Genomic DNA, 144,179 nt, shown 5'->3' with positions numbered 1-144,179 from the left:
CACCGGCCTAGTGCCCCAGCTCCAATCATAAATGTTTTCCCAAAATCTTTACCCACCTCACCCAAAGTCTTCCCCACCATATCTTGAATGGATGGACCCCAACAATCCTTCAAGGCCCCCTCAAGTGTTGCTGATACCTTGAAACCTTGAAGCCACCCCAGTTAGAAATAATTTCTGGCCACCCTCCCCCCAACCACTGAACTTGCCTCTTTTTATCTATAGTTCATCTTGCACTTACCATGGCTTGTAGAATAATGTTATCTTTTATCTATGCTCAAGGTTTGAATGATGATTTATTAAATTACATTCGTTTGAGCAATATATTTTATTACATCGTGTCCTAAAACTTTTTTTGAATAAGATGGGCTAATTCCATCTACTCCTAAATTTGTACTTCCAAATTAGCTGTGCTTTATGCAGGAATAAATTATGAGAACTGGCCTCGCCTAAGACATTTTTGTAAAGAGAAACACCCAGCATTTAAAATGCATCTTTATGTAGGCCAGGGTTGATCCCTACAGCTATTTCTCTACATACAAGAAATAGCATCACAATTACAGCGGTGTTTTCCAATGTGCTTCAAACATAATTTTCTAAGTGTTATGAAATAAGCACTGGGCAAAGGGTCAGAAAGATAGGATTCAAGTTCTAACTTCCTTCTAATCTTTTACTTCTCTGGGCCCCGGTTTTGTTTTGTTTTGTTTTGTTTTGTTTTGTTTTGTTTTTTAATGTTTATTTATTTTTGAGAGAGACAGAGCATAAGTGGGGAAGGGGCAGAGAGAGAGAGAGAGGGAGACACAGAATCTGAAGCAGGCTCCCGGCTTTGAGCTGTCAGCACAGAGCCCAACACCGGGCTCAGTACCAGGACCTGAGCCAAAGTCGTAGGCTTAACTGACTGAGCCCCCAGGCAACCCCTCCACCCCCACCCTGGTTTCTTCATCAGTTTGGTGATGTTATTGCTCTAGGTCCCTGGGAGGTTTTGTGTTTTGTTTTGTTTTTTGCTTTCTTGTTTCTTTTGTTTGTTTTAATTGTGGTAGCAGTAAAGACTTATTAAAAAATTGAAGTAGGAAGGGGGGCCATAATAGATAAAAGGGAGCTGCCCTGGGGGGAGTTGGGAGAACGGATGGAAGCCAGCCTCCTGGCCTTCCCCTACCCTCACAGCACCCCCCACGGCAATTCTTCTGTGGCTTGAACCCCAGGGTAGTTCCTGAGGACACACTTTAAAACCATTAAACTAGATCAGGGTTTCCTAAGCATCAGGCATACCCGTACCAATTGAGGAGGTTTGCCAGAATCAGCATCTACTGTGTGTTATTCATTCCTTCATTCCTTCATCCATTCAACGAAAACTTATTGAGGCCCTACTCTGTGCTGGGTTACAGCAAAAACAAAGCCCCTCTGTTGAGGGTGGGGTGGCGGTTACATTCTATAGAGTCCTACCTCATGGGGTGAGGAATCCGTATTCCAAATTCAGGCAGATCCGGGGTTTTTTGGATTCAGACAGGTCTGCCCCTTCCAACTGTTTGAATTGGAACAAGTTAAGAAAATTTTCTCTGCTTTAGGTTGGTTCCATGTAAAATGGAATCCAACTCCTACAGTGGCTGGAAAGGAATAAATGAAGCGCCACGTTGGAAACACTCGGTATGTGACTTGGCACACAGCACTTCCTAAGAGCTGTTATTTTGCTAATCTACTTACCTTTTTAACTTCAGCAATTTCTTTAGCCTCATCCTAAGCAAACAAATTTAACATACTAATTGTACATTTCTAACACACTTAAAGATATATACACAACTCCCTTTAAAATGTTCTTCCCACCAAAAGTCATTTCGGTCCCCCTAATGTGTGACACATTTGGGAAGCATGGTCGCCTGATTTCTTCTGGCACGGCCAGTTCATTCTCTGGCTAAATGCGGTGGAAGGACCTGATTTTTCTTAGTGTGCTGCTGCCACTCCTCTCCATGCCAAGAAAACAGTCATTAGGCGCTTAATTATTGTGTGTTTTGTATCTAGGAAATAGCCTGCACCCATTTCTTCATCATCCAGGTGATAAAGCCACACCAGGTGTGATGAAACCACATTACTAGGTCATCCAGACACCTCAACAAAGACAATAAACCAATAAATGGAAAGATGATAAAACATGTATATCATATATTGCTTACGAAGGATTTTTCAGGGGTGGAGACAAGAGTGGAGTTTGTGAAGTTGACTACGGGAGCTCCAAGTTCACATCACAAGTTCCCTCCCCAAGGGCCTGGGTGCTGTCTAGAGAAGGCTGCAGTGCCCCTTTCTGCTGCCCTTTTTCCCCCAAGACAGAGGCTAGGGACTCGGCAAGGGCAGACGCCCGGGAACCCTGGGCGAGAGATCTTGCTAGCCTCCTGTCGGGCCACCCCCTCCACCTTGTCCAACCACACACAAACTTTCCGTTACCCTGAGTTACCTGCCAGTTATTGAGAATCCTATGGCGACCACACAGAAGTAGAAAATATTAGAAGTTTTCTATATCGAAAACAGTTTTCTGGTGACTGGGCTGTGGCCAGCTCTCTGAGTGATTCAGGAACTCTCTCTATGGACGTCCAGTTTCTGTTTCAACATTAAACAGAGGCCTTTCCCAACCAGGTACAGTTCCAACATGGTTGGTGACCATATGTGGGTGTCGTCAAGGATCTGGATTGTAGTCCTAGCTGGTCTGTTACCAGCTGATTGTGTGACACTGGACAAGTGTCACCCTCTCAACCTTATTTCCCCCTTTTGGAAATAGAGGGGTGTGTCTGATGGGATTTTGAAGGTCACTTCCATAGCCAGCATTTAACCAGTCTGATTCCAACCACCTCTTTTCCATGACAGCCCTTCAAATATTTGACGGCAATGTTCACATCATCTTTTCGGTGGCAAACATGCCCCTTCTCTTCCACATGTCCCCATCGTGCCTGGTTTCCAGATCCCTCTCTGCTCTGGTCACCCTCCTCTGGAAGGGGGCCAGCTCATCAACTCGGTTCAGATAAGGGGCAGAGCAGAGCCTGCCTGGGACTTTTTCCAGAGTCACCAGCTCACTGCCAGAACCAAGGCTGTCTGTCTCAATTAGAATATCTGGTCACCTTCCCTTGTCCCCTATTCCCGTTGCAAAACCACTGGCTTCACAGACACAAGGAGTTAGATTTAAAATATTTGCCATTAGGAAAAGAGAAAAGCTACCCACTAATGCATAGCCTCACATTTTCCCAGACATTGATTTAAGAAAAGAGAAACTTTAAGAAAACTCCTGCAATAAGTATTGTAAAGCTTCTAAGCTTCTCAAAGAGCAACTTGTCTCTAGAAGTACAAGCTGGGAGAAAACCATTTCTTCGCAGTTAAAGAAAAAGCACCCACTAGGCTAGTGAACACAGCCGAGAAGATGCTGCTGCCACCTTGTGGCAGCAGCTATTTATAGCACATCTCTGTCTATAAACTGGACTTCGTGATCAATCACTGAATAAAATATATACTGGCTGGTTTTACTACGAGCAGCCCTGAGACAGAGAAAATTAATGGAGATAGCACACTTGACCAAAGCTGCATCCAGATACTCCATTCTTCTTCTTCTTCTTCTTCTTCTTCTTCTTCTTCTTCTTCCCTTTTTGAGAAAGAGACAGAGTGTGAGCAGGGAAGGGGCAGAAGAGAGAGGGAGACACAGAATCTGAAGCAGGCGCTAGGCTCCAAGCTGTCAGCACAGAGCCCGACGTGGGGTTCAAACTCACAAACTGCGAGACCATGACCTGAGCCGAAGTCAGTCGCTTAACCGACTGAGCCACCCAGGCACCCCCAGATACTCTATTCTTCTCATCTCTCAGACCACTCACCTTCCTCTCGGCCCTCCTTCCTCAGGAACCAGATGCGCTCTGACAAGCCCCCAAAGTGTGGTGTCTACCCCTGTGGTAGAGGGCGGCGCATCTGTGACTGCCCACCTCTGACTCCCAGAGTGTGGGGCAATTTCAGACCACAGTGGCTTGCTTGCTCTCATCTCCCTGCCCCTACCTGAAGGAGGGGTAAGCAGTAGCAGTTTTTTCCATTATTCTCCACATTCCTCAAGTTAGTTTAACCCCCTGGTCAGGTGTCTCAAATAACGCTAATGTAGAGCAAATGTCTTTGCCCATAGTCTGCTAAGTGCGACAAGGAAGACCCTGGGGTCTGACTTCCATCTGTGCGGCCAAGATGAGCCACCCCCCTACCTTAGCATTATGGCCATGGAATCCGTGTCACGTAGGGTCTGCATGGGAACTCTGCCTAAAGATCTGCACGCTGGATGGGGACTCTGGGGCACACAGCCACATATTCCCAGGTTGGGCTGTCCAGATTCCAAGCCCCAAGTGCTTATCTCCATGAGGGTCAGCAACGCCAGCCTCTCCCCTTATAAATGTGTCCCTTTCCTTCTTGAACGTCCTACTTCAGGACCATGAAGGGGCTGGAGACTCAGAATACAGGGAGCAGGGGTGAACGTGTATATCTAGTCTAGTGATAATCCCCAGGGCTGATTTCAGGAAGTTTGGCAACCTCAAAATAACTTATTTTCCCCATTGCTAGCTCACAAGTTCTACTAACTGAAAAAAAGGTGCAAAAAAAGAAGGTAGTAAATTAATCAGTAGTACAAAAGTGCTATAGTAAGCTTATTTTACAGCACAAAGTGATATTTACTGAAGTATCTTCTACAAAGAGAACTATAGCTATCTTAGAGAAATGGACCCAAGTGTTCTGGTTAAAGGTGATGAGGAGAAATCATGTAAAGAGGGGAGAGATGGAAACACAAACCAAATGGAACACACCGAAAATTCACTGCGTGGTCTGGAGTAGAGGCTAGAACCTCCTGCACATTATAAACTTGTAGTTTAATGAGAAGGATTTGCAAACCAACCAGTTACCAAGCAGAACTCCTCAGCCACATGAGGAGCTGGCGTGCGTCACAGGAGGTGACCCATGCAGTGGGTCCCATGTCTGAGAGCACTTTATTGGTCCCTCCAGTGTGGTGGGGCACAAACAGCCATATGAAATACCTAGAGTAAGAACTGGAACGATCCATGCAAACTGTGACTGTGGTTACCTTTGGGGCATAGGGGCGGGGAGAATAGGAATAGAGAAGAGTGATTAATGGGAATATTAACCTGTAGTATATTTTTTTTTTTGCAAAAAGAAAGTATTCATTTATCACATGCATACTTTTTAAATGCATTAAAATACAGTAAAACCTTGGTTTGCCAGCGTATTTCGTTCCAGAAACATGCTTGTAATCCAAAGCACTTGTCTATCAAAGCGAATTTCAAAAACCATTGGCTCTGTTGTGATCATGTGACGTTCAGTGCCATGTACTACTGGGATTGCAAGATAGCACTCATTTATCAAGTTAAAATTTATTAGGAATGTTTGTTCATCCTGCAGAACACTCATAGAACAAGTTACAATCCAAGGTTTTACTGTATATTGCAAAAATATACAGTATTTTTGCTCCAGTAGAAGGAGCAGGAGCATAGGTTGCGCAATTGGGTTTAGGTATCAGCTCTATTTCTTCCTACCAATGTCTAGCTTTGGGCAAGTCACTAAAACCCTTGAGCCTTAGTTTCTTTGTTTATAAAATGAGGCATTAATATGTAACTGGCAGAGTTATTGTGTTGATTGAGACTGTAATAGGAAGTACTTGAAATTCAGTTGGTCCTAAATAAATAAAAAAATAGAAAGATGATTGCCCAGGCCAGAGGCACTGCAGGCTTATGAAGATGGTAGCGGAGAAAACCAAGAGAAAGACAGGAAAGACCGTTCAGAGACATGACAGAAAGTAAGATGACTTGCCACCAAAACTGAGGCTCCCGACCCGAAGCCTCCTTGCCTGTACCGGCTCACCGTCCCTGGCTGCCCTTTTGTTCAGCTTTCTCCTCTCGGGATGTCAGAAGCTGCCGCTGCAGGAGAATCTGAAGGGAAAGGAAAGAAACAAATGGAATAGAATGAATTTAAGACCAAAGAAAGTGCATGGTGGTTCTTTTAAATTCTTCTCTGTTGCAAGGCTATTTTCTAAAAGAACCTGCAAAGTCCCTCCTTTCCGTGAATGAGTAGGTGTCCCCATCCTGGAGACATTCTACTCATAATATATCTCATTGTGATGGCCTTCTTCCATCTCTCCCTCTAAATCATTCCTCATGGAGGTATATCACCCCAAGGAGGCAAAAATTGCTTCTTGGGGAACAAAAACAATCTTACTATTTTAATATATAAGGCATATATATATTACACACAGAGATATAGAGTGTATCTGTAACATCAAATTTTCATGAAATGGGGTGCCCAGGTGGCTCAGTCAGTTAAGCAAGCATCTGACTTTGGCTCAGGTCATGATCACACAGTTTGTGGGTTCGAGCCCCACGTCAGGCTCTGTGCTGACAGCTCACAGCCTGGAGCCTACTTCGGATTCTGTGTCTTCATCTCTCTCCGCCTCTCCCCACTCATGCTCTCTCTCTCTCTCTCTTTCTCTCTCTCTCAAAAATAAATAAGCATTAAAAGTTTTTAATTTTCATGAAATGGCATTATAAAAATACATCTCAAAAGGCTCCTTAGAGAGGATGATAACGAGAAAAAAAAAGTTTAAATCCTGCTCTACACTTGTAAGCACTTTGGGGACAAGGATTCTGAACTTCGCTGTGATATCCTTCAGGCTAAGAAGAATGCACGTGCATAGTAAGCATTAATAACAATATACTGGCTGGAAGGAGAGAGGGAGGAAAGAGGGAAGCACCTGCATTTTGCATCCATCTGGAGCTACAAACAAGGGACAATATTCAGTGGGCTTAAATAATAAACACCATTGGCTCACTTCACTGTTAGTTCATTGGGTTGGTAATGAGATGCTTCAGCAAACCTCAGTCCTGACAAAAATAATCTCAAGAGAGAGGGCATCTTCTAGAAGCTCCCCTAGGGCCTCCAACAGCCTTCCCCTCTTGACCAATTTGCCTGAGTTACATGACTTTTCCAGAGCCACCTCAGGCAAAGGGGTACACTCCTCCTTAGACCTGTCCTGACCTGACCAGCCCTAGAGTTCATCCCTCCCTCTCTCCTTCCCTTTCTTGCTCCCTCCAGTATATTATTAATCTACGGGTGCAGAGGAGTAGAAGGGGCCCACAACTGTAAGGGAGGAAGAGAGAACCGATGGACGCTAGTCAGACAGATGATGGAGTTCACTTAATTATTGACTCAGATATTCCTGAGTAGTTTATTAAGAGAAATGGGCTACCACAATGTTCCCTCCATATTTTAATGGATCTTAACAAAGCACACAATTTATAAATTAATTATTTTGATCATATTTATTTTGGCTAGATATTTAATTTAGACACATGAAATATATGATATATAACTATGTTATATGTTTACATGTTATATGTTATATACATATTTTGCAATATATTGTGGTCTCTTATTTAAGCAACCTTAAATAAATCTTGGGATTTTTCTGAGGGAGGGCATATGGTATCAGAAAAAGAACATGGATCTGAGAACCATAGGTCATATTTTTAACATTTCTGAGTTAAGTGGGTGACACCCAGAAAGTTCTTTTCTCTCTCTGAACTTTGGTTTTCTTGGCAATAAAGATTACCGAAGTCTCTTCCGTCCCTAAGATTCAACACCTTGGAATATACTTCTACTACATAATAGATTATAGAGGTTTGTAGGGTTTTACTTATTATATCAGTGTTTTTGCTAAATATTTTAAGTCCTGTTTATAATTTTTTGACATTGTGAACAGAAGCAAGCTCTCAATTATAATGCTGTTTTAATAGGAAAAGAGAATCCATTTAACCATAAATCATGTCACATCATGGTTTCCAAGAGGGAATATTTGTAGTAACAAAAGAAGCCTGTTGGAAACAGTTTTAAATGATCACATTCAATTGTTCAACTGTTTGGATGGATGGATAGATGGATGAATGGATAGATGGATGGGTGGATGGATGGATGGATGGATGATGGATAGACAGATGAATGAACAAACAGGCAACTAATGAACAAATGTTCTTGCTGTCTAATATTAGGTATAATTCACTGGTGACACTGAGGAAATTAAGTGGCAGGTGTATGTCTTTCAGCAATTAAAGACACTGGATATTGTCCCTATTCTAATAATAGACCTGTGGATACCTCTTCCGCTTGTGTCCACATTCACAACATACTCTATTTGCCAGCTTCCCAAAGAGCCTACTGGCATTTTCATTAGACTCTCTGCTCTTTATTAACACATCTCAACAGTATGTTGCCCCTTTGCTGAGGGAAGCCAAGACCACACTGAGGTCTACAACGGCCAGGAAACTCTCTGGGGATAGTCACATTTCTCTGGTCACTTTTCCCTTAAGGGTTATGAGATTTACAAGTTGCTACTAAAGAGTCTGAGTGCGTTTTCTTTTTATGCAATTTCCCACATAAGAATAATAAATAAATATACAAGCACAAATATACCCACACCTTGAGCCACTTATAAAGTCAGTAAAAATTTTTATGGGGCACCTGGGTGGCTCAGTCAGTTAAGCATCTGACCTCGGCTCTGGTCATAATCTCACAAGTTTGTGAGTTTGAGCCCCGCATCAGGGTCTCTGCTGTCAGCATAGAGCCCACTTTAGATCCTCTGTCCTCCTCTCTCTCTCTCTCTCTCTCTCTCTCTCTCTGCCCCTCCCCAGCTTGCACTTTCTCTCTCTCTCAAAATAAATAAACTTTAAAAATAAAGTGAGTAAAATTTTTAGAATACTAAGAGTAGTGACAAATTATCAATGTTCCTAACATGAAATTATCATCTAGAAGGATTATTTTGAAAGCGGTGTTCAATTTCAGCCTAATAAATTAGCATAATCAAACAGCAAATATTCACAACTAATATATAAAGCCCAACTGACAAAAGCGAATCCTAACATCCCAGGCTCAGAAACAGGGCATATGCTTCCTCAAGTCCCCATTCAGTTGAAGACCTCCACTGTCAACACAACCCTGCGATTGTTGGATTGTTGCTGTTAGTGGCCACTTCCTGCAGCTGCCATCTGGCTGATTAGAAGGGGTAGAGGACTATGGTGACAAGCCCTCAGGGCATTACTCCAACCCTTTGGGAAACAGAAGGAAATGCTTGGGACTCTAATTAGAGACCCAGGAACCACTAATAAATAGTTTAAGCAGTCTCAAAGAGAAGAGAGTATGGGTCTGGAAGAAGTGATCCCTTCATGTGCCATATTCTACATTCTCTGTTAGTGTCTTCCTTTGATTTTAGAAGAGTCTTTAGCTTTTTTGTTTGTTTTAATTACAAATCTGAGTGTCCAACCATGTCCCTATTATTAAGAACCTAAGAATATCTGCTCTGTGTCAGGCCTATGAACTATTCAGGCATTCATTTATAAGTGTCTGTTATGCATCAGATGTGGAGTAAAATTCTGAGAATTTAAGACAACTAAGATAAAATTTTGCCCTGAAAGCACTTAAAACAGCTGATTCAATAGTCCCTCCCCAATGTTCCAGGTCTACCTTTCTTTTTTTCCCACTTGTTTATTTTTGAATTTTTTATCATATAGCTCTGGGCTCAGACTGGATTTGAATCCTTCCTCTACTTTTTCTGAGCATGTTACTTAGCAAGTTACTTAATATTTCTGGGCCTCAGTTTCCTCATATGCAAAGTAGGGGAAATGATAGCTCCTACTTTGTCAAGGTGCTTACAAGATGTTAAATGAATGCGATGTGTTAGCTCTTCTTACTAACATACCATGTTCTCTTGTGCCATCACCAATGGCTTTATCTTACATTTCATCTTCATTAGAGACGTATAACTGAGATTAGAAAGGCAACATTCGAACAATCATACGATGTCAGAAGGTAACTGAAACACATTAGTTGGAATTCTGATATTTGCTTTAACTAATAGAGAAGTTGAATGTTTCTTTACACATTTATTATCCCTTGTGTCAGGAGAAGATTTTCTGAGTCCTTGGAGGTGGGTGTTTCCTATCCTACTTTTGTAGATATCCAGGCAACCTCATTTTGTCTTTTTTAGAGACAAGGAAGCTTGCACTGTCTTAAAAAAAAATGGAATCACCTTCGTTATTCCCTCTGATCATAGGTCATGTTCATTATAAATTTTTTGGAAAATACAGTAAAGTATATATAGCAAGGCAAAAAAAAATAACTCAAAATTCCAATTCAAATAACAACTAGGAACATTTTCATATATATCCCTCCATGCATTTTTATGCATATATAATTAATAAAATGGTAAAATATAAGTTAACAATGAGAACTTATCATACGCCAGACACTATACTAAGTGCTGTACATGTACTAACTTAATTTTCAAAATAACCCTGTGAAATAGGCTGCCAATAGTATCTCATTTTACAGCGGAGGAAACCAAGCCACAGAGATATTAAGTAATTTACTCATAGCTTTATTTAGGGGCAGAACCAGGAAAGGGCAGAGCCATGAGTCAAAGCCAACCAGTCTGGTTTCTGAATTCATGCACGAAACCACTATGCTGTACTGTTTTCCAAACTACACATGCTATTTTCACCTAAAAATATAATGAAAAATTCTTTCCAGTTCTTAATATATATTTACAATTTAATAATTTAATAATCCTTGTAATATTTCATCATATATATACTCATATGTTTTTATGTTATTTATTATAGAATAGTATTTATTATTTATATCTTTTTGTAAATTGTTTTACATTTATTTTTAAGAGAGAGAGAGAGAGAGAGAGTGGGGGAAGGGCAGAGAAGGGAGACAAAGAATCCAAAGCAGGCTCCAGGCTCTGAGCTGTCAGCACAGAGCCCGATGAGGAGCTCAAACCCACAAACCATGAGATCATGACCTGAGCCGAAGTTGGACACTTAACGACTGAGCCACCCAGGTGCCCCTCCCCCACTTGCACTCTCTCTGAAAAAATAAATAAAACATTTAAAAAATATATATGTACATATATATTTACACATTTAACAGTCTCCTATTGTTGAACATTTAGGCCATTTACCATTGTAAACAGTGACCATCATTCTTATAAACAGATATATCCAAGTCTAATTACTTCCTCAGGATAAATTCCTGTAAGTAAAATGCCAGGTTGAAGAGTCATTTTTTAATACTTTCAAAGGTTGATGCCAAGTTGCCCTCCAAGAGGCTTCCAGCCAGCAGGGTATGAGAGTGTCTATTTCCTCACACTTTTGCCAACTGATAAAATATTCCTCAGGCTAAGTGAAAATATCATCACTTTTCAAATTTCTATTTCTTTGATTAATAATTGACTATTTATTAGTTACCATTAATCATTCTTTTGAAAATTGCCTTGTCTTGCCTTTTTCTAAGGTAGTTTGCGAAATTTTCTTATTGACTGTAATTTGTATTTATGTATTCAAATTTGTCTAATATCAGATGTCGAAATATTTTCCTCAGTTCTAAAGGACTTCTATTTTCTTATATATTCTTTTGTTTTTTTTAAGGTTTATTTATTTTTGAGAAAGAGACAGAGAGAGAGCATAAGCAGGGGAGGGGCAGAGAGAGAGGGAGACACAGAATCTGAAACAGGCTCCAGGCTTTGAGCTGTCAGCACAGAGCCCGACGGGGGGCTCGAACTCACGGACGGGGAGATCATGACCTGGGCCGAAGTCAGACGGTCAACCGACTGAGCCACCCAGGAGCCCCGTCCACTTATATATTCTTTTGGTCTTTTCAGGAAGTGCCTTTTTGAAAGTTAAAATTTTCATACAACCACTACAGGTGTATCTAAGAAGACCTGACACCAATTAAGGAAGGAAGGCCTACCTTAACCAAAACCAGATCAAAAGACTCCTAAGTTGAGGACCCATGTTTATAATAATTTTAAAGATATGGGGGGAAGCAAAATATCAGACCGGTAGAGAAACAATTTCCCAGATGAGGAACCGGAGGCTCGGAGTAATTACTTGGCTAGAGTATCAGTATAATTAATTGATGAAACGAATTTGAACCCCGACCACCTGGCTTCAAAGTCCGAGCTCAACATAACCGAACTTCACGTCTTCCATCCCCGCACCTCCATGGCTCTGATCCTCACTCAGTTTGTCGCTTTGGTTGATCTAGATGATTTCCTCACTGTCTCTGACTCTGGCCAAGGAAACTTTGAATTCACCAGCGGATGCCAGCCTCCCGGAAGGCAGACAGAGCGTTCTGGTCGTTGGTTAGCTTGTTTTACCCTGGGCTTTGCGATGAGCAGTCGGCTTTGGTGGTGTCTCAATACCCTGGCTCAGGGCCAGCCACCTACTTTGCAGGGCCCAGTGCAAAATGAAAATGCGGGCCCCTTACGGAAGAAAGAAAGGAAAAAGCAAAACAAAATTACAGACAAAAAGGCTTTTCCCTTTTCCCCACAGTTTCTCTATTGCCCCTTCGCGATGCTGTGTTTTTTTTTGTTTTTTGTTTTTGCTACTTGATACCACACTCCCAGAGCACAGGAATACTCGCAGGGCGACTGCAAACCCTCGGTGGCCCCAGGGACCCTGCGGGGGCTCCACGCACGCACGGAGCATGCGCGCGCCCCGCCTCCCCCCCCCCCAGCTCCCAGGCCAGGGCCCGCGGGGAGGGGGCGGCCTGCGGACGGTGCGCCCAGCCCAGACAGCTGGCCTCCGGCCGCTCCCGCTCCTGGAGGCGGGAGGCGGTGAGAGGCTCCGGGCTCCCGGGCTATGATCTATTGTCCGACTGGAGTTCCCTTAAAAGACACAAATTCGAAGATAAATCAGAATCGCACGACGGCCACGAAGACAGCCCTGCCCTGGCTCCGCTTTCTGTTGGAGCACCTCCTTCCTCCCTGAGCACGGGTCGACGTGTTCTGTGCCACATTTATCTTTTTTCCTCCTCCCCTCACCGCCCTAGCCCTTTACCACCAAGCTGGTTGAGATAAGCACAGGCCGCCACAAGGAAAGGCATGCCTTTTGTGTGAGGTCGGCGAGAGCGCCAGAAGTGCATTCCGCTTAATTACCGGGAGAAATTCTCTAGAACTGCTTTTCATACTATTCCTAGAACCAATTAGCCAGAACCTTTCATTTAGATGCAACTTAAAGATGGAAAAAAAAAAAAAAAAAAAGAAAACAAAAAACAAGTAACTATGCTACTGTATTTTCATAGCTTAAACAGCTCCATTTGTTAAGCTTAAACAGATGAAAAGCTTTCCAGAAATACACAAGAGCACTTCGGGGCTGATGAATGCATTAACAATGACAGCTGCAAAGTCACAAAGGAAGTACCATTTAGGTGGCATTTGCTAATGAGTTGTATTTGGGGAGAGAAAGAAAAAAGTTGTTAAAGTAATGAACGTAAAGCCAAAATAGAAACCTTCTCCCCATCTACTGTATTTTATGAATTAAGAGCTGGATTATCAGTTTGGATAACTGGCATCAGCAAGGAGCAGGTTATAGAATTTAATAAGGGAAGGCTCTGTCTCAGGACTTTTTTTGACTTCTCATTTAAGTAGAAATCCTATACGCAGGATACTTTTATAATTGTGTGAATATAACATTTGCTTTTTCCTTCGTGAAGATAAACACCTATGCTTAAGAGAAAGCAGCGTTTCTGCAAACAGGCAGATGAGTTTCACAACGCCAGTGGACACAGCTGAAAGCAGTGTGCTCAACAACATGAGACGAATTTTAGATGTTTCCTTCAGTTTTAAAGTTAAGTATCAAAATAAGTTAACGGCTTTCATAAACTTTGAATTACAGCAAAGATTTCAAAACTTAATTTTATTATTTTTTTATCTATTCAAAGATGGTTTTTAAAAATTAGCTTCATTGCTTTTCCACCTAAAGAGCCTAATCTTAACACAGATTATTTGAATTACATTGATAATAATGTATAATAAGCTCGATAGCAAACATTGCCCTGAATTTGTACAGACCTGTCAATTTTCCAATGAATAGACTGATCAGAGAAATGGCCTGTTGCTGAATGACACTTGAAATTTCCGTGTGTATTACACACAAAATAAAGACACTTAGCAGTTTTGAAAGTGTCGAGAGATCGTAGGCTCTGGTTGAAAGATAACTGAACTGCATTATTCCGGCTCTAAGGACACTTTAATTTAATTTGAGACGCATAAAGCAACATCTGCTGCTAAAGCAGTGCAAACAGAAACCAGGGACAGAGCAGCAACCTCCCTGGTCTTTATCTTAAGTCCTTTTCCTCCTTCCAAATTGTACCCTTTCTATCTTCTAATCTTGACCTATTTTGTAGACCTCTCATTCTAATTTTAATCTTTATTCCTTTTTTGATTGAAACCCAGAATAAATCAGCCTGTCCCATGCACACAAGACATAAAACACTAGGTTCTAAACATGCTGGTGAGGGTGAGTCAATGCCCAATTTACGACACAGTGGGGCCAGTTGCCATCAAAATGTGAATTCTTTTTTCTTTTTTTAATGCTTATTTATTTTTGAGAGAGAGAGAGAGAGAGAGAGAGAGAGAGAGACAAGAGCACGAGAGGGGGAGGAGCAGAGAAAGAGGGAAACACAGAATCCAAAGCAGGCTCCAGGCTCTGAGCTGTCAGCACAGAGCCCGACGTGGAGCTCGAACTCACAAGCTGTGAGATCATGACCTGAGCCAAAATCCGACGATTAACCAGCTGAGTCACCCAGGCACCCATAATGTGAATTCTTTTGTGCCCTTTGAGTTCCCCCCTATTTTCCCACTTGACTGGTGCTTCCTTCCTCCCCTGATACTGTCCTTTCTATACCCTACTTATATGCCCTACACACCTCCCCTTCATCCTTCAACTGATGTTCATCATGCCCTATTCCCAGTGGTCCTCAAAATGTGCACAGGTAGTATTGTGGGAATCGGTTCCCAGATCCTCAGCAGCCATATGGGTTTTTTATTAAAAGCTTACTACCTGAGAAAGAGCCTGTGGTCCACATGTCCTCTGATTCTCTGTTCCCATCTCCCCTTTCACAGGCACCCTTCTCTCACCTAAAAGAACGAAGGCACATCTCTCATCTATCAGGACTCAATGTAGTTGTGGGCTTAACACTCTGAAGCAAGAAAGATAAAATCAATTTGAAATAGTAGCGTTGGAGACTCTGATGGCCAACTAACAAATCCTTTTTTTGCAAGTCAAGTGGCTTCTGATTCTTTTAAAAGAAGAGCTGATAAATCACTAAAAATCATTTTCACGATAGGGACACCTCAGTGGCTCAGTCGGTTAAGCATCTGACTCCTGATTGCAGCTTGGGTCATAATTTTCTCCAAGGTCACGATCTCACTGTCATGAGATTGAGCCCTGCTTCAGGCCCCTCGCTGAGCCTGGAGCCTACTTGAGATTCTCTTTCTCTCTCCCTCTCCTTCTGTCCCTCCCCAGCTCATGCCTGCACTGTCTCTCTCTCTCTCTCAAAAAAAATCATTTTCATGATAAATCACTCTATGATTTTGTTAGGATATATCTTGGAGAAGCGAGTGACTTTCCTGCAACAAAAATCTTTCCATTACCATCTACTTATTCAGTGAACAAAATTTCTCAACACATCTATACAAATAATAAATGTCATGAGAATTGGAACTGAACCCTATCTTTTTCTACCATAAGTAATCATCTATGAACACATGAAATAACTTTATAAATGCCCATCTATCTCATTAAGAGATAGTTCTAACAGCATCTTACTTTCATATTTAGTAACTATTTTGTAATATAAGGATGTTGAGGACCTATTGCGTACTAATAACAATTGCCATAAAGGCAGAAGAAAGTCTTTACACTTAGGGTTCTGGGGTCAAAAAATTAATTCTGGGGCTCCTGGATGGCTCGGTCAGTTAAGGGTCTGAGTATTGATTTCGGCTCAGATTGTGATCTCATGGTTCATAAGTTTGAGCCCTGCATAGGGCTCTGTGCTGGCAATATGGAGCCTGCTTGGGATTCTCTCTCTCCTTCTCTCTCTACCCCTTTCCAGCTCATGCTTATGCTCTCTCTCTCTCTCTCTCAAAATAAATAAACTTAAAAACATGTTATAAAAAATTAATTTCAATTTACATACATTTGTTTCAGAAATACATTTGACATTTTCAAGCATAGAAAACACTAGGATAAAATTTCTATCAATAATAGAATAGAAATATGATTTCAAAAGGGCTAAGGGGGAAAAAGGGATGATATAAAATTTCCCCTCACATATGCCCATGTCTTTCTTATCACTGTGGAATTTGGGCTCAGTTAAATGCATTGAAAATTACATGTCAAGTTTATTTCAAATAAAATAAAAGTGGAAATTACATTCATTGCAACTATGTAAACTTAAGCTGAAAGTGTTTAGATATCAACTTAAACAGATGCAAAGAACACATAGCTTTTGAAAATTCCCTTTGGGGACATATAACCAAAAAGCTCCAAGACCACTGGATTGCCTTATTTCAACCTACACCTCTTCCGTCCCTAGTGTTACCATCCAGAATGTCTGCCTTCAGCTATGGTGCAGTGGTCAGAAACACATGTTCTGCATTCAGAAAGAACTAAGCATAATTCCTGGGATGGTCAGGGTGCAAATACTTGAGACACTCACCCCCAGGTTCAAGTGCGTCCACCTGTGCTTGCACAGACCGGAGAGTTTGCCTCCTTCAAGTCTGCTGCCCCTGTGCCTCAGGTGCCTCACCCTAGTCCTTTCCACTTATTACTTAGTCATCTCAGTAAACTATTTTATTTCTCTGAGCCTGTGTTCCCAGGAATGAACAGTAAAAAATAATGCTGCTTTACAGAGGTGCACGGGGAGGTTAAAGTAGGGAACATGTGAAGTATTTGGCAAAACGGTCGCCAATCGAATCACTGCTATGTTCAGACACCGAAGAGGGAACCTGATAAACCGATTCATAATAAGGCAGTAGTCACTGAAACACATTATCAGTCCCAGAGGTCGGATGTGAGAAGGAGAGGCAGGATTTTCACACGCATTCATGTCGTCTAGCTTATGTGCACACACATGAACTCAGACAAGCAGGCACACACGCAAGAACACACGTGTGCAAATGCACACAGCTGGGGCAGACGCTTTACCTCTCCTCCTGTCTGTCCTCTCCTGCCGCCCTCTTGCCTCTACCTACACTGCGATGTGCCCTTTCTGTGCTCAGGAATGGCCCCATTTTCCAAAACCAACCTGAGAAGGGCAGTGACCTTGCCTTCCAAGACAATAAGCACGGAGAGAAGCCCTTGGTCCCCAGAATACTTTGGACGCAGTACAGTGTGACCTAACAGCATGGCCTCCAGGAGGGCATCGTTAGTGACAATATTAAAATGTGCAGGAAGGCTGGCTTCCATGTGAGTGCGATGGATAATTCTGTGAGAAACCTAGTGAAGATCTCCTTTTCCTCCCCAGCCCGTCTTAATCCGTTGGGGCTGCTACAACAAAAATACCACAGACTGGCTGGCAGGGGTGGGGTTATAAACAATGAAAATTTATTTCTCACAGTTCTGGAGGCTGGAAGGTCCTAGGTCAAGGCACTAGCAGATTTGGTGTCTGACGAGGATCTGCTTCCTGGCCCATAGATGGCTACCTTCTTGCTGTCACCTCACATGGCAAAAGGAGAAAAGCAAGCTCTCTGTGGTTTCTTTTATGAGATAATTAGTCTCACTCATAAGAGCTCTACTCTTGTGACCCAAACACCTCCCCAGACCTCTACCTCTAATACTATTGCATTGGGCATTAAGTTTCAACATCCAAATTCTGGGGAACAAACCTTCAGACCATGCACTGCCCCCTGTTCGGGTCTGTCTGCGAGATTTAGTTCTGCCCCCCAAGCATCCAGTTACTGACACTGAGTGTGGATTACACAGGGCACAGTTCTGTACAAGATGCAGAGATGAATAAACACAATGCTCACCTTTAATTAGCTTAAAATTAAGAAGATATATTTGATTTCTTCCTCTCTTATTCTGCATATTTTCTCCAGTCTCACAACACCAAAACTGGTATTTTTGTTTATTTGCTTGTTATTAACGACAAAAGATAAAGTCCCGAGTCATGCTCAGAGTCGCAGAGATGCTAAATGTTCACTCACCCCTGCGGTGTAAAAGAATTCTATTGACTCAAATATTCATTATTAACAAATGTTTGGAGTACCTACTATATGCCAGGCAACTATGTAGATGCAGGGGACAAAGCAGAAACCAAATAGGAAAACAAATTCCTGACCTCAATATTATTATTTTGAGAGGGATGGAGTTGGGGAGGTATGGAGTCTTAATAAAATTAAAACTCAAGGGGCGCCTGGGTGGCTCAGTCGGTTGAGCGTCCGACTTCGGCTCAGGTCACGATCTCGCGGTTCGCGAGTTTGAGCCCCGCGTCGGGCTCTGGGCTGATGGCTCAGAGCCTGGAGCCTGCTTCCGATTCTGTGTTTCCCTCTCTCTCTGCCCCTCCCCCGTTCATGCTGTGTCTCTCTCCGTCTCAAAAATAAATAAACGTTAAATATATAAATTAATTAATTAAAACTCAAACCATCAAGGCTTAGGCAGCGAGGGAGATCCCAGCCTGTCTCCTGAGCTATTGGGCCTTATGTTTCTCTTCTGTTACTTCGACCACCATTTACCCTGGCCCCAGGGATGGGTTATACCCCCTTTATCGGTCTATAGCATCATAAGACGAATAGACCAAAGACAGCCTGCTGCCTGTTTTTGTAAATAAAGTTTTATTAGAACACAGCCATGTTCATTCATGTATGTGTGTTCTGGGGCTGCTTTTGCACTAAAATAGCAGAGTTGAGTAGGTGTGGCAGAGACCATTTTTTGACAGGTCCACATACCCTGAAATATTTACTCTCTGACCCTTTAGGAGAAAAGATTAACTTCTAGCCTAGTGTGGTAACCCAAGCTTGTACCTTTTCTTAGCTCCCCCTAGCATATCTGCAATAGGCTCAAACCTTCAAAAAATTTACTAAAGATTTTCATAAAACAAAATGGAAATGAAAAGCAGAGAAGAGACTAAGCATACAAACATTCTGCCCCTGGACTTTGATATCTGACCCTGTCCTAGTTGACTTAGCATTGCGTGCTCTTCATGACCTTAGTCTCTATAATCTAACCTAACCCCAAAGGCAAACCCAGAGCTGCAAACTCATAATCTCCTCTCCTTCCAGCCTAGCTGTGTGCGGAGACTGCCGTCTCGTGATCCACCATTTGGGAGCTACTTCCTGGACACCTTAAGACCTACTGGTCAAAACCCCAACCAACTCCCAATTCCGCAGTTTTCCCGTGACTCTTTTCTCTACACTTCCCACGGACATTCACACGCTACAGATTTTCCTCTAATGACTGATCCCATCAATGACCTCATCCTCCAGAAAATGGTGTTGCCTCGACCACAAAACCAATAGTATAAAAACTCATGATAAATACACTATCCCAATGCAAGGGTCACTTTAACTGATAGAGAATCATGGTCCATAGAGAGGTGATGTTATCTATGTCTCCACTCCCAGCTTAAGAAACCCAGTCTCCTAGAGAATATATAAGTAACCTGAGGAAATCAAATCTACCGATGGTCAATCATCTGAGAACAACGAAAGAAAAGTCCACCAGTGGGGCGCCTGGGTGGCTCAGTCGGTTGGGCATCCGACTTCGGCTCAGGTCATGATCTCGTGGTCCGTGAGTTCGAGCCCCACATCGGGCTCTGTGCTAACAGCTCAGAGCCTGGAGCCTGTTTCAGATTCTGTGTCTCCCTTTCTCTCTGACCCTCCCCCGTTCATGCTGTCTCTCCCTGTCTCAAAAATAAACGTTAACAAAAAAAAAAAAAAAAAAGAAAAAAGAAAAGTCCACCAGTAAGTACAGGTATAGATGCAGCTGCTGAGGGCTGTAGAACCAAAGCACGTTCAGAGGGAGAGGCAAGGAAGGCCTCTTTGGAGGACTGGAACTTGGGCAAATGTGAAATAAGAAGGGACAGGGAAGGAGCGCCTGGGTGGCTCAGTTGGTAGAGTGTCCGACTTCAGCTCAGGTCATGATCTCATGGTTCGTGGGTTCGAGCCCCGCATCAGGCTCTGTGGTGACAGCTCAGAGCCTGGAGCCTGCTTCAGATTCTGTCTCTGGCTCTGTATGCCTCTCCCCCCACTTGTGCTCTGTCTCTCTGTCTCTAAAATAAACAGACATTAAAAGACAAAATTTAAAAAAAAAAAAGAAGAAGGGACAGGGAAGAGACCCTGTCAAATATATCTCCCAAAGAGACACTTTGCCCACTCTCAATTCTCTTCTGCATTATTTCCTCCCTGGCAAATGATCTCAACAGTACTGGCCACAGCAGCAGGTGACAGAGGGCCTGGTCACAGCAAATGAGGCATTAATGGCCATGCTTCCTGAAAACAAAAGAGAGAAAGAAAGAGAGAGAGAATTTGAAGAGATCTTAATTCTGTAGAGAAAACTGGGCTTTTGGCAATCAGCAGTAAAACACATTGGATGCCAATAATCACTGTCTCATTCCCATTTTATTAGTAAACACCCACTAAACATGGAGGAATTCTGTGACTAAATAGAAGCTCCCAAAGGCTCTCTCTCATCTGGGCAAAATGAATTTTATAATTGTGTGGAAGCTGCTTACAGACATTGATTTCCACAAAAGGTACAGAATCTCCTTAGCATTGCATGTTCCTCTGCCCTTATCTGTTTCTCTCACTCAGTGAGTTCCTTCATAGCCCGGTCATGAAATGAACATCATTTTCCGTGGAAATTAAATTGATCTAGACTTTGATGTAAAACAACAATAAATAGACTTAGTAATAAAGATAAGATTAAGTTTTATCATTTGCCTTTGGATTTTTACCCTCCATTCTCTATTAGTACTACTGAGGGAAAACAGATGAGGTGAAAAATATAACTAGCCTTCAGTTTACTTCAAAGGAACAAAACTCTTTGTTTCGATGGGATTGTTGGACTCCTGTTCAGGAGCACTTCATCCTAATGGACACTGTCTTCTGTTTCACAATTTACATTTAAATCCCAAACAGTTTCCTTTGATGCATTTCCAGAGGAAGCTTCAGACGGGTTGTCTGGTTTTTTTTCTTTCAAGAGTAATATTAAAATCTCATTCTATGTCACTCCTCTAGGTGCCTCATTAACATTTTTAAAAAGTCATCACCTTTGTTCTCCCTGCGGAGGTTTATTGAGGAGAGGGAGGTTTGGAACAAGACGAAGGGGATGTTTTCATCAGAGAATTGTTCCAGGATGAAAAAGCTCGCAGGAATAGATAACATGTTTCAGAAAAAGTAAGGAGGAGAAAGCAAAGGGGAGGAGGAATCTGATCCCGTGGGTGTCAGACCCACCGGAGAGACTGCTCACGCGTGACATGTTTCAGATCATTTGACACGGTCACGCAAGCAACAGAAAGTTATATGATTTTTAGTCTTCAGGTCGCAGTGAAATGTTAATGTGGGTGGATAAGGGGGAAAATGAACTTCTCGTTTTTGTTTTTGTTTTTTTTTATTTAAATGACTTTGGAGCTAGTTCTAGACTGTGGAGGAGTCGATAAGCCACCTTGGTCTCACACACTCATACCTCCCTACATCTATCTCCACAGCCACACGGAAGTTTTCCACAGACTCGCCGTAACCACTCGTCACTCACTCAGATTGCATTTGAGGAGGGACTGGCCCATCGTGCTACGCCCTGGGAAGACCAATGAAGGAACACGTTCCCTGTGTCTGATGAAAAATTCAGACACATAGACAATCACAACACAGAGCAGAATGTCTATGATGCCGTGAGCCAGGCACCCGACCCAGCTGGGGATGGGGTGTGGAGGGTGAAGGAAGCCTCCCCAGAGGGGCTGACAGCTGACTGTGTTTGGAAAGGTGGATGGGAGCTGTCCAGGAAAGAGGAAGGACTTTTCTGGACAGAAGACATCGAACAGAAAAGTCGAGTTTGAAAGTGAAAGCAGGGCCAGTCACAGAAGGTCTTGGAGGCTATGCTAAGAGTTTGCATTTCATTCTGAAGTAGATGGGAAGTGAATACTAGAAATGTTAAGAAGGCAATAATTGGATTCGCATCCGTGGCGTCAGTGTTGTGCATAGACTGCCACCTCCTCTCTAAGTGACTCAAATCAGGAAAACCAACTAGGATAAAAGGTACAGCTGGAGCAGTGAGTGTGAGGACAAAGAAATGCATGTGATTCAAAACTATTTATAAGAAAGGAGGGTACCAAACATTTCAATGGATCGGATGCCAGAAGTGAGTGACAGCTAAGGCGGCAGCATAGATTCTGGTGCCACTCAGGGCTCAGGAACAGGGGGTCTCCTGGCAGAGTAGGAGGCAGTGGAGGGAGCCACAATGGTGGGCACAGGTGAAATGAGGTGAGTTCAATCACTGGAAACATCCCATGGGCAATTAATCTAGAGTTAGAGCTCGAGAGACAGGGCAAGGTAGAAAGACACATTCGGGTGCCATCCAGTGGGTAGGAGAAGTCTCAGATGGGAAAGAGGTGGTTGAGGAAAGATACGGAGCCCTGGAGAACACCTGCCTGTAAGGGTGTCTGAGAAAGAGACCGGACCAAGAAGGAATGGGCAGATGGGGGCAGAATGAAAGCCAGGAGAGCCATGTAAAAGCCAAGGGGAGAAGTGTGTTTTAAAAGAGAGTGATCAACAGGAGGGACTTGGCTTTTGTAAGCATGGCATCTTTGAGGATCCTGGCAGAGAAGTCTTAGTGGAGTGGTCTGGGTAGAACCCTGGTCTCAAAGACTGAATGACCAGTGGGAGAGGGGAAGACAGAAACAGCAATGCAGACTTGAATTTCAAGACACTCGACACTGAAACCAAGTAGGAAGAAAGGACAGAAAATCGTTAGGAGATCTAGTTCAAAGGAAGAGAGAGAGAGAGAGAGAGTGTGTGTGTGTGAGAGAGAGAGAGAGAGAGAGAGAGGAAGCGACTTGAACTTTGCTTCAAGAATGCACCATCTCCTACTTCCTGCCCAATAAGAACTCTGGAATTAATCTAGCCCAATTCTCAGGTTTTAAATAAAAAGAGTGGTGTCTGTTGGGGTGCCTGCGTGGCTCAGTCGGTTGAGTGTCTGACTCTTGACCTCAGCTGAGGTCTTGATCTCAGGATCATGAGTTCAAACCCCAGGTTGGGCTCCCCCCGGGTGTGAAACCTACCTAAAAAAAAAAAAAAAAAAAAAAAAGAATGGTGTGTGTCGTGTAGAAATTTGTGGAATGTTTACTACATATCAGTAGTTTTATGTGTTTTGTCTTTCATCACCCCAGAAGTTCTACAACACGGACATTATTGCATTTTCTTCCTTTGAACAACTGAGCAAACTGAGTCAGGAAGGTTCACTGGCTTGCCCACTGCCCATGGTACGTAAACAGTAGAGCTGGACTTTGCTTCCGGGTCTATCTGATCCAAAGCGCTGAGGCCTGGGGAGTGAGAAAGTCTGCAACCCTCCTGTACTTTCACCTGTGGAACCTATTTCCTCCTCAGGGAAATGAAAGCTTCGGTCTGGGAGGTCGGGGTCATGGCTCACTTACTCCCTCTGGAGCACCACGTAGCCAGGACCCCATGGTTCCACTGAAGAAGCAAACCACTTGGTAAATAAGCCATGTGAAAATCCATCTATTTCTCTTCCTGCCACTTTAATCTCATCTACACACCTGAGCACACAATTCTATTATTTTCAAACTCTAATTTAAGTATAGGAGGAATTGAGTTCGTTTTAGCACCTTTAGTGCCTGGCTCAGCACCCTGAAGGCCCATTACACAAAGGCCCTTCCTGGGTAGTTTCAGAAGAGCTAGTTTGGTAAGGAGAGTTTTCTTCGTTCTCTTTACACCAGGTTTCTTCAGATGTATTTTTTTTATTTTAACTTTTCATTGATATGCAACGCACATTCACGGTCGTGCACACACCCTAAATATTTAGCTTTGATGAATTTCATAAGATGAACACATGCCTGAAGCCAGGGCCCAAGTGGTTGCCTCCTTTTGAAAATTATTTGCTCTTCGTTTCCACAGATATAAAGCTTGCTTGGAGATTCAACTCTCTGCCTCACAGTGAATTTAGAAGGGCTAGCTAATTATAGCTTAACTGTAAAACACTTTGACAAACTTGAAGCAGTTAAAGAGCTGCTTAAATTGATTATAATGTCACATGGCTTCTACTTAAATTATTTCACCTGAGCGAATGTCAAACTGTCCTCATTAATAGATCAGGGTAGAGATATGTTTGAAATTCAATTTAGTGGAGACTCGTGAGTTTTTAAAACTGTTGGTGGCTTGGAACCTGAACTACTCCTGTTTAAGTTCTCTGAGGCAGCCTCATTCTCTTCCCATAATTTTTCTGCATTCCTTTTTCTGGAACAATAGGAAATTTTGTGTTTGAAAGTAACAGTGGTCCCCAATACCTCCATGTGTTATGTACTGGTCGTATGGTTAGCCACCTCTGGCCCTTAGCCTCAATTCTTGGTTTTCAGGCATTAGTAATGATGTTTTGTACAAAGCTGTATTCGGATTCTAACTTTCTCCAGGCGTAGACCACTGTTCAGAGCCCGATCTTGTTCTAAATCATTTCTAATCTGAAGGGACAATGGTTTGAAATAGCTCTTGAGCTAATCTCAGGGTAAGAATGAGCAGGAGAGCAACTGCTTTTGAGAACTGTGAATTTACCTGCTGAAGGGGAAGGAGGAAGGGAGGACCCTCTATGTGAGTAGGACTCCGATGGCAAAATCCAGAGAATCCCCGGGGGAAAAGTAAGAAGAAAGCGTAGGAAGGAAGGAAGGAAGGAAGGAAGGAAGGAAGGAAGGAAGGAAGGAAGAAAAGGAAGAAAAAGAAAGAAAGAAAGAAAGAAAGAAAGAAAGAAAGAAAGAAAGAAAGAAAGATTAACAAGACTTTGGTCCCAGAAAGTCTATAGCACATCAGCCATGGTGGTTAGGTCACAATGATATAAACCAATAATAATGCATCTTGGGCATGTGGAAAGTGGTCTCATTTTTGTTATTTATATTTACCCATGCTTTGTAGCCAACCATTCCAGCATGCCTGGGAATTGCTGCAACGATTTGTTCTCTTTCCAAGAGTCATTTTGATAAATCTAGTCATTATAGGTAATCTCTGGGAAATTAGTTTTTCTTCTATGCAAGTAAAAGCTTATTCTCAGCTACCTATCTGAAAGATCCGGCTCCCGATCTAGATTGGTGCTATCTGTAGACAGATAGTTCTCATTCCCAAATTACATGCCTCCAACCTTTCAAGCTTAGAGACTTACCGAGGGAGTGAAATTAGCCCAGCTTTGGTAGTTACTAACTTTATCCTGCCTTGGAGCAAACATCTGTAGTTAGCAAATTAAAGGGCCGTTCTGTTTTGTTTTGCTTTTTATACTGGTTTATGTGGCATTTTGGATTTGGTAGGCGACTTGCCACGTGCATATGTCTTATCTTCCCAAGGAGAATGTTGGCTCCTTGAGGGCAGGAACTAAGTCTTACACTTCTTTGCTCGTCCAAAGTGCCTTACACAACATAATGCAGCAGAAATATTTATTAATTGGATGTTTGGTCCAAGAAAAGGGAAAAGCCTAATAGACCATATTAATGTTTTTTACATTTAGGAATATACCACCTAATTTTGATCTGTCATAGTACTTATATAAATTCAAAGAAGCTTTTTTTATATTGCATGTCCTTTAACAAATCGTTGTCTTTTCACGTATTTTTACAACTTTTGTATGTCAATCTTCATATTAGCTTTAGAAGTAATTAACTACCTACATTTACAACAGTAAATCATTCTGAATTTTACTATGTATTTACCTAAATTCAAATAGTCTTTTTCAAATTTAAACCACCGTTGCAGACAATAAATGAACCAACCATTCTGTAAAGTTGAGTATATTCAGAGAGGTCAACAACTCTCCCTTAATAATTCTACTGATAGCTTCAGACAAGGATCAATCATAATCCATCTTAGAAAAGGTAAGACTTTTCTCCTGTGGGCAGCTATCAAAACCATCACAACCAGGCTAAATGCTTCTCTACAAAATATTTTAGAGCAAATTCTTATTCTCAGCTTTACCAATTTGCACTGTCTCAGAAAGACATCATTTTATGTATCTGACAATGAAAATTATCCTCTCAGCAAAGTGCAACACCTCTCTTAAGCAAACCCCTAAGAATGACATGAGTAGAAGGAATAAGAAATGTACTCTGGGATGCATGCAAATGAACAATGTAAAGATTTCACTGACCTTCTCAGAGACGAAAGTCTTTATAAAGCTTGAACAATGGTATTATTAAGTTATTTTAGATGCAAAATGTGGACATATCTGTTTTGCTAATTAAGATGTCTGTTCAACACAAGTATGGGCATCTCATTTAAGTAATTATCTAATAAGGTATATTGCAATTCCATGTTGTATATTCAGAGCGTTCAGTCAGGAGAAATTGTAGCCTGCTTAGGAATGTTGGCTAATTAAAAGATTTGGAGATTTAAATGGAGTACCTCCAGCTTTGGGAAAATCCCCAAAATTAAGCCAATAAAAATTACGGGTCTTATTGTTCATCCAGAACTAATGGCATGCTTTGGCAGGCATCTGAATGCATCCTCAGCCACATAAAAGTAGCTCCATCAAATAGGCCACTGTTAGAAAGCCACCTTTACTATCCTTCCATAGCTGGATTATCCCTACTTGTCCAGCTATGCTAGTCTCCCCAAGGATCTTTTTTCCATTACTGAACCTGAAAACACAACAAAGCTTTTTGTCCCTAACTGGCCAGCTTACATAACAGTGACTTGCCCAGGATTGAGGACAACATAATTTGCAAGTAACAGATAAAAGGCCAACTTAATAAAAAGAGAAAAAGCATTAACTGGATGTCTGCAGTATAATTTGGCTTTGATATTTGACAATACAATAGCAGGAAATTCAGGACGGATTTTCAGTGCATCACCTTTTTTCAAGGTTTGCCACTAAAGGACCTGTGAATTTCTTCATTACAGGTGTTTCTTTGATTTTCATGGTAAATGTGTTGTTGAAATTTAGATTGGTTTAAACAAATAGTTTCACTAAGCCAGAACATATTATCACTGAGCCAGAAGGGGTTCATGCATTGAGCGAGCACGTACTAAATAAATGCTCACTAGGTACTAGAAATCGCAGTCCCTGGGAATACGAAGATGGGCAAATCCAAGCCCTGCTCTGTGGCAGCTCAGCCTAGTGGGGACACAAACATAGATAAAAATACAACACAGCGTGAAAGTCCTATAACAGGTGTTGAGGCAGACCCTTCTAAGATAGGCTTGAGGCAGCTGGACAGGCTATTTAAATAAAAGAAACTGTGTTCAGAACACCCCTATAAAGCAAATCATTTACTTCTTTCATTAGTCACATTTTCATATATTAGGTTTTAAAAATTAACAGAGGTGTACTCATTAGTTTTAAAACAAAGCAACCTTCTTCTGAAGCTCTTTAGCCATGCCAATTTTCAAAGAGAAAAACTGAGGCCCACTTGGGTAATAGTGTGAACCTGTTGCAAAGCATATATTCATGGCCTGCAGTTCTCCATACAATTCTTGAAATTCCTGCTAACACCACTGGAGGACTTGGTAATCAGGTCTGGTTCCTATTTCAGCAATTAGTCAATTGTCTTCTAAAGGAAAAGATCTCCTTAATTTTTCTGGTTGAAAAAAAAATCAGTTGAGCCTTATGTCAGGCTCTGTGCTGACAGCTCAGAGCCTGGAGACTGCTTCCCATTCTGTGTTTCCCTCGCTCTCTGCCCCCCTTCCCCGCGCGCGCATGCCCTCTCTCAAAAATGAATAAACATTAAAAATTAAAAAAAAAAAAAGAATTCTCCTGCACCCAGAACTTCTTTTGGATCCTCAAATAACATCTCTAGCCATATGCACCTTTTCTCCTTGCATTTGAGTTAGTGACTACATATTTTTCTCTTTATCATTGTGTTTTAATCAGAGGTTCTCTTGGGTAGGACTTAGAATTTTGTTAGCACCGGATACATACCCTGTAGCACTGGTGCATTGTAAGGCATCTTAGACATCTTTCAGGTCACTGGTTCACCCCCCCAACTCAACAAACTCTTCGGTTGTCCTTTAAAAAAAGTTTACTTTCTCAACAATAGGAAAACAAACAACCCCATTTAAACATGGACTAAAGACCTTAACAGACACCAAGGAAGATATGCAGTTGGAGAGTAAGCATGTGCAAAGACGCTCCACATCATGTGTCATCAGGGAAATGCAAATTAAGACAACAGTGAGATACCACAACACACATATTAGAATGGCCAAAATCCAGGACACTGACAACACCAAATGCTGGCAAGGATGGGGAGGACGGAAATGCTCAAACATCACTAGTGGAAATGCAAAATGCTACAGCCCCTTTGGACGGCAATTCAGCAGTTTCTTATAAAAATAAACATACTCTCACCACATAATCCAGCAATTGCACTGCTTGGCATTTACCCGAAGAAGTTGAAAACTTGTGTCCGCCCAAAACCCTACACACAGATAGCCGTTTATAACGGCTTTATTCACAATTGCCCAAATTTGGAAGCAACCAAGATGTCCTTCAGTAGGTGATGGATAAACTGGTACATCCAGACAATGGAATATTATTCAGCACTAAAAAGAAATGAGCTATGAAAGCTATGAAAAGACATGGAAACTTAAATGCATATTACGATGTGAAAGAAGCCAATCTGCATGATATACACACTGAATGATTCCAATTATATGACATTCTGGAAAAGGTGAAACTACGGAGACAATAAAAAGATCAGTGGTTGCCAAAGGTTGGGGGATGGGAGGAAGAGGGATGAATAGTGAGAGAACAGAGGATTTTTAGGGCCATGAAAATACTCTGTATGATTCCATAATGATGGATACCTGTGTGCAAACCCACAGCACTTGGGACAACTATGAGTGAACCCTAATGTAAACTATGGACTTTGGGTGATCATGATGTGTCAGTGTAGGGTCATCAATTGTAACATCTGTACCACTGGTGGGGTATGTTGATAATCGGGAAGGCTGTGCATGTGGTAGGGGGCAGGGAGAACTTAGGAAATCTCTATAACTTCCTCTCAATTTCACTGTGAACCTAAAGCTGCTCTAAAAATTAGTCTAAAAAGAGGGGGAGTCTCTTGTTTGCCGCTCATTCACCTTCTTCTATGGCCTCTTCTTTCCTGATTCACTTGGTTTACTTTCTTACTGTCTCTTTTCCTTGTTATTCTTGTCTGTTGCCAAACTTCACTAACACAACTCACTGCTAACTTAGTAACTGCTAACTGTTCCATTAAGACCCACATTTCTCCAAACTCAGCATGACTAGTATCCCAGGGCATCATCTATTATATTACCCCATTAGGGAGACTGCTGGCCTCCAGTGGGCTCCGTCTAGTCATTTGCTATTTATTAGTTATATTGATCACCACCCCCAGAGGGATGACAGAAATCCTGGCACAGATATTAACTCCACAATACAGAACAAATTTGTTCATCTGCCAAGAGCTCTTTCAAACACTGTTCAAAAGATTAAAGAAAGGGCAGGACAACTTCACCCTCCATTTTTTGTCTGACCTATTTCTACTTTCCCTGTCTGAATTGTTAAAAATGTTCCATATTATTTTTCAAGACAAGTATCCTAGCCCCCGCCCACTAAAAAAAAAAAAAAAAAAAAACAGAAAAAGTTTCTTTATGAACATTTTTATTGGATTGAGCAGAGGCAGGTCTCCTAAAAACCTGCCTGCCTGGAGCCCCGGGGCACCAAGAATGCCAGGCAACTGCTCTTGTCCAAGCTGAGCAGACTTCCGAACAGCCTGCACCAAGCCATCCTGCCTCTCTGCCTTTTATTCCTTATCTGGCAGATTCAATTTGCAGCATTTTATTTTCCAAGAATGGCACTATAGGGAAATCAGGCTTACCTATCAGACCATCTTAAAAGGAGTTTATAATCCACTGTAGTTTCCAATCGAATGAGAATACTGAAGTTATACTTTGATTTCATGACGTGGATTTCTTTTGTCAGTCAGTCAAAAAGTACTTTCTGAGTGCTGGTCCACGTTGCAGGCACCGTGTTGGGCAGTGGGAAGGAGGAGGGCAGATAAGGCAGTGGAATGCCTGCCTTTGTGCGGTGAGCCGTCTGGCCGACTGTCTCCCTTCCCGCAATCATCCCTCCATGTGGTTGTGGAATTGAAGGGGATGGTATTTGCCTCCCAAGTCATTCAGCAAATGAAAGACGTAGTGCCATCCTATGATTACAGCAGCACTCTGGAAAGCTTAGGTAACACTGGGCAAAGTGAATGTCCGTTCATACCACCGCAATGACTGGAAGTGTTTCTGGAAATGGCCACTCACCAAGTGGGTAATAACATTTATAAAATATATTGCACATTTTGGAAGACAGCCACTAGGTGAATTGCAAAATATAAAACTTCTCCCTATTTGCCTACTCAATTCATTTGAACAGTGGACGTTATTCCTTAAAGAAAAATAGGGGACTAGCTATTTGAGTTGGGTTGCTGCTTATGGGCTGTTTAAAGGCAACTGGGTACAGAAATTACTGGTGAGAAAGAATGGTAGCCCTCTGGAGAATTGGGCAATCAGTGTGAAAGCCCTCCACAGACGGCCAGGACTTTTGACTTGTAGTGTTGACTCCCACTAAGCCCAGACAGGGATGCCATACAGCAGAGATTTATAACTGCTAGTGTTGTATTATATCACACAATAGATTAGCACTCTAGACTCATCATAATTGCAGTGGAAAGCCAGCTCCAAGACTAACAGCACCTCTTATTCATGAAGAGATCTTTGATACAAGGAAACCCTCTCTCTCTCTCTTGCTCTCTCTCTCTCTCTCTCTCTCAATCTCTCTCTCTGTGAAGCCAAAGAGCCAAACAAAAAGCAAGAAATTTGCTCCACTGTCCGGATAACTCTAGATTAGGTGCTCTGCATCCAGGCACAAAAGCATCAAGATGATTGGTTTTTTGTGTTTTTTTTTTTCAACCAGGTACTTCAACATCAAATGATTAAAGTCAAGTGTTCTCTCTTCCATCACACCAAATGAGAAGGTTGATTCAGAGGCAGGTATGGGTCAGACACATTTGGAATTACATCACGTGACAGGACAAAATCAAAGGCATGCCATTTGCTAAGAGGTAATTGTTCTTTCTGTTGCATCATGTTTATTTTATGAATTATTTTCCGAACATATCACTGAGGTTAATCCATTGCTGCAATCTGCAAGCTTTATAGACCTACTGAATTAGTTTACAGTATAAAGGAGGGATTTGATGAAAATGATGGCTTCTTTCCTTTTGTTTCCATCTTCTAAAATCTTTTCCGTGGTGCAATAAAAGAAACAAATGACAAATAGGCCTTCCTCAGATAGCTAGGGAAAAAAGTTGTTTTTGTTCTCTGGAACATAGCTGATATCATCAGTTGACTGTTGGCACAACCCACAAACTAATTCTTATTTGATTTCTGCCGTAGAATATTGTCCTCACTGAAACTCTCTTCAGCTCTTAATGAAATCAATAAAAAAAATATTGAATAGTGTAGTTCATTCTTATATACAGTACCGTGCCTTCAGAAGTTCTGTAAATTAAGAGCAAAGTTACGTAGCAGATAGAGGAAGTTGGAACCCTGGGGGAGCAGTAGAAGAAAGAGAGCAGGAAAAGGCCTTCAGTCTCTCTCTCTTTATCTCTTTCTCTTTTTAAGTGAACCATTGTCTTTCTCGGTAAGTGAAGTGAGGTGCCAGTGTTTTGGTTCGAATACCAGCTAAGCTGCCGAGCCACAAAGAACTCTGAGTACAAAAGCTCAACAAACAGGTGTACTTTTCTCCTGTAATAGTGTGAAGGGTAGGGCTGCAGTGGCAGAAAGCCTCATGCACAGGATTATTCAGCGCCCTGGTTTTCTTCTGTACGTGCTCTGACATCCCCACGTTTTGTCATAGCTGAGTTCGTGCTGCAGCCACAGTGGAGCTGTGAGACTGGAAAGAGAGGGAGGTAGGGACAAGCAGGTTTCTTTGGACTTTTTAAAAAACAAATTTATTGAGACATAATTCACATTCCACACAATCCACCCACGTAGCACATATTTCAATGGGTTTTGGTATAATTCGTTATGCATTATTACTTTGTCAAATTGTGATTAAAATATATCACTGTGGTCTGAGGGTGTCCTCCCACGCTTTATATGTTGAGATCTTAATCGCTGATGTGGCAATGTTTGGAGGTGGGACTTTTGGGAGGTGGTTGGATTTGGATGAGGTCATGGGTTGAAGGCCCCAAGTGGGACTGGTGCCCATATAAGGGGATGAGGAGCCCAGAACTTTCTCTTGGCTGTGTAAGGACACAGTGAGAAGGTGACTGTCTACAAGCCAGCAAGCAGGTTCTCATCATGCTGGCACTTTGATCTGGAACGTGCAGCCTCCAGGACGATGAGAGAGAAATGTTTGCTGTTTGAGCCACTATTATGGTGTTTTGTTACAGCAGCCTGAGCAGACTAACACATATATAGGATATAAAAGTTCGCCATTTTAACTTGTTTTAAGTGTAGTTCAATGGCACTAATCGCATTCACAATTTTGTGCAACCATCACTTCTGTCTGTTCCAAAACTTTTTCATCAACAAGCGAGTTTCTTGTAACCAACTGATGTGGGCATTGTCCACGTCCCTTCCCTTCCCTTTCCATTGGCTGCAGTTCATGGCAGAGACAGAAGAGTAGTCCAAGGTCAGCAGCAGGTGCTCAGCTAAAGCACAGGGTGCTCTAGTACTGAAAGGAAGAAGGAAGTAGGAACCCCCCCCCCACCCCGCCGCCCACCGCCGCCAGCCCGGGGAAAATGCAATTCCAATCGAAGATATTCATCTAAAACAAAATCGTTGTCTTCATCTCTTTGGGCTGTCATAACGAAATACCACAGATTGGGTAGCTTAAAAACTACCGAAATTTGGGGCACCTGGGTGGCTCAGTTAGTTGAGCATCCAACTTCAGCTCAGGTCATTATCTCAGGGTTCATGAGTTCCAGTCCCATAATGGGCTCTCTGGTGTCAACACGGAGACTGCTTGGGATCCTCTGTCCCCTTCTCTCCCTGCATCCCCTCCCCTGCTCGTGCTTTTACTCTCACTCTGAAAAATACATAAACATTAAGAAAAAAAAAAAACTAAAGCAAATTTTCATGATTCTGGAGGCTGGAAGTCCAAGATCAAGGTGTTGGCAGATCCAGTGTCTGGCATGAGCTTGATTCCTTGTTTGCAAATGGCCATCGCTCTTTGTATCCTCACATGGCGGAGCAGAGAGAGGAGGCAAGCTCACCTGTCTCTTCTTATAAAGGCACTTATCCCACTTATGAGGGCTTCACCTTCATGACCTATTTATTTCCCAAAGGCCCCCATATCCAGCACCTGGGGGCGGGGTGAGGGGAGGTGGCTAGGATTTCATATGAATGGGGAGGGGGAGTCAAACATTGAGCCATAACAAGTGCTCTACTTTCTATAGAGGCCCTACAGACATGCCCACTCATGAGCAACCTATGAGATTGTAAACGTCCCTACACCCTCACTGACAAACATATTTTCATTGTAGTTTAATTTGTTTTTCTCCTATTTAGATGAAGTTCAGGATCTTCTCAGGCATGCAAGAGCCATTGGATCTCTTTTGCTAAAAGTTTTCTGTCCGTATCTTTTGACAATTTTGATAGGGCTTCTGGCTCACTCTTAAAATTTTGGTGAATATGGGAAGCATGGTCCATTTTGGTCTTTCAGATAAACTTCAGAAGAGGATCTTTAGGGTTTGTATTGCCCTTTCAAAGAATGTTCGATGAGTCTTTATCAAACTAGCCTTTTTAGACATAATTCTTCGTGTATATAAAACCACTCATTACGTTTACTATACAGAAATATTAAAAAGGAAAGAGACGGTTCAGAAAATGGTATATATAATCCCTAATAAATGTTGAATCAAGGAATAGATAATGGATAGATGGATGGATGAAAACTAGTGTTGCAATGGGAAAAAAAAAGTTTTACTTTTCAAGTATTTTTCTTTTTGAAGCAAGATTCATTATCAAATTGATATTATATCAGTTGGGAAGCTTTTGATTGAAAGAAAAAGAATGCCCAACTAAAAGTCACTTTAGAATAGGAATTTATTCTCTCCTATAACAAGAAATGCAGACACAGGCAGTTCTGTGTTGTTAATCCAGCAATACAAGGAAGGCATCAGTGAACAGGCTCTTTCTCTCATTTTTTTTGGTTTCCTCAGCACATTGCCATTCATCTTGAGGTTTGTGTCCCCTCTGGTTGCAAAATGACTACTGTATTTTCAGACATCACATCCTCACTAACTGCAGGCACAGGCAGGATAAAGGGAGTTTCTTCTTCCGGGTGAACTTGCCCAGAACCCCTCCCTAGCACTTACTCATCTCATTTGCTCGCTGGGTCACAGGCCCAGCCCTGACCAATGACTGCCAAATAGATACGGGTCGACCATGATGGCTTTCGAAGAATGATGATTAATGTACTAGGGGACTGGCCCACCCTCTCTGAGCACACTATTGCTTTTATCTGATCAAAGTTAGAGTTCTCTGTGTAAGGAAGAATGGGGGAGGGATGGGGGAATGATAGGTGGGCAGGCAACCAGCTTTGCACTAGTTAACAAAATTTTCCAGAATAATTTCTCCCTCTCCCTCTCTCTCTGGAGTGGAACGAGAGGGAGGGGATGTTTTAATAACTATGGCTTTTCCACATTCTAGGAAGTGGTAAAGTATATTGGAGAATGATTGCCTTTTTGTTTTCTAGACAGTGTTACAGCTCTTCCAGTTACTTCTGGAGAAACATATTGAGCAAATAAGGAACTGAGGGGGCTTAAATGTGGGGTAGGGGTGCCTATGGGAAAAGGGGTTGTTCTGAGAGAAGAAGGCCTTGCCACATAGCAGCAGCGGGCTGTGCCCAAGGAGAGAGAGGGACGGTCAGAGACTCCAAGACTGGGGACTTCTGATATTGACTTTCAAATGTTCCTTTTTACACGGAAATGCCCTTATGATGGGTAGTTTCAAGCATTCAGTAAATCTTGTCAACTGCATCTCAATGTCAGCTTTATATTAACAATACCTTTACATTAACAAAACAGGAGTGCAGGGGCCAGTTAGGAAAAGCAGTCTGAAAAAACACTTTCAGGATGGTAAGAAGCATCCATCCAGAAGAGGCAAATCCACAGAGGCTGAAAGTAAATTGGTGATTGCCAAGGGCTGGGGAGATTGGGGAAGAATGGCTAATGCCTTCTAACGGGTACAGGATTTCTTTTTTGAAATGATGAAAATGTTCTAAAATTAGACAGTGGTAACGGTTGTACAATTCTATAAATATACTAAAGACCATTGTGTACTTAAAATGAGCAAATTCGATGGTATGTAAATTATATTTCAATAAAGTTGTATTTTTTTTTAAGTGATCAACACAGCAGCAGGGAGCAGGAAGCAATCAGCTACACTGATCATGTTCAATGAATCCTCGGAAACACTAGTAAAGGTCTGTACTCTCCAAGGTTATATATAAAGGATATTTGACTATGAAGAAAGAGATTGGCCCAAAAGGCTGGGTAGCTTGGGGATGCTTTGTTGTAATAGCATCTGAGCCCCTTTCTTTACTCTGCTTTTCATGGGGCCTCCCTGGGTCCCTTAGCACTCACAAGCAGAAAATGATGTATACATACACACACGTATAGGTTGTTCTAGAAATAAAGTTGTATCTTTCTCCTTTTTGAGAACAGCAGAAAAGAATTATGGGTAGAGTCAGGATCCCCACTGAGCAGCAGAATCAACAAATGCTGTGGCCGCTCACCAGAACTCCCACCATTTCCAGCCTTACGATGTCAGATTGAAAGCTTGTCACTGAGAATAGCATGTCCGTGAAATTTACAGGCACTGGCACCAGACTCTCTGGGTTCAAATCTGAACCCAGATCTACAGGTTACCAGCTATGAGACCAGGGTAAGTTACTCAGCCTCTCCATACCTCAGTTCACCCTTTGTAAGAATGGGATAATATCCATGCCAACTTCTAGGGATGTTGTGAGAACTGAATGAATTAGTACATGTAAAACACTTAGAAAATAGGAAGCACTATAACAAAAGCATCAAGTGGTAGTATTTCTAACAGTCTGCAATACACAAATTCTTCCAATATCCAGTGACTTTGTGAAGCGTGAATGTAGGAATCAACTGAATTGTAAACTGAAGAGAAAGACAGTAGATACAACCATGGCTGTTTAAGACCATGGGAGGTACATGCATATGCTAGATGGTAATTAGCAGGAGACCAGAGAGGTATGTCTAATCCTTAGTTGGGCGCAGGGGGTCATAGCTTGTGCGGTGAGAAATCAGAAACAAAAACCAAAGCAACAAACAAAAAACCTCTTCGGGTCCTTTACTCTCCCTGTTGGCTGGGAACCATTAATTTATGTTTGTGCCACTTGGGACTTTTTGGGATACAAGTGGCAAAAATCCCAACTTGAAATGATGTCAGCAAATCATAACAAAAGGTTTTGTAGTATGTGGCTGACAACCTGAGGGTCAGTGTTAAGTTAAAGCTTAATTCCAGGGCCGCGTGGGGTCACCAAAACTCAGTTTATTTCTTTCTCTTTCTACCTCCCTGGTCTACTTGGACTCTGTATTGTTTCCTTTCTATTATATCTTTTCTTCGTGGCGAAGTGGCAACAGCACATGTGCCCCGCCCCACCCCATCCTCCCAGGTTCAAGTCCAGTAAGAAACAAAACAAAACAAAACATGCTATTTAAGTCTTGCCAGAAGTATCCTTGCATCTCCTTGGCTCTGACTAGGTCCCATGACCATCCTGAACTAATTGTGCTTCCAAGAAACGCTTTGACTGCATTGGCTGGAGTCACACACTGAGGGTAGAAGGATGGGCTCGACACTATCTGAATTACATGAACCCAGAAGTGGAGAGGGGATGGTTCCCCAGGGGAGATTTGCGAGTTCGTTTTCCAAGCTGTGCATCTATTCTATGTTCTAGCCTGTTCTGCTCGCAGGCTTTCTTCCAAAACCTGCTGTTGGATCTCAGGAACAAAACGAAGCAGATTCAGAGAGGCATATATGCAGAATCAGAAGTACTTGTTATGTGTGTAAGGGGTGGTGAGGGCCGTGGCCAGGGAGAAGGGACCATTTCAGCAGATGCTATAGTGAAGTTCAGCTTGGCAGACGTACCATGGTATCTAGAGACAAAGGCAACTGACGAGTCAGGTCAGCAATGATCACTCGGAGGCTAACGTGGAAGTTTCAGATATCATAGTAGGTAGTTGAAACATGGTAAAATAAAAACTAGAAGTAGGAGAAATTTCTGTCGTGCAGAAGCGAAGGACCCCAAGACAGAGAAAGGGGGAGTGATACTAATGACAACTACCACGATGCACCAATCTGAATGTGCATTGACTCTTGCTCACAATGCACTTGGACTCAAAAGCTTCCCACACTCACATGCAGAAACCACCACAGCTTAAGCGCAGGAGCGGTCAACACTCAACACGAGGCGCAGGAGGCCTGGAGTTATAAGAAGGGCCAGCAGCCGTGGACGTTTTCATTTCTTTAGGAGCCTTCCTTAGGAATGTCCAGCTTCCCCTTCACAACCTGTGTCTCTACAGAAATTGAGCAGACTCGCCAAAAGTCATCAGGCAGGACTTCTGGGTCCAGCTCCAACATGTAAAGAGTTGGGAGGTTGTAACTACCATTGCTACGATGAGAAAAAGACGAACAAACTGAAAATAAATGGCTTTCCTAGGCCCCATTGGAGAACTGAGGTTGCAGGCAATGCTGCCAGCCCCGGAATCTGGACACACAGATGAATCCAGAACATTACAGTGGAGTCTTGACCTGGAGCAGAAGCCACTGGAGCTGTAAATTTGGTAGGAACACTTAAATAGTAAATTTTATAAATTCCTGCAGGCTGAATATGAACTATCTTGAGAGTGAGAAACTCCTGGGGCCAAGTGTTAGCGGGATACCCACATTTTCATGCGTTTGACTTCCAGGAAACTTGGCCCTCCGGCAGAGGGAGGGAAAGAGAAATCCTTGTGAAATATGCCCAGAAGGTTCTCATAAAAGGCCTACTCTCTGGATGCAAAGACTTGCCAGAGCTTTATCCCACCCCAGGGAAAGGTTTTCTGCTTTCTCCCACCGCAGGCCCCTCTGGCCCACCTTTCTCATCTAAGAGGAGAAAAAAAGAAACGACTAAGAAACACTGGTCACAATCCAGGGACACAGGCCACTAAAAGACAATAATAAGAACACCTTTCCTGTATCATTTACCGTACACCAACAATGCTCCAGGATAAGAGTAGTTTACAGCTGAAAGATCTGAGGCGCATCAAACTCTATCTAAGGAGGAAGCCCAAAGAAAACAGGGAGATAAAAGCAAGAACACTAGAAGCATCCACGCGGGTGGCAAACTTTAAACAGAGCCCACCTTGTAGCCCTATTAACATGAAATCTCCCTCAGGTTCTGTTATCCCACACATCATCCGGCTTTCAAAAAAAAAAAAATTCATAAGGCATGTTAAATAGCAAAGATAAAATATGCCTAAATAGACAAAGCGAGCATCAGAATCACACTCAGATATGACACAGGCTTTGGAATGATCAGACGGGGAATTTAAAATAACTATGATTAATATGCTAATGGATCTAATGGAAAAAGTAGACAATATGCAAGAGCAGATGGGCAGTTTAACCAGAGAGATGGAGGGGCCCCCGGGTGGTTCAGTGTGTTAAACATCAGACTTGGGCTCAGGTCATACTCTTGTGGTTCATGAGTTTGAGCCCCATGTCAGGCTCTGTGCTGACAGCTCAGAGTCTAGAGCCTGCCTCAGATTCTCTGTCTCTCTGCCCCTCTCCAGCTCTCTCTCTCTCTCTCTCTCTTAAAAATAAATAAATGTTAAAAAAAAAAAAAAAAAACTTTAAGCAGGGAGATGGAAATTCTTAGAATCAAAAGGAAATGCTAGGAGTTTCAAAAACTGAAACACTGCGACAGAAATGAAGAATGCCTTTGGTGGGTCCATCAGCAGACTGGACATGCCCCCAAAAAGAACCAGTGAGGTTAAAGATAGGTCAATAGAAGCTTCCCAAACTACAGTGCAAAAAGAGTCTTCTGTCAGTCGAGGACTTGTAAGTTTCACCTACCTTCAGCTCCCTGAAGTGTTGCAATTAATCACACAGGCTATTAGGCACTCTGACAACACATGACCACTTTTGCGGGATGGCTAGTCTTCCAGAAGTTTAGGCCACTATTTCAGCTCTGCTCAGCCACCCACAGTAGCACACACATACACACCCTCTCACCTGCACATTCTGGGCAATCATTCCCCCAGTGTTTTGGACGATCTGTGCCTCAATAATAGACGGCTAGACAGCAAGTAGGGGGCGAGGCCAGCAGTGGGGTGAGCATTGAGAACGCCTGTCTGACATCGTGCTATATAGTCCACAGACAGATTCCAGTTGATAAATGGCAGGTGAGTGTGAGGCAGGGTCTCCATCCTGAAGAACTGAGAGAGGAACAGATTGTCAAGGCAGAGACCAGACACCCAAATACATGCAAACTAGGGGCATAATCTCAGAGAAGAGGAGACTCCGAATTGTCCAAAAGCAGAGACCAGACACCCAAATACATGCAAACTAGGAGCATAATCTCAGAGAAGAGGAGACTCCAAGTTGTCCAAAATGGGGCACAAAGACTGGGTTAGTCGAGCAACAGTGGGGATTTCCAGTTGGGTCCGTCCCACGGTAATATCCTGGAGTGCTACTCAGAAGCTTTGTTCCTGCCTGACTCAAGGCCTTGCCAGAGCCCGAAGGTCAGAGTGGACCTGAGTCCGTAGGTGGGCGCAAGTGTTACTGTCAATAGAAGAAGGATTCAGAAGCCAGGCAAGGCCTGTCACCTGCTCATGCCCTCCTGTGGCTGATCTCCAAGCACTGACTCACATTCTGCCCTGTGCTATGGCTTACTTTTTTGATCACATAGAGACTCCCAAGCTTCGCCCAAACTAATGGATGTGACAGAACGTCCACCTTTGATCTTCCTGGGCTTTTCCTATCCTTGCACGCTCCCCACTGTCCCCTCCCAGTATAAGTGCCTGTGATGGTTACTTTTATATAACCACCTGGCCGGGCTGTGGGGCCAGTTGTTTGCTCAGACAATAATCTAGTTGTTGCTAGGAAGACATCTTTTAGATGTGATTAATATTTACAGTCTGTAGATTTTGAATAAAGAAGATAAAGCCTCCATAATGTGAGTTAGCCTCATCTAATCAGCGGAAGGCCTCAAGAGCAGAGTCAGGTTTGCAGAAGAAACAATTCTGCCTCAAGACTGCAACATAAACACCCTGCCCGAGTTTCCCGCCTGCCAACCTGCCCCACAGATTTTAGATTTGCCAATCCCCACAATTGCCAATTCCCTGTTCTCCCTCTCTGAGACAGATGATAGATAGATGATAGATAGATATGAGAGATACAGATATAATCTTCATGGTTCTGTTTATCTACAGATACATTTGTATATGAATATATAAATATATGTATATATGTATATGCGTATGCGTTTGTATATGTATGTATCTATTCTTCATCCTGTTTCTCCGGAGAACTCTTAACTGATAGAGTATTTCTTCAAGTTTGTTGACAGGAAAGAGTTCATCTTTCTGCAATAAATGCAAATCAACAGTTTTGACCAAAAGGGAATTTTTTTTTCAGTGAAAACCAATCATGCTATCTTTTTCTCTGAGAATGGCATTTTAATAATATTAAATGTATATATATATATATATATATATATGTGTGTGTGTGTGTGTGTATATATATATACACATATTTCATTCAACTTTGGGGCTTTTCATTAATTCTCTACTTCACAGAAACGCAACAGGAAATGGTCTTGTGGCATGTTGACATTAAAATTCATGCTTAGTCTTACAGAAGGCATTCTAACCCTAGCCAACCGTCTTTAACAGCAGACATATGAGGGCTCTTACATCTTAAATGGCTTGTAGAGGTACCTATGGAAATGATGACTTGCCTGTGACAACCAATAAACCAGCACCAATCACAAACCGCCATAATTAACACTTGCTTACCCAGCGCGTGGATCCAAGCTGATGAAGCTGAGACTTCCGTTTTTGAGTCTGCTTTGCGTTTTGTTGGGATGTTTTGGAAAATAACGAAACGTAGAGGATACTGCCATCTGAGAGCCTCAGGAACATGCTGGCAAATAATGAAAGTGCCTTCTCTCAAATTACCTCTCTGGAGAGAGCTGAAAGAAAGAGTTCCCTCTGGGTGCTCTCTTTACCATTACAACCCAGGCTCCATATTAACTGATGTTGGCCGTGGAGGACTTTTCCTACCTCCGGTAGAGGCAGTATTTTATTTTACTTTGTAACAGTTCCCTTGACTGGAAAATGAGAATGTATTCGTGGTGGTTGTTTTGTTGGTACTTTTACAGTGGACTGCCAAGCTAATTTAGGAACTTCTCCATGGGGTGGCCCCTACACAGGATATCAGACACCACACATTGAAGACAGGCACAAACTACACCACAACAATAGAGCCCAAATGTGTCTAAAACAAATGTATAACAATGTATCTTTTAGCAGAGAGACTCATACTTTATTTTGACAAATTTAAGATAGAAAAATATCATAAAGTGAATATAGCAGTTGCTGTTTTTGTCACAGGGTCTGGGATGTGCAGGGTGACTCGGGAGAGCCGGCTTAACCGGATGGTCTCACGTCTGCTTGGGCTTCAGTTAACACGGAATTATTTCTCAGCCTTTGCATTTGCTTGAAAGAATATAGGACGCAGTAAGACTGGCTTCTCAAAAGGTTATGGCATTCAATAATAGATATTATGAAGCCATGAACCCAAACAACCTTTAAAATATTTTTATAATTACTAAAAGCCAACTTCGACCTTCAGGTTTGAAGCTATGAACTCATATATTCAAAACAGCTTTAACATTTTCTACCAATATATAATAGAGTAACAGAGCACTTAATTGTTTTTTTGAGTGAAGAAAAATGAGAGTAAACCTGATATTTCAGATGACTATAAACAGTAAACGTCAACTCAATATATACGTGTGTATATATGTACGTATACGTGTATACGTACGTATATATGCATGTGTATAATAACTTCAGTAATATACTCTTGCTCAGCTGGCCATGAACAGTGCAGTTCTATCACTGAAGATGTATCCCCGTACGTCCTCTTTGAGCTTATTAAGTGCTGTCATCTGTCTACACTCCATCTCTGGAGGGGGTGGGTTGAGGAACTCCTAGTGCATGCCGCCGTTCGGTTATGGTTATAAAGACAGAAAATTCACGTGCAGCCTGCACTGAACATATCCCGTCTGCAGCTGAGACCGCCGCCTCACTTTGTTCAGCACCTCCACATTCCTTTGTCTCTGTGATGCCTCAGGTAAACTCAGGCTAAATAATTCACGCAGCTGCTAATTCTGTTGCTGCCAGTGCGTTTCAGCTTCTTTCTTTGCTTCCCTTCCCCACTCCTCAAAGAATAAAACTGTGCGGCCCCTCATTAAAATACGGTATCTCGAACATACAAAATAAGCGTATGTACATATATACATACATGCGTTTCCTTTTCAAGGACTGGGTAACTCCTCATTTTCTATCAAGTAATCCTTCTTCATATACTTGGTTCCCCTGACTAACCGCCACACTTCGAGGTAAGCATCCTTCAGTGACCTCTTGCTCACTTCCTCCGGGCCGCGTGTGATCTGCGAACTCCGAGCCACCAGCGGGACTCCTCTGGGGCCACCCCTTGCCTCTGGCCCACTCTTCTGAGTGGAGCCACCTGCTGCCTTGCCCCCTTCTGACCCTCCATTTCCATCCTCCGCGGGCAGCTCCTCCATGACGAATGGCAGCTGATCTCCACTTGGCTGTGCCTCCTCTCCCCCGGGCCGTGTCTCTAGGTCCTCGTAGTTGCTTTGCTTTCTGGTCTCCAAGAATTTGGCCACACAGTAAATGATGGAGCCCAGGGTGTTCACCACCACGCCGGCAATGAACAGAGAGGTGGGCTCCACGTCGCTGAAGGCCACCATGCCCACTGTGATGGTGGCGATGCTCTTCACCACGCCCACGAAGCTAGTGGTCACCGCCGAGTTGATGTAGGTGCAGTGCAGCGTGGTGAAGTTCATGGCGCAGCCGATCAAGATGCAGGCCACGAAGATGCAGACCATGGTCGGGTCCTTCCAGCCGGGGAAGGTCCAGGCGCGGATGGAATCGGTGCTGGCGAAGGAGCAGACAACCAGCAGTGGGGTGGCGGACACAGCGATGACGTACTGCGCGGTGAGCGGCCCGTGCTCCGTGTCGGCGCTGGCCTTCTGGATGAGCACCAGATAGGCTGCGTGCACCAGGACTGCCAGCACGCCCGTTACGTACCCGATGGGGTCGCCCGTCAGGTCGCCGGCTCCTGGAGCGCCCCAGAGAACCACGGAGCCAGGGCAGGAAGGAAAAAGAGAAGACACCGGGTTGGCGCGGGTGGGTATTCACTGGGGCAACGCTTAGCCTTGGAGAGTGGACAGGGTTCGCGTCCCAGGTCTGCCCACGGGCACAAATCGGAGAGGCCAGGCTCAGCCAATGCCCAGTTCCAAGCATGAGCGGAGGCGCCTTCCTGCATATCCGGGGCGGGAGGGGGGGGGCACCCTGTCTAGTTCTGTGCACGACAAAGGACCGGGAGGGAGCAGATACCCTCGGGGTAGGCACGGAGGTCACCCAGGAGCGTCGTACGCTGCCCCCGCTCTGTTGGGCCGCGGAAGGAAGACGGATCCCCAGCCAGTGTCTTCTAACCCCAGGCGGGCTGGTCGCCGAGCGAACGCCTCCCTCTCGACCTCCGTGTGAAGGTTCCCGGTTCCCGCCGGCTCCCACCCGGCTCAGTCCTTCAAGCTCGGCCCTCACGTGGGTCTTAATCCACCCACCCCCGCCCCCACCCCTCCTCGCGCCGGGAGCGCCTCGCGCGGGGCCAGAGACCCTAAACTAGCTCAGGCGGCTCAAGCTTGGTTTCCATCGTCCCCCGCCCCCCACCACTCCAGCCCCGCGTGACCCAGGGAAGTTCACCGCCTCCGCCTCCTGCAAACCCAGTCTGCTCCGGCTCCGGCGGCTCTCGACCCTTCCCGGAGGAAGGAAGGGGTGCGGGGCGGAGGAGAGGGGAGGGTGGAGAGGGGAGGCGGTGAGCTGGGAAAGCGGAGAGGGCGATAGCTAGTTAGGCAGGGGCGGGGGTCGGAAGCCAGGACTGGGGGGAGGGGTACGCCCTGAAGGAGGAAGTCGGAGCGCCGGGAAAGGCTCGGCGGGGTCCCAGAAGTCCCGTGCGCGAGCCGAGCAACCACATTCAAAGTCTCTCTCTGCCTCGGTCTCCCCACTGGAAGTGCGGGCCTGGCACTAAGCGATCCTCGTAGCCTCGGTCCGGTGGGGTAGGGTGGGCCGGGGGCGGGCGGGGGTCGGGCTCACCTGCCAGGGCAGCGCCGCAGGTGGTGATGAGCACCGCGGCGAGCACCCCGGGCGAGGGCGCGCCGTTCTTGAGCACCAGGACGCCGATGAGCATGGTGACCAGGGGCAGGCAGCGCTTGAAGACCACGTACATGGGCAGGCTGAGGCCGCGCAGGGACCAGAGCGTGAGGCTCGACTGCAGCGTGGAGAGCACGGCGACCCCCGCGAAGGAGCGCGCCAGACTCCAGCCGAAGGGGGGCACGGCGATGAGCCCGAGGCGCCGCAGCAGCTCCAGGCTCAGCGCCGCCGTGGAGCTGGTCAGGCACTGCACCAGGGTCAGGAAGGAGAACTGGTAGCGGCTGATGAGAAACTTGAGCAGGATGTTGAGGGAGCCCGAGAAGACCCCGTGCGCGATGGCCACCGAGATGCCCAGCACGCGGCCCCGGCAGAGCTGCCGCATCGCGCCTGCCGCGCCGCACCCGGCGGTGGCGGAGCTCCGGGACCTGCGGAAGGAGAGCGGAGAAGAGAGCCGGGAGCAGCGGAGCGAGGGCGGCGGGGGTGCCCGCCCAGCGCCGCGGCCAAGGGCAGGGGGCGCCGGCTCCCCGCAGAGGGCAGCTCCAGCCAGGCGTCCTCGCCGCTCCACAGCTCCGCGTCCGACTGCCCCGCAGCTCCCGGGAGGCAGTGACGGGGGCGGGGGACTCCGAAAAGTGGCAGGGGTGGGGGGGCTGGTCTGAGAGGAGTGGCGGGAACCCTAGCGACAGCGATTTGTAAGTATGTGACGAGCTGCAATGGGTTGTGTCCCGCGCGGTTTCACAGGGCGGACGCTCTGCGCCTGGAAGCCCCAGCCGCTGCCGCACGCGGGACCGGACTCTCACCTCTCGGGCACCCCAGCGCCCACCCCTGGGCGCCGCCCTCCCCCCGCCCCGCCTCCGCAAAAGCCAGAGGCTCCCGCTCGCCTCTTCTTTCCAGCCCCGAACCCAGGAGCGCGGGTTGGGGGATCCCGGGCACAGCCAAAGAAGATTTTAGAAACAACAGCCCTCCAGGGTCAAGCACTGTTTTCGAGAACCGCAACAAGTGACAGCACCCCCAGCAACCCTCCCCCGTCCCCACACCCGCAGCTTCAATCGCTTTTCTATCCACGGTCCCTCCCGGCGCAGCCGCCGGACCATGTCCAACTGTTGGCCAGGAAATGGAAAAAAGTCGGTGCCAGCTGGCTGCGGGGCTTCCCGGTGCTCGGGCGCCAACGCCCCCACATTGAAGGAACCCACGGCCCCAGGACGCCGCCCCGGAGTGCTTTAGGGCGCTAGGGCTGGCTTCTTCCTGGCGCGGGCAACGCGCTCCCCAGTCAGTGCGCCTTCCAGGGAGGGACCTGGGATTACTCCAGTGGCTCGGGGGGTGGGGGGGGAGGTTTTTATTTTTTGGGGGGGGGGGGGGGGCCGTGGCCTCGCCGGGCTGCGGAGCCTGGGGGCGGAGGCAAGGGCACACGTTCCAAGTGGGGCAAAGCCGTGAAATGAGCATAAAAGCAGAACCTAAGTCTTGGGAGGGAGAACCATCCACCGTTTTGGTGGATCGCGGGGGCGACGGTGCCCCAGGGTGGGCGGGAGCCACTGGCCTCGCTCGGAGGTGGAGGGGGTGTGTTGGCAGGGGAGAGAGGGCGTAGTGGGGGCAGGAACCCAGGACCAAGACAGAGCCGAGACTGGACGTAGCTTTCTCTGGATCCCCGGGAACCGAACGCAGCCTAGCGGGTAGTCATTGACTGACTGCTTTGGAGAGCAGGACAACCCCTACCTCCTACCTCCCCCACCCCCGGCCAGGGCAGGTCGGCTTCCCGGCAGGACTTGAGAACTATTTACTTGTCTCGTCCGGCCGGAAGAAAAAGGGAATTCTCAATTGCTGCGGGTACAAAGCTTCTGTGACCCTTTGATCTGAATTTCGCTCCCTGGAAAGTAACTCCTAGACCCGGAAACTCAGGAGCGGCAAAGGGGTTCGCTCAGCCCAGATCACAGCCAAGAGCCAGGCACAGTTTTCGCGCTGCTTAAAAATTATGGACTTGGCTAGGGTTTGGGAGCGAGGAAGAGAGCTCCAAATTGCTTCGAACCACCTCTCCCTTTCGTTCACTTCTCTTATCCACCCACCTGCAGCAGGATCCCAACCTCCTAACCCTGAACTGCTGCACGAATATGCACGAACCATTTCCTTCGTGATTCTTTTTTCTCCTCCACACTTCCACCTCTGTGCTGAAGGAGACACTTCCAGCCCAGATGTTGAAGCCGCGACAGTTTTTACCAGAGCAGAAAAATAATTTACATCGGGTATTGGCAGCATCACCACAGTCCTTATTCTGGGCCAGCTTTCCAGGAGCTGGGAGCTCACTTTGGTGGGAGAGACCTAGGTCTCAACCAGTCCTCCAGCTCACGTGCCCAGCGCCTGGTAGGGCCACTTTCCCCCCCCCCCCTCAAGTGGACACTCAAGAAAATGCTTACAAATGGCTCAGTGTGTCAACTTTCCAGGAATACCTCTGGAAAGCAATGTATTGAAACCTATGCTTCCGGTTCCCTGGGCAATTCTTTGTTTTTGTTGCTAATAGCTATGGTTACACACTAGTGGCTATTTCATGGATTCTGTTTTTCATGGGATGTTCTTTTCTTGAGGAAATCGGGTCTGAAGCAAGGGACCCCATGTGTGTAGTATAAGCATATATACAAAGCATACAAAGTATACTCAGATTTAAAAAAAACTTTGAAGATTAACTCTTTAAAGAAATCAGCAAATAACAGATCTCTGCTTCTGGGGACCATTCCAATTAAAGGATGGTTTCTTTAAGCCATCTTAAGTGAACATAATAAAGACCTGTCTGCGTAGACCTAGTTTGGGAATGATTCATTTCTGCCAGCAATTATAATTGCTTCCATTTGTGATACTAACATTAGGTAAAAGATTTGGGGCTGATTCAGCTATCTCACCCTTCTCATTTAGGCAAGGAAATTTTGCTTAATATTTGAAACCTACATTGGCATGAAACAGTTCATTTTCTCCACTTTATTGCATATAATTCTTTTCCATTAGGGCTTTTATTTAAAAAAAATTAATACCATCAGCCACACCAATTACTAGATATCTCCTAAAGAAAAATGGCAAAAACAAGAATACTATGTTTAGCAAGGTTAATTGAACAAGAATGTAGATCTGAAGGTCAAAAAGCTATTTGACCTACTGGTACCAAGGGTCTAGACTCAAGCTCCATTATCTTTGGAGCTACCTAATACATACTGATGGCATTAAATAAATCCTTCAGTTCATTCATTTGGCAAACATGCAGAGCAAGTATTTTGGGCCAGGCACTTGGTTAGCCACAGAGGATTCAAAGATGAGCGCTCATCTTAGTTCTCAGGAATTCGCAGGTGCAGGTGAGGCAACACAATGATGCATATGCAACCGTGGGGTCGTGTGGCAGAAACAAGAGACCGCTAAGGAGGGAAATAATATCAGCTTTAGAAGGGGGTATCAGAGAAGACTTCCTGGGGGAGGAAATGTGTTCTTATTTCATTACTTTTAATTGTAAAAGTAACCCATTCTCAGGACGCCTGGGTGACTCAGTCGGTTAAAGCATCAGACTCTTGATTTTCGCTCAGGTCACGATCTCACAATTCGTGAGATCGAGCTCCACTCAGAGCCTGCTTGAGATTCTCTCTCTCCCTCTCTCTCTTCTCCTCCCCTGTGCACCTTCTCTCTCTCAAAATAAATAAATAAATTTTTAAAAAGTAACCCATTCACGTTATAATATGTAAAAGGAAAACAAACTTTATAACAATAGCTAAACATATTCCCCACCACTAACCCCACACCAACTCCACTGCATAGAGCTGGGGGTTACTGGTGTAAACCTTTAAGTTTTTCATGTATATATATTTACACAAACAGAATCCCCTTTTAAAAAATAATAAAATTAGGACATTTACATATTTGTCTATAATTTGCTATTTTAAAAAGCATATTGTGGGGCACCTGGGTGGCTCAGTTGGTTAAGCATCCTACTTCGGTTCAGGGCATGATCTCAAGGTTCATGAGTTCAAGCCCCGCATCGGGCTCTGTGCTGAGAGCTCAGAGCCTGGAGCCTGCTTCGGAATCTGTGTCTCCCTCTCTCTCTCTGCCCCTCCCCCACTCGCTCGTGCACGCTCTCTCTCTCCTCTCAAAAATAAACATTAAAAAAATTTTTTTAAGAGACTGTGATAACAAGCCCCTAAGATCTCTGCTTCCTCGTATTCACACCTTTGGTTAACCCTCTTACTTTTTACCAGGGCTGGTCTGTGTGACCAATAGGACACAGCAGAAGTGATGGTGTCACTCCCTGAGGCTCGGTTATAGAAGACTGAAGCTTCTGTCTTGAATTTTCTCTCTCTTTTATCATTCAGTCTGGAGGAAGCCAGATGCCATGTTATAGGGACACTCAGGCCACCTGTGGAGGGTCCCACCTGGTGAGTATGTGAGGCCTGCTAACGACCAGGTTGATCCAGGCTGATCCTTCAGCCCCTATTGAGCTTCTGATACCTGCAGACCCAGGTGACAGCTTAACTGCACTGTCCTGAGACAGTCTGAGCCAGAACAACTCAGCTAAGCTACGCTTGGATTCCTGACCTATAGAAATTCTAAGATAAATAAATGTTTGTTTTAAGCTGCTATGTTTTGGGGTGATCTGTTACACAGAAATAGATAACTAATACACATATCAATAGCAGGGTGTCTTTCCATAGTTCTATCTTATTCTTTTAAATGACTGTTCTGTAGTATCACCTTTCCTCTGTAGACAGGCATCTAGATTTTACCCAACAATGATGTAATGGATACCCTTGGACATTTGTTCTTACATACTCTGTTAGTATTTGGGGTGTCAGGGTACAGACGGGGAATCCTAGGACTGGAACAGCTGAGTCTGTAACTTAAAATCTTTATTGCCATCCAAAATCTATAAAGAACTTATTAAACTCAACACCCAAAAAGCAAATAATCCAGTTAAGAAATGGGCAGAAGACATGAATAGACATCTTCCCAAAGAAGAAATCCAGATGGCTAATAGACACATGAAAGATGCTCAACATCACTCATCCTCGGGGAAATACAAATCAAAACCACAATGAGATACCACCTCACACCTGTTAGAATGGCTACAATTAACAACACAAGAAACAACAAATGTTGGTAAGGATGCAGAGAAAGGGGAACCCTCTTGCATTGTTGGTGGGAATGCAAACTGGTGCAGCTGCTCTGGAAAACTGTGTGGAGGTTCCTCGAAAAGTTAAAAATAGAACTATCCTATGATCCAGAAATTGCACTGCTAGATATTTACTGAAAGGATACAAAAATACAGATTTGAAGGGTACGTGCACCCCAATGTTTATAGCAGCATTATCAACAATAGCCAGGGTGCCTGGGTGGCTCAGTTGGTTAAGCATCCAACTTCGGCTCAGGTCATGATCTCACAGTTAGTGAGTTCAAGCCATGCGACGACGAGCTCTGTGCTGGAACCTGCTTCAGATGCTATGTCTCCCTCTCTCTCTGTCCCTCTCCCACTCGCACTGTCTCTCTCTCTCTCTCTCTCTCAAAAGTAAACAAACATTGGGGCGCCTGGGTGGCTCAGTCGGTTGAGCGTCCAGCTTCGGCTCAGGTCATGATCTCACAGTTTGTGGGTTCGAGCCCTGCATCCGGCTCTGTGCTGACAGCTTAGAGCCTGGAGCCTGCTTCGAATTCTGTGTCTCCCTCTCTCTCTGCTCCTCCCCCACTCATGCTCTGTCTCTCTCTCTCCTTCAAAAATAAATAAAAACATTTAAAAAATTCAAAAATAAACAAACACAATAGCCAAACTATGGAGAGAGTCCAAATGTCCACCGACTGATGAATGGATAAAGATGTGGCATATATACCCACAATGGAATATTTCTCAGCCATCAAAAGGAATTAAATCTTGCCATTTGCGACGATGTGGATGGAGCTAGAGGATATTATGCTCAGTGAAATAAGTCAGACAGAGAATGACAAATACCATACGATTTCACCCATATGTGGAATTTAGGACACAAAACAGATGAACGTATAGGAAGAAGGGAGAAAAAGAAAGAGAGAGAAACAAACCATAAGAGCCTCTTCATGATAGAGAACCGAAGGTTGATGGAAGGAGGTGGGGGGGGATGGGCTAAATGGGTGTGGGGCATTAAGGAAGGCATTTGTGTTGAGCACTGGATGTCATATTAAGTGATGAATTACTAAAATCTCCTGAAAAGAATATTACACTATGTTAACTAACTAGAATTTAAGTAAAAAAGTTGAAAAAAATTAAATTTTTTATTGCCAAATTGCCTTCCCAAAAGGTATGTAACAGTGCTCTCACTTTCACTAATATTGGATGTTAGCAATATTTTATTGTTTGCCAAACTGATAAGCAAAAAAATAGAATCAAATCTTTTAATTTGCATTTCTTTATCATCAAATTAGACAAAGTTTGGGTATTTTTTTTTAAATTGTATTAAACATTTGCATTTTTACATCTGTCAATTATCTATTGATATCCTTTGTCCACTTTTACGTTTGGCTGTCTCAGTGAGTTTTGAGAGCTCTTTAAATTGTGGATATTAAACAATTTGTTACATATGTTACAAATACACCTTCTACTGTGTCTTCTTTTAGCTTTGCTAATGGTGTGTTTTGTTATTTTAATTTTTGTGTGTTATCAGTCCTTTTCTTTAGTCATTTCGCATGACTTTCAAATGATGGGTAAGAATTTGTCAAACCAATATATACCTAAAATTAATGTAATATCATGTATCAACTATAATAAAAAATGATTCACTGGGCCAAGAACAGGGCAATCCAGGCACATGGACTGCCTTGAACAAAGGCAGAAATGAAAACTTGCATTATTTATTCAGGGGAGCCTGTGAGCACATGGGTGTGGAGCACAAAGTTGGTGACCACAAGGACAGATGCGATGCTGCGGAGAGGCAGGGGCCACAGTCTGATGAGTGAGCTTGAACTTTTTCCTGAGGGCAATCCTATAGGCAGAGAAAGGTTTTACACTCCGATTGATGTCATCAGATTGCATTTCTAGATCCATCTCCAGCAGCTGTGTTGGGGAGGATTGCTCCAAGGGCACAAAACTAGAAACAGATTCCTCATTTGGGAAGGGATTGGATCATCTGCTGGGATTGTCCAGAGAAAACTTAACAATGGCATGAACCAGGGCAGCAGTGGTTGGATTGAAGGCAGGGGACAGAATGGAGAAGTATTTTAGGGGAGAAAAGGGGCAGGACTTATGTGATGCATCTTCGAGTGGAGAGGTGGGAAAAAGGGAAGGCGCAAGAATGGGATTTAGGTCTTTAGCTTGAGCACCTGGGTGGAGAGTATTGGCACATGGGAGAGCATGTGCCAGAGGAGCCCATTACTGAGAAAGTTGGGTTTGGTTAGAAGAAACTGAGCTGTGGGGAGACCTGGCTGGGGGAGGCAGGAGACATAGACTTCAGCATATCTCTGAAGCAAAAAATATTTAAGTGGATTATCTCACTCAACAAGAGGCCTGCTAAGAAATCATTGAGTTCATTTTGGGAGAAGCCAAAGGATAGCCAAGTTGGTCAGTTAAAAAGTGCCATGGGCAGAAGAGACAGTAGGCTCTCAGCCTGGATCTCCCTGGGGGTGACATACCTTGGTAGGGTCACTCCAGACCCTGGGGCAGCTTCTTAGCAATTTTGACTTGGAAAACTCCATTTTGTCGCTTCTCTCAGGAATGATCAAGAGCTAGTCACCAGAGAGTTCCACACGTTTACTACTTCTCTGTGGGCCAATTTCTGTTATTCCTAGGAAAGGAAGGCTAGGTGGCAGGACCATGGGTTCGGATCCAGTCAGAGCAAGTTTCACATTCCAGCTTCATACCTGTTGGCTCTTAGGACTCCTGGGGGCCTTCATTTCTTTGTCTGGAAAACTGGGAGGGCTTCCTTTCAGGGACATTATAAAAATCAGAGAAATAACATACAGAAATCATCTCACATTGTGCCCAGGTCACAGAAGAAGTTGGGGAGGCAGGAGGGATGAAAGCTAAGAGCTCAACACCCAAGACACAAGTGCTGTCCAGAGACCGCCCGGCTTGTGAACTACCAAGAAGTTAAAAATCTCGGGAATTCTCTTTCAGGAGAGAATCCAGCCCCTTTCCTTCTAGTTTTCCAATCTTAGCCCCAGGGAACCCACTGGATAAACCCAAACTCTCTCATATTGTGAGACTCTAAGAACCTGAGTTCAGTATTACAGTTACTGTTCCACACATCTCTAACATCCTACAAATTGAGGGGGAAAGATCAAGAGAGGTGGTAGTTTTTAAATCACAAGTATCTGCTTCAAAAGATACATGACAGATTATTTTAATAAACTCTCTTGCATTCTACAAGGAAAATAAATATGTAATTTCATTTTACTGTGAACGTAAATTCACATGGTAAATGTGATCTGGTTAGGTGTTTTTTTTTTTTAACGTTTATTTATTTTTGAGACAGAGAGAGACAGAGCATGAACAGGGGAGGGGCAGAGAGAGAGGGAGACACAGAATCTGAAACAGGCTCCAGGCTCTGAGCTGTCAGCACAGAGCCCGACGCGGGGCTCGAACTCACAGACCGTGAGATCATGACCTGAGCCGAAGTCAGACGCGTAACCGACCGAGCCACCCAGGCGCCCCTGGTTAGGTGTTTTTAAAGGTCTATTTTAAATATGGCTGATACGGAGAGCACCCACTGTGAACCTGCTTTTACTGAACTGTACTTAGTGTGATGTCACTAGTTCTGGAGGGAAGCGAGAAACAGATTGATGAGCCTCATCATCGTGACAGCTGTAAGGATGTGTCTGAGCTCCTTGTTCCTTACATTGTATTCATGTTAAGAAAGCAGTGTCCTCGTTAGGGGGCTTCTCAAAAACAATTTAAGACTAAAAAGAGTTGGGATGCCTGGGTGGCTCAGCTGGTTAAGCTTTCGACTCTTGATTTCGGCTCAGGTCATGATCTCAAGGTCATGCATGAGACAGAGCCCAGAGTCGAGCTCTGCACTCTCAGCATGGAGCCTGCTTGGGATTCTGTCTCTCCCTCTCTCTCTGCTCCTCCCCTGCTCACGTGCTCTCTGTCTCTCTCTCTCAAAAAAATAAATAAATAAAATAAACATTTAAAAAAAAGTTGTACTTTTCCCCCAGACCATTAATTCATTTAAGAAATATTTACAGAGCACCTTCTAGGTACCAGGCATGGTACTAGGATGAAGTCCTTGCCTTAGGTCTTGGGCACTGAACTGTGTACTCAACCAGGCTTCCTATTTATGTTTCTAGGAACAACTTTCTTTCTTTCTTCTTTCTTTTCTTTTCTTTCTTTCTTTCTTTCTTTCTTTCTTTTCTTTTTCTTTCTTTCTTTCTTTTCTTTCTTTCTCTTTCTTTCTTTCTCTTTCTTTCTTTCTTTCTCTTTCTTTCTCTTTCTTTCTTTCTTTCTTTCTTTCTTTCTTTCTTTCTTTCTTTCTTTTTTCTTTTCTTTTTTTCTTTTTAATGTTTATTTATTTATTTTGAGAGAAAGAGGTAGAGAGCTAGCAGGGGAGGGGCAGAGCAGAGACAGAATCCCAAGCAGGCTCTACACCATCAGCGAGGAACCCGGGGCAGGGTTCAAACTCATGAACTGGGAGATCATGACCCCAGCTGAAATCAAGACACACTTAACTGACTGAGCCATCCAGGTGCTCCAAGGAGCAACTTTCTAAAGCACTTTGAGGCATAGATTTTAAAAAGAATTTTTTTTTAATGTTTATTTATTTTTGAGAGAGAGAAAGAGACAGAGAGTGAACGGAGGAGGGGCAGAGAGAGAGGGAGACACAGAATCCGAAGCAGGCTCCAGGCTCTCAGCTGTCAGCACACAGCCCCATGTGGGGCTCAAACTCACAGACTGTGAGATCATGACCTAAGCCAAAGTCAGATGCTTAACTGACTGAGCCACCCAGGCGCCCCAAGGCATAGATTTTTAAGCTCCACTCATGGCTTCACTTTATGTCTCCTTTTCTTCTATCTTTTGTGTCATCTTGTTTTTGTATGTTGTAAGCTGTCATTTTTTTTCTGGAACAAGTAAATGTGCAATGTAAATATGTTAATTAGGCAATATACATAGGTTCTGATTTATTTTTGTTGTGATTACTGCAAGTGTATTTTGCTTTTTAAAAATCCTCGGTGAGGCGCCTGGGTGGCTCAGTGGGTTGGGCTTTGACTGCTGCTCAGGTCATGATCTCATAGTTGTGAGTTCGAGCCCTGCATCAAGCTCTGTGCTGACAGCTCAGAGCCTGGAGCCGGCTTGGGATTCTGTCTTGCTCTCTCTGCCCCTCCCCTGCTTGTGCTCTCTCAAAAATGAATAAACATTAAAAAAATTAAGAATCCTCAAAACCTTGCTAAAAACTTAATGACAAAATATCATATTATACAGTTGCTTGTTTTACCAATTTTTCCCTTTCCACACATTTTGTTTTTACAGGTCATCTGCACTTAGGGATTTTTCAAGGAGATTTAGGGCGGTACTAAGGAGGGTCTATAGTATTACCTAGGGCTACTTTCAAGGGCAACTGCTTGAAACTTATTAGGACCTAACACTTTTTTCCCAGTGACCAATTTTTTAAAAAATTTGATGGTAGAAAAGTAGGAAAGAGAAATACAGAGCAAAGCTTATACTACCTAAAAAGATGTGAATAAATATAAAAAACATGTAAGCTCTTAACTCACAGCATTCCATGTTCTTAAAGCATGCCACCCATCCTTGAGACAGTCTCATTCAGTCTCTATGTCAAGAACACAGTAGACACTCAATAAATATTGCTGAATAAATCAAATCTATATTAGAGCCCTGTTACTGAACCATAATAAACTCTATATTACATATAGCACTATATTCATATGTATACTATGTTAGAAAAAGCAACCTTGATAGGATGTCATAAAATCATAAGTAATCAAGAGATATAGTTTATTTTGATTTTTACCAACAGCAGTGATTATATTTTACATCAAAAGTGGCAAATTAAAAATGAAATATATCACTAACAATATAATCTACAGATCTCCCATATTTTAATCCACTTTATAACACAGAGATTACAGTTTAATGGATACTACAAGATATTCCATCACATCAATTATTTCTTAGGATTTTAAGAAATATGGCTTATGTACCAGGCTTATATGGTGAGCCAAAGTCTTTATCAGCTGCCTCAAAACTAATTCCAGGGTCAATTTTTAAAATTTGAAATCTGCATAGCATATAAAAGCATATATATGTCATTAATAGTTAATTTATTCCCTGTTAAGTAGTTCTCAGACAATCTCCTTTGTTTCTGACTGGAGGAGTGTATCTCACGCAGGCATAGTAAGGCAAACAGGATCATATATCTTTATCGTTTCATCCCAAGCACAATCAGCCACCTAGAAAACAAAAAGGAAGTAAGAAATCTTACCATTTGCAACAACGTGGATAGAACTGGAGGGTATTATGCTAAGCGAAATAAGTCAGAGACATCATTTGATTTCACTCATATGTGGAATCTGAGAAACTAACAGATGATCATAAGGGAAGGGTAGGAAAAATAAGATAAAAACAGAGAGGGAGGCAAACCATAAGAGACTCTTAAATACAGAGGACAAACTGAGGGTCGATGGGGGTGAGGAAAATGGGTGATGGGCACTGAAGAGGGCACTTGTTGGGATGAGCACTGGGTGTTGTATATAAGTGATGAATCACTGGAATCTACTCCTGAAGCCAAGACTACACTGTATGTTAGCTGACTTGAGAATAAATAAAAAAAACGAAAAAAAGAAAGAAAAGAAACATAATCTACAAATGTTCCAAATAGGCAGCAAATGCGGAAGTCATTTAAAGTGGGAGTAGATTCACCCATTGGGAACCATTATTTTAAATAGGAAGGTCTATTTTCCCTTTTTCAGATACACTTCACGGATTGTTTCCAATTGATAGAAGTTGCCTGTAAGGATTTCCTGTCCCCTATGACCTTACCTGGGCCCCACCTCACCTCCGAACCAAATAATCCCCTCTGTGTCCCAAGGTAAATGTTGAAAAAACCCACTCGTAAACTGGGAACCAAAGCACCATGCTAGGTATTATGGGGATAGAAAGGAGATAAAGTATGGCTCTTGCCTTCACAGAATGGTTCACACAAGACCCAAAGTGGAAAGTCCTCTAATAGAGACTCTCAGAGGAGGAACTATCTGAATCCAAGTGGGGTGGTGTCAGAAGACTTCACAAATGCTGTGGCATTCACACTGGCCCTCTTTAGGGGCAGACACGGGAGACAAGGAAATTTAGGTCTAAAAAATCATAAAAACATGAAGGGAAGAAAGTCCATGGTGCTCAGGAACTGTGTTAAAAACCTTGTGAGTATCACAATGTATCAGAGTATAAGATTAACATACAAAATCAACCGTATTTCTATATACTAGCAGGACAGAATTGAAAAATTCATTTGCAATAGTATCAAATAACAAAATACCACATTTAACAAAAGACGTGCAAAACAGCCACGCTAAAAATGAAAACACTGCTAGGAGAAATTGAAGAAGGCCTAAATAAATGAGGAACTATGTTCATGGATTCCATATCATTAACAATTTAATTCTACCCCCCCCAATAATTTGTAAATAATTCATTATCTCAGAAGGTTTTTTTTAATGAAAACGGACAAGATGAATTTTAAAGTTTATGTGGAAATGTAGAGGACCCAGAGGAGCCAAAAGAATCTTGAAAAAGAACAACAAAACTGTACTACTTACACTACCTGACTCAAGACTTACCATAAAATTATAGTAATCAGAACAGTGCAATATAGGTATAAGGATATACAAGTAGATCAAGGAACAGAAGAGAGTTCAGGAATAGACTCCAGACTTGGAAAATACCTTTTCAACCAATGTACCAAAACAATTCAATAGAGAAAGGAAAGTCTTTACAACTAATGGTGCTAGAACTGGATATCCATATGGGAAAAAAAAAAATGAACCTCAGCCCCAACTTCACACCATAAACAAAAAATAATTTCCGGTGGGTGGGCCATAAACCTAAACATAAAAGCTAAACATATAAACCTTTAAGAAGAAAACATAATATATATCATCATATATATATATATCTTATATATTCTAAAACAGGCAGAACTTAATCTAAGGTAAAAAAAAATAGGGTCATGTTTTGTTTTGTTTTGTTTTGTTTTGTTTTAGTTGAAGGTGGATATGGGGATAGGGAGAGACTGGAAAGAGATAAAAGGGAATTTTGGAGGAAGATGTAAATGTTCTCTATTGCATTGGGATTAGATTACAGAGTGTATCTGTCAAAACATATATCTAAGACTTGTACATTTTGATGTATATGAATGATACCTAGAAGTAGTAAGAATAATAATGACAACAATAATAATAACTGAATGGGGATGGGACATGAGTAGTGGAATAAATAAAACAAGAATGTTGATCATCGTTATGCTGGGTAATGGAAGTTCATTATCCTATTCTGTTTACTTTTTAGGCACTTGAAATTTTTCACAATAAAAAAAACAATACAAGAAAAAATGTAGACAGTGACGTGAAGGATGAAGTGGCATGAGAGAGATTTTGACTAAAGGTATTTTCACTCAATTTCCCATCCTTTAATGGTTACAAAGGCTACAAGTTTCACAAGGGAACTCAAAGTCTTAGTGGACAGTCTAATCATCTGGCTGTCAACTGACTGCGTCCAAGAACCCCTCAGATTAATCTGAATATATTAACTCCTTATCACTCAATAACAGTATTTTAGATCAGAATCCCAACTATAGAGAATAGTAGAGACCTTTTAGTCAAACTTTTTAATTTCAGCATTAAATACCAGACTCTTCAACATTTGGTTGCTACCTACTTCTTTTGTTTCTTATTGCAGAGCCTACAGTCAAGTCTGGGCCTCTTGTCCTTGTGTTCTTGTCCTTTTCCCAATCCCCTCCTGAGTAACCTCTCTTCTCCCTCTCCTTCTGTCTCCTCCTTGCCTTGTTCTGCCTGGAGATGATACCTCTCTTCTGAAGAATCATTTAAGCATCACTTTCTCTGTCTTCCATAGCACCTGCACTATTCGGCTGTATGTATTTATTGCTATGTGTCTTCAGCTCTTTGAGGGCATAGATCATGTCTTGGTATAACAATAGATACTAGCTCAAATAATGTATTTTACAGATTAAGATTATAGAGATTATCGTGTTCTCATGTTCATACTAGAGTAGCAGAGCTGGAACCAGAACCTCAATCAATGGAGTCTGTCCACTATAAACAGTGCTTCACAAAAGGCAAACTGACATTTCTTACCTGTCTAATCCTGCAATTATAAGTTTTTATATCATGGGATACAAAGATCATTATATTAATTTACCCCTATCTGATCTATGTATACTTTTTCAAGTGCTAGACCTTTCCATATGTTATTTACTCAACTTACAATAACTAAAAAATGTCAAGGCCAACGAATCAGTAAATGTTCACAAATCTATAAGTTAATTGGCATATCAAAAAGACCCCAAACTGCAATGATACAGAATAATGAATAGTTGATTCAAATTAATGCAAATAATATTTCTCCATTAAATGATTAATTAACCCCCAGCTACAAGTTTAAAAAAGCTTACAATGAAAAACAATACTGGGATGCCTGGGTGGCTGTGAGTTCAAGCCCAGCAATGGGCTCCACGCTGGGTGTGAAGTCTACTTAAAATAATAATAATAATAATAATAATAATAATAACGATGATGATGTAAGAAGAAAAGCACTTTACTAAACCAACAAAGAGGCTCCTGACTCTCTGAGGTAGGCAGGCACAGCAGATTTCCTGGTAAGGAAAGATGACGGTGTGGTTCCTGGCGGTGGTGGGTAGGGCTCTCATTAATGACCACCACCACCTCAATGGCCTCTGGAGGCTCTGCTTCCCACTTAATTCTGTGACTGAGAGGAAACACAGGCTCTTTCTTAATGTCCCTGATTACCCATCTGAGGCCAGCCTGAAAGACATTAAAAAAAATACTTTGCTAAAAATAAGGGTTAACAAAAAGACCAAAAGATAGAAAAGTAGAGCGAATGCCATGAAAACAAACAATCTGCTTTACAGGAAGAGACTGACTCATTCTTTAGCCGGTCACACAAAGTGAGGAATCTTTCCTAGCTCCTATCCTGCTTTTTCACGACAAAAGCCATCTTTCCCTCCCGTCTCCAGGAAGGCACTCTTGGCTATGATGACTCCTTCAAGGCCACACCCGGGATACAGAATGAGAAGAAGACGATAATAGGGTATCTCCTTTCTCATCTACTAAAGATCCTCTTTCTCAGTTTCAGTCTCCGATATGAGGACTCACTTCCTTGCCCATTACCTTGCTGTCAGGAAAACTGAAAGACGGCCATCAGCAAAAAGATTGCTAGGTGTTGTTTTGGGGAAATGCTGGCATTGTCCTAGGGCCCCACAGGATTCCTGATTCTATAGGGGTCTATGCCTTTCACTGTCTTTGACTGGATTATTTTACAGCTCTGAAAGTCATAGAAAACTGATAGTAATCAAATGATTCTCATCCATTAAAGTTGCAAGTGAATGTTGTCCTGTGGACCTGCAACTGATGCTTCTTCCTACCCCCCAGAGTGAATTCCAACCATTACACTTTATTGCCCTGTGGATATCGACCAGTTTTGCACCTATTAGTAGGTGCATCTCAGCATTCAGTGATTGTCTATATATGTCTGTTCTTTGGTTCTTCTGAGCTAGTTGTAAAATCTATCATGAGTTGCATAAATCTTTAACCCATGTTCATAATACATCTGTGTGAGAGTCATGATCACTGTTTTGAAATTATTCTTTAACATGGCCACAGACAGGAATATAGCTTATTTGCCTCGACAGGGTAACCGTTATTTATTTCTATAGAACGTAACGACCCTTGCTTTCTCACAGGAGATAACACGGTAACAGAAAAGCCATTTCATTAAAAGAACAAACATGAAATGAAAGAATAGGCAGATAATTATGCTAGAAAACAAAGCTAAGAATAATTGCTAAAATTGGGCATGAAATTGAGCTCTACATCTCCTGGCAGCAAAGGCAGGAAAAAAAAAAAAAAAAAAGCGAACGATAATGTAAGATATGCAAATATCATGATCATTTTACGAGTTCATTGGAAGAGATAAAATTTTTCTTACCACTTGACTGGCTATAAGAGAAATATATAACATGCTTCCATCACAAAAGTCATTCAGTGCCGAAAAAGTGGTTTTACAAAAAATACAAAGTCATTCTTCATATGGCTGTTTTTTCAAACATCTAACCCTGAAATAAGCCAAAAGCATTCTATTCAACTGTCGTTTTCTGGAAGTCTTTCTTTAGGGCAGTGGTTCTTAAGCTTTAGTGTGCTAAAGCACACTAAATCACCTGGGAGACTTGTGAAAACACAGAGGGCTGGTCCCTATCCTCAAAGCACTGGTTCTCAAAGTGTGGTACTGGGGGTCAGCTTCATTGGTATCACCCAGGGCTGATGTACAGCCTGGGATTTCCAAATCAAGCTCACGGAGGGAATTCAGAGTCTGTAAATGCAACATTTTGTGTGTATATATATATATTTTGGTAGGAGGGTAGAAAGAATCAATCATTTTCTTCAGATTCTCAAAAGAAGTTAATCCAGAGCATTCCCCAACTGAGTATTATAATCACCTAGGGAACATTCTAAAATGCAGCCAGAATGGAGAACCCCAGATAGAGAACGCCTGATGTATATCAATTTTCTTAACTGGGCTTTTGTCAAGTGCAGGAATTTTTTTGCTGCTGATTAAAAAAAAATCCCAAATTTAGTAGGATTCAAATATTCTTCTTCTTCTTCTTCTTCTTCTTCTTCTTCTTCTTCTTCTTCTTCTTCTTCTTCTTCTTTTTTTTTTTAGTTATTTATTTTGAGAGAGAGAGACAGACAGCATGAGTGAGCGAGCAGGGGAGAGGCAGAGAGAGAGGGAAAGAGAGAGAATCCCAAGCAGGCTCCACACTGTCAGCCTAGAGCCCGATTCAGGGTTCAAATCCATGAACCGTGAGATCATGACCTGTGCCGAAATCAAGAGTTAGATGCTTAACTGAGCGAGCCATCCAGGTGCCCCAGATTCAAATATTCTTGAGGGAGAATTCTCTTCCTTTCTTGAGAAAGAAAAAGTTCATCTGCCACTAATATAATGGAAAACATCTTGTGCCATATTTTCACATTTATTTAAAATTTAAGGTTCAAATCTGGTAGGTTGATATGTGATAGGAAGATAGCGAATTGGGAGGAGAACTAAGGAAAAAGAAACATGATTAAACTATCTTTGAAGAAAAACACCAGCCCTCCCTGAAGCATTCCTACACCCAGAGTTTATGTAGCTTCGTGATCCTGTTCTGCATGAGCCAGAATCCAGAATTTCTACTTAAAAACATGAGAAAATTGTATTAATCATGTAAGCTATGGTTAAAACCAATATGTTTATTTATTTTATTTGATATTTGCACTCTGTTGAGGTTTCTTTTTTTTTTTTTTTTTTTAAAGCTTATTTATTTTGAGAGAGAGAGAATGTGTGAGTGAGGAGGGCACAGACAGGGAGAGAGAGAATCCTAAGCAGGTTCCACGTCCATTGCAGAAACCTCAAGCCGGGCTTGATCCCATGAACCCTGAGATCATGACCTGAGTCGAAACCAAGAGTGGGACACTTAACCAACTGAGCCACCCAGACACCCCATCCTGTTGAGTTCTAAATGGACTGAAGTGGTTTAGAGATTAATGCACAGGACAAAATAATATACAGATTTAGGGGGGAAAAGTCTGTTATAAAAGGGACGAATAGAGCAAAAGCTTTCAGGCATTAGAGCTGAACACATTACAACACTTGTACAATAAATCAGGCCCTGTTGCTTTATGATGACCAGGAAGAAAATGAAAGCATGCTGGGTAATACGGTCTCTGTTTTCTAACAACATTCACATATGGATGTAAACATTTTTGTGTAATTAAACCTGAATAGGGTTTTCTGTGTAATTAAACCTGAAGAGGGTTTTCTTTTTTTAGAGTCAGAAATTATCTATCTTGACCAAATCTGTATTCCTCACGTTTTATATATGGTAAAACTAGTAAATCCTGTTGAATGAATGAATGAATGAATGCACGTTTGAGCACTGGTTTTCCTCCTCCAAGGATTTTCTGGGGTAGAGTCTCATTCATGGGGAGGAGCACCTAGTCAGGTATGAGGTTAGAGATCTCAGTGAAGGCAATAGGTTGTATAGGTTTTACAGGATTTTTGAGTGTCATGAATATTATTTAAAGGGACTTCACAGACAGCTTTCTTTTATGTCCCAGGAACTGTTCGTCAACTATTCCTCTGCATTACAAAGCCATAAAAAACATAATTCATATGTATATATATATCTCTCTATATATATATAGAGAGAGATATATATATACACACATATATATTAATTTATTTAACAAATATTTATTGAGCATGTCCTCCGTCAGAAGTATGCTGAGGACACTACAGTAAACAAGATGGTCCTGATCTCTGACTCCACAGATCTGGAGTCCAGCAGAGAAATGAATAAGTAAACAGACACAGACAATGCAGCGAGATATGGGCAACGATAGAGGAATTATAGCGTCCAGGACAAGTAGGGAAGGGGTCACTATAACCAAATGTGAGGAAAGTGGATGTATTCAGGGAGAAACATCATCTAAGCTGCGGCTTCCAGGAGAAGTGTGCCTCAGACAGACAGCATTTGTTGTTGCTGTTGTTTGTGGGGGTGGGGACACACTGGAGAGAAGGGACGTGTTCTAGGCAGTGGAATAAATACAAATAAATGAAGGACTAAAAGTTCTAGCTTTAAGACAGCTAAATTGCATTGTAACTCCTCAGATGAAACTCTTAATCTTTCGAGATAGGCTTTTTTTCTGACTCGTGTCTGACTCCCATCTAGGGTTTCATGAAGGCTGGCTGCCAAGGCCCATCTCGTTTGACCCTCTCCCCTGACGGTGAGTGTGTATGTGGACACCATGGGGTCGGAGCCTGCGGACTCCGCCCCTTCTGCCCAAGGATATTCAAGCGGAAAATTGATTCCTTAACCTGCAAGCCTCTACCGTAGTATGTGTCATCCCTAGGCTGTCTGAATTCCCTTTAATCTGACATCAAAATGCACATCTTCTCATTAAAACTCAAAATTATAGTTATCAACGTTAGAGGAAAAGTAGTCTGTCAAAATGTTATATTTCTTTACTTAATGTGAAACTTGAAGACAGAATCTTCTTCATCATTTTTTTAAAATCTTCTATCTTCTACATAATGAATAACTAATAGGATAAAGTTCCATATAAGTTATATTTTTAGTTATTTTATTTTCACTTTTGATAGCAAAACAAGTATTTCTAAGTTTGAGGAATAAGCACACTAATTAGAAATATGAATTTCCTGCTATGTCGATTCTTTAAAACATATAATGAAGGCTTCTTTAAAAATGGAATAGAAATGTATTATCAATATAGCCTATTAATTTCTAAATACAGCTATGGCACACACATCATGACAATGTCACACACAGAATGCTTGGGAGCAACTGTATTATACAAATATTTCAGCATTTCCTATGTGCAAAGTACTGGCTAGATTCTACAGCAGGCCCAAGGATATTAAATAAACAAATCCAGTCGATAGAAAGTTTATAATAAAAATATGCCACTGGTGGATCAAATAAGACCTCTTATAGAACATCCAGGATAATAATGGTTATAGAAATGCAAATTTTGGAAAAGGAAACCTTGTAATGAAAATAGCTTTAAATACATATATAATTTAGAAAATGCATTATAGTCCTTAATGTTATCAATTCTTTCCATTGTATTAAAATGTTTACACAGGCCACTGATAAGGTAACTTATTTCAAATGATGTAATATGGCTGTAAATATAAGAAAGAATTCCTACTGTCCCAGTAAGAGATTTAGTGTACTGACAAGTTTCCCATTTCCTATTTATACTCTTTTCTCTCATTATACTCTTTTCTCTCAATTTTGTGGACAATTGCTTTTGCCCTTGGGAAACTTGTTCAATTTATTGTAATTATCTGTATGACACATGGCCTCTTTAGTAAAAACGAACAAAAGAAACAGGCAGAAGGATATAGAGAGAATGAAAAAAAATCTCTAATAGTCAATTCTAAATTTGGAAAAGGCAGACTGGTTATTATGTTGAAGTGTATTAAATTATGAGCTAGAGAAAGAACACGTTTTACCTACTCTACCAACTTATAGTAGGAAGTGACTATAGAGAAGAACATAGTTTATCATGTTAATGATTATGGAGTTTAAGTAAAAGTAAGGAAAGAGTTGACGGATATACTAAAACAAATTCTTTTCATTCATTCATTCATTCACTCACTCGCTCATTCGTTCAATATTTATTTAGTACATATACATCAAGTAGTTTGCATTAATCTACTATGTATCTCCTGGTAGAGAGTTGGCGCTCAAATATTTACTGAAGCAAAAAAGGAAAGAAGAGAAGAACTTGTTCTGGACTTTGAAAGGCAGAAATACTTTGTACAGGCAGAAGAAATATGGAGATGACAAATAACAAAATACGACTGGTAGGTAATAGAGGGATTACATAGGATAGTGGGAAATAAAATTAGAAAGCAATAGAGATTATATGGGGCACCTGGGTGGCTCAGTCCATTAAGCATCCCACTTTCGCTTAGGTCATGATCTCATGGTCCATACGGTCAAGCCCTGCATCAGGCTCTCTGCTGTCAGTGCAGAGCCCGCTTTGGATCCTCTGTCCCCCTCTCTCTCTGGCCCTACCCCACATGTGTTCTCTCTCTCAAAAATAAACATAAAAAAAAAAAACAAAGCAATACAGATTATAGTGAATCTTAAAAGCAAGATTAGAAATTCAGACTCTATCTTGAAGGTAATGGGCTGCCTCTTGCAGGTTTCTAGATGACATGCTAAAGGTGATAATTTAACTGTGCTGATTTGTAAATTAAAGCAGGCATGTAAGTAGGGTGGCAGAAGGATAACAGAGTAGCTAAGAGCGTCGCAGGAGTGGCTGATCATGAGTGCCAAAATGAGAAAGACCTGCTGGGAGGCAAATGCAGTATCTTTATGAGATGAGAAACACATAAAACAGGACAGTGATGAGGAAAAAAAAAAAAAAGTACTCTGTTGCAGGAACATGGTAGGTCTGTTCACTTATTCTAACCTTTTTAAAGGTCTCTTGATAAATACACATAATTTCTTTACCTAGAATCCTGCACATTTAAAATTTGTTTTCCTCTGCGTATCATCACACAAATGCACACACATGCACACACAGTTGTTGCCCCGCAAAAGTAATTTTTACCATTTGATTTTCTAACTGATGATTATTGACATCTACACAGTATTCATTTTTGTACATTTTTACTGATCTTATTGAACTCTCTCATTGTTTTTAATAGGTTCAAAGCTGATGTTCTGGATTATAACACTGACAATCATACGGAGTCAATATGAAGAACGCCATGTCAATATTTCTACCTTTTAAAGATATTTATATCTTATCTTGTTTTCTTCTGTTACTGACTGGCTATACCTTTTAGAACCATGTTGACGATCAGTAGTAAAGATGGTGATTCTCGTCTTGTTCCTACCTTTAATGAAGCCACCGACAAAGGACAGATTTGCATTATGGAAAGCTCTCCCCTGAAGCAGCGTTGAGAATCAATGGAATGATGAAAAGAGTTTAGGGACCAGTTAGGAGATTATTGTGGTAACCACAGCAGAGATACTAATAAATGCTTACCTAAGGCAGTAGAGCTAGAAGGGAACGAATGGTCCAGATTTCAGAGATATTGGTGAGGAAAAATTCATCAACTTGATGCACACTTGAATTTAGGGAGACAAGAAAACTAGAATGACTCTCAGGTCTAGCCCATCACACAATCAATTAAGAATACCAGAGGAAAAAAAGTAAGACATCTACTGAGATCATACAGTAAACACGATTGGATAAATGGGACAAGAATCACTAGCGTATAATAAAATGACAGCTTCAAGGAAAAGGTACATACAAGTAAGAGGACTAAGAATTGGATATTGAAGAATGTCTACTTTTGTAAGGATTGTAAGGAAGAAACTGGCAAAGGAGATAAAGACATTTGGCAAAGGGGTTAGGAAGATGAGGTTAGCACAATTAGCATTAAAGTAATAGGAGGGGAAGATTTTTCTTTAATAGATAAAGAAGAAAGAAGTGTGAGAAAAGGCTAACTTGGTTTTTAGGAGTTTACTGGTGACCTCTTTGGGCTTAACTTCAATTGAATGATGAGAGGCAGACTGACATAGGGGCTTAAAAAGAGAATGATGATTTTGAGAAACTAAAAGCAGCAAGTAAACCTACTAATTCTTGATGTCTAATAATGGAAGAAAACCCAAATTCACTGGTAGGGAGATATGACAGTGAGGCCAAGTGAGTTTTGAAAATAGACAACAGAACTGAATGAAGATCTGAAACACAGTGTACAACTGAGGGAGGAAAGACCTGGATGAGGAAGCCAGTGAGAAAATCAGGCACCTGCTGGAAAGAAGGGGAAACAGAGATAGAACATAAATATTTTGAGGTCATAGAGATGGAAGAAGATATTTATTCATTCTTGTCTATTTTTACAATCAAGTAGGAAGTAAAGTCAAATGTTCAGTGTTCATGATACTGTGGAAGGCTGAGAAAAGACGTGGAGAATGCGCACAAAACATGTGATTTTTGAAAAAATCAAAGCGACTTCAAAGGTAAGTTGAGTAGGACCAAGAACCCAGATGAAATTTTTTTCTGAAAAAGTAAACTGTAGTGTGCCAAGTCAGCAATTTTGCCTGGTTTTTCAGAAACAATGACAAGGAGGTAAGAAAAGTGCATGATTCAGGATTGGGATCCCAGAGGCAGCAGAGACTAAGGTGGGAACAATTCTGGAAGTTCTCACTGCTAAGGGTTGTCTATGAAGCACAGTAGGCTGTAGACACAGGGTAACACATCTGACTTAGGAACACATCCAAGAACCTACAAAGCTGAGCCTGGGAATGTTTTACACCTGGGGGAAAACTGGCCCTTGTAACAGAATTTTTTTTTTTAATTTTTTTTTCAACGTTTATTCATTTTTGAGACAGAGAGAGACAGAGCATGAACAGGGGAGGGGCAGAGAGAGAGGGAGACACAGAATCTGAAACAGGCTGCAGGCTCCCAGCTGTCAGCACAGAGCCCGATGCGGGGCTCGAACTCACGGGCCGTGAGATCACGACCTGAGCCGAAGTCGGACGCTCAACCGACCGAGCCACCCAGGCGCCCCCAGAATTTTAAGCTAAAAGTCACACAACTATGAAAGCATCAAAAAGGAAACAACAGAGACGAATGCCTGAAGACACTGGATGCTTCTGGCACATGTTCTTTTTCAACTCTAAAGCCAGTCTGTGACAAATGTAGAAAATATCACCTCAGATAAAAAGTGAAAAAGATATGGTTATCCTACTACCAATAATGCTGGTCTTCTTCTAAAATCAAATTTTCCAACCTCATACTGAGAATTTCAAAGTATTTTTATGCACTACCAACCTACATCTAAGATTGTAGACATAAAAGTTTGAATCAAAATATGAGCTGAATTTTTTTAAATTTATTTTTAGTTTTGAGAGAGAGAGAGAGTGAGAGCTGGGGAGTGGGGGAGAGGGGCAGAGGGAGAGAGAAAGAATATTTTTTAAAATTTTTTAAAAATTTTATTTTAGAGAGAGTATGTGAGTAGGAGAGAGGGGCTGAGGGAAGGGGAGAAAGAATCTTTTTTTTAATTGTTAAAAAATGTTTATTTATTTTTTAGAAAGAGAGAGAGAGAGAGAGAGAGAAGTGTGAGTGGGGGAGGGGCAAAGAGAGAGGGAGACACAGAGTCTAAAGCAGGCTCCAGGCTCTAAGATATCAGCACAGAGCCTGATGTGGGGCTTGAACTCACAAACCGTGAGATCATGACTGGAGCCGAAGTCAGACGCTCAACTGACTGAACCACCCAGGCGTTCCTGAGCTGAATTTTTAAATGACACCTAATTTTTAAAAATTTCATTATAATTTTATTTTTTAATTGAGATTAACTGACATGTAACATTATGTTAGTTTTAGGTGTACAATATAATGTTTCAATATATGTATGTATTCCTAATATTTTCTTACTAAAATGTCAACAAAGTCAAAGATACTTTTAAAAACACATCTATAGAACTAGTTTAAATCAGAACCAAATCTAAGCATCTTCCACTGAAACAAAATGAAAATATACAAAATTTCTTTTGCCCAATTAAACAAAATTGTTTTTAGTGCATACATGTTCCTATCATGGATAGCCTAGGGTATCCACTCAATTGAGATTATATTTATCAAGAATTTTAGGAGTCCCAGAAGATAAATCTACCTATATAATATAACCACAACTATGAAAAATATGCATATATATGGAAAATGACTGGAAGAGTAGTTACTTTGGGGAAGGATAAGGGGGAAAGATGTGGGAGGAAACACAAGAGAGCTTTCTAGGATGCTGGTAGTGCTCTATATCTTCACCTGAATGAGGTTACACAGGTGTGGTCCTTTCTTGATAACTTAATTGAGCTGCTTATTTAAAATATGTACATTTTCAATAAATAAATAAATAAATAAATAAATAAATGCATTTTCCAACAGGGATGTTACACTTCAAATAAAAATTTCTAAAAAAAAAAAAAAAAAAAAAAAAAAGACTGGAAAGAAACATACTAATATGGTATCACAGAGATTCTTTCTAAAGTGGCATGATTATGGAAATCTTTTCTCTTTCTTCTGAATGTTATTTCCCAATTTCATCATGAGAAAAAAAAGATCAACTTCATGAAACATAGAGATTATATTTTGGAATGAACTAATAATGTCTACCTTAGAAGACATTAAAAAGAGAAATAACTGTCACCCAAAAGGAATGTGTAACAATATGTAAACCTATTGTCAGATTATAAGTACTAAATTAAACATCAATGAGCACTCAAAGGAGCAAGGTTGATACTGCAGAGCACAAAGTCAGGAATTCTAAAAATATATTAATACAGAAAATTCTAATTATACAAAAGGGAATATTACAGGTCTAGGATCATATGTCTAAAAACAGAAAAAGGGTATCTAATTTAGAAGTAATAAGGATAAGAGAGAAAAGAGAAAATGCCAGAGCTGTACAAATCATGATCAGAGGGGAAAAAAATCAAAGAAAAATTTTCTGAACTGAAAGATAACTTCAGCCTGGTTAACAAGAGGGGGCATAGAGCATTTTTCAGCAATTATCCTCAAAGAATGACCCTAGGTACTTATTTGTCAAGTTTTAAACCTTTAAAGACAAGATCTTACGTCTGTCAAGAAGAAAGGAGGTATAACACAAGAATGCTTTTGAATCTCATTTTTCAGATCTCTAAGAAAAGAGACGCTAAAAAAAGAAAAAGGCATTAGAAATACAAGAACTCAGATAAATCTCTTTTAAGATAAAGAATATATTAAGACACAAAGACCTAAAATAACGTCAGCAAAGTCCTATGGCTGTTAAGATCACAAGAGACAACAAATTTTTAAAAACAGATGGGAAGGTACTTTCTAAAAGGTGAGAGAAAGATACTTTCTAAGGGAATAAAATATGAACAAAGGGTGAAATTAACATGCAATCAGTAAACCTGACCACATATTGTGAGAATAAAGGATAAATATGTCAAAAATAACTTAAACTGCCAACTATACCAACAAAAGGTTAATGTGATGGATTTTTAAATGGCTACAAATTCATTGCAGCTACTCCCACCAAGAAATGGAGTCTATTTTTCTTACTCTCTGACTCTGAGCTGGCCTCGTGACTTGCTTTGCAACAGGTGGACTGCTGTGTGAACTTCTAAATCTAGTGCTGGAGATACCTGGCAGCTTTTACTCTTGCCCTGTTGGAAATCTACACCTGCTAAGTGAAGAAGCCTGAGCTCATCTGGGGACACGTGACGCAGATGACAACCAGCACTACACCCTAGACACGGGAGTGTGGCCACCTTAGACCATTCAGCTCTAGTTAAGTCACCAGGTGACCGGAGTCACATGAGGGACCCAAGGTGAGACCAACAGAACTGCCTGGCTGAGCCCAGCCCAAATTGCTGACTCACAGAATTGTAAGCAAAGAAAATTATTGTTTAAGTCATTAAGTTGTGGGAGAGTTTGTTTTATAGCAATAGATAACTGAGATAAAGTAAGTGTGAGAAAAATAGGGACATGCACCAAGAACTTAACTAGTATCTCCCTACAAAGGAGTTAAATTCTACTTGGCAAAAACATAAATTAATAATATAAACAATACAAATATTTGTGTTAAAATGTGCTCATGCTAGATACGTAAAAAATATATTGGTTGAGGTCATCATCTTAGTTTGAAAAAAAGAATAATAAATTTTTAAAGACAAATTCACAGGGAGAAGCATAGACAAATTCATCACTGAAAATATACAGAAAGTAACTAGATCCTAGAACTTGGGAGTTAGAAAACTTCTTTGAATCCCAAATCCAATAGTCTGGACCTAGTGAGTTTCTCAAAATCTCTCACATATCTACCACTTTTAATATGTCTTTTAATTTGGATGTTTAGATCATTTACCTTTCTTTTCTTTTTTCTTCCTTCCTTTCTTCCTTCTTTCCTTCCTCCCCCCCTTCCTTCCTTCCTTCCTTCCTTCCTTCCTTTTTTACTTAAGTAAGTTCAATTCCCAACATGGTGCCTGAACTCACTGAGTCATCCAGGTACACCTAGAACATTTACATTTAGTATAATTTTGAATACTTTGATTTAAAGGCTTCCACATATAAGATCATGTCCTTGGCAAAAAGAAATTAATTTTACTTCTTCCTTTTCAATTTAGATGCATTTTTTTTCTTTTTCTCAATTGATTGTTCTAACTAAAACTTCCAATACTGTGTTTAATAGAAATGGTGAAAGCAAGCATCCTTGTCTTATTCCTGATCTTAGAGGAAAAGCTTTCAGTTTTTCACCACGATGTTGGATGTAGGTTTTTCTATATGGCCTTCATTATGCTGAGATAATTGATATTTTTCATAATTATCTCCACTATTAGCTTAATAGTTATAGCTCCTTCTCTAAAACTTCTTAGAGGTTAACATGGGGTTTACAATATACATCTTGAATTTATCACAATCTACCTTCAAATATCATATGACTTCATATATAGTAATAACTTTATAATAGTGTACTTCCAATTCTTCTTTCTTGTTTTATTGTTGTCATACATTTAACTTTTGCATATACTATGAATTATATAATATACTGTATGCAAATATATTGCATACAATCCTATTTTTGTTTTAGGTCAAAACTTAATGTTAAGTTTAAAACTGTCTTGTATATTTACTTACTTTTTGCCATTTCCAGTTATAGTAAAACCTTGGATTACGAGTAATGTTCTGTGAGTGTTCCATAAGACGAGCAAACATTTCTAATAAATTTTTAACTTGATAAACAAGCTATGTCTTGCGATAGGAGTAGTACGTGATGCTCATTATCACATGATCACAACTGAGTCAATGGTTCTTCTCTCTCTCTCGTTGTGGGATTGTGGGTGATCATCTCCTATGCTCAGATGCTTGGTCTCAGGCCATGGTGTTTGGCAGAAATCAGTGACTTTTCAGAACATTGGAAGGTGCCCACAACTGGCATTAGTGTATTTTTTGTCACTTTGAAGTACCTATGGACAGTCCTTTGCTTTTCCATACAAGAATAAGCTTAGGAATGCTTTGCTTCACTCTAGGTCAGGCTGCCTGCAGATATAGGCCCTTTCCTCTGCTGCCTTATTGCCAATTACATTAAATCCAGTATATGACAAGAGTTTATTAATACTGTACTGTCGTCAACATCTGTGCTAGCAAATACAATGGCCCCCATGCAGAAAAAGGTTGAAAGGAAAGGCAGTAAGAAGAAGGAGACGATTACAGTGGAAGCTAAGAAGGAAATCATCGAGAAGTACAAATGAGGTATGCGATGGCCGAAACTGCAAGATTTTGTAAGAAGTCTATGTCTGCATCTTGTCTGCAGAGGAGGAGGAGAAAAAGGTGGAGGAATCCCTCACTTTAAATGATATTAGGGAGATGTATAAAATGTGGGAAACAGTGCAAAATTTTGTAGAAAAGCACCACCTGAATAAGGCTGTGACAGTGCAAACAATAAATCTGTTTAATGACAATGCAATGTCACATTCCTGTGAAATCCTCAAAAGAAGGCAAAAGCAAGTGTCATTGGATAGGTTCCTTGTTAAAGCTGCATGAAAAGAAAAAGATTCCACTGAGCCAATAGACTGCAGTGATTCTGTCAGTGATAGTGAAAGTTATCCTACACAATAACCCTCCTCTCTCTTGTCTCCATCATACCAGCCACAAAGGTTTTCAAAGGGAAGCACAGGTTAATTTATTTTTCTTTATATTTTGTATTTTTTATGTATTATATTACAACATTGTAATCATTTTTATATGAATATTTTTGGGTTGTGGAATGAATCATCTTGAGTTTCCATTATTTCTTATGGGGAAATTTGCTTTGATATACAAGTGCTTTGGATTAACAAGCACATTTCTGGAACGAATTATGCTCGTAAACCAAGGTTTTACTGTATTTTCTTTTTTTCTTCTTCCTTTCCTTCCCTCTCATCATTCCTGCCTTCCCTTCTTTCTTTTATCCTTCCTTCTTCCCCTCTTCCCTCTGTCTGCCTCTTTCTTTTCATTTGGTCTGAGTATATTTCTTCTGACAGAACTTCCTTTAACATTGCTTGTAACACAGACGTGCTCTCAGCTTTTGTCTGAAATTTCCTCTTTATAGTCAAAAGATCCCTCTTTACATCCTTCATTCAGTACTTTAAAAAGACATTCCTCTGTCTTGTGGCTTACATAGTTTCTGACATGAAGTCTGCTGTAATTCTTATCTAGATTCTCCTGGATATTTCTTTTTTCTGCCTTTAAAAATTTCTTTTTATCTTTGGTTTTTAGCAGTTTGAATATGGGTATACCTTGATGTGTTGTTTTGTTTGTTTGTTTGTTTAAATCCTCTCTGGGATTCTCAAATCTGTAGTTTGACTTTTATTATTTTTGGAAAATTGTTTTTAAATATTTCTTCTTCCCTATTTGCTTTCTCCCCTTCGGGACTCCAATTACGTACATGTAAGAACATGTGATATTATCCCACAGATGCCAGACGCTCTCTTTTATTTCTTTTATTTCCCTCATTCTTGTTTTCTCATATTGTTTCAGCTTGGCTAGTTTCTAGTGAGCTATCTGTCTCTAAATTCGTTGATGAGTCTTCTGATGGGAACACTGAAGGACTGCATCTCTGATACTATAAATAAACTACTTCTTTCATTGGACTCTTTCTTATATTTTTATCTCTCAGCTGAAATCCCTCATCTGTTCACACAATGTCCTCTTGTCCCACTGGATCTCATATTTGTATAGCAGCTGTATCTTCTTCCTGTGCTCTGCCACAAGTAAAGCAGTCCTGGTGTCCCATCTCTCCTTGGAAGGAGGGGTCTATCCCTCCTTGGACTTCAGGCCACTTGTTTGCCCTACCACCTCAGGTCTCTGATGGGTTCAAAGTCTGATTTTGTAATTTGTCTGACTTTTTCTTATTTTTACAGTGGAAGAATGCTTTTTCATCTTTTTATATCTTAGGGAATATCAGAATGTCCATTTCTTTTTTTCTTAAACATCTTCACTAAGGTGAAACTTAAATACCATAAAATTTACCCATTTTAGGTGTACGAGTCAATGATTTTTAGTGCCTTTACAGGGCTGTTCAGTTATCACCACAATTCAGTTTTAGAACATTTCCATCATTCCCCCCAAAATCCTCTGTGTCCATCTGCAGACAATTCCCATTCTCATCCCCTGCCCCAAATAACCCAGTAATCTCCTTTCTATCTCTACAGATCTACCTATTCTGGACATTTTCTATAAATGAAATTATACATCATATGGTCTTTGCATCTAGCTTCTTTCATTAGCATAATGCTTCAGAGATTAATCTATGTTGTAGCACGTATCAAACTGTTCCTTTTTACTCCTGAATAGTATTCCATTGTATTGATATACCACATTGTTTATCCTTTCAGCAGCTGATTAACATTTGGATTGCTCCCACTTTTTGCCTAGGAACATTCACACACAAGTCTTTGTGCAGACCTATATTTTCATCTCTTTTTGTTAGTTATCTAAGAGTGTAATTGCTGAAATGTATGGTAAATTTACATTTAACTTTTTAAGAAACTGTCAACTTTTCCAAAGTGACTGCAACATTTTATATTTCTACCAGCAATACGTGGGAGTGTCTTCCTTCTTGAATTACTTTCTTCTTTCAACTTCAAAGACACTATACTTTTCTAGTTTTTCTTTTTTATCTTACTGGCCATTCCTTCTCAATCCCCTTTACTGGATTCTCTTCTTTCAAACTTCTAGAATTCCTTCTGAGCTTCTTCTTTATTTATATACTCTCTCTAGAGAATTTTAATCTGCCCCCGAGTCTTAATATCATTTTTATGCCAAAAGCTCCCAAATTTGTATCTGTTACCCTAAACTCTTCCCTGAGGTAGACAAGCCTAAATCTATTTACCTAACATCTCCATTTGAATGTCTAACAGGAGACATCTCCAATATAACTCCAGATTGTTTCCTATCCCAAATTACCTCTTCTTCCCTTATCTCAGCTACCTCTTCTTCCCTTATCTCAGCAAATTAAGCCATTGTCCACCTTGTTTTCTAGATCCTTGTTTTCTAGGAGTAACCACTGATTTTCCTGTTTCTTTGATGGCCATTTGTAATCTATCAACAAATCCTACTTACTATCTCCAAAGTAAACCATGTGAAATTTCCAGCAATTTTATAAGGTTCAAGCTAATATATGCTGAAACTTTCCATCTCAAAATCTCTTAGATTTTAAGGCACCATTATCTTTGGCCTGGATTACATCAAGTCACTCTAAGCTGCCCTCCCAGCTTTACCTGTCGTCTATTCTCCCATAGCAGACAGAACGATCTCCTAAAAACATAAATCAGGGGTGCCTGACTGGCTCAGTCAGTTAAGAGTCCAATTTCAGCTCAGGTCATGATCTTACAGTTTGTGGATTTGAGCCCCATATTGGGCTCTCTGCTATCAGCACAGAGCCCACTTTGGATCTTCTGTCTCCCTCTCCCTCTTTCCCTCCCCCACTTGCTTTCTTTCTCAAAATTAAATAAACATTTAAAAAAATAAAAAATAAAATAAAATTAGAACACAAATCACTGGACAGCCACATATAAAAGAATGAAACCTGATACTATCTTATCCCATATACGAAAATTAACTCGACATGGATTAAAGACTTGAAGCCATAAAACTCCAAGAAAAAAACATAGGCAGTAAGCTCCTTGACATCAGTCTTGGCAACAAGAATTTGGATTTGATTCTGAAAGGAAGGACAACAAAAGCAAAAATAAACAAGGGGAACGACATCTAACTAAAAAGCTTCTGCACAGTAAAGGAAATCATCAACAAAATGAAAGGCAGAATGGGAGAAAGTATTTGCAAATCATATGCGATAAGGGGTTAATATCCAAGATAAACAATGAACTCCTACAACTCAATAGCAAAACCACCAATAATTCAATTAAAAAACAGGCACAAGCTCTGAATAGACATTTTTCTGAAAAAGAAAGACGGCAATTATCAAAATTACAAGAAATGGTAAGTGTTAGCAATAAGTGTGGAGAAAAGGGAACCCTTGTAAACTATTGGTAGGAATGTACACAGGTGCAACTGCTATAGAAAACAGTATGGAAGTCCCTTAAAGAATTAAAAATAGAACTACCATACAATCCAGCGATTTAAAAAAAAATTTTTTTTAATGTTTTTATTTATTTTTGAGACAGAGAGAGACAGAGCATGAACAGGGGAGGGGGCAGAGAAAGAGGGAGACACAGAATCCAAAGCAGGCTCCAGGCTCTGAGCTGTTAGCACAGAGCCCGACGCGGGGCTCGAACTCACGGTCTGTGAGATCATGACCCGAGCCAAAGTTGGACGCCCAACTGACTGAGTCACCCAGGCACCCCTCCAGTGATTTTACTTCTTGGTATTTATCAAAAGAAAATGAAAACACTAATTTCAAAAGATACAGGTACCCCTATGTTCATTGCAACATTATTTACAATAGCCACAATATAAAAATAACTACATGTCTGTCAATGGGTGAATGGATAAAGAAAATAAAGCATATATACAAAACTATTAAGCTATAAAAAAGAATGAAATCTTATCACTTTTGATAATATGGATGGACCTTGAACTCATAACGTTAAGAGAAATCAGACAGAGAAAGGCAAATACCATATGATCTTGCTATATGTGGAATCTTAAAAAACTCAAAAACCAAAAAAACAAAACAACCAAGCTCATAGATACAGAGAACAGATTGGTGGTTACCAGAAAGCACGGAGTGAGGAGTAGGAGAAATGGGTGAAAGGGGTCAAAAGTTGCAAACTTCCACTTATAAAATAAATAAATCCTGGGTATATAATATACAGCATGGTGACTATAGTTAATAATACTGTACTATATATTTGAAAGTTTCTTTAAAAAAAAATTTTTTTTAATGTTTATTTATTTTTGAGACAGAGAGAGACAGAGCATGAACGGGGGAGGGTCAGAGAGAGGGAGACACAGAATCTGAAACAGGCTCCAGGCTCTGAGCTGTCAGCACACAGACCGACGCGGGGCTCGAACTCACGGACCGCGAGATCATGACCTGAGCCGAAGCCGGCCACTTAACCGACTGAGCCACCCAGGCGCCCCTGAAAGTTTCTAAGAGAGACCTTAAAAGTCTTCACCACAAGAAAAACTTTTTTTGTAACTGTGTGTGGTGACAGGTGTTAACTAGATTTGATTATTTTTCAATATGTATAAATGTCAAATCATTATGCTGTACATCTGAAATGTCAGTTATACCTCAATAAAGAAAACCCACAAATCAATTTCTATAATTCTTCTGCTTTTCAATCTCTAATGGCAATAACAAAGAAAATCAAACACAGTGTGGCCTAAAAGTCCTCACACAATTTGGCCCCTACTTAGTTCCTATCACTTTCCCCTTCATTCAGTAGGATCCAGCCACCATGGCCTTCTTTCTGTCCCTTAATAATAACAAACCCATTGGCATCTCAAGGACTTGACAGTTGTTTCCCCTGTGAAAAACATTCTTGCTTTAGATTTGTGGATGGCTGGCTTCATTTCACTGTTCAGTTATCAGCTCACATTTCACTTTTCTTGGAGAGTCTTCCCCAGACCATTCAAGCAAAAGTACCCCATCATTCTCTATCAAATTGCTCCTATTCTGAATCATCTTTATTATTTGATTTCTCCCATAATATGGAAGCTCCATGACAGCAGGAATCTAGTCTGCTTTGTTCACTGGTTTATTCTTAGTGCCTAGGACAAGACCCAGCATTTAGTAGGCACCTGACAAATATGAATGAAGGCATATGTTCCCAAGGCATCCTTTGCCTCCCTCTGTTTTAGCACATATCACACTACACTGTAATTAAGTCCTGCACAGCTGTAGTACTCAATAAATGTGACAGAATAAAATACAGAATCAATGAATGTCAAAGAAAATCAAGAGAAACAGAAAAATAGTTATGTAATATTTTCAAAACATTAAAAATACATTAATAATAAAAGATCTATTAATAAAAACCTTTCAATATTTAATTTGTATGACCTACAATATATAGCAAAAATTATATAAAGCAAAGTTGACTGACCTTGAAGAATAGGAAGAAACATAAACTTTAGCTGATAATCTTAACGCTCAATTTTTAAAAATATGACAAGTAAACAGACATATTTTTCTTAAATTCTAATGTTGAGAAATATGCCATAAATCAGGAAGAAATAATTTCTTCCATTCTCAAGTACTAGCCATGCTCCCCCCTACCCTGCTGCCCTGTCACAGGGTCTATGATATAATATTACTTCTGCCTATTTAGGATATCCCTTCTGTCTCTTCATTAGTTAATGCCTACTCATCCAACAGGTCTAAGATGAGCCTCACTTCCTTACAGATTTTTTATATAAGTTAAATATCTACCCTAATTATGAACCTTTGAGGTACAATGTACTTCTCCTTCATAGGCTTGTCACAGCTGTCTGTTCACATTCGTTTGTGAGAGAAGTTGATACAATGGTGGACTAAATGCTTTATAAAGACAGGGCCCATGTTTATTTTCATTCCTCACTGAATCCCCAGTACCTACTACAAGGTCTGACATGATAATATCTGTACAAAGAATAAATGAATGAGAAGGAGTGGTCTTATTTTTAAGGTCCCTTCTAATCCCAAGATTCTGAGCCACTATGAATTAACTCAGTGGAAATTTCTAGTATAATCGAACTGTATATTATGGCATTGAACCTGATGCTTATTTAGAGCTAAAAGATGACTGCTTCTCCATTCCTGTTTGCTCTCAATAGCAACTATTTCTTTAGCACAAATGGAATTTGGTTATTCAATTGGAAGAAATGGGTGGCAGTCACCAGCCTACACACACACACACACACACACACACACACACACACACAAATATGGCCACGTAATAAATCTCTTATTATTTAAGTGATTTTAAAATATGATTAATAAACATGAAATGATTAAGAAGTATGGTTAATATATCCTCTGAAAACAAAGTTCCTTTTAATAAGGTGGTTCATGTGTGGAGAATTTGGAAAACACTTGGCACTCTGGGGGAGGAACTGCCGTGACTGTGTATGTCAAGGAGGCCACCGTTTGGGACTTCTGTGGCATGGGTTCACAGAAACATATGAAAAGGAAAGTATTTACTCAGGATCCTTTGTTTGGTACCGCCACATTTCAATACATACATTACAACTGTTTTAACTGGGACAGCAAACAGGTATGGTTATTTTATTAAAAGTCATCTATAAAAATGTATTTCTTAGGAAAGGAACTAGTTAATTTGAAGCACATTGTATTTACATTAAAGATAATGCTATTTTGCCCATCACTACTTCAGTTTCTTTTCTTCTTAGATGCCATTAAGTCATGTAAAAATAATTATTATAATGTTAATGAGAATATTCTAATGTCTAATGAGATTATTTTATTTATCTGAGAATATTTTAAACTGAGAATTATGTCTTAAGTTCCTAAAATTAAAAAAAACCCAAGTATCCATTTAAATTTAAGAATACAGTAATAAGAAATTGGATTTGTTTTTTGTCGAAGTTATAAAATTCATCATAAAAACATAATTTCTTAGTCATATTCTACATTTTCCACATAATATTTTGTTTCATGAATATGTTGGTGTTTTCACATAGTCTGTGTTATAAAGCACCTAATCACTCAAAATACTATTGTGTTTCTGACCTAAGTTTGTAATTTCCAAAACTGATACAGCATAAGAAAACCCTGAAGAATATTTAAAGTCCAAAATATTGACTCTCAAGTCCTTAAGAGAACAAAAGGGGGAAAATATAAAGTTTATTAATTAAAACAGTAGCCATTCTACTCTACTTGGTTCCCCCACCAGAAGCCTCTCTTTTGACATGTGGAGAAGAGGGTGACAGTCCCGACAGAAAAATGACCCACCCACCATCTCAACTGCTTAGTGGGACAGTCTTGACTCCCACCAACCTCTGAGGACAATCCTTCCCCATTTCATTCTTCTCTTGTCACACTATCCATTGGGAGAGGCCTACTCAAACACTCATATTTATCGAACAAAAAGATCAGGTTAATTAAGTAAATGTACTTTGTACTGCCCAAAAGGCAAAAGTGTGTTCCTAAAAGCAACACAGGCCACACATAGAGCTATTTGTGAACTGTATGGGTAGAAAAAAATCCAGAGACTGCATCCATTACCTGAGTAGGACTCTGAAGACTTAAATCTAAACCACAGGTAAACTCTGTATGATGTTCTACTGTTTCAAGAAGAGGATCAGACTTTGAAAAGTTCCAGAATCTGTGAATATAAACAGAAGGAAATAATTTAAGTGCCAAAACTACCAAAAAGTGTATCTAAGAAAAAACAAACATTTACCATAGCAGAGTTTTGATCAAAACAGTTTCAACCAATTCATAAATACAGAGCCCCACTACTGATCTACTTTAAAAAATCTAATAAAGAAAAAATGTACTCCATTCTATTACATAAAGAACTGAAATTATTAATCAACCTACCCTTGTAAAAGATTATTATATTTCCATTAGTATACCTTGAAGGATAGAAGCTTAACAAATTTTAGTGAAAACATTTTTTTTTATATTGCACAAGGACATTTAAGATGAGAGACACTAGGCTTTTGTAGCAATTTCTAAAAGCATTCATGACTGTAAAATAAGGATATTGGATTACATGAACGCTAACATTTTATGATTTTAAATGCTACTTCATTTCTCAACAACTGACATGAAAAGATCTTAGGTTTAATTTACATTTCAACAGCAATTCAGATTCTTTAAGAAGAATCTGTTCTCTGTAATTCTGAAACTGTTTCTTTTTGAGGTACAGCCTTTCTTATAAATTCCATATCAATGTAATTTCTAGAGTCAAGAAAAACTGAAATGTGTTCTCCTGGGCCAATATTAAGTATCCTATTTATCCTCTATAGACGGGGGGTGGTAATATTTACCATAATATGTCTCTGATTTCTACTGTACAGAGGAACTTGGCCCTATTTTCAATACACAAAATAGTACTTTATTTCTAAAGCTTTATTTGCTCATCATCTTTCTTATTTGACTCTAAACACTCCATAAAAATGTCACATTCAGAATCATAGAGTCATACTCCAATGCAGCCTCCCTAATGATCTGTAACCTGGAACACACTGAAGGTTTAGCGGATCTCTTTGAAAGAGAGTAAATACACAGAACCAACAGCCATAGTTTGTTTTACCTGGTCATATTATTTCCCTAATAAATACAGGGTTGGTCTTATTAAGTTTGAAAAGGATTGTTGCTATGGATAAACCACTGTGTGGGTACCAGAGAGACAATGAATAAATAGCTCATTTATCAGATTACTGAAATCTACAAAATATTGAAGGAGAGTGATTTTACTTTTGAAAATTTCCTGTTCAAATAAATGAGGGAACAAGCTGCAGTCCTTCTCAGAAATCATGATAGCGGCTGCCACTGTCTTTGCATATTTGTTCCTTTGGGTCAAGAGATAGATACTGTACTGAAACCTAATTTTCTAGATTTTGATAATGTTTATATAAGCAAGAGTAAATAAGTCATCATGTAATTTGGTTTCTAAAACATGGTTATTCACTGATTTGCATTATTTGATACAGTAATCAAATGATTTTGTATATGCCCACTATGTTCCAAAAAATATTCAAAATGGTTTTAAAAATATGTATTTAATATGGCAAAAAAAATGAGTTAGAGGAAGAGGACAGGGAAGTGAATTTGAACTGGCAAGGAGATTGATAAACAAAAATGAAAAGCATCCTCAACATCTCTTAAGGAAACACAGAGACGTTGTTTCACAGGCTGCTACTCACGAGTCAATGGCCTTATCCCAAAGGACAGGTTAGTAGAATCATTCTAAGGGAAGGTCATCTTAATCTAGAGTATTTAGCTTTCTGACTTCATTTGGGATTTAGGTTTCATTTCAATAGAATGGATGGGCATTTGTCTTTAGACAAAGCATGAAAATTAGTTTCCAAATTTCAGTAGAACTTTTTAAGGATAAAAAAAAAAGCAAAAGGATTCATTTGTACCCTCCTGACAAATTACTGGGATGCAGCTTTTGTTACTATTTTTGTTGTTTGAACCAGCTGACGCAAAGGCTGCCCCGAGGGCAAGACAGGTGGGCCTTAAGAAAATGAGGATGTCCAATAAGGATGCATGTGTGAAACCATCCAACTTCAGCTTGAAAGTATGAAAAAGGGAAGTCCCATATACAGAAGGGCTGGACCTCTATTCAAAAACTGAAGCTGGGGACACAGGGCTGGCTCACTCAGTAGAGGGAGTGACTCTTGATCTTTGTTTGGGTCATGAGTTTGAGCCCCATGTTGGGTGCAGGGATTACTTAAATAAATAAAACTAAAAAAAAAAAAAAAAAAAGTCCAGCTGAATTTGCTCTAATACATAGCTTGACGGGCAGTCATGGCATCACACAGTTCCACACCACAAAGTCACACTCATCATAACTTTAACCTGGGAAAAACTATCTGGTATCTACCTGCAATCTGCAAAAAATTCATCAAATGAGATGCATGCTAAAACTCTAAGGATACAATTTGGTGAAGTGAGTGTTAGTCCAGCAAAAGTCATAAAAGTGCTATCAGTTTATTACATCCAGTTCGCAGCTCGGATAGAAATTATATAATACACAAAGTGTACAAAAATTATGGTACAAAACTTATGAGAGGTTCATTTCCAGTTGAATGGCTACCTAGATGTCTAGATCAACATTCTCACTGAAAAAAAAAATGCTAGGTAACACCTAAAAACAAACATCACCACAAAAACTAAGAGCATCAGTAAAGAACACTCCAGTAAAAACTAGACTGAACCCAGAGCAGCACATCAACAAGTGAGCCAGCTTTTGCCTTGAGAGGGTCTGCTGAACAGGGACGACCTGGGCTTGGACTTTCTTAACCTCGAGGGGATCAGGAGCCAGAACAATCAGGAAGATTAATATTAATATTTATAATTTAAAAATAATTTTCAGTAAGATAAAATATCAATACTATCAAGTTTAATACAGTAAATGGCACAAGCTAAATAAGTTGAGAAAATCAAAAGCTAAGCAATGTGTTTACACACAATAATAATTCATTTTTCCGTTGCTAATGGTTTTTTGAATTACAAAAGAAATATACGATTCATTTCCTCATTCCCACCCTCCAACATTGTTAATGCATTGACGTGGCCACTTCCAGGACTGTTCTAGGTTTCTCCATTCCAGTTCCACCAAGAAGGGGTGAGCAGTAAGAGGGAGGTGAGCGTTTCTCCACATTTTCTCACATTTGCAACTCAGGGGGCGTGCAAGGTGTCTCCTTGCGATCTTTTCTGGATTCAGAGGTCCAGTACATTTCCATAGATCTGAGGGCCCTCATGTGCCTATCGCATAAGCAAAATAGGCTCCTTTTATTTGGAGACGGCGGGCTACATATATCACTACTTGGTCAAATAAGGCATATTATCGTTAAGTGTAATGTTTGTTTTGGTCCAGCACATATACTACTTGGTGCCTTTTTGTCTCTTTGCTGATGAAATCACTGACTATTTAAGCTCTCTCTTGGGAAGTAAATCTACTGGACAGGCCTCCAATGATTAAAAATATTACAGAACTGTAGGAACATTTTTCATTTAAATTGGAAATGGAGAGAGAGAAAAATTCATCACAGTACAATGTCTTGGTTGAGTTCCTTTTTGCCTTTTGATTCCACAATTCTTTAACAAAGCAAGTATGAAGCACTGTGTTAAATAAAATATCTAAACTCTTTCAAAAATTAAATTGAAATTATTTTTTACTTTACTCAAATGGAATCTGAAATCCCTATACTAACACTTATGAAATTTTGCCAACATATGAGTTCAGTGGAAGGTTGATAATACTTTTCAAAATTCTTCTTTTTCCTTCCCTGTTCTCAACTTACGAGTTAGTCCATAATACTTTGTGAGTCTTTCCTACCTACAAATAAAGAGATGAGTAAAGCTTTAGGCTACTTTTCCATGCCTTACATGTACATTAATTTTAGTCAAGCTGAATTTTAATTAATTTTAGTTACATTAATTTTAGTGGTGTTTTTAAAATTCTAAGCAAACGGAACAAATATAATTCCCTGCTTGCACTGCTTGGGTCTCATGATCTCTAGGGTGATGAGCAAAATATTTTTGTCACAGAAGCTTCTTTTCTCATCACTGAATTTCTCATCCATTCAACAATTTATGAGTCCTCGTGTGTGCCAGCTACCGTGCTGGGCACCAAAAGCAAGAGAGATATGACCTCACTCCAGCAGCTCTGAGTTTGATGGGACAGACAGACATTTTTTAAAGGACCACCGAGGTATAAATGTAACTGCAACTGACAAGTGCCCCAAAAGGCAACGCCGGACGGTGGACAAATGACATCCTCAAGAACTGACACTGAGCTGAAATCTGAAGGTTGAGGAGTTAGGCAGGTAGAAAGCAAGGGGCAAAAAGGTGTGTGACACAGAGGGCCCATGAGGCTGGGACAAGGAAAGGGCAAGGGTGTCACACAGGGTAAGTAGAGTCGGATCACAAAGGTCTTTTAGCCCACGTGAAGAATTTGGGATTTTCTCTGAAGTATAAAAAACGAAACAAAACACTGAAGGAGATTTATCTACTGGGCTTTACATTCTTTAAAAACATTTTCTTAGTAAACTTTTAAATTTTATAATAGTTTTAAATTTGCAGAAAAATTGTGAACAAAGTAGAGAGTTCCCATATATGGGTCCAAAAGGAGAAAATAGTGGCTTGAATTTAAGGTGGCAAGAGTGATGATGAAGGGTTAATGGACTGCAGATGCATTCAGGCAGAAGAATTCATAGGACAGAAAAAACAATAATGACTGATGGGACAGAAAAAATAATGATTCCTATGTTTCTGGCTTCTATCATTGTACTGATAATAGCAATGCATTTGTTTATTTCTAGATCTATTTTCCTCTCAAAGGCACTAAACCTCTTCGAATTCAGGGACAGTGTCCTATTCTTCCTTGTATTTCTTGCACATAAAAAGTGTCTGACACACAGACACCCAAAGAACATTTCTTGAACTAAAGAATAAAAAATAAATTAAATGAGCATATTAAGGACAAGATAAACAAATGACAATGGCCAACCTCAAAAATGAGGTAACTTTTAATCACCTATAGATGTGGTCCCCAAATCATGGACCAGAGACTTGTTCCTCCTCTTTGCTGAGGAATTTTTTCTGAAAATTCCAGTTGAGGAGATCTGTATGGAATCCAAAAATCTCTTCCCAGGAAATGGTGATACTCAACCAACTAGGTTTGGGAATCACCACCTAAAACAGCACTTCCCCAGATACAGATTTGAAAAATTCCCATCAGAAACAACAGTGAGGGGTGCCTCACTGGCTCAGTCAGTTGAGCATCAGACTCCTGATTTTGGCTTAGGTCATGATCTCATGGTTCGTGAGATCAAGCCCTGTGTTGGGTTCTGCGCTGACAGCATGGAGCCTACTTGGGATTCTCTCTCCGTGCCATCCCCACTCACGCTGTCCCCCATCTCTCAAAATAAATAAATAAAAATTAAAAAAAAAAAAAGAAACAGCACTGATATCAGGCAGAAGGTGAGGCAAGGGAAAAACCAACAGGGCAGTGGTTCTCAACCTCCACTAAATGAAATCAACTGAGAAACTTTAAAAAACTACTCATGTGAATGCTATCTCTAGAAACTCTAATTTAATTGGGTATGTCAAGGGCATTGGGAGGTTCAAACATTCTCCAGATGATTGTAATACACAGCCAAGGTTGAGAACCTCTGTTGGAGTGGGGAGAGCAGATATTACCCATTAATTGAGAATCACTGATCTAGACCCACAGTTCTCAAACTTAACCTTTGCATCAGAATCACCTGGAATGCTTGTGAAAAACAGATTTAGAAGGTATGGAGTGAGGCTCAAGAATTTGCTTTAGAAATTAAGCAAACCATTGTGACGCAGCTAATAAATGGCAGTCCCAATGTACAGATTCTACTGGCACTACGCCCAGTATTTTTTCTACTGAAACATACTGCCATTCACTTTTTCTCTGGGCTGTGCCAAGGAATCTGGAATGTAGGTGGACAGGATCTGGGGCTCTTCAGGTAATTCTGATTAATGCCCTGAAAGTTCAAATGGACCTAGACCAAGTCAGGCTTTCCCCATACTCCTCAAACTACATAGAAAATTCCATTAGCCAAAGCCCATGCCAAGACTCCATTAGCCTGCCAGCTTACTTTCAAAACCAATACCCTAAGAAAATTACAAGCTATAATAAATCTGAACTCCTATGGCAAAGAGTTCAGAAATTTTCCTTTGTCCTAATATTTTTTATATGGACCTACTGCATCTCTCATCTACTTTGCTGTCCCTTCCTGACTTTTGTATCACTCAACCCATCAGATCTTTTTGTAACCTCACAGATTCCCATCTTTTTGAAGTGAACCTGAGTAGAACACATGGAATCATGGGCTTATTATTTTATTGTCTGTATTGCTGTTGAAGGGGATTAAAACATTGAAATCGTACACTAGCAAAACAATCTTGTAAAGAGTTAAACTTTCATTCATTAACTAAAGAATATTTACTGAGTGCTAATGCTCATTTGTTTGCATGACTAGATTGGAGAGTTGTTTATTTTTTGAACTTGTAATAACATAAAATTTAAAACTGAAAAATACTGTCTGCTAAATGAAAAATATGATTAATTTTGAAGAATTACTGAACAATTTTCAAAGGTGACTTTTAATTTTTTTTAATGTTTATTTTTGTTTTTTTTTTTTTCAACTTTTTTTTAAATTTTATTTTTGGGTAATGTTTATTTTTGAGAGAGAGAGAGAGAGAGAGTTCAAGCAGGAGAGGGGCAGAGAGACAGGGAGACACAGAATCAGAAGCAGACTCCAGGCTCTGAGCCATCAACACAGAGCCCTACGGAGGGCTCAAACCCACCAGCCCCGAGATCATGACCTGAGCTGCAGTTGGACGCTTAACTGACTGAGCCATCCAGGCACCCCTTAGAGGTGACTTCTAGAACAACTCATTCACAAATATCCAGAAATCATATTTACAAACTTTCAAGGTTAATTACAAAATTCTAGAATTGAGATTTTCTATCAAAATAAGTTCATTATATTTCAATTAAATCTTTCATTAGATCAGTATTTTAGAGGGACTTATACCACTTGATCACAAAAAAACCTTTGAGTGCAGGAGCTATATATAACACAAAGCCTAGTGTATTCTGACAAATTAAAGAAAACCATTAGCTGATGGAAAGCTTGCTCTGAAAGTATTCATGGTTGCAATCTGCAGGAATACAGGATGGTTTTCTGAAAAATGGCGCATCTCAACAAGAGGAGAAAAAAGAAAAAAAACAAAACTCTTATAGGCTTTGTTTACTGCTTATTGGTACAAACTGAAGAGCCATGCAATAATTTCGCAATAAAGTTTCAAACAAGTATCTATCTAAAGGAGGTGGGAAGAACCCTATATAGCATGAAATATTATCAGTATCCCGGGGGTGAGATTAGTCTATGCTAAACTGAACTGTAACTGGCACCAAAACGTGGCTACCTAGGTTAACTACCTACGAAAATGTGGCAAAAGGTTATTTCACAGAAGCACAGACCCTAGTGTGACTGGATGAGGCTGCAGGAGAACTGTGTACCTAAATGTTGAAGAGCCAAACTGACAGCAGCTGCTTGCCTGGGCTTCGGTCATTCACTAGCTATGAAACTGTTATCGCTACGAAATTGTTAATATCCTCATCTCTGCAGCTAAGCATTTATGAGTAAGACCACTCAGGCTGTCGGGTTGCGGGATGTCTCCACAGCTTACAAGGATCTCCTTTACTGAACAACCCCTTTGTCAGCAGAGGACGGATACAGGGGATAAATGTGGGAAAGAGAAAAACACACGGAGCAGACCAAATAATTCTGTTCGTTTTCTGGTGACTGGACATGAAAGCTTGAGGAAAAAAACTCAGTGTGGAAAGAGGAGAAATGAGAAGCAGGCACCTGAGCAAAGCAGTTTCAGTACCTTCCTTTGCCCCTTGCTGCACTCTTGCCCTGGCGCTCCGAGGGACCCCAGATCCTGGGAAACATCTCACCTTTTCTATATATAAGCTAGCCCCAGATAGTCTCTGTTTGACACATGCATACACGCATAACTTGCCCTAATAGTGCAGAAACATAAGGGATGCTGCTGAATTATAAGAGACAATTAGATTAGTAATTATTGGTGTTCATTCTCTGTATGGTTCATTCCATTAGGTCAAATCTCTAAGATTCAATTTTAGAATATTTAGTGTTGCTGCAATCCAGACTGGGGATTCAACACAGATCTCAAGGGTGAATTATTTATCCTTGAGTTTTTAGGAGACAGAATAAACTACTACTTACTGACGAGTAGTACCCAGTTGATCTAAATAAACAGGCTCACTATGTGCACAGATAACTCAGAGCGGGGAACACTGAGGCTTTCTGCCCAATTACCTTTTTCTTAAAAACTGTAATCGCACGGATTAGAGTTCACTAATTCTACAAGGCTTATGACAGAGAACAGCAGCTTCCTGAACAGTCTCTCAACCCTTCACCTCAGAGGCACTCACTTTACATTCTTTTAGCTGTTTCTTCTGATACTCTGTACTTACTTGCTCTATATTTCCAAATAACATGCTCACAGAATTCATTGATTATTTTCATTTTCACATATTATCCTTTGACCTCCTGCTACGGAAGATGAGACAACACATTATCTGCATTAGAAAATGTAAACATACACAACAAAAGCCACTCAGTTGCCTATTGAAAATGCACAACAGAAGTTTTTAAAAATTATAATGCAAATGAACTGGCAAACTCCACAAATTTTCTGTTGGAACTAATCAACACAATTTAAAGTTCAAAGCAGTGACTTATAGTGTATAAAGCTAAGGCTTAACATTCCTCACTCCTTTTAGATCTAAGTGTCTCTTCATGTGCTTGCATTAGGTTATGAATTAGACACGGATTTGGGTTGATTCTTCATGAAACATTTTAGTACTAAATAATTCTGAAAATGTTCTGCAGTTATAAATCAAGATATTTAAAATCAAAAAGTCTTATATATGTTTCTTTCTAATTAATGTATATTGTTTCATTTTACAGAAAATTACTTTCATTTTTCACCTGGCATTTAACTTGTAAAATTATGCTTCATTTCATCAAAAGATCTTTCCAGTATAAACAATAATCAACACAAGACTTTTCTAATTTAAACAAGTCAAATGGAAAAACCCTTTGGGACATATAAAAACATCAATCTATCAACAAACTTGGGAGTTACTGCTTCACACATACAAACACCTTAACCGTTAGTTATATGAAGCTCAAAGAGAGTTATTAAATTGATCATTATTTATTAAAGAGATTATAAAATTGCATATTATAATTGAATGTAGGAGGAAAAATAAAATATATCAATTTATAAATTTAAGTGATAATCAGGATACCAATACAATGGCCCTGAATTTGTTAAGTAGCAAAATTTTGTGATCTAGTCAGTGCTGACTTAAATGTAATAGAACTGCAAGATTTATCCTGCAAAAATATCACTTTCTTATCCCAACAGAACTTTCCACCTTAAATTCAGTTTTATTAATGACTACCTCAAATATAATTAAAGGGAAAGCCATATCAAAATGCAATTGTTGTAGGCTTTTACATCCAGAGTAAGCAAAGAGTAATTTAGCTTTTCATGCAACATAAATTCACTTACATCTAAAAGTTTAGTATATACATGTCCCAGGTACTAGGGACAAAATAACAAAACGGACAATCTTACCTACCCTGTAAACAAGCAATATGCTTTATTAACACAAAATACATTCAGTACCAAAATATCCTTAGAAGAATCAAGCAAATATATGAATGCAAATATTCTCATTCTTGAAAAGTAAACCAGAGACAACTACGTTAAGATGCTTTCCTAACATCAGTGGTGAAGTTTAGTGAACCTTTGCCACGAAGCAAAACCTGTGATAGAGTTACAAAGACCCATCTAAGATATCTGACAGGCACAGAATATTAAACAATTCTTTGATCACATTAAGGATTCAATCACCATTCCTCAGATGTAAATAGTCTCATATCATTAGCCACATAATTTCTTGTGATTTCATAAACAAATGTAGAGGAATTAAGAACTCTCTTAAAGGATGAGGTAAGGGCACCTGGGTGGCTCAGTTAAGATCAAGCATCTGACTTTGGCTCAGGTCATGATCTCGCTGTTTGTGGGTTCTGTGCTGACAGCTTGGAGCCTGGAGCCTGCTTCAGATCTTGTGTCTCCCTCTCTCTCTGCCCCTCCCCCGCTCACATCCTGTCTCTCTCTCTCTCTCTCTCTCTCTCTCTCTCTCTCTCTCTCAAAAATAAACATTAAAAAAAATTAAAGATGAGGTAAAATGATCATTTGAAACTGCATACGAGCTCCCACTCAGCCACGTTTCTTACCTATTTACTTTGACTGACCTTTTTTTGTGGGTAAGGGGGACTAGGTAAAGTTGAAATGAAAGGTTTGCAAGGCAGAGTACATATTCAGCTATACTATCTGTTGACTTTGGCTGACCTTTTTTTATGGGGAAGGGGAAGAAAGAGAAGTGTCTGCCTGTGGAAATCTCTGTGCTAATAAACATAAGGATCAAAAAAGCCCATCAACCACACCAAAGTTAAGACACTTACTATATAAAGGCAAGTCCCATGAGAGTAAATGCGACAAAGATAAAAGGCATTTCTGCATCTGCTGCTTTGTTAAGATTCTAAGTTTACTACAATATGATTAAAGACCATTTTCCTGCTCATGCAACATAATAAAGCTATTTATCTTATTTCACAATTAAACAGTATCACTAAATATCACATTTATGAGAAGGTATTAGTAAGAAACATTTTCAGTGTCTTATTTTACATGAGCAAATACAGCTTATTTTTCTCAAATGTTTTTATTTTAAAAATTACCAACCCACAAAAAAATTACAAAGAACATAGTGAACACTCATATATTCTTTGTCTAGACTCACCAATTATTAAAATTTTACACTTTTCTATCTTTCTCTATACATACACATATAAAAGAATACTTTTGCTGAACGTTTTAAAAATAAATTGAAGAAATCAGAACTTTAGTGTCTTTTTGTGATTCTGCTTGTTTTTTAACAATTTTTTTTTTATTTATTTAGAGAGAGAGCAGTGGAGGGGCAGAGAAAGAAGGAGAGAGAGAATGCCAAGCAGGCTGTGCATTTTCAGCTCAGTGTCCGATACGGGGCTCAATCCCAAGAAAAAGATCATGACATGAACTGAAATCAAGAACTGACGCTCAACCGAGTGAGCCACCCAGGCACTCCTGTTTTTAACAATTGTGATCAGAATTATAACAGCATATATTTATAGTGAGTGATACAGTACTAAGTACAAAGTTTGAGGCTTATAAATATGTGAATGAAAAAGAGAAGAAACTAAAATTTATTGAGTGCTAGATATGGGCTTGGGACTATGGGAACAGGCTTGCATACACTGATATTTAAATCTCATAATAATGTGTTTTATGACCGAGGAAACAATGGGAGGTCAAGTGTCTTTATAAGAGATTAAATATAAGAATACCTAGTAATGGCAAATCCAGGATTTTAAACCAGATCTATTTTTCTATTACAACATGCTGCTTCCCTAAGCAATAATTTTTAAACAAATATATAATAATTTAGAGAAAAATACAGGCTGAATTGAAGCAGAACTGGTCAGGTGGTCATGGATTTGAATACAATGGTCCACACGTGCTCAACTTTGTATTTGTGCCCAGCGTGCACTGATCTGGCTCATGCTGCACCTTCACACAGTGTGCTTCCCCCATCCCATCTCCACAATGTGACGAGAACTGCCGTTCACAGAGCTCCTCCAAGGTTTAAGCACCATAATTATCTTATTAAAGTAAGGCGAGGTAAGGCATGAATGATGAATACCTTAACTCTCCCTACAGTACTTACATTTTAAAACAGGAAACTTATTATAACAATTCTCAAGGTATCTGCTATTTCTTTAAGCACTTGTTATGTGCCAAGAGTGTTTATAGTTTCATTTAACATTCTGAACATTCTGCAAAGCAGGTATCATTTCGTGTTTTTCACACCTACTAAATGGAGGAAATGGCCTATCACCAAGTCTAATGGACTCAAAAGAACCTATGTTTACCCCACCACATAAAGGATTTTGAACCCATAGAGCTTTCCCATACGTCTCCAGAGACCAAAGAATGGGGAGACATAGTGCTGGTTCTAGATCATTTCCTACTCCCACTTAGTACTTCTTTCTGAAAATTTGGAATTTTATTAACTTATAATCTATGAGTAGATAATTTAGAAAAAGTTAGCAATTCTGTTGTATCTTGAACTTAAACGTTCTTTCTGAATGAAATAGTTACGAAGTCTTGGTCCTAGACTGTCTAATCTCTCCCAATAAAAACTTAAAATTATATAAGTTTAACTATGTTGTATGTCCAGGAATAGATCCTATTTGTAACTTGGGACTTAAATATATTTCAATAACATAGTAATATAGTTCACACAAGGACATCTGATATGTACTTACCCTAGTAACACTGCACGTGTTTAGGAATCTGACTTTTGAGAGGAACAAGAACCCAAAATAAAGAAAAAAAAAAAAAACACACAGAAAAGTGAGTGTATGTGAAAAATGGCTATTTTTAAGTTATGTGAATTATATTAAGCGAGATTAAAAATAGTACATATAAAAGCAGAATAACATGCCATCTGCAAGTGAAGAAGTAGAGAGAAACATATAAAAAGTAAAAGAAACTATGAAGTAAAACTTTCTGGGGCCACGGTTTCTCAGGACAGTTCTACATTACACAGGCAGTTCAATAACTTATACACGGTCAGCCTTGGTCAGAGAAGGTTAGACTTCTGTTGAGAAAGATTCAAGATTGTAAACATACCTAAGTTATACTCCAATTAAAGAAGTGAAAAAAATTTAAGGTAAGGATACCTGAAATCCCACCTATCAGTAATCTTCTTTAAATTCTGGTTAGATCTTTCCAAACACTTTTCAACAAAAATGTGTACACATATGTGTATGCTCGGTTGTATATACAGTTACATGTGTATCTGTATACACATATTTCATAATTCTGAAAGGTTTTTAAATCCATGCTTGTTTTATGTGTCTACCACTGTCAAGACACAATTATGTCGAATACTTCAATTCTGAAACAGCTATAGGTATTAGAAACAATACTGTATTTTGGCAATTTAGTCCCTAAGGAGATAATGTTTATGTAACAGGGGAAAATTATGTTATTTGGAAATACATAAAGGTCTGGACTTACAAGACGTGCTCAGGTATTGAGGAATATAAAAAGTACCAGATCTGGAAATAAAAGATCTTGGTTCAAGTTTGGCTCCATTACTTGCCAGCCGTGTGATAATGGCCCACCCCCCCTCCCCCCGCCTCCCTGGAACAACTGCCTTCTGGATATGGGAGTACACACCCACGGTAGCGATGTACGGATTAAAGTAAATACTGTATGTGAACATACTTTGTAAACTAGACATAGCTAATCAAAAATAAGAAGTTAAATATAAGAACAGATATTGATGTGGCAGAAGTGGAGGCCTAAGACTCTTCTCCTCTTGGACCTATCCTGCTCAGCATTCCTACTGCCTGAAATCCATTCAGTAGGGTGCTACTGACCCGGGACCCCCAGCACTGCCACAAAACCAAATATGCCCCTACTAAGAATTACTGCGGGTTTAATTTAAAGTGTCAACGTAACTAGGAAAGCACACACATTAAGCCTCAGGTCCTTTCACCTCCATACAAATAAGTGGGTAAAAGTGTTCTTCCAAGGGGGTAAAAGTCACGGACAGGACAGGAGGTAAAGAATGCTTAAGTAAAGTTTATCTGGTATATACCTTTCCAGACACTTTTCAATGAAAATGCACATATACATACATATTACAATCATAAAAGCTTTGTAAAATCAATAATCATTAAGAACGCAATCAGCTAGGTCTAGATCGGCCCCAGTGGAGTGCTGGAGCCAGCTCGTTCTGGGCCGTGAGAGCAGGATGTGCACACCTCCTCGACCTACGTTTACAGACGTCACATCACTCTGGCAGCTTGATATTGGCCACGGTGGGAAGGCTTACGCCACTAAACTTATATTTCCAACACCACAAATCAGGTTGCCCCCACCTACCTAGAGAGCCAGCTGTTAAACATTTATCAGGAAACCGCTGGTCAGCCCTTACTGTGTTTTATGTTGAATTAACAAACTTAATAAATTTAAATTGTACCATTATCAGGCCTTATAAAGAAGAAAAGGACTGCTAAAAATGCTAGTGTCTAACACGTTGACAAAAAAGGTTCACACTGTCACCAAGAAACTGAACTCCAAGGAGGCAGAGGACAACAAATGGCCAGGTTTGAGGCTGCCTGCTTCTGTTGCCATGAAATACAAATTATTTTCTCACCCCTGGAGACTAGAGCTGAAATGGGCCTCAACCCCAAAGGGATGGTCTTCTGTCGTCATCCATTCTGGTAGTAGTAATACTGACCATAGTAGCAAACACTTACATAGCACTTACTCTGTGCCAGCATATGTGTATATTACTCATCTAATCCTCATAACAAGCCTATATGGTAGGTACGATTATCCTCTCCATTTTAAGGAAGAGGACTTTGAGCTATGCCATTTTAAAATAGTGTGCTCAAGTTTATACAGAAAGTAAAAGGCAGCTGGGCTCCATAGTCCGTGGTCCTGACTCCTATGTTATCAGGGAATGTGCCAGCCCACAATTAGTCCATGCAACTTGGACTTTCCACTATCCCAAATCTGTATCTGTGACTACATAGCTCCCGGCTACTCGCACTAACCCCAACGCAAATGACATGCTTAGGACTCCCTTTAGTGTGTTTCTACTTCTCTGCAGGCCTTTACTTTTATCGTTTCCTCAGCAAGATATTCTGAACCTTCTATTACAAGGGCTGTCAGATAACAGACCTTCTATAAAAATGCCTGAATCATAGAACAGAGTACAGCTGTACCATTTTGTAACCAAAAAGGAGCTTAACAGTTGAGTTGGAAACATTAACATTGTTGGTATAGGCAGAGTGAGTTTCACATCATACATGCTTGGATGAGCACAGTTTGAAAACACTGGAATTAAAACTCACTTCATATTTTTCTTGCCAAAAATTCTGTAAGTCTAAAAGAAACACTGTTATTTGGTATCTTGCTACCAAAGACCATCGACAACAAAATGTTTGTAAGGTTAGAGTATTTATAAAAGTATCATGAAACTGAAGAGTATTCGTCTAAGGCTAATTTGATCATTTTAGCTTTTATCAATTTATGAAAGTTCTCTCTTTAAATATCCGAGAAGATCTGCTACCCCTGGAAGAGACAAAATGTTGCCTTTCCTAATGAAAAAATGTAATTACAGCAGCTTTTACTTTTGCTTGGCTGTCATACATAGCAGATCTTTTGATTTCTGACTGGGATTACACAACAATCTACTTAGCATGAAACCAAAAACAAGCACTCCGAATTCAAATCACGCTCATGCATGATTGCAGGGCAAACATGGCTCAGCAGAAAAAGAAGTAACCTAATGGACAGCACATCAGAGGAAGATAATATGCTAAAATCTACGGTGATAACATTCACAGAAGAATGGGAATAATTCACTACAAAATATTATAGGTTTAGTACTATTATCTTGAGTGAAGTTTAGAAAGAACCAACATGTACTGTTACAGAGCATATTGCCCATCAGCTAACCGGAATTCTGGTATTTTCATAAAGGCTGGAGTTTTTATTTAATCTAAACACACTAAATAATTTCATACGCTATGTTGCATACTACTTTTTAGATTTTTATTATTTACTCAGTGAAACATAATGAGCTACTATATAGGTAAACTACTTAAACCTCTTTCTATTAGACATGATAGTATATCTACATAAAACAAAAATATGGAACTTGAATTTTATGTTACTAAAATATCCATCACATCGTCAGTTTGGATATAATGTCTACAATATAAATTATTTTATTTATTTATTTTTAAAATATTTATTTATTTTTGAGAGAGAGAGAGAGCAAACAAGGTAGGGCCAGGGAGAGAGAAGAAGACAGAGAATCAAAGCAGAGTTCAGGCTCCAAGCTGTTCACGCAGTGCTGACGTGGGGCTCAAACTCCTACACCGTGAGATCATGACCTGGATGTCAGACACTTAACCGACTGAGCCACCCAGGTGCCCCAATAGGAACTATTTTAAAATGAATTTTTAAGGCCTTAAAAAACTAAATAAAATACAAAAATGAGCAAATAGATGAAATCTTATATTTGAAGAGTTTATGTTACAAAAGCTAGCCACGCCCAACCTAGAGGCAATAACTGTATAATTATCAGTGCTAAAAATTAAACAAGTTACGGGTGGTCTTTTGTCTTAAATCTTTTTTTATTAAAATGAATGTTCTGGCACTAAAAATATCATCAATCCAATGAGATTTAAAATTCTTCAGAGGATAAATTTAACTCATATCACATGGGGTAAGAAAATCTACCAAAAACATATCTTTTCTGACCTTTCCAATGAGTGGTCATCACACACAAATAATGCGAGACATTATTATAGTTAAAGCCGCATTCTCAGCATGTTTTGAGAATTACAAGATACAGTACCTATATTCAAAACTGAAATTTTAAAAAAATGATTTTTTCTTCTTCTGTTTATTCACCTTCTCATAATAAAGTCTTTGACAGTCCTATATTGAAATACACAACTATTAATCTCCAGTTACATTTAGTCTCAAGGTAGAACAGTAATTTAGTAGCCACAATGTATGTTAAAATTAAAATTCTCTTTCTGGAAAAAAGAGGATGTTGCTTCTACATACTGCCTTTGATGGAAGTTGGTTTAAGTTTTTAATCCACTTCATATTGAGAAAATGATTACCATTTTTACAGAGGAAAAATAAAAAGAATACCAGGCTTCAGGCTTGACTAGGGATAATGGTCCCAAAGACCTTAAAATGGCCCTGGTGAATGGAAGCTTAGGGGACACTAAAAGCTTGGCTGGGAAGGCAAGAGAAATATAAGAGAAGAGTTAAAGGAAAATACAGGATAAAGGAACAAGGTACAGGCTAAGGAGGAAGTCAATGGGGAATTGAAGATTAATGATGTAGGAGGGAGAAGGGGTGATTTCAAGGAGTAAAGTTCTGAAAAAAACAAGAGCATATGGGATTAAGAGCACTCATGTCCAGTGGTAGCAGAGGAATGGATTAGTACAGATTTAGATAATCTGCAGGCTTGCGGTAGAAACTGAGATAATTTGTGCTTGAGCCCTATAGTTTTTTGTTGTGTTTTTTTTTTTTAAAAAAGAGAAAAACGAGGTCTTTTACTGAATAGGGTTGGTGAGGTGTCTTGAGACACGAAGCAAAGGCTGGAAACAGTTTAAAATTAGCACAGTATTTTTAAGCATGTCTTGTTCTGTAAATTCTTATAATCATCTTGTGAGGATAGACAATATTAATTCCATTTTACATATAAAGAAACCTGGACTCTAAGTTATATAGGAAAACTACCTATTAAATGTCGTTTCCACCTATACGTTAAGGATCTCATATTATTTAATTATAATTTCACTTTTTCCAAATGCTTACAGATATAGCTGTGACACTTTTGATCTTATAGCACTTCACAGAATCATGACCTAAGTCATTCCTCTCCCCAGAAGCACTAAACATCTATCTTCCAATCTCTGTCTTGCTCAGGATTCAGGAAAGAAGCAAAGCCTAATTCTTAGAAATGGAGAGAAAAGTAAGGCCGTGAGCCTCACATTGTGATCATTTTTGAGCGTGTTTAGTTGCCTATAAGATTTTAGAGTAATACATTCATATTCAAAATCCCAGTCTTAACAAATATTCCTGCGACAAATCTACATCTACAAAAGTCAGGCATTTCCCAACTGAGTTTTCAAGGATACTTAAGTATATGGATAAAACAGGGAATGGCCAGTAGGGTTAAGATCATGATGACAATTCTGAAAAGAAAGTACAGGTAGTCACTAGGTTTCTCCCTTTAAACAGGACAGAAATGGATTTAATATGTCCCTTCATAGGATTCCCAAATCAGAAAGACCCAATTAAAACTGTTAGGGATGCAAAAAACTCCAATTAGTGAGATTCTGTTTCACAGAGACATGGCTTTGCAATTCTGAAACTGCTTTCTGAGCATTCTAGGGTTTGCAATTAAGTCCATATATTGTGGATAATGGGAATTAGGAGTTACAAATTTGGAAAAGGAGAAAAAATAGAATAAACACTGTGTAGTGTAGAATTGGAACTGGGACGTATGGCTAGAGACACACATACACACACATATATATTCATACATAGATGCATATGTGCACACACACATATACACACTCATCTACATACATTCACAAACATACATATACTCATACTGATTCTTTCAACTATAACAATCTCAGTCTTAAGATTCATATAATTAACCCTGAAGAAATGGAATTTCACAATTTTTAAAATCTAAATTTAAAAGAAATTGGCTACACAACCTACTGTGTAGAAAGGTGTCATTACAGGAATAACTATCAGGACAAAAGGCTTTTAAATGGAGCAGCAAGGCTATCTTTAAATAGCAAAGAATTTATGTATGCAGCAGTTATAAAAACAGAAAAAATACAGTATTAATCCCAGTGGCAAATATTCAAATGTGCCCAGCTCAGATCATTTTACTAGTACGATAAACACATTATCTTTCATAAAAGTTGAAAAGATACAAATGCTACTTAGCATTTCACAATGTAACTTATAAAAACCACCGTACCTTACAGTAAAATCATAGGAGCAAGAGGCCAGAACGGAAGCATGAAACGGTGAAAACTACAAAAACAAACAAAACTTTCGGTGAAAACTACAAAAACAAAACAAAACTTTCTCAAGTTAGCTGTCATTATAACTTGCTGCTTCATAAGGTTATTCCCACAAGCATTACAATAAATTAAAGTTTAGTCAAGACTGTCACTTAAAATTCTGCTTTCCCAAACCTTCCATGCCTTAATTCAAGGCAAAAATCTTCTAGTCTTTTAAGTATCATCTGCAGGAAAAACATTTACTTTTATATTCTCCAAAGAAAAATCATTCTTTAAGCTTTTTAGCACTTATTTAGAATAAAATATTCCCAAAGGGTGGCTATTCTGGAAAAATTAAACACATTTCATAATGCCTATCCAAAAATAACTCCTACAAATATAAGGGATTTAAGTATGTGATAGTACAAATATATAATTATATAATTTACCAATGTTACAAATACATATTATGATTGCTATTGGCACAAGTATCAAATAATCATTTAAATGTTAAATAAAAACATCTTTAAAAGAATTTTTATGTTATTCATACATCACAGCTAATGAAAAGGATAACAAGTACAAAAACTGCAAATTTAAAGAGGAATATCTTTTAGACAAATAATCAACATACTTTAACAGGCTTCCCACTGTAATTATATTTCTTCAGTTTTTTTCTCTCCAGTATTTTAATGGTTATATATATAAATAAAACTACTTTCAAATATACTTTATAGTTTACAAAACACTTTCAGAATACGGAGTTTCATTCTCAAAAGCTTTGTGAAGTAAATACTGAAAGTATTTCCCAACTACCAAAACCTGTGTACCATTAAAACAACATGGCGCTGCATCTCATATGTTGGGTTGCTGCCAATAAAAATTAAAATATTAATTTAACTAAAATTTAGAATTTTTAAAATAGGAATAACCCAATTATTTAAAAGATCAATAAAGTACTTCTTTACCCATAATGTAATAAAACAAAAAATGAAATTGGGAGATGTCACTTAATAAGATGTTTTCCGCAGTGACTTAGCAAAACCTACCAATAAAAGCTGGGAAACTAACATAAGCCACCTTATAACCAGGCAAATTTCTTGGGAGTAGCAGAAAAAAATTATCTTTATCTCATCCTCTGCTGTTTGCAGAGTGGAAAATTTTCTATACCCCAAATGTTTGTGAATATCCATACGTATTACCCTGTTAGAGAAAGGAATTAGCCACCTCTCTATAAACTTCAACAAAAATACCAAAAAGTAAATTACCTAGTTAAAAACACATGAAAAGGAATAGTAGAATGGAAATGACAGAATAAAAATACATTTGGAATTAAACTTAAGCACTGATTGGCTACATTGTCCCAATTTATTCAGTAATTATTCAAGTATTTTAACTAATTTTAGCTTTCATTTTTTATCATCATTAATTGGCTAACAAAAATATGCACAAAAAGAATCAATATTCCCAACCTCTAAACACCTTTTATATACGCTTCATTGATAATGTTTCTGTTTATGCTCTATCCATAGAAAGATGAACACTTACTTTTACTCTCCTAATAGCGTACGTGTGACCCAGAAGTTCGAATACTGGTTGCCGTATGTTCCGCAGGTCCCAGCCCCTCAAACTACAATCAACTGCCCCCGTCACCAGCAAATTCTGCAAAATGATTCACAAAAAGGTGAGCAGTGCACACGTCAGAACAAGGTGTAGTCTCAAAAGCACGGAGTCTCCATTCTACCTTTAGTAGTATCAATAAGGACACAAGGGGTTAAAAATCATGCCTGACAAATGAGCCCACCTTTCTCTTCAGTGTATTCTGAGGCTTCACCAGGTGTTAAAGGGCAAGAGGCCTGCTAACTTAGGAATATGGGGGAAGGGCAAAGGGTACAAATTAGGTTATGTTTTTCTAAATCTAATTCAATCATTGTGCCCCACTCTCATGAGCCATGTCTTAACATAATATCTAATCATAACTGAGACCTTGGGTAAAAAGTGGTGATTCTTCTGTCTAGTCAGGTTTTACCAATCCTTCCATCTAGAGTCCTCGGTGAACTCACAGTTCCTGGGTGAATTGGGCCACATGCTGGCTCCAAAGTCAGCCCCATCCCATGTCAACCAAAGCAGCAATTCATTGTCTGAATGTGCTGGGTTCCAGTGTAAGCTCATTTGAGGAAAAAATTTCAATGATTTAAAGCAAAAAAAAAAAAAAAAAAAAAAATTAACAACTCTCAACTGTGTATCAGCACCTTTTTTTAGAATTCCCCAAAGTATAACATATAGTCCACAATTCATTTTCCTATATGGGAAACTCATTTATGATGACAGAAATTTGAACTGCAGTTATCAGCACTGAAATTTTTATTTAGATCAAGTATTATTATTGAACGTGTACTCTATGTACTTTTAATCTATTTTATTTCTTTTTAAAGAACTCTGCCAATACAATGCCTCTTAACTTTAATAAATTTAAAACTGAGAAAAAACAGGCGTATGTTTTCTCCATCTGTCACAGTCAACAGACCACTTTAGGACATAAACAGTGTATCAATTCATGTTTAATCCACTTCTGTTCTGAATTCGTATGCTCATGTGGTTAACGGAAGCTTTGCAAAAAGGCACAAACGGACACTGTTATTGAAGCATCAAGTTTGGTCAGGCTTATATGGGAAGATGAAACAAAATTTAAAAACTGATGGACTTCCAAACTAAAAATCAAGTTAAAAACAGTTCAGCAGCCTAACCAGCAAAGCGAACAAGAAATAATAGCAGATGATACAAATTGGTGGGGTTAAGAGCAATAAAGGAAAACAAATTACATAAATTGTAAAGCAGTTTCCCAAACATGCAAGTAAGGCTGCACTGCTGAACTTTGAGAATTTCTATTTCTTATCGTGCCTGTTTTATGTGCACTTAAATCCAATTAATGCTAATGTGGGTCGCTCACAGTCATCAATTACAAATGAAGAGGGACTGCCTTTAACCTAATGGTCCATAAACACCATCAAAGTCCACACAAACAAGGATAAAATAGAATCTAAAGCATTTCAACATTAGGAAGGGCTCAGCAGCTCAGGACAGATCCAGACAGGGTACCTCATTGTATTTACACCAGTCACAACTCAAAATTTCTGCCTGATGTGCTGGAACCACAATTCTGACTCCTGTTGACTTCACATCCCAGATTCTCAGCGTCTGATCACCTGATGAAAGATAAAGACTTGATCACTTTCCATCACACCACTTGGATGCACAGTGACATTGTACTCATGATGATAAATTGAGGAAAAATACACTGTTTTACTGTTAGGATACTGCTGTCTTCCTCTCTCTCTCTCTCTCTCTCTCTCTCTCTCTCTCTCACACACACACACACACACACACACACACACACACACACACGGTTTTTAACTATTATAATGCATACGAACTACTAAAAGTGATGAACTACAAAAAGTAATGCGCCATGACAATGTTTTTAGATCTACTCTAAGCAGGAAATCTGAATTTCACACTGACACAAACACAGTGGCAACTAAGAGTGCATTTCTCTTTAGGATAGGAAAAGGGCCTGAAAATCCTCAGCTTCCAGTAAATAACCCTGTAGCACCCTATACCAGCACAATCTATAAAAACAAAATGCTAACAGTTTTACTGTTAAATGTGGTTAGTCTACCAAAATAGAGAAATTTTAAACTTAGCTTTTATGTTTACTACATTTTAATGGGCCAGGCGGAGGTATATTTTTCTCCTTGGAAAAAAACAAGTTGAAAGAATTTAAGGATTATATTTTGCATTTTTACAAAAATGGTCTACATTGCTTAGTTCCACAAAGTTACCCCTGATTAAATGTTTTATATACTGTTTGCCTTCAATTTTTATAAACTATTAGGAAACAACAAAATGACCAGATGAACAAAACTCAGGATCTATATATCTATATCAACGGTAAATTATAAACAATAACTGATGCAAAGAAAAAGCTGGTAAGGCCTGATGAAAGAACACAGTCTATGGTGTGATGGCAGTCAGGTCTTGAATTCCATTAGAAGTTGTGCGACCCGGAACAAGCTATATAGTATCTCAGACCGATTCTTCATTTCCAAAAAAGAAACAGAATGCCTACATGTAGGGCTGTACAAGAATTTAGTGTAATAAAGTGCCTGTAAAGCACTTAGCATGATCTCCAGCACATAGCAGATATTTTAATATATGGTATACAATAATGCTAAAATTTTAAATTGTCTTTTACTTATATATGTTTTCCTACATTCCCAATTCTAAATCATATGTCATGTATCTAAATATAGCAATTTTAGGCAATGAGTTTTTTTTCTGATTTCTTTGGAAGTTGTTTAAGAAATGTAAGAATTGCATTGTTGGTGGTAATGAAAGGTGGAGATTAACAATGGGGGCTCTGGAGTTCTAGGGCTTAATTCTAATCCAGCTCAGTCATTTGCTCCCTGCTGATGTTTAAAAAAAAAAATTCAATGTTTATTTATTTTTGAGAGCGACAAAGCACAAGCAGGGGAGGGACAGAGAGAGAGACACAGTATCCGAAACAGGCTCCAGGCTCTGAGCTGTCAGCAGAGTTGAACTCCTGAACCTCAAGGTCATGACCTGAGCGGAAGTCATCAGACACTTAACCCACTGAACCACCCAGGCGCCCCTCCCTGCTGACGTTTAATCAAATTACTTAACTTCCCTGATTCTCATTTTCCTTACCTGTGATAAAATATTTACTTTATAAAGTTTAAATGAGATAATGTTTTTAAAAATAAAATCAGAAAATATACCCATGATTAGAAGTCATTCCCACCCCTATTTATAACAACATGAATAACAGCGAATATTTATTGAGTGTTTACTATACACCTGGTGGTGGTCTAAACATTTTATATGCCTTAACTTTTTAAAAACATAACAAGTGAGATAGAAATTTTGATAATATAAAAAGTAATTTTTGTAGTAATTTACAAATGGGGAAACTGAAGCTCATGGAAGTGAAATAATGACCGCAAGAGAGCAAGCAATGGAACCAGGACTGGACCAAGAGCCTAGGCGGGCAGGCTCCCCAGCCTGTGTGCACCACACCCACCCTGCACTGCTTCCTAATGCTACTGGAGGGGAACTGCCATATGGCCAATATTGGCTGAATCTTGAAGAATTATTCTTTTAACTTCTATGCTTTTCCAATAAATTGGAGAAAAAACATTTAATCTCACACACACACACACACACACACACACACACACACACACACCATTCTACCATATTTGCCCCACGGTTATTTTAGAAATAAAGTAGTAACACAAATAAAGGTTGAAACCTCTATTGTAGTTTCAATCCCATTCCTCATCGTCCTTGCTCAGAGGTCATCACGATCATGAATTTGGCATCCCTTCAGTCTGTGTTTTTGTAATACTTCCACTATATTTTTATGGATCCACATATATGTATCATTGCTTTGTGTGTGGGATTTGCAGTTTTTTATTTAAAAATACCATCTTCAGGGGCGCCTGGGTGGCTCAGTTGGTTGGGTGTCCGACTCTTGATTTCAGCTCAGGTCATGATCTCATGGTCATAAGATTGAGCCCCGCGTCAGGCTCTGCACTGGGTGTTGAGCCTGCTTGAGATTCTCTTTCTGTCTCTCCTCCTCCCTCTCCCTTCCCCCCCTACCCGCCCCCCCATGTGTTCATGCATGCTCTTTCTCTCAAAAAATTTTTTTCAAATAAATAAAAATAAAATACCATCTTCATACTCTTTTCAAATTTGAGTATAGTTGCCATATTAGTTTCAGGTGTACAACATAGTGATTCAATATCTCTATATGGTATGCTGTGCTCACCACAGTATAGCTACCAACCTGTCACCACACAATGCCGCTATAATACCATTGACTGTATTCCCCGTGCTGTACCTTTTATTTCCATGACTCATTCATTCCGTAACGGGAAGACTGCATGTCCCACTCCCCTTCACCCATTTTGCCCATCACCCATCCCTCTTCCCATCCTCTTACTTTTCTTTTTTTTTAATGTTTACTTATTTTTGAGAGAGACAGAGACAGAATGTGAGTGGGTTAGGGGCAGAGAGAGCAGGAGACACAGAATCTCAAGCAGGCTCCAGGCTCTGAGCCATCAGCACAGAGCCCGATGTGGGGCTTGAACTCACGAGCTGTGAGATCATGACCAGAGCTGAAGTCGGATGCCCAACCGACTGAACCACCCAAGCACCCCTTTCTTCTTACTTTAAAAAAGATTGAAAAACACTCTGATAAAAGAAAGGAACTTACATTTTTGGATCTAGGTAAATATGACGGGGATGAGAAGGAATGATGAGTTTGAAAGTACCAAATGGAAACTGTTCAGAATCGATATAGACTAGAGCTTCAAATATCTTCAGGAGCCCTAGTCATAGTCAATGTCTAGCCACCAGTCAGTAGAATTTGTAAATTCTAAATACCTTTGGTAAAATGATCTTTAGGCTCTCCCTAGCCTTCTGAGTATAAAGCAAGGTGGCGTGGGTATCTAGTGTTTGGACTTCCTAGCAATACACTTCTTATAGCACAAGCATCCTTTTCTCACCATGTGACTCCAGAAAGACCTATGGCTCAACACAGCTGACCACCCAGGGACAGGTCCAAGCAAGGCCAGTCATAGTATCTTATTCCCTGTCCTGACCACAGCTGACAGGTGAAAGGTAGGTACTTGGGGAAAAATGGCAGTCCCTCTCTTAGGATTCATAGATAATTAAATTGGGGAGCTGCTGACGGCCACATGTCTCACTGTTTGGGGAAAGCCAGCGTGCAGAATGAAGTTAACAAGCAGAGAAAAGTCCAGATTAAAGACAGAAAATGTGTACTGGGACTGTTCAAGCATCCCTTCCGTTTCTGGGGTTGCCTTTCAATAAATTCTACAAAGACCTAAGAGAGTTCAAGTTCTAACACCTGTAGGCAAAGGAGACCCCTTACCATCATGGAGGGAGTAAATGGAATCCCCTAAAGCTTCAGTCTTGAAAAAGCCTAGCCCCAGAGAAGAACATCTGGTTGAGCACAAGGCTTCCACTAAAACATAGGAAATACCTAAATGATGTACAGAAGCTTTCAAAAATTTATATTTAATATCAGGTCTGAAACTCTAAAGTCCACTACAGCTACAACTAAAGCACTGTTGAAAGTTGAATGTGCTGTGTTCATCCTAATAATTACATTTTATGGGTCAGTGAATGGTTTAGAGTACCAAAGCCTTACAGTGACTGTGGACTAGGCCATCAAGAGGTAACTTATTCTAGCAACATTATAGATGAGTCTCACAAAACATAATGTTGAATGAAAGAAACCTGAGGAGTAGTATAAGAAGAGGTGAAATGAATCTATGCTATTAGAAGGCAGGACAGTGTTCATCCTGGAATGGGGTAGGGGAGCCTCTCAGAATGTTCTGTTTCTTGATCTGGCTGCTGGTACACAGATGGGCTCACTGTGAAAATTCTTTTCATTGTACACTTAAGATCATGCGCTGCTCCATGAGTGTATTATACTCCACTAAAAGATTTAACAAAACAACAAAAAAGACTGGGTGGGTGGCTACTCCCAATTACTCTGGGACAGTATTTTGGTTCCTCACTACCATATGCAAGCAACATTCACGCACACACAAAAAAAGCCACGGTCTAGGGTGTCCCTTCTTGCAGCTAACTCAAAGGACACAAAAAGATGGAAACCGTTCTGAAGGAGCTAAGAATTCCACTTACTTACTTCATCCTCCTTTGTTTTCCAGGTAGGAGAGACAGCTTCTGGCCAGATGGTACCATGACTCACTCAACCCTTAGCCACCAGGATATCTGTATCTATATCGTTTTGTTTTGTTTTGTTTTGTTTTAATTGCATTTTCCAGACAACTGGCCTTTCATTGCCAGCCAGACGTTTCCCAGGGCCCTGTGATAGTGCCATGGACCCACCTGAATTACCAGCTTCTCTTATCAGTTGCAGACCCACCACTGGCAGCAGAACCAGTGAGTTTAAGTGCACAGTATGGAGTAGGAAATGCTGGCTATGGCTACGTCTAATTTCAAACTGCATCAGGTAAGAGGAAGTTGAGTAAGGAGAATGAGCGTAAATGCTGAATCTGACACTGCGAAGAACGGAGCAGCAAAAAGTGCATACTGGGCCCAAATAACTGAATTGAATTGAAATGCCAGATGCTTATCAGATGTGACAGGACTTTTTTCTAAGAGTAGAATGAGGGTGGGTTTTTTTCTTTTATTTTTATTTGTATTTTTTTAACTACTGGACCCCTTCATTCAGGCATGACTATCACTTATGCAATTATATGGAGTCTGTAATAGCAATAACTTAGCTTTCGTGGTTCAAAAGAAAGTTTACTTCATGTTAATGTTCTTTATGTAAAGACGTAAATATTCTTCCCTTCTATCTCATATCATGAACTAGACAGAATGCAATGTCTTTAGAGAACTCTGCTTTGGAAGGGAAATCTAGATCTCAATCTCTAAAAACTCTCCTCTTTGGCCTGTGTTAACTTAGCCAATGATAACAAATTTAGTTCTAGATTTGCAAATGCCATTTAACTTTGAAGGTGACTAAATTCTTAGAATGATCTAAATGCTATATTCTTATATATTATCCTAAAATATAAACTGCTATGAGCAGTTGAGTGGCATAATTAATCATATGTGTGCCACAGGATTAGACATAAAATACATCTTGACGACCTATCATATAAGCTTCTACTATTTGCGATATTTGTAAAAACAAAGATTTTGCAACTTTGGGCTCCACCACCATGAAATTTACATTTGAGGGTTTTTTTGGTGCAAAGACTATACCATGTTTTACAACAAGCTCCTGTCTGTAAGCAAGAAGACAAAGTAAGAAAATTGATGAAGACTCAACTATCACTAACAAAACTGAGAAGAAAAAAAAAAAAGCTAAGCCGTTCTCAAACTACAGAAACCACTTCCTCTCTGAATTCAGCACTGAAACCATTCTGTGGGTTTTAAAAAAAGAGATGAGGGGCGCCTGGGTGGCTCAGTCGGTTAACCGTCCGACTTCGGCTCAGGTCACGATCTCGCGGTCCGTGAGTTCGAGCCCCGCGTCGGGCTCTGGGCTGACAGCTCAGAGCCTGGAGCCTGTTTCAGATTCTGTGTCTCCCTCTCTCTCTGACCCTCCCCCGTTCATGTTCTGTCTCTCCCTGTCTCAAAAATAAATAAACATTAAAAAAGAAAAAAAATAAATAAAAAGAGATGAACATTAAAAGCAACATGAAATTCCCATTACACCAACAGAAACAAACCATTAATCTGGCATCTCAAACAAAGCTGTACCATAGACTAGAACAGTGCTTTCCAGATGAGGCTGATCACTAGATTCAGCTGGGGCGATTAAAAAATATGCCTCCCAGGGTCGCATGGGTGGCTCAGTCAGTCAAGCGTCCAACTTTGGCTCAGGTCATGATCTCATGGTCCATGAGTTCGAGCCCTACATCGGGCTCTGTGCTGAGGGCTCAGAGCCTGGAGCCTGCTTCGGATTCTGTGTCTCCCTCTCTCTCTCTGACCCTCCCCCGTTCATGCTCTGTCTCAAAAATAAATAAACACTAAAAAAATTCTTTTAATAAAAATAAAAAAAAAAAAATATGCCTCCCAGAGGTACTTTGTTCAGTAGGACTAAGATGGAGCTCAGAATTTTGTTTCTTTTTAAAGCCTCCCCGATAATTCTGATGGTTAACCAGGTTTCGGCATCACCGGCCTAGTATGTTATTACACAGCCATGCATTCTAGAGTCGACCTGGAGCAAGCTCTTCAGATAAGCACCGGTAATTCTCATGGCGCATACACATTCCATGGCCATTCCAATGCTCCTCAAATATGCTCTTTTCTCGCCACCTCCTGTTCCTCTGCTTTCCAGCTCTCATCTCTGGACTCTTGGTTGTTCACAGGTAACAGCGTGAACACTATTTCCTCAGGGAAGCTTCCCTGACCAGTCAACTTTGACAAGCTCAAGAATCCTTAGCTGTGTTTCCACAGAATTCTGAGCACACATGTTGGTAATAGAAGGCAGCATGTATAGAGCCCTTACTCTGTGCCAGGTACTGTTCTTAGCCTTTTACACACATTCACTCACTTAATGCTCCTCAAAACTCCATGATGTAGGTATTATTATCACCCTTATTTTCGAAATGAGGAATGAAGAGAGACAGGAGTTAAGCAGCATGACTAAAGTCAGGTAATAGTGGTAAAGAAGAATTTTGTCTCAGGCATCCCACCTCTAGTCCATGTTGGTAACCACTATACTTACTGTGTTACCTCTTCAAAGAACTTCGCACTCCTTAACATTGTCCATTGCTAGTTTTTGTTTCTTAGCATCTCTCTTTTCCACTGGATTGTGGCTCTAAGAAGACAGGAACCCTGTCTTGTTTTCTTCCTCAATGTATCTTCAGTGCCTTTCAATGTATCTTTTAGAAAACAGTGAACATTCACTTAATATCTGATGGACTCACTGTCAATGTCCCTCTCAATAATCAAAATTAACCTTAGATATGTTTTTAGACTTCTAATAATTTCATTACTCCCATATCTTTTTTTAAATTTTTTTTAATGTTTATTGATTTTTGAGACAGAGAGAGACAGAGCATGAACAGGGGTGGGTCAGAGAGAGAGACGGAGACACAGAATATGAAATAGGCTCCAGGCTCTGAGCTGTCAGTACACAGCCTGATGCGGGGCTCGAACCCATGAACTGCGAGATCATGACCTGAGCCGAAGTCGGACGCTTAACCGACTGAGCCACCCAGGCACCCTTCATTACTCCCATATCTTACATAATAGTAATAAAAGCTATTTTAGTGTTTGCCTGTATAAGGGACTCAGCTATGTAAAAGAATACACATGCCCTATAGGAAACATATGAAAACAAGTCAAGTAAAGAAAATATGCAAAGAAATTCATCTACCTCCTAATACACTGTGCATAGGTTGGTAAACACATTGTCTCATCTCACATGAAAGAGCAAAGGCACAGTGAGAGCTTCAGAGCTTGCCCCAACTTTTACTGTACCATAAACCCTCTTCTTAAGAGAGTGGAAGAAAAACTATAAATTTTTTCAACCTTATTAAATAGGTTACTATTTGAAAATCATTATGAAGGAATATTTCAGGAAAATGGCAAATGCTTAACAAACCTTCCAATGGGTTTCTAAAACCATAAAACTGGCAGAAAAATGCCTTTACTTTATCCAATTTTTTAAAAAAGAAGCCTATTTTATAGCTCATATGTCCAGTGCTTGATTTTCATGAAATCCCTTCTGATTTATTTTAAGTGTTGGATGTGCATACAATTTAGTGAGTATCGGCCTCCTAGAATGTATGCAGCCACTTCAACCTAATCACTGTTCACTCTTTCCATTCTTGCTGTATGTACTTTGAGTACCACTCTCTCTCTCATTTCTCATTCCCAATTGCAGGAGCTAAGCTGGGCCCAAGCCAGTCAACATATTACACTCCCCCACCCCCCCCCCCCCCCCCCCCCCCCCCCCCCCCCCCACGCCCGCCTCTCCTAGGCACAGTGATTAGTTTAGAAACATTCACATGGACCATCAGATGAGAGAAAATGAAACTTCCTAGATGTCTAAGAAGGAGACTCATGATTTTTCCTACTGGACAGAAACCAGAAATAATACAGGGTTCAGAACTGCTGCCATCTTCCTTTCACATGATGCCTGATACAACTCAACTCAAGAGAGCACAGAACAAGAGATGGCAAGAACATCCACTAAGGCCTACATCCAGCCATGTGTATAAAGCCAGATGGGATTCTGGACATTTCAACTATGTGAGCAAATAAATTAGCTTCTTACTTAAGGGGGTTTGGTTCAGAATTTCTTTGACTTTCAACCAAAGAAGTCCTGGCTGATATGAACACTGCTTACATTTATTTCTAATATAACACACGAAGGCAATGTCTTTAAACAGATAATCTTTTTTCCATTAAACCAAATGGACTTTGTGATGACAAAACACTGTTTTATGTATTACCTATCTACGATGTGCAGATAGTTAAGTTTTGTGGTTATATTGGTAACTGTCTATACACAATTAGTCTTTTTCTTCTATTCAGTCTCATACACTGAATATTCTATATGCAACATCTAGAGTTAATATTATGTATACCATGCCGTACAAAAGGCCATTGTAGAAGGAAGAGGTGTGTGTGATTCAGCCCAAATAAAAGGCTAATATCCACAATTTTACCTGACACTTAAATAAATTCAGTTATATTAGTTCAAGATTTTGTCACCATCATATTTTGTCACGGTCATAAAAAAAGCAATGATTAAAAACAAAGACAATTTTAGAACCTTAATAATAGTATACATTAACAAAATTACATACAATAGTAAGGTAAAGGAATTTTTTCAAAAATATATCAGTTGGAGGAGTTTTACTTACTAATACTTTTTCTAACATGTGAAACTCTACTCATTATTAATTCCAGTTTATTATGAATGCTGCCAATTAGAGCTCCCAGTAGACATGTCTTCACTGCTTCACTAGAAAGGAAGTATGTTCCAGTTCATTTTGAAGACAGATCTATTTTACATCACTCATTTCATCCAAGGTTTGAAATGAATCCTTTGAAACTATAGGACATAAGGCCAAAGGGCATCCCTATTCAAAGAAAATAATGCTAATGTCAATCTAATTCACATCCTTAAAGAATTTTAATTGAACTCTGCATTAGGGCTTTTCACCAATAGTAATATTATAACCATTATGCTGAACTATGGTCATCTTCAGACTTGATTAACCATCAGCATGAAACTCATTAGCATTTACACTAAATTAAAAGCATAAAGATGACTAACTCCAGATATACAGACAGGCTAATGGGTTAGTTAACTCAAACAAGCATATCAATATTGCTATCACTTACTTAATACACACTCAACCTTATAGTTAGCTGCACCACAGAAAAATTTTAAAAATCGAAGAAGGAATTCAGGTTTGGAAAAGGAAATGTGCCAATGAAAAATATATTACTGGCCCCATCCCAAAAGACTTGGTATCTTGGAAAAGATTTAACTCAGATATGGACAAAACACTATGACTCAGACAACCTAGAAATTTTTTAAATAATAGTAATAACTTTATAAGTATGCTGTTCTTTATTCTAGAAAACAATGCCGTTAACTTTAATCATTGCACATTTTTTGACTTAACCTCAATACACAGAATTTACTATTATTTGCTATTATCTTAGGATCTAAGAAATTGCTTAATCTAATGGACATATTTGTCTATATACAATTTACCTGAAGATTTTCAGTTCCAAGTGTCTTTAACCTAACAATATTTTAGAATTCAGGGACATTTGTTAAGTTTTTAGAATAAAAGAAAAGAAAAGAAATAAAAGAAAAGGATTTCTGTGACATTATATTTACTATGGAAACCACTCAACGTAATTCAACAACTCAGGGCATTGATATAGTTTATTAGCAAGAAATTATCCTACTAATTGCCTATTTGGAGATGCTGGATAATTAAATGAGGAGACAATATTGGACACATTTTATATCTTCCCCTAGCTATTTTCTTCTCTCTTCCCCTAAACAACCAGACTGCACAAAAGAGCTTCCATTTATTTATTTCCCCGCAAGACTCTATACAAAGTGTGAGCAAAAATTATCTGTGAAGGACCCAGCAGTAAATATTTTAGGTTTCAAGGGCCATTCCATTTCTGCCATAGCTACTCAACTCTGCCACTACAGCACAAGAGCAGCTATAGACATACAATCTATGTCTGGGAGCCTAAGTGGCTCAGTCGGTTGGGGGTCCCACTTCGGCTCAGGTCATGATCTCAGTTTGTGGCTTCTACCCCCACATCGGGCTTTCTGGTGACAGCTCAGAGCCTGGAGCTTGCTCCAGATTCTGTGTCTCCTTCTCTCTCTCTGCCCCTCCCCTGCTCCTACTCTGTCTCTCTCTCTATCTCTCAAAAATAAACAAACATTAAAAAAAGAAAGACATACAATCTGTAAAAGAATGGACATAGCTGTGTTCCAATAAAACTTTATTTATGAAACCTGTCAGTGGGTCCTTTTGATCTGAGGGCAGTAGTTTGTCAACCTAGGCTCTAGTCTAAGTTTTCTTCTATTTAGCCTTTCCTGGGTGCTCTGACATACCGCAATGGCTTTAGTTACCGTTTATGAGCCAATGACACAATTTATTCACAAGGCTAGACTTCTCAGCTCCAAAGTCAACCCCCATCATTTCAACCCCATGTGTCCCATCAGCTCGATGTGCTCTAAAACAAACTCAAGATCTTTTCTTTCAAACGTATTTCTTACCTCAGTTATGACATTAACCACCCACTACTTTATCCTTTGCAGGAATCTAGGAGTTACTCTTTACTTATCCTTCTCTCTTCCCCTCTTCTACATCTTATACAACCATCTCTAAATACCACTCCAGTCAGCCCAATTCCTTCCAGCCCTTCTGCCACCATTATTATCCTTGCCTTCATCTCTCTCTCAATTTTCCTGCATTCACACCTGCTCATCTCCCAACTATTCTCTACACATGACCAGAATGAGTTTTTGAAAATGCAAGCCTAATCAAATCACTTGCTGAAACCTCTTCAGTACCTTTCCCATGTCCATAGGATAAAATCTAAAATCTTGAATCTTGATCTGGGTGCCTATCTGCTGCCCAACCTCATTTTTACTACCCTTTCCTCTTAAGCGATGGTCTCCCTGGCCTTCTTTCAGTATCTCAAATGCACCAAGTTCTTACTTGTGGACATCTTATTCTCTCTGCCTGGAATGCTCTTTCTTTGCCTGCCAAGGCCTCCCACTTTTCACTGAGCCAACTCCTTATTCATCCTAAATGAAAGCCAGAAGCTTATCAGGCAAAAAATTGATAGCTTTGACTACCAAGAAATTCAAATGCATATACAGTAAAAAATATATATACAAAGAAAATAGGGGTGCCTGAGTGGCTCAGGTCATGATCCCAGGGTCATGGGATCGAGCCCCATGTCAGGCTCTGCACTGAGCATAGAGCCTGCTTGAGATTTTCTCTCTCTCCCTCTTCCCCTCCCCTGCTCTCTCTCTCTAAAATTATATATAAAAAAATCATCCAAATAAAATAAAATGTTTAAAAACAAAAAAAAGTTGGGAAAATACATGTAAGATACAGAAGACTAATTCCTAAATATAAAAAAAGAGCTCATGCATCAATACAGAAAAGCAACAACATCTCTCAGTAGAAAAATGGGCCCAAAACATGAACCTGCAGTTCACAAAAGAAAAACTCTGGTGGTCAACTGACATATAAAGAATATTCACTATCCCTCATAACCAAATATGCAAATCAAAACAAAAATTAGGTATCATTGTTCACTCATCAAATTGGAAAACATTTAAAAAACTAAGGTGCATTTATTTATCATTTCAAGGTCCAAATGTTAAAGTAACTATTACCTTAACATTATCAGATTCTCACTATCACCTAGACTGGGAAAGTTGTTGTTATTGTTTCAATTAATCTATAAGGTGTTGCTGCTCTAAAACAAACACTCTTGAAAGTAATTAGTGTCATATAGATTATATTTATGAATATATTCCCCCAAATGGTCTAATTTAATCATGCCTCACATTGGAATGCTCTGAGCAGACACTGGTTTCTCCTTCCTACTACTTGTTCTCTGAGTCAAGGGCGAAGTGACTCAAGGAGGCAGCCTGGCAGAGCAACCCTGTGTTTCCTATGCCAATTAATTGTTCACCTTTGTTTCATTTCTACACTTTTTACAGCTTTAATGGCACTCAATACATTACACAAATTATCTAAAAGAAAAATGAAGCAACGTATATTAAAGTGTCAGGGATTTTAGGAAGGAAAAAGTATTCAGAAAATTCTTTAGCCAAATGTTTATTGGTAGTAGATCAAATGAAAAAAAAAAACAACGTAGTGTACCTCTTTTTCTATCTTAAATTTGTTTTAATTTCATAACTTTAAGTATTTAATATAAATTTATGTGTATAATTCATAAAATATAATTGGAGAATGTTCTTTTCCATCAAGTTTATTTAAAACTAGAGTCTAAGAACTCCTTCTGAATGGTGTTCTGATTCACTCAGTTCAACTATAATACTGGACTAAGCCGACTAAGAAATCTCCACAATCAAGAACTGGTTTATAACAGCAATGTTTTCAATGGGGAAAATGAATTTGGGACAGGAGATTTTCTTTTCTTTTCTTTTCTTTTTTTTTTTGAGAGAGTGAGTGAGTGAGCAGGGGACAGAAGCAGATGGAGAGAAAGAGAGAGAGAGAGAATCTCAAGCAGGCTCCATGCAGAGCCCAATACAGGGCTCAATCCCACAACCTTGGCATCATGACCTGAGCTGAAATCAAGAGCAGGATGTTCAACCAACTGAGCCACCCAGGTGTCCCAGGGAAGGAGATTTTCTGACTCACAATCTCACAATAATAAAATTATTTTCCTGAGGGGCTGGATAGCTCAGTCGGTTAAGCGTCTGACTCTTGGTTTCAGCTCAGGTCATGATCTCACAGGTCATGGGTTCAAGTTCCACGCAGGGCTCTGTGCTGACGGCACAGGGTCTGTTTGGGATTCTCTCTCTGCCCCTCCCCTGCTCATGCTCACTTACTCTCTTTCTCTCTCTGAAATTAAATAAACTTTTAAAAAATAAATAAATAAAATTATTTTCCTGTACAATTTCAACAACAAAAGTTTTATAGCTATAAGCATACAAAGCCTAACACCACTAAGCAAAAGACATCTGACATTTTCCTCAAGAATACTCCCCATAAATATTTTTCATTTTTATACCATATGTTCTGAAATAAGAATAAGAATTTTTATGGAGGAATACAAGAAAGGAATACAAGAAAATATTAACAGTGGTTCTATGGAGGGGGAGGGATGAGGGCTTATTTTTAATTTGGCATGTTTCTGCATTGTTTGAATTTCCTTACTATGTAATATGGTCAGAATAGGGATTATCTAGGATACCATTTTTGTTTTTCCTTTATAAATTTATTTTTTGAAAGTTATAAAAGAAGTAAAAAATAAAGAGTCATTGTCTTACTTTGTCAATCACCACAAATATTTGTCATTAATTAGCACATACTACACACTCTTGTAACTGTTACTCAGACTTAGCAACCTTTATTCTGATAAACAAACCAAGGATAATGCCATCTAAGCAAAGGAGCTCAGTGGCTAATAAAAAGAACTAGAACGTTTCCCAATTTTGGCAGATTTATAACCAGTTATAATATGCCTAAGACAAACCACATTTGTTCACTAGGAGTTGAAAAGTAATCCAGGCCTGGCTAATTCTTGTCTAGAGGTTGATAAAGAATGAAACAATCCTAAAGAGCACAAAGAATAGTAATGAAGTCCCTTTTCCCTGCGAATCTCAAGTACACAGTGCCACCTACTGGGGAGAGTAGGGCCACCATTCACGACAAGGCTTTTTTGGTAAATGAATTATTTACCTGAGGCTGAAGCAAAGCAACCAGGGATGTGGGGAGACCAGATGGTGCTATAAATGACATTTTCGTGGCCTCTAAAGGTGCACAGAGACTTTCCAACAGTTGGATCCCACTACAAATAAATTAACAGATCAGTTTACTTAGACGTAAATTCAAGTTTATGTTTATATATACATATATATAATATACAATACAGCATATATGTATTTATTTTTTTATTAACGTTTATTTATTTTTGAGAGAGACAGAGTGCAAGTGGGGAGGGGCAGAGGGAGAGGAGACACAGAATCTGAAGCAGGCTCCAGGCTCCCAGCTGTCAGCACAGAGACCAATGCGGGGCTCGAACCCACAGACTGTGAGATCATGATCTGAGCCAAAGTCAGATGCTTAACCCACTGAGCTACCCAGGCATCCCTCTATAAATGTATTTACATATACACATGTAATATACATTCATATTTCAATTTTTTTAAGTTAATTTATTTTGAGAGAGAGAGAGAGACAGAGAGCGCATACAGGGGAGGGACAGAGACAGAGGGAGAGAGAGAGAATCCCAAGCAGGCTCTGCACTGTGAATTCACAAACCGTGAGATCATGACCTAAGCCTAAGTGAGACACTTAACTGACTGAGCCGTCTAGGCACCCCTCAAAGATTTTTTACAGTCTATTTTTATATAAAGCAAAATGGTATTTAAGGGGCTAAAATAATTAATGCTGAGTTAATTGTTGTTAGTTCACAGACAAAAAATTAAAAATTTTTAAATTCTAACAAAGGCTTTAATACAGTTTTTTGAAAAGAAATTAGTTGTGCAATTGAAAAGATATAGAAGTATGTTCAAGAGAAGAAAAAAAATTCAACGGAAACTTTGGGGAAGAGAATATTGGTTTTAAATACAATGATTCTGACATACCAGTTTGACAGTTTGATCCCATGAGCCAGACACCACGAGCTGTTCACCTCTGGTCTGGCTCCAGTCAACACTATAGACCTAAAAACATTTTAATGTGTCATTTAGAAAGCAAAAGAGCATCAAGTTAAATATTACATTTTATCTCTTTAGAACAGCGATAGCCAGTTAGAACAACCAATTTACTTCATTGAAACATCAAATGAAGTCCTACAAATCTCCACCATGGTGTCTGAGAAATGGAAAGACCATTTTGTCCATTCCTCCAGACATATTCCTTATGATAAGATTCCATTCTAACAGAGTTCTACAGATTATTTCCCAACCTCCTTCACTAAAACAAATTATATATATTTTTAACCTATCGACAAATCACTGTTTGCAGCACCTTGTAGAAATGTCAAAGCAGATTAGAAAGCTAGTCATCTAAAAAAGCTTGCCAGGTCAGTGTCCATCAGATAGCATTAAAATTCAGTTAATAACGCTATCTGGCCTTTCTTAGAAAAAGCTTAGAGGAACCAGGTAATCCTTTCCAATCTCTTGGTAAACAGCTGTAGTTACCCAGTGCTGCTATTCTAATCTAGGCCTTACTGCTTTCAGTGAACCATTTCAAATGAACCATTTGAAAACTTATGGAAATATTTTTCATTCTGTCATTTTATACAACAGACATATACAGATCACTACTGTAAGCTAAGTTCAACAACATATATGCATAATTATTCTCTATTAAAGTAGTCCTGACATACACCTGAGTACATAGCACTAAGAGTAACCAGCCAGCAGAGCCTTCTGAGTCTTAAAAATTCTAGCTACCATATTTATGTAGGAAGCAGGATATGCAGTTTGCTGGGGCTTAAATATGGGTTACCCATTCTCTGCTGTCTGGCACTATGCCTAGCCATGTTGGCACCTTAGTTTCAGAAAACAAAATTGGTAATACTGATCCTGTCTTTGTTTAAAACTTTAATATTTTTCTCATCACAGATTTTTTTTTGCAGTATTTCTGATTTTTTAAATTACTGCATTAAGATATTATTTGACTATTGAGTTGTTGGGGTCCTCCTTAATCATGTACCTAAAGTGAGTGCTTCACCCACCCTATTCTAGTCCTGGCCCTGCTGTTGTCCATATTCATGAAAAAGAGAGAAAATCAGTTGGAACACTGAAGAAACCACAATCCAGCAACAGAAGCAGCTCATAAAGAAGGGGCAACAAAAACCAAAGAGCTGCCATGGCCATCTGTTAGTTACGGATGGAAAAAGATAGGCTTGGAAGCAGTCATTGTGAGCTGAAGAGTTTGCTTTTATCCTCTAGGCCAGGGCATGGCACATTTCTTCTGTAGAGTAGTATATATATAGAGAGAGTATATATAGAGTGTGTATATATATATACACATTGGGCTTTATGGGCCATTTGGTCTGTCTTTCGGCCCAGTAGAGCACAAAAGTAGCCATAGCTGATACTTGATGAGTGGGCATAGCTGTGTTCCAATAAAACTTTATTTACAAATCAGATAGCAGGCTAGGTTGGGCCCTGTCCCATGAGTAGTAGTTTGCCAACTCCTACTCTAGGCTGATGTGAACAGTCAAAAATAACCACAATAGCAAACCTTTATTTAGCACCTGTTATGTGCCACATGTTGTCATAAGCATTTTACATATTTTATCTCATTTAATTTTTTTAATGTTTATTTCTTTTTGAGAGAGAGAGAGACAGAGACAGAGACAGACAGAGCATGAGCAGGGGAGGGGCAGAGAGAGAGGGAGACAGAATCTGAAGCAGACTCCAGGCTCAGAGCTGTCAGCCCAGAGCCCGACGCGGGGCTCGAACCCACGGACTGTGAGATCAAGACCTGAGCCAAAGTCAGACACATACCTTACTGAGTCACCCAGGTGCCCCTATTTTATCTCATTTAATCTTCCCTTCTATGAAATTGATACTATAACAAGACCCAAAATGTATAAATAAACTCTTCAAATTCCTAAAGCTAGTTAAGTGACAGAGCTGAACTCTGAACCTCAGCAGCCTAACTGCAGAGTCCACCCTTAATCACTACGTGAGGCTGACTCTACATCATGCTACCTGAGGGCACTGTTGAATTGGAATGACGTGGGGCTGCGACATTAGGGAAGTAAAAGCCTGCCCTTACTAGTATCGCCCTTCGTGGGAGCCCAAACTGATCCCACTTTGTTTCCGTGAATTATCCAAGAACTTAAAGCCCTTGTCCACTGTCCACTTGGTGACCTCCCACTCATTTGTCAAGACTGGGCTCCACCACAGCCTTTATGAAATAAGCCTCACCTCGATAAAACCCTCCATGATTTAAATGTTTCCTTCCATGCACTCCAACAGCACCTTGCACCTACTTATAATTCAACATTTACCATATTTTACGACAACTTGTGTTAAATACCTACTAGATTCGGGAAGATCCGTCATGTGGGCAAAACCACCTTGTATGCCTATGCTTGTTGCAATATAATAAGCACTCAACAAATGGGAGTTAAAAGAGTTTATCCATCTGAATTTACCTTCACAATCTGCATCACTGCTAAGTAGTTATAAAGAGCTACTGTTTTCGTTTCAGAGGATAACTGAACAAATATAACTAAAAACTAAGATCAACGTCTCACACTCCACTGCCTCTACACATGTCCAGTATGACACGGGATTCGAAACCTTATGACTTCTTACCTTTTAAAACTGCAAAAGCCCCCATAGGGGAACCCAGCCCTAATGAGAACAAAAGATAGAAGGTAACCACGCTGACGGCGGTGTTGCTGCCAGCTGTCTTATCAGTCACACAACAAAGTGCAAGCAGTAGGACTCTAGGACAAAACTAGGGACAGAATCCCCAGGGTGATGTTGAAAGTGGGATAACACAAAAAGAAATAAAGGCAACCTCAAGGGGCGCCTGGGTAGCTCAGTCAGTTGGGCGTCTAACTTTGGCTCAGGTCATGATCTCGCGGTTGTGGGTTCGGGCCCCACGTCGGGCTCTGTGCTGACAGCTCGGAGCCTGGAGCCTGCTTCGGATTCACTGTCTCCCTCTCTCTGCCCCTCCCCTGCTCGTGCTCTGTCTCTCTCTGTCTCTCTCTGTCTCTCTCAAAAATAATAAATGTTTAAAAACATTTTTTAAAAAGGCAACTCAAAAAATATTTTATTTGACTGTATTTAAAATATTAGGATACAGGAAAGTAACTTAAAAAAACAAACAAATAAACAAACAAACTACAGTGAGGGGGGGGTGCCTGAGTGGCCCAGTTGTTTGGCTCAGATCATGATCTTACGGTTCATGAGATGGAGCCCCACATCGGGCTCTGTGCTGACAGCACAAACCTGCTTTGGATTCCCTCTCCCTCTCTCTCTGCCCCCCCCCCCACTTCGCTCACTCTCTCTCTTTCTCTCTCTCTCTCTGTTTCTCAAAATAAATAAATAAATATTAAAAATAATAATAATAAAACTACAGACATAAGTACAACATGGGTGCTGGGATGGAAAATTCAGCTTGATGCCCAGAAGAGAGGATCCAAGCAGGACCTTGAGGCCTGGCTAAAATGTCAATAGCAGAAAGCAGAAGTGAAAACAGTGATCAGAACTGCACCTCCCCCACCTCCACAAAGTCATATACAGGCATAGACAGCACCCAAGGGATCAGGACTAGGGAACACTGCCGGATAACACCAAGGTTTTGTGCCTGGGGACTATCAGTGGTGGTGGCATTAACAAAATGGGAAGACTGGAGGAAAGAAGATAATGTGTAATTTTGGACATACTGACTTTGAAGTGACAGCAAGACAGTCAAGTGGAAATGTCTAGTGGGAGCAGGGTTTGGGCATTAACCTCAGGCTCTGAAAAAAGTTTACAGTCAGAGAGATGTTTGAGAGAGAGTTGAAAAAGGATGAGTAGATTCTAATATCCCAACTTCAAGTTACCTCACTAATCTATTCAACAAGTATTTCTTAAGCACCTACTGTGTACAAGGCACAAGGGGAAGGGGAGTACAATGTTAGACAAGACAAAGCCTTAGTCCAGATGGGTCATATATTTTAGCAGAGGAAGACAGACTATAAATAAATAATTTCAGAATGCGATTTTAAAGGAAAACTATGGAGCAAAATAAAGCAAAGGAAGGAGACTGGAAAACAATGTAGAATTAAGAGGTCACTTCTCAGTAGAGTGGTTAGGGAAGATCTCTCTGAGCAGGGACCTGCGTGCAGGAAAGACAGAACTCTGCACGTTTGAGAGGAAAGGCTCTGGCAGAAGACTAGGAAAAGACCCTGAAGCAGGAAACAAGCTTGTCACGTCTGAGGAACAGAAAGGCCAACTAATTAGGAGAGACAGGATCCCAAAAGACCATAGTTCCAAGTTTGTACATAATTTCTCTTAAGAGGCTACAGCCATCAACTCCTCAGCTACCTACCACCTAGACCGTAGCATCCTTCAACTGCTCTTCCTATCCATCCTGGCTCACCTCCAATCCATTATCCGCATTGCATAAAAACACAAACGTCATTCCCCCACAGAAAGCCCTTCAATGGTATCATGCTCTGTGGCTCCTGCAACTTACCATCTTCACTCCACGTTGACATTCATCCATGCTGCTGCTTATTACCCAAAGGTCGAAATCATGCAAAACTATGAGTGATTTAGGGATGCATACATATGTAGTAAAACGAAAAAGAAAAGAAAACAGAAATAGAAATTCACAATTAGTGGTTACTTCTGGGAAGAGGGGAGGAAAGAAAAGAGGAGGAAGAAGGGTGGAATCAGAAAAAAGTAGATAGAAGATAGCATCTGTAAGCAGGGGCTCCAAAAGCATAGGTAATGTTTTATTTCTTAAGTTAGATGATGAATATGCAAGCATTCATTATACATGTTTACTTCTTACATATATTCATGTAAACATGAAATCTTTCATGGTAAATTTTTCAAAATCTTCAATGTCTTCCCACTGGTCTTAGCATAACAGCCAAAATGCTGACTTTTCCAGGCACACAGGCTCAGTACCCGCCCTTCAAGAGGGCACTTTCCTTTGCCTCTAACCCTATTCCTCTGGACTCTCTCTACCTGAATAGTTATCTTTTAAAGTTTATTTATTTATTTTGAGAGAGAGAGAGAGAGAGAGAGAGAGAATCCCAGGTAGCTCCGTGCTGCCAGAGTAGAGATAGATGTGAGGCTCGAACTCTCTAACCTGTAAGATCATGACCTGAGCAGAAATCAAGAGTCAGATGCTCCACTGACTGAGCCACCCAGGTGCCCCTCCACTTGAATAGTTAAATCCTACTCTCCCTTCAGACTTAAGGATGCCATCCTGGTCCCTTCCTGCAGACAAGATCCTCTCCTCTTGTAGCACTCCATACATTCACAGCACTTATCACATTATAAATTAGATAACCAGCAGCGTAAGCCTCCCTCCCTAGAGAGGACAAGGACTCCAGCAGGGCAAGGACCATTCCCAATTCACTCATCTTCCCCACTAGGCTTCACACAGTCCCTTGCAGACAGTAGGGTTAATCAAAGTTTCTAGAATGAATGAAGGCGCAGAGAAATCTGCATGAAGAGCACACCTCACATCAGTCCAGTCCTCCAACCTTTTCCTATTTCCAATTCCCCTGTCCACTCCCGCTCAAACAGTGGACATGACTTAATGGCCCAATTAAGCATAAAAAAGAAGAGAGGAATGCAGTTGTGCTTTAAAAGCAGGGTCCTCTAAAGGCCTATCTTAAGTAATTACTCTCGGCAGTGATGAAGAAAATTGAGAAACTGCAAAAAGAAAAAAAAAAAACAAACCACACTGAACAGTATTTTGCGTTGCTTTATGAAATCTGAACCTCATCAAAACCACAGTTTGAGAGGACAAATTTTATTACTGAAATCAATTCCCAAAGAGCTCGCTTTTAATCTACCGTATAGTGCTGCCCTTTTTAAGTTGGTCTATTTAATTAAAAATCATCAAATAAAAACTATGTCCAGAATGTTCATACTTATCTGTATCAATACAAAGGAAAGGGACACTGACTTTTAATTACTGAGCGATTAGAAAAGGCTACATATTTCTTTTAATGTGAAACAATTTTTTAAATTTATCATTATAGAAACATTAAAATGTGCATAAAAGAAAAAATATCATAATAAATCCCCAGGTATCTATCACATACTTTCCAGAATTATCAACATTTTGCCACCTTGCTTCATCTGTCCTGTTACTGACTGACTTACTGACTGACTGACTGACTGACTGCTGGAGTATTTTAACATCAGACCACTTCACTCATAAATACTTAAGCAGATAAGGATATTTTTCTTTTTTATATAAGCAGAAGGCCATTTTCACACCTAACAAGATGAATAACAGTTCCTTAATATCATCCAAAACTCAGTCCACATTCTTATTTCCCTGACTGTCTCAAAAATGTCTTTTTACAGGTGGTTTATTTGAATCAAAAACTAAACAAAATCCGTATTTTACCCTTAGTTGTTACGTCTCTTAGATCTAATCTAGGAAAGTCCTCCTCTCCCATCTTGTTTTCCCCACCCACCCTTCCCATGACATTTATAATTGTTGAAGAAACAAAGTTAATGGTCCCATAGAATCTTCTGCATTCTGGATTTGGCTAATTGTCTCTCCTGGTGTCAACATTTTCCTCTACTCCTCCCATTTCCTTTAAGTTAGAAGTTAGGTCTAGAGGTTTGGTTCAATTCAGTTCAATCTTATTTAAGCTTCCTATTACATTAGGTGTATAATTGCTGGCTGACCCACTTTTAGTGATCTCAAAATTGTTCAAAAGATGTATAAATATTAAATTAATGTTTTAGCATTCATAGCTAATCTTTGCCTACACTCATTATTTCATTACGGGCTACTAAATGGTGACTCTATAATTGTGCTATTCCTTCTGCATTTAATAGTCAGAATTCAGTTATGAGAAATTTTCCACATCAACCATTCAACTACCCCACAATAAAATTCACATCAGAAAGGCAGGATAAATGCCTTGATTCTTCATATTTGCTTATCAATTTTCAGAATGAGGCCATTGTCCTAGTAATCTTCAGTGATGACCAGCTGTTGTTTTTTAATGTTTACAACTCCATGTAATGGGTAGAAATATACATATAAGTGTGTATCTCTCTGTGTGTATAGTGTTCCAACTCATTGCTGTCATTCTTTTTGATGTTGAGATTGTCCATCATTGGCCACTGAGAGCCTTTTCAGGTTATCTGTTCCAAACGTCTAATGTGATCCCAGTGGACTTTCACAGTCTTCTGACACAAGAAGATGTTTTGGATTCACCTTGTACGTTTCCTGCCAGTCCTGGAATCAACTATTTCTCCAAAGATCCCCAGATCCTTTTAGTGGGAAATGGTATTTAGAGGCAACAATCTGGGCACTAGGGATATCACTGAGACTGAGTTGTCAATGCAGCTCAGTCTTTACAGTCCAAAGAACCAGAACAAATGGACTTTTTTAAACAGAGAAAAATAAATCATGAGTCTGTGCAGATACTTCCCAGTTTTAGGATTAAATGTCTCTATTTAACTTCTTTATTCGCATATTACTTTTCTCTTACATAAAAATTTTTGGTTTCTAATAACATAATTACCCTCTTTCTCCCCTTCCCCACCGTAGAAACATAGTGTGTTTATATTTTATGGCCAAACTATTTTGAATTTTGTTGTCCGACCCCCAGATGATATGAGAGTTTCAAAATAACAATACTTATCTTTCTGAATGCAGTTTAAAACTTCCTTGCAACTCTTTTTGTTTATCAGAAATATCTTATTAGGCATGGACAATCACTAAACTGTATTTCTAAAGTCACTTGAAATAATTATTTTCAATACCTGGTTATAATGCCAATTTGATACATCACTAGATGAATGTGTTTTCTGCTTGTTTTCAATTTTTAGCAATTTTTTTTCCTTTTTAATTAAACAGTGATTTTTAACTTTGTAAAATATTTCAACTTTTCCAAGGCCAAAACTGTGATATAAATTATACTTGGAAAATTAGCCATCCTTGTCCTCTGCCTCCCCTGATATCTTCCCCACCCTTTTTAAAGGTAACCATTTTTATTGGCTTTGGATTCTCTTTCCATTGTTTCTTTTTGAAATATATGCAGATATATATATAAAATTCCTCCCTGTCTCACATTACATTTACATAAAATGTAAATTCTACATATATTTAAACAGCTCTGCCAATAATTCAATAGGATAATTTCATAGACTATCAGATTATAGCTAAACTAAAAAAAAATTTCTAGTTTCACATGATTTAAAATTATCAGATAAGATTGCATCATTCTCCTACGTAAGTTTCCTACTAGATCTAAATTAGGAGATATGGGATTCTAATTTCTAGATATGATTCACTCACCAACCTGCTTTAGAGACAGGCACAGTGTTTGAGACCCACAATGAGTGTATGACAGAGAGACTACATATATAGTAGCCATATTCATGCGTGAAGGTCATTCTTGACCCAAAAATATTCCATCACAGTTTCCATCTATTTAAAACTATCACTTTCTCTTCTTTAAAAAGTTTTAAAGCTTTGAGGTTACCACTTCACAAGGTAAATCAAAAGATGCATTTTATTATGTAGTTTTTAAAATCTCCATTTTGAATCTACAACCCTCAAAATATTAGACAATATACATAATAAGGTCATCAGAACTGAATGCCTATGAAGTTAAAGCAGTGGCTTCTAAACACTACTGTACATTGGAATAATCTGGGAATCTAAATCATGCCGATTGATGGCTGGCTCCAACCACCATGAAGATTTTTAAAAGGTCCCTACGTGATTCTATATGTGGCAAAGTTTGAAAACCACTGAGTTAAGACAAGCACTTTCTACTTTGTTTTCATTTCAAATAGTAAAATTTAGTACCTAAATTACAGTCTAGTCATACCTAGCATCTGGAAAAGTTGGATTAAGTGGAAAATGGCTAATACTTACACATCCGTGTATGTCCTGTTGTCTGCCCACACTGTGTGGCCCCAAATCTACAAAATTAATCCATCTCTCCCCTGAATATTCAAAGCATCCAGTGCAACCCCAACCAGGCATTTAAGGCCCATCAGGATATAGCCCTTCCCCACCTTTCCCGCCTCATCTCCCACCATTCCCACACAGACACTCTGCTCTAGTCACACCAAAGGACCTGTGACTGCCTTGAACATGTCATGCTCTTTCACAGATCTGCACCTGTGAGATGCTCTTTTCTACTAAAACTGCCCTCTTCCCCTTGGGCTGCCAGTGAATTCCTGCTAACTGTCCAAGACTCAGCTCAAATGGCATCTCTTTTGTGACGGTCCTTGGTTTCTCTATCTGCACCTTCTAGACACTTCTTTTCAACATGATCACATTGTATTAGTTTGCTTGCATGTCCCAGATCTACTACCAGAGATTAGCACCTGAGTCTTATTCATATTTGCAACTTTGAAGACTAGCACATGCCTGGCACAAAACATGTGCTACCAGTACGGACAGATCTAGCTTTTTAAATACAAGTTAAAAGTTTAAAATACTAAACAAGGTAAAAAAAAAAAAAAAAAAAAAAAAAGTGAATGCTTTTCAAACATAGTATAGTGAAAAGTAGTGAAGGATATTACATCCTATTCATAGTAAAATTCAACAAGACTCACTGACACATAACTGGAAATTATTTTTCCCCATAATCACAATTCTATGGGGGAGGGGATGCTTTAAATTTATTCTAAATTTTAAGAAAAATCTTATTGCAGTAACCTAATCCAGAAAAAATGGCTAAGCATGACTAAATACACACAAGGAAATATATCAAGTTCAATTGTGCCCCGGAAGAAAGGAAGAAACGAAGGAACGGAGGGAGGGAGGGAGGGAAAAAGGAAAGATAGATCCCTTCAGCTGACAAGTCTGTTGTTCCATTTTAAACATAAATGCAATTTCTAAAGGGAACAAACTGGTATTAAATGCATGACTCATTGTCATTCTGCATTAATATTTTTTATGGGCATCCATCATTGTAAACTTTTCAGCTTCTACCATATCACAAGAGTCAATCATTGATTTTTAAAATTTTTTTAAAAAATTTCTTTAATGTTTATTTATTTTTGAGGGGGGTGGCGAGGAGGGGCAGAGAGAGTAGGGGACACAGAATGCGAGGCAGGCTCCAAGCTCTGAGCTGTCAGCACACAGCCCGATGCGAGGCTCAAACTCACGAACCATGAGATCACGATCTGGGCCAAAGTTGGACACTTAACCAATTGAGCCACCCAGGCACTCCATTCATTGATTTTCTTAAAGTAAGCAAGGTCTTAACCACATGGCACATTTTTACTACAAAATGTATAGCTAAATACACTTCCTCCACAATGAAATACAAATAGCTGCATCCTTAGTTCAAAGGTAAGTTTTCATAACCAAGAACCTGAAGTGGGTCAAATCTTTTTTCAAAAAAGGTAAGCAAATTGATAAGCCTATTATTTGACAATGAAGACAAATGTTAACTATTTTTCAAAAATTGTAATGAGCACATTGGGAACTAGATGTTGATGTAAACCTTAAATTGAGTATATGTCACCTTGAATGTCACTCCTAACCCACTCTCTTAACACTCTGGAATCTTCACACAACTAATCCTTTTATCACAAACGACTAATATTCTTGCATTTAACAAGCATCCTTTGAAGGCCTTCTATGGGCCAGGTACTGTGCTAGACACAAATCTGAAAGTAAAATTGAAAGATCTACGGCTACCTTGAGGGAAATTTTGAAACATTTTAGGCAAAACACCGTAAGGGAATGTCTTTCCCATCACATTCATTAAAAATACCTTTGTAGTTTTATATGACTGAAAACCAAACTATTTTCTTTTTTTTTTCATTTATTTATTTACATTCAAGTTAGTTAACATACCGTGTAGTACTGGTTTCAGGAGCAGAACCCAGTGATTCATCACCTCACACCTGTCAGAATGGCTAAAATGAACAACTCAGGCAACGACAGATGTTGGCGAGGATGCAGAGAAAGGGGAACCCTTTTGCGCTGTTGGTGGGAGAGCAGACTGGTGCAGCCGCTCTGGAAAACAGTATGGAGGTTCCTCAAGAAAATGAAACCTAGAACTACCCCGCGACCCAGCAATGGCACTACTAGCTATTTATCTAAAGGATATGAAAACCAAACTATCTTCTGTGCTACCCGTATACATACACACAGAACCTAGATACATGAACTGGTTGAGATTTCAAATTTCTTCAGTAAACTCTGTCTCATAATCTGCATTTGATGCTCTTGCTCACTATATTCTGAAAATCCCTAGGAACCTTACTGCGGCCCTAAAGGCGATCTTGTGACGCCTTGGTGAAAACTCTGCCTACTTCCTCCTTAAGGCGGTATAGGGCAAGCATGCCCTACAGCGGGAAGAAAGAGATGAGCCTCTTCTGGAGGAAACAGCGCTACAGCATACCTACTACTGGGGGCGTTTGTACTGCCTAAGAAAAAGCTTGACCTTTCCTTCTTTCTTAGCTCCTTAGGGCAAGATGTACTTAATGTCGGAATAATCAAATAACAAATGACATCTACCATATGCAAGAAACACTAACGCTTAAACTTCCAGTACCCTTGTTTCCACCCCCAAATGGATTTCATCTAAAACAAAACCAATCAGCCCAGAAAGACTTGCCTTCCTACCTCCTGAGTGTGTTCCTTGTAGACCTGCAGTGGTCCTGCGGCTTTGGCCGTGTCCCAGAGCTGCAGCGAGCCATCGCCGCTACAGGTGACCAGGACGTGTTCGTTGTTCTCACTCCAGGTCACGTCAAACAAACCATCGTTCCAGTCAAAGCTACACCAGGAAAAGTAAAATTAAAAAAATCTGGTTGCACAGGCAGCTGAACATAAAATAGGAACCATAATTTTACAGTCTTTCAAGTTTATCACATATTTTAACACCCATTATCTCACATGGTCTTCACAACTATGGAAGAGAAATAGCGCTAGAACTTGACAGACCCAGAAATGAGTTCAGAGATGTGACAGGCACATCCCAGGTCACACAGCAAGAAAACTGTGGAGCTGGATTAAAATTCGGTCTCCCATTTAGAAATTTGGCGCTATTTATGAGGCCAGGACGCCATACCTGGGTGCTCACTGTTTTGCGTTTTTTGGGGGGTTTTTTGTGTGGTTCACAGGAGGGAGCAGCAAGCACTTCACAATACTAATTTAGACCAAGAATTTCAACTTCCCACATAAAATTTCGCCTGAGCTGTGAGCAGGTCATGATCTCATGACAGAGTTTCCTTTCCTTTCTCTGACATTGACTAACCCAGATGGAGGTGTTAATGAGTCCAACAGTCAAGACAGCCATAGAAACAAGAAACGGAAAGCAGTGCTAGATAACTCACAAAATGGATAATTAGCTCCTGAATGAATTAACCCAAACTATGTGAAGAAGACAGCAACGTTAGAAACGTCACACAGTATACTAACTAGTTTACATTTTTTTATGTTTAACTTTTCTACTTTATAAATGAACACTAAGAGACAAGGGCTTTAGAAGAAAAATGACATAATCACAGTTTACTGGCAAAAATAAGTTCTATATGTGCACATGCTGAAGTTTCTTTTCTACCACAAATTTAAAAATGAAAAAATATTTTACTGATCAAAAAGATTCAAAATCTAATTATATTAAGGCTTTGGTAGCAAAAGAGAATATCTGTAAGTTTAATCATTAGAGCCACCTTACCTTCTAAAAAGTCTAAGCCCAGATTCATTTTGATCCAATATTAGAAGGGTTCCACAGCCTAAGGAGAAAAAAAAAAAAAAAATCAAGATCATGCTTTTGAACTTGCCAGGGGAACAGCTAAGGTGAAGGGTGGGGGGGGAGGTTGCTGAGGAATGAGTACCTAATTTTACTACCACAAATTTCTCCCTAAAGTTATTGAGACCGTGTATACAAACTGATCAGGACTGTGCGCTCCATTCCTGTTTTTCTATATTGCACCTCAACCATGAAATATTAAACTTATCTCACCTATGGTTGGGATCCAGACACAGCCCCAAACAGGGGAGGGGAGATATCTGAATTAATATTCTATGGCCAGACAGCCTGCCAGGCACATAAACCTCCCAAATAGGTGTCATAATCCCTATTTCCAGGCAAGAAACCTTTGGCTTACAGATTCCAGAAGCTCTGCTCCTTCTACTGCATCACACTGCCTTGCTAATAAATCTGAAATACATTCAGCATGGGATTTTAAAACAAAATACCTGGTGGAATTTACCACATACTAGATGGTAAAGTGCTGAGTAGGTTAGTTACCTACCCAAAATGAATTATTTTTCTAAGGGACAAGCATATTTTAAAAGATGTATTTGTTATATAGACTGAGGGAGGAAAAACACTCAATTTAAACAGGATTAAAAAAAAAACAACAACACCTCCTTATAAGTTTTTACAAAGGATTTAATTTAAAGTATCAAACTCATGAGTTTCAACCTAACTGGTGGGTAAGTATTGTAAACTTGAATGTACCAGTGCAAGCAGTAAGAGCTAAGTGGTGAAAATATAAGTAAATATTTCTTGCCTTCTGAATTTTAGAAATCATACCATTTTTTTTCCGCCCTAGGGCCAAAGAAAAACAACTATCAAAAGCTGACGTTATGCAATGAATTATTTCACAGAGCTTCTGCGCATAAATAACAGATAAGCTTTAAGTTAAAAGAAGAAATTTTAAGAATGGAATCCCGCCTTCCAGTCTAGTCCCTGAAAAGAGACAGTGAACTTGGGGTCCCTGGGTGGCTCAGTTGGTTAAGCATCCCACTTAGGTCATGATCTCCCGGTTTATGCCCTATATGGGGCTCTGCACTGACAGCACAGAACCTGCTTATAGGATCCTCAGTCTCCCTCTCTCTCTCTGCCCCCACCCCTGCTCAGGGGCTCTCTCTCTCTCTCTCTCTCTCTAAAATAAACATTACAAAAGAGAGAGACAGAAAGCGCGCACGAGTTAACTTGAACCTCCAACTACTTGCAAATGTGTGTATTCCTCCTGAGACAACAAAAGGTAGGGGCAGAACTTGATCAATTTCATGATGGCAATTGTGGGGAGACTCCAAGCGTCCGCTCAAGGCCATCCTTCTTACGACCCACAGCCCGGATGCAGACTGTGAGGAAGGTGGACCCATAAGCAAGGTACTCAGGTGACCCTGCGTACCGTCCCCTTACAAGTGCTGTCGGTAGCGTCCGAATGGCCGGAGGGGTCACATCCTCTGAGCCCGCTCAAGGCAGGAAGTGTGTGCCTGGGGGTGGGGGTGGGGGGTGAGGTGGAGGAGGTGCGCTAAGGAATAAGGGTATGGGCCAGCAGGCACCTCCCATATGCTACTTCCGCAACGTAACTGAAAGGATCATAGACCCAGACCCACTCCCCACAATGGACAAAGGAGGAAGCCAGAATTCGCGCGCTCCTCGGCTCCCCCTGGTGTACACTTGTGGCACTGTCTACTGTCGGAAGTGCTTTCCCACCACAGGGTGAAGCTGGGGTTCGGCTGGAACCCGCCCCCGCCCCGGCGGCGCTGCGCGGCCTCACCCGCGATGCCATAGTGCTGCGCGGCGGCGCAGGCCAGCCGGCCCGGCAGGTACGGGGAAAACTCGGCCGCATAGCCATGGCGGCCCGGCACCCGCAGCGTCCGCACCGCTCCGACGCGCGCCCGGCTCATCCCGCCCGCCGCTTCTGGGCCTCGCCGCCCTGGCGCTGCCACAGCCGTCTCGGATCAGAGGCGGACAGTCCTCTGTCCCGAGGACAGTCCCGCCTCGCCAAATTAGAGACCCAGGAAGACGAGGCGGAAGTGAGGACACCCAGTGCCCTGAATGCTGGATTTCGATTGGTCCGGAAAGGAAAGGGCTCTGACTCCGACGGAGTCCATCTTTGTTTTGGGCAAAACAAAGTGATTTGCGCCACCTATCTTGTACTAGACCTAACAAGGCAGTGTGATTGTAGGGTTAGGTGACAACTTTTGTTTTAGCATGTTAGCCTTTACTGCGCGTTTGGGGGGTTTTATTTATTCCTTGTGATTTTGGAAGACTGGCATCAGGAGGTATTTCTGATGATTATAAAATAAGACAAGTTAGGGGCGCCTGGGTGGCTCAGTCGGTTAGGCGGCCGACTGCGGCTCAGGTCATGATCTCGCGGTCCGTGAGTTCGAGCCCCGCGTTGGGCTCTGTGCTGACAGCTCAGAGCCTGGAGCCTGTTTCAGATTCTGTGTCTCCCTCTCTCTGACCCTCCCCCGTTTAAGCTCTGTCTCTCTCTGTCTCAAAAATAAATAAACGTTAAAAAAATTTTTTTTTTAATAAAAAAAATAAGACAAGTTACAGCAACTCTGAAACCAAGCAGCGAGCCAAACAGGCAATTGATGCTATGCTGCCCAAGGTAACTTGAAGCAATATTAAATCAGGTGGGAGTGAAGCTTAAGGAAAAAAGACATCATAAGCAATTAACTTTTTAAAAATTCTCACTACGTATATTGTGTATATGTAGTCTATTGTATATACTAGTGTTCAGATATGGGGCTAATTAAGACAAATTAAATCTCATCCGTTCATTCAAAACTTTACCAAACATGTACTATGCAGAAGGTGACTATATATAATCTGTTAAATATGACACTTTTGAGAGTGAAAGGGAGTGCAGTTAATAATGAAGCCAGGTAAACCAGCACAAACCTTGTCATATGGCCAGCTTAACTGTACAATTTTAGGCATGTGGATTTCAAAAGCAATGAGATGTAGTCCATGCCCTCAAGAGATTAGTATAATAAACTTGTCAACAATTAAGTGTAATGAAAATACTGTAGGTGCTATCATAAATAAATAAATAAATAAATAAATAAATAAGTATATGTGTGTGTTTAAAAAGAAAGTTGTCACTGCTTTCAGGAGGATTGGAAGAATGGAAGGAAAAACTTCAGAAGGAAGGTAATGTTTGTGGTGTGTAAATGATGACGTTTTATTTAAATAGAAAAGGAGGTGGAGGTCATTGTAGGGTCAGCAATAACATGAGCAACCCAAGAGACAAGAAAAAGCATGATCCATAGGAGGTCGTAGCTGCCAGGACTCAGCCTGACCAGATAGAAGGGGTATGGTGAAGGATACTGAGTGGAGGGACTAGAGTGTCCTACTGGGGCTGGATCATGAAGAGTCTTGTCTGCCATACCAATGGAATTGGATTTCGACTGTAATTTAAACAATGGGGAACCATCAGAATTTTCCAGCGTGATAAATTAAATGACCAAATTTTCATTCTAAAAGATCTTCTGTATCAAAAAGTTTTCTGGATAAATTTCCAGAGTATTATAATGGGTGCCTGGGTGGCCCAGCCAGTTAAGCATCGGACTTCTACTCAGGTCAGGATCTCACGGTTCAGTTCATGAGTTCGAGCCCCACGTGGGGCTCTGTGCTGACAGTTCAGAGCCTGGAGCCTGCTTCAGATTCTGTGTCTCCCTCTCTCCCTGACCCTCCCCTCCTTGCTCTCTCTCTCTCTCTCTCTCTCAAAAATAAATAAACATTAAAAAAAAATACTGAATGTGGGTGCACACCTGGGTGGCTCAGGCGGTTGAGCATTGGACTCTTCATTTCGGCTCAAGTCATGATCACAGGGTTGTGAGATCAAGCCCCATGTCGGGCTGCACGCTGAGTGTGGACCCTGCTTGGGATACTCTCTCTCCCTCTCTCTCTGCCCCTCTCCTGTGTGTGCACTTGCACATTCTCTTTTGTTCTCTCTCTCAAAATTAAAAAACAAAACAAAAAAAAAAAGCCTGAACTTCTGGTTTCTGGTTTTACCTGTAAGGAGCTTGGAAGTTAATACTCTGTCCTAAAAAGCTGTAAATTAACTACTCTTCTTGGACTTTTAAGAGAGGGGAAGACACATAGCAAACCTCTGCCCAATCTCAGATTGAAGAGATAGACAGATGAATACAGGGAGACACGACTTACCAGAGTCAAGCCTCAACAGTGGAGACTACCAGAGGAACCAGCGCCTAGGTAGGAAATCATGAACTAGGATTAATAAATTACTGGAGGCACAGTGTGGTGAAATCTTAGAGTTAAAAACCCCAGGGGGGATGTAGTCATAGGGAGGGACCCAAAATATTGTGAGTGTTACCTCCATGAGGCCAACTAGGTTCCCACAGTAAATATCAGAGAAAAATCATCTTGTGCTTCTGGTAGGTGGAAGGTAAAGGAACCATTTTGAAACATGCCAGAGCACTCTGTTCTTAACAAGGCCTGACCTCAGAGAAAACTAGTTAACCACATTAGAATTTTAGGCTAATTCCAATTAGCCTAACTTAGGCTGATTACTAAGTGACCTGAAAGAAGGGAAATAGCCAATCCCAGCCCTTTCTAGACATCCTGTCCTACTTAAGGGAGAAAAATACTGAGGAACACTGGGGAGGTTCACACTCCAGAGACACAAAGTAGGCTAAGACTGAGACGTAATTGTAGGAATATAGAATGCTTCCCCTGTCCCCACACCTTACCACTACATTACTAAAGGCCTATTCATAGCAGACCTTAAGTATGTAGTTCAGTCTATTTTGACGAGTGCGTATATCCATGGAACTAACACCCCTATCAACATATACAACATTTCAATCCTTCCAGAAAAATTCTGTGCTCCTTCCTAGTCAAACTCATCCCTATCCCTGTCCGCAATCAACCACTGATCTGATTTTTTGCCTGTTAAGAACTGCCTGTATTCCAGGACTAGAAATGTATTCCTTGTGGGTTTTTTAATTGATTAGTTGGAATATTAATCTTTTAAATGCAAGTAGGTCACACAACACTTGGACTTTTACAATACTTTCCCTAAAGTTTTGTAAAACAGAAGAGTTTCGACTACATCAATCATTTCTAGCTAGGAGGCCTTATAGACTATAACAGGCTGAAATGAAGTATTCCAAATATTTCAAAAGCCAAACTGGAATTGCACATTTGTAATTCTGCAGCAGAAGCCAGCCTAAAATTCTAACTTTTTTTGTTTGTTTTTAGCCGGAAATTATATGGATGCAAGGTGCTTATGCTTTTTCTCTGGTGCTGATATTAACTTCTGATTGCTTATGAAATCATAACATTTCTGGGGTGCATGAATGAAAAAATTTGAAAAGGTTTGTAGGTTTTAAATGGGTTGATCTTTAAGGTTTTGCAACAGGAGTTTACCAAGCCCAAGAGGAGTTGCAAGGCATAGAGTTGCTGGCTGTTATACACACATTATTGGGATCACTGAAAACATATGAATGGTTGATTAGATAAAATTAAGTGCAAAATTTAAGTGTCTCCAATTTTATGACTATGCTGTGGTTATGTACGAAAATGCCCTTATTCTTAAGAAATACATAGGAAATAATGTAAGGTAAAGGGAATTATAAAAGAATGACCTTTCAAATGGTTCAGAAAAAAAAAAAGGAATATGGACATGTACAAATAGATTGATAAAACAAATATGGTAAAAATGTAAAGGACTTGGGAATCTTGGTAAGAGATATATGGGAATTTTATGAATTATTCTTGTAATATTTCTGTAAGTGTAAAATTATTATAATGGAAAGGTTTTAAGTATATGACTAAAGATTTTACTCATTCAGATTGTTCTTGTCTAATTAGTTTGAATTAGTAGGAAATGGTTCTAATGTGTTAAGTGGTACCTGGGAGCGGGTGAAAAATTCTAGACTGGTGCCTACAGAGTCTCTGTTGGTGCATCATATGCCAGAAACATCTGTTGTGTGATTTTACTGTGGCTTCTGACTTGTATAAGTTTGAGGGAGTATGTTTGGGAAAAAAGCAGAAGTTTCCTGCTACTGAAGTCGAGACTGAAACAGAGCTCACACTATATTTCAGAGGTCATCAAGCAGAAAAGTCAATGGGGAAATCCAGGTCAACTATAATTCCCATCATGACTAAGCAGTGTAAAGACTCTGACTACAGTGACCTAGAAATGACCCGAGAGAGAAATCAAAGCAGGATCACTCATTTCTAGGATTCTTGGTAAGGTTTACTCAGCAATTCATAAATCTTACCATTTACAATAAGCACAAACCTCTAAGATCGGTACATATATTTCACTTTTGAATAAATATGCAATAGAGTACCAAGGTATTTCTGTGAACTATATATGTTGTTTATATATTTGGATTTTTACTTTTTATTTATTTATTTTGAGAGAGAGAGAGAGAAAGTGCACAAGCAGGGGAGAGGCAGAGAGACAGGGAGAGAGAGAATCCCCAGTAGGCTCTGTGTTAGTAGCACAGAGCCCTATGCAGGGCTCAAACTCACAATTGTGAGATCGTGACCTGAGGCGAAGTCAAGAATCCAATGCTTAACCTACAGAGTCGCCCAGGTGCCCCATGTTGTTTATATATTCTTAAGAAAGAGAAGTTTAGCTAGAGAAACAAGTTACCAGGTATATAGGGAATATGTATGATCATCTTAAATCCGAACATCAGACATTAAAAATCTAGTATGCTCATTATGTGCCTTGAATTTCTTAGCTCTGGAAGACAGCATATTCTTCAAAAGCTATCATTTCATTTTCATTGACTAAGAAATAAAAACAATACTGGCTTCCTTCAAACCTGTTCAGTCCTCTTAGAAAGACAGGAATGCTTTCATCTGAAAAATGAAATCTTACAAGTTGTCTGGCTTTTTTCTCAGAGTCCCTGAGATCCTTGATATTTTCTAATACAGTATTTTTTCTTTGTTTGTTTCTTTGCTTTGCTGTTCCTCAAACACCCAATCCATCTCCGGCCTCAGGGTCTTTGCACTTGCTATGGTGTTTGAATTTTTCTTTTCTTTTCTCTTTTCTTTTCTTTTCTTTTCTTTTCCTTTACTATAGTTTGTAATACAGTATTATTCACAGTAAAAAAGAAGTCACTATATTATGAGTCAATTCACTGTAAATAATGATGAATAGAAATTTCAGCTCTAGTATTGCTGACTATATGACTTTCAGCAAATAATTTCTCTCTTTGAGCCTCAGTTTCCTCATAAATAGAGCTTTCTATGAAGGGCAAGCACAACAGTCAGGGATCTAGAAACCACATGACTGAGAGAATTGTTTAGGAGAACTGGGGTATCATCACACACCTATTAAAATGGCCAAAATCTGGAACACCTACACCACCACATGCTGGGGAGAATATGGAACAACAAGAAATCTTAATTCATTGCTGGTGGGATAGCAACTGGTGGAGCCACTTTGGAAGACAGTTGGTGACTTCTTATAAAATCAAACATACACTCCCCATATGATCCAGCAATCTTGCTTCCTGGTACTTACCCACAGGAGTTGAAAACTTATGTCCACACAAAAACCTGCATATGGATGTTTATAGCAGCTTTATTCATAACTGCCGAAACTTGGAAGCAAGTTGTCCTTCAGAAGGTGAATGGATAAACTGTGGTACATCCAGACAATGGAATATAATTCAGAACTAAAAAGAAAGAGCTATCAAGCCATGAAAAGACATGGAAGAAACTAAATGCATATTACCAAGTGACCAAAGCCAATGTGAAAAGGCTACGTACTGTATGATTTGAACTATATGACATTCTGGAAAAGGCAAAATTACGGAGAAAGTAAAAAGACCAGTGGTTGCCTGGGATTGAATGGTGGTGGTGGTGGGGATGGTGGGGGTTGGGAGAGATGAATAGGCAGAGCACAAAGGATTTTAGGGCAGTGAAAATATTCAGTATACCAGAATGATGGATACATGTCATTTATACATTCGACTAAACCCATAGAATGTACAACACCAAGAATGAGTCCTAATGTAAGCTATAACTTTGGGTGATTATGATGTGTCAATGTAGGTTCATCAATTGTAACAAATGTACCACTCTGGTGGGGGCAGGTGATAATGGGGGAGGCTATGCATGTGTGGGGACAGGGTAGGTACGGGATCTGTACCTTCCCCTCAATTTTTCTGCAAACCTAAAACTGCTCTTAAAAAATGGTCTTAATAAAAAAAAGTCTGCTGCATTAAAAACAAACCTTAAGAGTAGTTAATGTTCTTAAATAAATTGAAAAGTTTTAGAATTTGGTTTTTTCTTGACTATCCTTCAAAGAGAAAACTTTCAAGAAGATAACAAAGAAAAATCTCCCCTTCCTCATCTCACTAACGTGCATTGCCTACAGATTTCTTTTGAAAGATTCTTTTGTTCCCCACACCCACTGACATTTCTGGGTGTTCTTTAATGCTGCCCCTACGCAAGAAAAATCTTTACCTTCTTATCCCACAAGCCAACTCTCTGTCCTCTCTCAAATTCTCCATTAAGGTTGACTTCTTCCAGAAATCCTAACTCATCTCTAAAACTTGACTTCTTTCAGAAATTCTAACTCATCTCTAAAATTTAACTTCCAAATTTGAAAGGAGCTTGCATTTAATATAATTTGCAAGAATTATAATTGCTTTTCTTGTTTTCTTGTTATACAGGTCATATCTTTTTTGTTACAAATTTAGTGAATAAAATATTTGTAAGGTAATTATTAAGGTATTTTAAAAAAATTTAATGCTTTTTATTTTTCAAAGAGAGAAAGAATAAGAGACAGAGAGAGAGAGAAATTGGGGGAGGGGCAGAAAGAGAGGGAGACAGAATCTGAAGCAGGCTCCAGTGCTGACAGCTCAGAGCCCTACACGGGGCTCAAACTCACAAACCACAAGATGGTGACCTGAGCCAGAGTTGGACACTTAACCAACTGAGCCACCCAGGCGCCCCAGTTTTAAGGTATTTTTTTACCGCAGAAAGCAGCGGACTGAATGTCAGGACTCTGCTTTATGTTTTGAGGCATATTGCTTTACCACTTTGGTACTCTATTTTCTCATCTGTAAAGTAAGTATGATAGATTCTGATCCTTTTTATCTCTTAATATCATGACTTTAAGACTTGCTATAAAAGTTATTATAGTTGAAAGCTATTTTTATTCAAATTAAGACCACCAGAGGGTGGCCAGGCTTTATCCCAAAACCTGGATTCTGTATTTCACACACAATAACATTTCCTTTTCGTAGTGAGTTTCGGTAGCATCACAAACCAAAGCTTAATTCAGAAAGTAAATGTTGCTGAAAATCATGCTCCTCAACAAGAAAGTTAATGGTGCCACAAAATTAAAAGAAGTAAAAGGACAACAAATTGGTTTTCCTTAAAATTTAACCACTTGTTTTTAAGATCTTCATCCAAAGGTTAAGAATATGCAAAAGTTTTCTTGCTGTGTACTTTATAATTGAAAAAAAATTAACACATGCACATGGTTAAAGAATTATTCATAGAGTGCACAGCGAGAAGTGAGTCTCCTTCTCACTCCAGACCCTTTAATTTTTCAATTTCTTTCCTCAGAGAGAATATATTGTTTACTGGGGGGAAAAAGTACAGAACAGTGCTTATAATATGCCACCATTTGTGTTTTCAGAATACGTGTATGCGTGTCTATCTCCTGCCTGTAAATTCATAGAATTATCTCTAGAACAAAATACAAGGAGACTGCTAATAGTGGTTGCCACTGGGAAGAAAAATGGAGACACTAAAGCAATAAGATGGAATCAAGACTTACTAGTCACTATTATACTTTTATTAACTTCTAATTTTATACCATATGCAAGTATCAATTCAAAGTCCCCACAATACATCTTGGAAATCATTCCATATCCACACATAGTTCTAGTTCATGCTTTTTAACAATAGAGGGGATTCTTAATCTACTTGGAATCATATATATTCAGCTTTACCCAAAATAATATTGCTGAGAACAGGCTTTGGCACTAAGCAGATCAGGACTGAAGTTCAGGCTCCATTACTAACTATGAATATAACCGTGGGCAAGTTACTTTTCATTTCCTTCTCTGTAAGTGGATATAGTAATAGTCTTTAGGGCCGTTGTGAGGATTTAACTAGCAAATTATGCAAAGGGTCCAGTATTATGTCCAACACAGAGTAAGCACGCAGTGAAGTTTAGATTTTTTTCTCTCTGGGCTTACTGGAAAAAAAAATTGATTAAATGCCTAAAATAGAAAGACAAAGGTGTGTTTTTTTGTTGTTACTAATTATAATTATGTTGTTTGTAGTAGACTTCTGCTCTGAAGACATAGACACTGAAGAGTAAATGTTAAAATAAATGTGTACCCTTTGAAAGGAAGCTGGTCTTTTCTTTCTCAGGCAGTTAAATGAGGAAAATGAAAGAGCCATGGAGAAATTATCCAGTCTTATTGTCAGCTAAGCTATACAATTTGAATAAGTTAGGCCAAAAATGAGGAAGCTATCTGAGACTTTAACATACAACACAGGTAGTTTATTGCCTATGTCACCATGATCACACAGAAATGATTGTAGAACACCGCTCTTCCTGTTATTACTTGTGATAGATTGTCTGGGTCGTGTTCTCTCCCTGAACTTGTATGTGGAAACCCCAAGCCCCAACGTGACTATATTTGGAGACAGAGCCTTTAGGGAGGTAATTAAGATTACATGAATTCATAAAGGTGGGACCCTAATCCAATAAGACTGGAGTCCTTATAAGAAGAGGAAGAGACACCAGACCTTTTTCTCTCTTTCCTGTGCATACACAGAAGAAAGGCCATGTGAAGGTGCAGCTAGAAGGTGACTGACTGTCCAGGGACGCCTGGGTGGCTTGGTCGGTTAAGCGTCCAACTTCGGCTCAGGTCATGATCTCACGGTCCGTGAGTTCGAGCCCCGCGTCGGGCTCTGTGCTGACAGCTCAGAGCCTGGAGCCTGTTTCAGATTCTTTGTCTCCCTCTCTCTCTGCTCCTCACCTGTTCATGCTCTGTCTCTCTCTGTCTCAAAAATAAATAAACGGTAAAAAAAAAAATTAAAAAAAAAAAAAAAAGAAGGTGACTGTCCACAAGACAAAAAGAGACCTCTCCCAGAAACTGAATTTGCTGGCACCTTCATCATGGATATCTAGCCTCCAGAACTGTGGGAAAACCAATGTCTGTTGTTTAAGCCACCTAACTATAGGTATTTTGTTACGGCAGCCAGAGTAGATGCATGCACTACTGAAGGAATTTCCTCTTTGTCAGGACAACTGGAAAATGTGCTTTTGCTTTTATTGATATATATGCCTATCTTCACTCAAAATTATTTCTAAGACAAAAAAAAAAAAAAAGATAGGGACAGTACAAATTCAGAAACCTTTCAAGAAGTTAGTGATTACTCTAGCAGTGAAATAAATTGCTCTGATGCTCACTGATTTAATCAACTTCACTTTACAAATCAGGAAACTGAGGCCAAAAGAAAGGAAGTCAGCTCCTTCACAACTCAGCCAGAACTGAGTTTAATCAGGTGCCCAGAGCTCTTCCCATTACACCTGCTGCTTTAGAGCCACAGGCCTTGTTCATTCCTGGGGCTTCAGGGCGTGGCAAAGAGGGGGGCAGGGGACAACTGACTACAGTTTCATGCCCAGTCATACCACTAAGAGGCCAAGGACTTAGGAACACACGCTATCTTCCCTGAACCCAAAATAGAACCCCTCAGAGATGGGTTTTTTTTTTTTCTTATTTAGGAGATCAGTGGAGATCTCTTTTATTTTAATTATAAATACATTAAGAAATTTGCAGATTATTTTGAGAACCAAGAATGGTGCATTTTACTAAATGAAATGGGTGACAGCCCATAACCCATACTCCTTAAATAATAACTGTCTAGGTGGGATACTCAGCACTCTACAAATTTATAGATGGGTAAAAGTTTAATATATGATTTTTTTTAAAAGCTTAAACCCCCCCACACACACATATATATACACATATATATACATACATATATACATAGATACGCATATATATATATATATATACATGGAGGAATTATCATATATATGCATACATATATATATACGTAATATACACATGCATATGCATGTATATGCATGCATACATGTGTGCATGCATGCATATACATGCATATGCATGTGTATATTACGTATATATATATGTATGCATATATATAATTCCTCCATGTGATAATCTGAAATTTCTCCTTATAAATCTATCATCTATTTACAGATAGATACACATACATGCATACATAATTCATATTGAATATTAAGATATCTGTGACAAAGACTGTTGCCTATCCAGTATCCATTTTCCCCTTCTTCCCTGGTAATAAAACTACGAAAATGGTGGTTGCATATATGTGCCCGGGTTTAAAGTTACAGTTTCCAGCCTCCCTGGTAGATATCCTTTCTCTAAGGGGACATAAATGGGTGAGGATTTGAGGAAAGCTGTTTTAAAACAGCTAATTAGCAATCAGGCATTCCCCTCCTTCCTGCTGCCTGGAATATGGATGTGATGGCTGGATTACAACAGCCATTTTCTTCTAATCATGAAGGTGTTAGCTATGAGATGGGGATTAGAAAGGAGAAACAGGGAAGGAGTTTAGATCCTTGGTGACAATGAAGCCACCAATCAAGTCCTGGACCAACTAAATCCGGACTTATTTTACAGGCAAGAAAAATGTACTATCTTTTTTGAACCTCAATAATTTCGGATTTTTATTATACGTACTAACTGGAGTATACATTCCATAAGGGCAAGAATCGTTGCCTGTTATGTTCACTGTTATATCCCAGGAACCTGAAATAGGCATTCAAAACATATTATTGAGTGAATGCAATATAATACAAACCTAAACTCTCACTGTATTTTTTGTAATATTGTAAAGGGTAAGCTGAGAAAATTCTGGAGTTTTTGCAATGCTAAATAGAGATTAGCAAACACAAAGCAGCTGGAACCTTGACAAAGAGTGGTGCAAGAAGATTTTTCCAATGTAAGCTAAAAATAGTGTGGTCTCTCTGGGAAGGACAGAGGCTGGTTCCAGCTGGGGTAAACTGTTTATGGTGATCCTGACCACAGAAAAAAATCTGAGGGGCTCTGAGATATTAGCCACTCCTTACCTTGCATTACAAGACTATAATATTATAAAAATATTTCATCCCACCAGTGAGGTTTTCAAGAATGATGAAGGGGCACCTGGGTGGCTCAGTTAGTTAAGCGTCGGACTTTGGCTCAGGTCACGATCTCTCCCTCCGTGAGTTTGAGCCCAGCGTCGGGCTTTGTGCTGACAGCTCAGAGCCTGGAGCCTGCTTTGGATTCTGTGTCTCTCTCTCTCTCTGCCCATGCTCCACTAGCGCTGTGTCTCTCTCTCAAAAATAAAATAAAACATTTAAAAATTTTTATCAATCAATCAATCAATCACTCAACAAACCGCACTCCAATACCGGATTTTGGGTGTTTTGAAATAAAATCCAGGCCTAATTTGCTTGATCTCCAGCACCTTAAAGAATGCCCAATACATAATAAACCTTCTATAAATGTTGACAACTGAAGTTGAATTGGAGAAGTGGAATAGGAAACGTAAAATACTTATCTTCTCCTATCCCA

General features: G+C 39.9%; 2 protein-coding genes across 2 annotated transcripts; both read right to left on the bottom strand.

The window, feature by feature from the left end:
• Positions 1-41,616: 41,616 nt before the first annotated feature.
• On the bottom strand, positions 41,617-45,026 carry SLC35D3 (solute carrier family 35 member D3). Its single transcript, XM_049654431.1, has 2 exons — positions 44,494-45,026; positions 41,617-43,459 (listed from the first exon to the last, which is right to left on the bottom strand). The coding sequence occupies exons 1-2, from the start codon at positions 44,930-44,932 to the stop codon at positions 42,630-42,632; spliced, it is 1,269 nt and encodes a 422-aa protein (XP_049510388.1). The 5' UTR covers positions 44,933-45,026; the 3' UTR covers positions 41,617-42,629.
• A 10,437-nt stretch (positions 45,027-55,463) lies between these two features.
• PEX7 (peroxisomal biogenesis factor 7) lies at positions 55,464-132,519 on the bottom strand. Its single transcript, XM_049654430.1, has 10 exons — positions 132,320-132,519; positions 130,480-130,537; positions 129,426-129,576; positions 117,746-117,823; positions 116,838-116,946; positions 102,406-102,512; positions 100,855-100,968; positions 99,282-99,337; positions 80,531-80,630; positions 55,464-55,935 (listed from the first exon to the last, which is right to left on the bottom strand). The coding sequence occupies exons 1-10, from the start codon at positions 132,447-132,449 to the stop codon at positions 55,867-55,869; spliced, it is 972 nt and encodes a 323-aa protein (XP_049510387.1). The 5' UTR covers positions 132,450-132,519; the 3' UTR covers positions 55,464-55,866.
• Positions 132,520-144,179: the final 11,660 nt, after the last annotated feature.

This window comes from Panthera uncia, assembly GCF_023721935.1.
Source record: "Panthera uncia isolate 11264 chromosome B2 unlocalized genomic scaffold, Puncia_PCG_1.0 HiC_scaffold_24, whole genome shotgun sequence".
In the NCBI taxonomy this organism is placed as follows: Eukaryota; Metazoa; Chordata; class Mammalia; order Carnivora; family Felidae; genus Panthera; species Panthera uncia.
Note: the sequence above shows the minus strand (reverse complement) of the source record. Positions and strands in the feature narration are given on the sequence as shown.

What these genes read in the sequence shown, in the direction of transcription:
- SLC35D3 (XM_049654431.1), bottom strand. Translation starts at nt 44,932, where the DNA reads ATGCGGCAGCTCTGCCGGGGCCGCGTGCTGGGCATCTCGGTGGCCATC. An exon ending in CTGCGGCGCTGCCCTGGCAG is followed by an intron (nt 43,460 to 44,493) that starts GTGAGCCCGACC and finishes GGGGCGCTCCAG; the next exon opens with GAGCCGGCGACCTGACGGGC.
- PEX7 (XM_049654430.1), bottom strand. Translation starts at nt 132,449, where the DNA reads ATGAGCCGGGCGCGCGTCGGAGCGGTGCGGACGCTGCGGGTGCCGGGC. An exon ending in ACAAGGAACACACTCAGGAG is followed by an intron (nt 117,824 to 129,425) that starts GTAGGAAGGCAA and finishes AAATGTTTTTAG; the next exon opens with GTCTATAGTGTTGACTGGAG. An exon ending in ACTGGTGTAAATACAATGAG is followed by an intron (nt 100,969 to 102,405) that starts GTACCCTGTCTG and finishes ATCATTTTGCAG; the next exon opens with AATTTGCTGGTGACGGGGGC.